Source organism: Lithobates pipiens, unplaced genomic scaffold, assembly GCF_037356315.1.
Source record: "Lithobates pipiens isolate NorthernLeopardFrog02 unplaced genomic scaffold, aLitPip1_a1.2 Scaffold_16, whole genome shotgun sequence".
Lineage (NCBI taxonomy): Eukaryota > Metazoa > Chordata > Amphibia > Anura > Ranidae > Lithobates > Lithobates pipiens.
This window is the reverse complement of record NW_027507748.1, coordinates 538,491,006-538,635,184: the sequence shown is the minus strand read 5'-3', so window position 1 is coordinate 538,635,184 and position 144,179 is coordinate 538,491,006. Positions and strand designations below refer to the sequence as shown.

The 144,179-nt window shown below is 44.0% G+C and overlaps 1 protein-coding gene across 9 annotated transcripts; it reads left to right on the top strand.

Moving 5' to 3' along the window:
• The first annotated feature begins 49,192 nt into the window (after window positions 1-49,192).
• Window positions 49,193-136,578, top strand: RCBTB2 (RCC1 and BTB domain containing protein 2). 9 transcript variants are annotated; one of them, XM_077483275.1, is made up of 14 exons: window positions 49,193-49,283; window positions 70,251-70,312; window positions 77,721-77,878; window positions 80,042-80,192; window positions 84,649-84,815; window positions 88,680-88,838; window positions 100,394-100,501; window positions 104,850-104,992; window positions 119,580-119,770; window positions 129,833-129,959; window positions 130,223-130,362; window positions 131,166-131,237; window positions 133,091-133,157; window positions 136,316-136,457. In XM_077483275.1, the coding sequence occupies exons 2-13, from the start codon at window positions 70,264-70,266 to the stop codon at window positions 133,129-133,131; spliced, it is 1,506 nt and encodes a 501-aa protein (XP_077339401.1). In that variant the 5' UTR covers window positions 49,193-49,283; window positions 70,251-70,263; the 3' UTR covers window positions 133,132-133,157; window positions 136,316-136,457. The 9 variants fall into 9 exon arrangements, with proteins under 9 accessions (XP_077339401.1, XP_077339399.1, XP_077339400.1 ...); XM_077483273.1 differs by having other exon boundaries at window positions 131,166-131,296; XM_077483270.1 differs by lacking the exon at window positions 133,091-133,157 and adding an exon at window positions 76,028-76,104 and having other exon boundaries at window positions 49,227-49,283; window positions 131,166-131,296; window positions 136,316-136,578.
• The last annotated feature ends 7,601 nt before the right edge of the window (window positions 136,579-144,179 follow it).

The window sequence follows — 144,179 nt, the reverse complement described above, 5'->3', positions numbered from 1 at the left end:
GCGGCGGCAGCACCCGAGAGACGATCCAGAGATCAGCTTCGGGTGCCGACATCGCGGGCGCGCTGGACAGGTAAGTGTCACTATTTTAAAAGTCAGCAGCTGCAGTATTTGTAGCTGCTGGCTTTAAAAAAAAAAAAAAAAACGCGGACTCCCGGCAGACTCCCGCTTTAAACACTTTCCTGCCCAGACCAATTTTGAGCTTTCAGCGCTGTCGCATTTTGAATGACAGTTGCGTGGTCATGCTACACTGTACCCAAATGACATTTTTAGCATTTTTTCCCCACAAATAGAGCTTTCTTTTGGTGGTATTTGATCACCTGTACGGTTTTTATTTTTTGCTAAACAAATAAAAAAAGACCAAAAATTTTGAAAAAAAATATGTTTTTTTTTGTTTTAGTTTCAAAACTTTGTAAATAAGTACGTTTTCTCCTTCACTGATGGGCACTGAGGGGGCTGCACTGACGGCACTGATAAGGCGGCACTGATGAGCTGGCACCAATGAAGTGGCACTGATGGGCACTGATATGTGGCACTGATAGGCGGCACTGATGGGCACTGATAGGTGGCACTGATGGGCGACACGGATGGACACTGATAGGTGGCACAAATTGGCACAGATAGCTGGCACGGATTGGCATGGATAGGCGGCATGAATGGGCATGGATAGGTGGCACAGATGAGCATGGGTGGGCACTGATAGTTGGCATGGATGGGCACTGATAGGTGGCACAGATGGGCACTGATAAGTGACATTGTATTGCATTGTTTTGTACTGATGGATGCCAATCAGTGCCAAACAATAATGCATGCCAATCAGTGATGCCCATTGTGGGCACTAATTGGCATCCATTGTGGGCACTGATTGGCATCCATTGTGGGCACTGACTGGCATCCCTGGTGGTCTAGGGTGGCATACCTGGTGCTGGGAATCCCTGGTGGTCTGGGGGCATCCCTGGTGGTCCAGTGTGGGCATCCTCGGGGGGACGTGCTGATAAACGATCAGCAGAGACCCCCCTGTCAGAGGAGCAGCTGATCAGCTCTCCTCTACTCGCGTCTGACAGACACGAGTGAGGAAAAGCCGATCACCAGCTCTTCCTATTTACACAGTGATCAGCCATGATTGGACACGGCTGATCACATGGTAAAGAGTCTCCCTCTGAGACCGTAGATCGTAGTTGCTGACAGACTGACACCCCGGGGGCTAGCAGCGGCTCAAAATCCTGAGGACGTCCGGTCAAGATTTTGAAACCACTTTTCAGCCGTCATTTGACTATTGGCAGGCGGCAAGTGGTTAAAGAACAGTAATGACCATTTTATGGGCTAATACACAAGGGGTTGTCAAACAAATGGCATGATGGGCTGGGCATGCCCTTAGGGACGTTTACCAAAGAGAGAAGGTTTTGTGGCGCAGCTATTTTAAAGTGATTTAAGGGTTTGTTTGATTTTTTTGTTTTTCTTTAACCATTTCACGCCCGCGCGATAGCCAAAAGACGGCTGCAGCGCAAACGCTATCTGCCGGGAGGCCGTCCCTGGACGTCCTCCCTTTAACTTCCCCTCTGCGCGCCGCTGCGGGCACGCATCGGAAAAGTTCTGTGCTGGCCATGTCCCCCGGACACAGCCAGTCACAGATCGCTGTAAACGGGCCAATCACACCGCGATTGGCGGGCCCAATGAGAGATGATCTCATATGTAAACATATGAGATCATCTCTCAGCGCCATCTGTCATCAGTGCCATCTGTCATCAGTGCCATCTGTAATCAGTGCCACCTGTCATCAGTGCCATCTGTCTTCAGTGCCATCTGTCCCTAGTGCCACGTATAAGTGCCATCTGTCAGTGCCACCTGTCATGAGTGCCACATCAGTGCCACATAGTGCCAACTGTCATCAGTGCCACATCAGTGCCAGGTGTCATCAGTGCCACATAGTGCCATCTGTCATCAGTGCCATATCAGTGTCACGTGTCATCAGTGCCACATATTAGTGCCATCTGTCATCAGTGCCACGTATTAGTGCCATCTGTCATCAGTGCCACCTGTCAGTGTCACGTGCCATCTGTTATCAGTGTCACGTGTCATCAATGCCAAGTATCAGTGGCATCTGTCATCAGTGTCACGTGTCATCAGTGCCATGTATTAGTGCCATCTATCATCAGTGCCACGTATTAGTGCCATGTGTTATCAGTGCCACGTGTCATCAGTGCCACGTATAAGTGCCATCTGTCATCAGTTCCACATATTCGTACCATCTGTCAGTGTCACGTGTCATCTGTCATCAGTGCCACGTATCAGTGCCATCTGTCATCAGTGCCACCTCGATGTATAATTTATGCTCCTAGAACACGTGATGGCGCTCCCTGCATGTTGGGCCTCTCTATGTGGGCAGGCTGTGGAAAAGTCCCACACATGTGGTTTCGTAATACTCAGGGAGGAGTAGCAGAAATTATTTTTGGGTGTCATTTGTGGTATACACATGCCACGTGAGAGAAATAACCTATTACAATTACAATTTTGTGGAAAAAATGAAAATAAAATAAAAAATCTTAATTTTGCAAAGAATTGTGGGGAAAAATGACAGCATCAAAAAGCTCACCATGCCTCATACTAAATACCTTGGAATGTCTACTTTCCAAAAAGGGGTCATTTGGGGGGTATTTGTACTTTTCTGACTTGTTCGGGTCACAAGAAATGAGATAGGCCACCAGTACATCAGATGTGATAAATTTGGTATGATTCGCACCACAGCTTGTAGACTCTCTAACTTTCACAAAGACCAAATAATATCCACTAATTTGGGTTATTTTTACCAAAGATATGTAGCAGTATAAATTGTGGCCAAAATTTATGAAGAAAAATTAATAATTTGCAAACTTTTTATCACAGAAACCAAGAAAAATTAGTTTTTTTTCAACATTTTCGGTCTTTTTTCATTTATAGCGCAAAAAATAAAAAACCCAGAGGTGATCAAATACCACCAAATGAAAGCTCTATGTGTGGTCTGGGCAGGAGGGGTGTTCAAGTGCACAGTAGGCAAGTGGTTAAATAACAAACATCCAAGGCAGGGATAAGAAACAAAGAGATCTTTAGTAAAAAGCAGCACACATTACACAAAATAACATTTGTCAGTCACACATTTAACACTTTAATTACCCAAGATGTTAACCCCTTCCCAGCCAGTTTCATTAGTACATTGACAGTGTATAGCATTATCACTGATTACTGTATTAGTGTAACTGTTGATGTCAGTGGCAGTAAGTTAGTTCCCACTCAGTGTCAGATTGCCTGTCGCAGTCCCATTATAAGTCGCTGATCGCTGCACTGCCATTAGTAGTATAATAAAAAAAGAAAAATACAAATTCCAGTTTATATACCCTAATTTGTAGATACTATAACTTAGGCGCAAACCAATTAACATACACTAAGGCCTCTTGCACATGCTACTGATGTTTCAGCATCTGCTTTTTTTAAGGAAATTTCAGGCATTTGTTTTGTGCAAATTTATGCGCATATTTGCATGTGTACACATTCACACATTCACACGCACGATACATTCCTACAGGTGCAAAATACTGGCCAGGAATGCAGATTTTTCTTTTTTTTTTTACTCTAGAATACGCAGCGCTTGTTTACATGCCTGTGTGTACAGGCACATTGTAAAGAATAGACTGCACTCAAGCTACAGTATGCAAGAGGCCTTATTGGGATTTTTTTTTATTGATTGGATATGTTTTATAGCAGAAACTAAAAAAAAAATTTTTTTTTGAATTTTCTGTATTTTTTGGTTTATATCATAAAAATTAAAAAACCCAGTGATAATTAAATACCACCAAAGGAAAGCTCTATTTGTGTGAAAAAAAAGTGATATCGGTTTTGTTTAGTTACAGCATTGCATGACCAAGCAATTAACAGTTAAATTAACGAGGTGCTAAATAGCATAAAATGGCCTGGTCATGAAGGGGGTAAAACCTTCTGGAGCTGAGGTGATTAATAATGCTTTAACCACTTCAATACAGGGCATTTATACAGCTTCCTTACCAGACCAATTTTTAGCTTTCAGCGCTCTCACACTTTGAATGCCTTTTACTCAGTCATGCAACACTGTACCCAAACAAAATTTTTTATCATTTTTTTCATACAAACAGAGCTTTCTTTTGGTGGTTTAATCACCACAGGGTTTTTTATTTTTGCGGCATAAGTGAAAAAAGAGCGAAAATTTTGAAAAAAAACACCTTTTTTTAGTTTCTATGATAACATTTTTCAAATAAGTCATTTTTGTTCATAAATTTGGGCCAAAATTTATACGGCTACATCTCTTTGGTAAATATAAACCAATTTAGTGGATATTATTTAGTCTCTTTGAAAGTTATAGAGTCTACAAGCTATGGTGCAAATCATTGAAAATTGATCACATCTGATCACACCTGATGCACTGATGGCCTATCTCATTTCTTGAGGCTCTGAAATGTCAGGAAAGTACAAATACCCCCCAAATGACCCCTTTTTGAAAAGTAGACAGTCCAAGGTATTTAGTAAGAGGCATGATGAGTTTTTTGAAGTTGTAATTTTTTCCCACAATTCTTGGGAAAAAGATGGTTTTTTTTTTTTTTTTTTTTTACAAAATTGTCATAATAACAAGTTATTTCTCATACACAGCATATGCATACTTCCAATTACACCCCAAAATACATTCTGCAACTCTTTCCGAGTATGACGATACCACATGTGTGGGACTTTTACACAGGCTGACCACACAGAGAAGTCCAAAATGCAGGGAGCACCGTAAGGGGTTCTAGGAGCATAAATGACACCTCTAATTTCCTAACGACCTATTACATTTGTGAAGGCCCTGGAGCACCAGGACAGTAGAATTACCCACAAAATTACCCCATTTTGGAAAGCAAACACCCCAACGTATATTCTATGAAGCAGTCTTCAGAAAACGTGGAAAGAAAATTAAAATCTTTTTTTTTTTTTTTTTACACAAAGTTGTCCATTTATAAGATATTTCTAACACATAGCATGTATATAGCAAAAATTACACCCCAAAACACATTCTGCTACTCCTCCTGAGTATTGCGATACCACATGTGTGAGACTTTTACACAGCCTGGCCATATACAGAGGTCCAACATGGAAGTGGTACCTTCAGGCGTTCTAGGAGCATAAATTACACATCTCATTTCGTTCCTACCTATCACACTTTTGAAGGTTTTTGTCAGAGAGTTGCCCGTAGCGGACGTGTCACTGGGCTGCGGGGCGTCGATGTGTGCCGGTGTGCGCTGGCGCTCCTGTGCGCGCTCCTGTGCGCGCGGCTGTGCGGGTGCGTGCGGGTGCGCATACGCGTGCGTGTGCTGGTACGCGTGCGTCGGTGCGTGTGCGTCGGTGCGCGTTGGCGCCAGTCGGTAAGTGTTCCCCCGTGGTGTGCTTGATGCTGTCTGATCTTCAGCTTCCTGTGCCCTGTTACCTGTGACTTTGCTTGTGTTCCTGACCTCCTGTTTACCCGGCTCGTCCCTTGGATTATCCTGTCTGCTGCCTGTCTTTGACCTTGGCCTGTCTCTGACCTCGCATCTGCCTGTTCCTTTGTACCACACTTCCCGTCTGTTGCCTACCCTGCTTGTGATCCAGACTTGAACTTGCTCATCCCTTTTCTGCACCGTCTGCCTGCTGTCATCGGTGCCTGTGGCTGGACCTGCTCACCATCTCCTGTTCGCATCTGCTCCTGCATCCATCTGTGAGAGTCTGTCTACCTGTCCGAACCCAGCCGTCGGATCTCTCCTCCAGCATCTAACCCGCCAGGCTCTCATACCCGTCTGCGCTCCCGTGCCACCTGTCCATCCTACCAGGGGCCATGAACCAGACCCGTAAGGGAGACCTTCCCCTGCTATTTCGGGCTTACCTGTCAGGTACGTGGGTCTGACAGTCCTGGAGCACCAGGACAATGGAATTACCCACAAAATTACCCCATTTTGGAAAGCAAACACCCCAATGTGTATTCTATGAGGCATGGGCTGCAAATAGGTGCTCGGATACACTGACGGGCTGGTGACAGGTACTCAGATGGACTGTGACAGGTACTCAGGTACTCAGATGGGCTGTGACAGGTACTCGGGTACTCAGATGGGCTGGTGACAGGTACTCGGGTACTCCGATGGGCTGGTGACAGGTACTCGGGTACTCCGACGGGCTGGTGACAGGTACTTGGGTACTCCGACGGGCTGGTGACAGGTACTTGGGTTCTCCGACGGGTTGGTGACAGGCATTCGGGTACTCAGATGAACTGTGACAGGTACTCGGGTACTCAGATGGGCTGTGACAGGTACTCAGGTACTTGGGTACTCAGATGGACTGTGACAGGTACTTAGATGGACTGTGACAGGTACTCAGATACTCAGATGGGCTTTGACAGGTACTCGGGTACTCAGATGGGCTGTGACAGGTACTCGGGTACTCAGATGGGCTGGTGACAGGTACTCGGGGACTCCGACGGGCTGGTGACAGGTACTCGGGTACTCCGACAGGCTGGTGACAGGTACTCGGGTACTCCGATGGGCTGGTGACAGGTACTCGGGTACTCCGACGGGCTGGTGACAGGTACTTGGGTTCCCCCGACGGGCTGGTGACAGGTACTTGGGTACTCCGACGGGCTGGTGACAGGCATTCGGGTACTCAGATGAACTGTGACAGGTACTCAGATGGACTGTGACAGGTACTCAGGTACTCAGATGAACTGTGACAGGTACTCGGGTACTCAGATGGGCTGTGACAGGTACTCAGGTACTTGGGTACTCAGATGGACTGTGACAGGTACTCAGATGGACTGTGACAGGTACTCGAGTACTCAGATGGGCTGTGACAGGTACTCGGGTACTCAGATGGGCTGTGACAGGTACTCGAGTACTCAGATGGGCTGGTGACAGGTACTCGGGTACTGCGGCGGGCTGGTGACAGGTACTCGGGTACTCCGACGGGCTGGTGACAGGTACTCGGGTACTCCGACGGGCTGGTGACAGGTACTCGGGTACTCCGATGGGCTGGGGACAGGTACTCGGGTACTCCCGACGAGCTGGTGACAGGTACTTGGGTACTCCGACGGGCTGGTGACAGGTACTTGGGTACTCCGACGGGCTGGTGCTAGGCATTCGGGTACTCAGATGAACTGTGACAGGTACTCAGGTACTCAGATGGGCTGTGACAGGTACTCAGGTACTCGGGTACTCAGATGGACTGTGACAGGTACTCAGATGGACTGTGACAGGTACTTAGGTACTCAGATGGGCTGTGACAGGTACTCGGGTACTCATATGGACTGTGACAGGTACTCGGGTACTCAGATGGGCTGGGACAGGTACTCAGGTACTCAGATGGGGTGGGACAGGTGCTCAGGCACTTGGATACTCAGATGGACTGTGACAGGTGCTCAGGTACTTGGATACTCAGATGGACTGTGACAGGTACTCTGGTAATCAGATGGGCTGTGACAGGTACTCGGGTACTCAGATGGGCTGTGACAGGTACTCGGGTACTCAGGTACTCAGATGGGCTGGGACAGGTACTCAGGTACTCGGGTACTCAGATGGGCTGGGACGGGTACTCGGGTACTCAGATGGGCTGGGACAAGTACTCGGGTACTCAGATGGGCTAGGACAGGTACTCGGGTACACAGATGGGCTGACAGATACTCAGGTACTCGGGTACTCAGATGGGCTGGGACAGGTACTCAGGTACTTGGGTACTCAAATGGGCTGACAGGTATTCGGGTACTCAGATGGGATGTGATGGGTGATGACAGGTACTTTGATGGGTGGTGACAGGTCCTCTTTATTGGGGGGGGTAATCAGTGTGTGTTGGTGTACACTGAGCGGTAACGAGATGTTACCGCAATCTCCTCCTCACACACGATCAGTGTGTGAGGAGGAGAACCCGGTAACATCTCGTTACCGCGGTTTGTTTACATTCTGTGACCGGCTGTGATTGGACACAGCCGGTCACGTGGTAAAGAGCCAATATCATTGGCTCTTTACTGCGATCGGGGTTGGGCTGTGTCAGGGTGACAAGCCGCATCCCCACGAGCGCTGTAATGGCACAGTACATGTGACCGGCTGTGATTGGACACGGCTGGTCACATGTATCGGGGGGGTCGATGGAGAGGAAAATCCCACAGATCGGGGATGGGCTGTGTCCGAGGGACACAGCTCATACGCGATCGTCGCGCTGCGGGCCCCCGGGGGCCCGCAGGAGCGGCGCAATACCGAGGCCATCATATGACGTCCACCCAGGATGGGAGATCCCATCTTGGCTGTCATTTGACTATGGCCTGGTATTGAAGTGGTTAAAGTCAACATTAAAAATGCTAAATTCCTTTTAATAACTCACCTGGGAAGTGGCACATCTGTACGATGTATACAACCTGCTACAGAAAAATTACATTTAAAGCCTAAGTTCATCACATGAAGATATTCTCATAACTCATACATGACTGTGCAGAAGAATAAAATAGATGTTCTTCGATGTGAACATTGACTGAAATAAAGGGAAAAATAGAAAATTCACCAAAAATAAAGGTTGAATTGAATTTTCTTTAGTAATGAACACGTTATCAAACATAATATGGGAGAGCCAGGAGCAGATTTCAGATTGCCATAGTCAGATAAAACATCAATTCTAAGTGGTTGCTTTGACTTCCGACAACTTGCAAGTTGTTCTTCTGCTTTATTGGACATTACTTCTTTCTATTCCATATTTTGTTTGGAGTTTTCTCCCCAGAAAAGATATGTGCACCAATAGTCATTCTCCTTCTAAATACAATGACTTTAACTGGTTAATAAAACAATTAAAAAAAGAGCATTCTTCTCTGATCCGAGGAAGACAACGCTTATGTATGTGTCATCAGTTTAGTACTCCATATGATTTACCATTGCTGACTTCCTCCTGATCCTCACACAACTGTTGAGTGGAGTATCCAGTAGCTAATTGTGCCACCATGGTGTCTCTTCTCATCGTATCCAGGAGCACTTGGACTGAAAGTGCAATAGAAGCCGCTCTTATTGTTTTGTTTCAATCTCTACCAAGTACATTGACTACTTGAAAGCCCTTATAAAACAATGTTCAGCCTGCTCTCTTAAATACTGAAACCGCACTAGATAACCAATATAAAATGTTATGGTAATGAATTGAAGGGAAGATTATTGCTTTTTATGGAAATGATCTTTAGTAGAAACTGTCATCATGAATTCTTTTAATGAGGCGGCACAGTGGTGCATCGGTTAGCAATTCCACCTAGTAGCAAATGGGTTGTTGGTTTGAATCCCAACTATGACAGCGCCTGCCTGGAGTTTGCGTCTCTGTGCCTGCGTGGGCTTCCTCCCACACTCCACAGATATGCTGTATGTCAGGGATCTCAAACTGGTGGCCCTCCAGCTGTTGCGAAACTACAAGTGCCATCATGCCTCTGCCTGTGGGAATTATGCTTGTAACTGTCAGCCTTGAAATGCCTCATGGGTATAGTTTCGCAACATCTGGAGAGCTTCCAGTTTGAGACCCCTGCTGTAAGTAAACTGGTTCCTGTTTAAATTGGCCCTAGTGTGTGTGTGTGTGTGTATGAATGTGAATTAGGGACCTTAGATTGTAAGCTCCTTGAGGGTAGGGACTGATCAGGGGCGTACCTAGAGCATTTGGCACCCGGGGCGGATCCTATATCTGGCACCCCCCCCCCCCCCCACCATAAAATGTAAAAACACCCACCGTGTCCCCTGCATACCTCTGCATCCTTCAATATCTTTTTGTCACTACTGTGTACCCCCCTCTCCACAACTGCACCTCTGGACCCCTTTAAATTACAAAGCACCCTGCACCTCTGGACCCCTTTACATTACACAGGACCTTGCACCTAAGGACCTCTTTACATTACACAGCTCTTGTACCTCTGGACCCCTTTACATAACATAGCACCCTGAACCTCCTGACCCCTTTACATTACACAGCGCCCTGCACCTCTGGACCCCTTTACATTACACAGGACCTTGCGCCTAAGGACCTCTTTACATTACACAGCAGCCTGCACCTCTGGACCCCTTTACTTTACACAGCTCTTGTACCTCTGGACCCCTTTACATAACATAGCACCCTGAACCTCCTGACCCCTTTACATTACACAGTGCCCTGCACCTCTGGACCCCTTTACATTACACAGGACCTTGCGCCTAAGGACCCCTTTACATAACATAGCACCCTGAACCTCCTGACCCCTTTACATTACACAGCCCTTGTACCTATGGATCCCTTTACATTACACAGCACCCTGAACCTCTGGACCCCTTTACATTATACAGCACCCTGCACCTCTGCACCCCTTTACATTACACAGCCCCTCACAGCTCTGGACCCTCTGCATGTTACACAGATCCCCTACAGTGCAGACCCCCCTCCCTACCATACAGACCCCCATCTACAGTGTAGACCCCCCTACAGTACAGAATCCTCCCCTACAGTGCAGACCCTCCTACAGTACAGACCCCTCCACCCTATAGCGCAGACCTCCCCCCCTACAGTGCAGACCCTCCTACAGTACAGACCCACCCCCCTACAGTACAGACTCCCCTACAGTGCCGAATCTTCCCCTACAGTACAGACCCCCCCCCTACAGTGCAGGACCCCTTCTCAGTGCAGGACCCCTTCTACAGTGCAGACCCCCCTACAGTGCAGACCCCCTACAGTGCAGCACCCCTTCTACAGTGCAGGACCCCCCCTACAGTGCAGGACCCCTTCTACAGTGCAGGACCCCCCTACACTGCAGACCCCCTACAGTGCAGGACCCCCCTACAGTGCAGGACCCCCCTACAGTGCAGACCCCCTACAGTGCAGGACCCCCCCTACAGTGCAGGACCCCTTCTACAGTGCAGGACCCCCCTACAGTGCAGGACCCCCCCTACAGTGCAGGACCCCCCTACAGTGCAGGACCCCTACAGTGCAGGACCCCTATAGTGCAGGACCCCTTCTACAGTGCAGGACCCCTTCTACAGTGCAGGACCCCCGTACAGTGCAGGACCCCTTCTACAGTGCAAGACCCCCCCTACAGTGCAGACCCCCTACAGTGCAGGACCCCCCCTACAGTGCAGGACCCACCACAGTAAAGAACCCCCCTACAGTGCAGGACCCCTTCTACAGTGCAGGACCCCTTCTACAGTACAGGACCCCCTACAGTGCAGGACCCCTTCTACAGTGCAGGACCCCTTCTACAGTGCAGGACCCACCTACAGTGCAGGACCCCCTACAGTGCAGACCCCCCTACAGTGCAGGACCCACCACAGTAAAGAACCCCCCTACAGTGCACAGCCTCCCCTAAGGACCCATAGTGTACCTGGAGCCCAAGGCAGCGGCATTGCAGGGTAGAGGTGCGAGCAGCACCCGAGTGGAGTGTCACCTGTCGGCTCAGTGATCTGGGACCTGGCGCAATAATCCCCTTCTCTGTGGTCACGTGACTCACGTCGCGTCGTTCTGATCAGTCTCGGGAAAGCGGCTGTCACTCACAGCCAAGCAGAGTGAAGCCGCCTCCCCCTCCTTGTCTACACAGTGCTGTGCATGCAGGAGGGGGAGGCGGCTTCACTCTGCTTGGCTGTGAGTGACAGCCGCTGCCCGAGACTGATCAGAACGGCCGCGCGACGCGACCACAGAGAGAAGGGGAGCCGGGTCCCGGATCACTGAGCCGGCAGATGTCACTCCACTCGGGTGCTGCTCGCACCCCCCCCCCCCCCCCTGCAATGCCACCCAGTGCCTCGGGCTCTCTCTGTGTGGGCTGCGAACCCGAGGCACGGCTGTCTGACACTTCAGTTGCGGAGGGGGGGGGCGCTGGCCTGACACCCCCCCCAGTGTGTGGCACCCGGGGCGGCACGCCCCCCCGCCCCCCCACTTAGTACGCCTCTGGGACTGATGTCAATATACTGTATATATGTAAAGCGTTGCATAAATTGACAGCACTATATAAGTACCTGTAAATAAATAATGTAAGTTTTGGTGGAGGGAAAGGATTGTTTGAAAGATATAAAAGAATCTGGCTATGACATGCAGTCTAAACATGATTATTCAGGCAAATAAAGAACATATTTATTTTATGATAGTTTTGGATCAACCATAGTTTTCTGGAGTAATGCCTTGGTGTTTAATGAGTATAATTAAGGCAGATTTAATGGTATCTTTGTGTCTATGTATGTAATAGCCAAGGAGTTCTGAATTCTTACTGCTGTATGCCATTGGTTAATTAATCTTACTGATACATTCCATCTGTTCACATTCTTTCAGAATAAATAGCAAGATCTTTAGCAAATTAAAAATTCCATAATTCTCTAGTTTTCTGGTAATTTCAGCCAACAGCACATTTGTGGCCCACGTTAAATTAAATTGGCAAAAGTTGTAGTGGCCCCTAAGGGAACAGAAAAATGTCAAAATGAAGTCAATATTATCTAAAAAAATAACTACAAAGAGGCAAATGCATGGACTGCCATTTTTACAACAGGAAAAAATAGGACTGGAGGATCTTATACATGCCCCCTGTGAAGATTGTGTTAGTTCATTGTTTTACACCAACCAAGACAGTGTGATTAAATAAGTGGTCAAAAAGGACAACATTTTGAGTCACTTTGCAATGAAAGTTGAATTTTGTTAAGGAATTTTTCCCCAGAGATTAGTGAATGAAGTGAAGTTCTGCTGACTTCCATCATCCAATCATGCACAAGCAAACAATGCTGTTTTTTTTTCCTTCCACATAAGGCCCCTTTCACACATGCGGACAGTATGTCTGTATTTCATCCATCCGTTTGTGGATGAAATACGGACATACATGCATCCCTATGGGATAGCGGGTGTCTGCGGATGCACATCCGCAGACACCCGCTATTGTCCGCCTCCACTATGGTCCGATTCTGCAGACGGAGGAAAATCCTATTTTTCTATCCGTCTGCAGAGCGGATCGGATGAACACGGACAGACGGTCCGTGTTCATCCGATCACCCATAGAGGAGAGCGGAGAGCTGACAGGGCGGTCCCTGCACAGTGGTCCTGAGGAAGTCACGTGATCGGTGACGATATGCGTCGGAATTTGGATACCGGAAGTGACGTTCGTATTACGAGTGGAACGCTCGTTTGTTTGTGTCTGAAAGCTGTTTTTATCTTCCCCTGTGTGAGTACCTGTTCAATATATTTATGTAAATACATTTTTAATACATACTTCACTATTGGAGCATACTTCTCTCTTTCCTATGGAACACTTATGGAATAACATTGAGCAATGAGACCTGTGTGGAAACTATAGAAATACATCAACCGTGGGGGCCAGTACTTACCTGCCAGGAAAGGGGATATAATCCCTGGATTTTTCTATTTGGTTGTTCTGCTGTTTACCTTACAGCAGTAAGGTAAGGGGCCACTTCACCTGATGTGCCGTGAAAACACTGAGAATAAGGACTAGACACGTTCTTTTGGCAACCCTTTGGAGAAGCACTGAATTAATCACTGGTCACTTTATTCACTCCAAGTTCACATATAGACTCTATTTATTGAGCTGCTTTGTTTCTTTTTGTTTGCTTTCATTTTGTTGATTTTGCACGGTGTGTGCCACGCTTGGAATGTACACAGTTCTTTGATTGAATTATTTTGGAGATGTTTTGTATGCACAAGACACTTTGATATTTATTGCTGCTATTTTATTTAAGCACTGGACACTTTATATTCACTTATTTGATTATTCACGACTGTATTTGTCTGAGGCACTTTATATAGTTGGAATTATTTTGTATACACTGTGCAATATATAATTGTTTTATTTAGGGTATACTATATCCACGTAATAGGCAGAAATTGCATCTTTGTTAGCACAACTTTTAATATATATTTTTGGTATAAGAGATTATAGTATAGTTTAAATTTATGAGGTAGCGCAACACCATTTGTTTGATTTTATATAAAGATACAACTATGTTGGTGTCCCTTGTCAGTTTTACATTGTATTTTTGTAAATGTAGCTGCCTACTCCTAAACTGTAATTTGAAGTAAAACACATAGCCAAGTATTATTCTCCACATTTTTTTATTGTGCATTAAAAAAGAAAACAAATAAAATTATACATGCTATCTGCCAATAGAACTTAAATAAAAAGTGCATTCTATGCATCCAAAAATATAGAAAATATACCAAATCAAATCATTAGTCAACCAAAAAAATAATGTCAAAGCAATAACTCCAAGGCCAATAATAAATAACACGTTATCTCCCCCGATTCCGCAAAATGGCTGGTTGATGAACGGTCGTTCAGAAACTTACTGAAAAACGCGAAATGAAAAGTGCCAAATGAAAAGTGCAAATCAGCACTCACCAAACTTCTATTAACACAAAATTAGCAGGAGCCCAAAGGGTGGCACCAAAGAGCTGAAAAACAATGTAGTACGTCACTATGTTTGTATTTGTTGGCTGGCAATTCCTTGAAATCCAGACTGAAGGTGATCAAGAAGGTTATTCTCAATGAGGTCGTTGCTCAGTCAGTTGTAGACTAAACATTCAAGCAGTTTGGAGACAAAAGGGAGTAAAGAGATGGGTCTAAGGCCGCGTACACACGAGAGGATTGTCTGTCCAACTAAGTCCGTCAGACAATCCGACAGACAGTCCGTCCTACTTTTGAATGAACGGACTTGACCACACACGATGAACAGACAGTCCGTTGAAAGCTTGCGCGATGACGTGTACAGCACATACGACGGGACTAGAAATACGACGTCCAATACACTGCAATGCAACCTTCGGCCGTGTAAATCCTTTCTGAGCATGCGCCATACTTAGTCCGTCCAACTAGCCTACTCACGAGCGGACTGTCCGCTGAAACCAAAGTTGGACGGACTGTATTACGGAAATTCCGAAAGACTTAGGCCGCGTACACACGGGCGGACTGTCTGACGGACTTGGTCCGCTGAAACGTGTTTCAGTGGACAGTCCGCTCGTGTGTGGGCTTCAGTGGACTTTTTCAGCGGACAGTCTGGCGGACTAAGTCTTTCGGAATTTCCGTAATATTGTCCGTCCATCTTTGGTTTCAGCGGACAGTCCGCTCGTGAGTAGGCAAGTTGGACAGACTAAGTATGGCGCATGCTCAGAAAGGATTTACACGGCCGAAGGTTGCATTGCAGTGTATTGGACGTCGTATTTCTAGTCCCGTCGTACGTGCTGTACACGTCATCGCGCAAGCTTTCAGCGGACTGTCTGTTCATCGTGTGTGGTCAAGTCCGTTCATTCAAAAGTAGGACGGACTGTCTGTCGGATTGTCTGACGGACTTAGTTGGACGGACAATCCTCTCGTGTGTACGCGGCCTTAGTCCGCCAGACTGTCCGCTGAAAAAGTCAGCTGAAGCCCACACACGAGCGGACTGTCCGCTGAAACACGTTTCAGCGGACTAAGTTGGACGGACAATCCTCTCGTGTGTACGCGGCCTTAGGTTGTTAAGATTAGTGAGGTCCAGTGAGGCCTTTTTTGGTATGGGAGTGACTAGTGCACTTTTAACACTAACCCTGCTTACTGTATTTCTTAGACACATTCATGCAGTTTTGGTTTTTACTATTGCTTTAGCAAATGTTTTATAAACCATTTTTCACATTAATGTGCAGGAGGATGGTTAACCTTTTCAGGGTCCACATTCTTTTGTCCTGAAACAAATGAGGCACATTTTGGTCATTCCTTCTAAATTTTATGGGTTTTTTGTTCTTTCTGTCCCACTGAAACGAAAACAAGAGGGCATTGTGTGTCTAAAGCCGCATACACACGATCAAACAATCCGGTGGAAAAGTCCGCCGGACTCGCATTTCGGCAGACAATACGGCGGTGTGTGTGCTAGTCCGCTGTACTTTTGAAATGAACAGACTTTTCCCGCCCGGAGAAAAGTCCGCTCATTTTGAGCGCGGCTCCAGGTAGCCGGGACCAGCGAGGGAGGCGTCGCTGGACCTGTCACCTGGTATGGAGTTAAAGGGGAAGCCCTACGTGGAAAAAACGGTGTGGGGGTCCCCCTCTAGGTCCATATCAGACCCTTATCCGAGCATGCGACCCGGCTGGTCAGGAAAGGGGGTGGGGACGAGCGAGCGCCCCCCCCCCCCTCCTGAGCCGTACCAGGCCACGTGCCCTCAACATGGGGCGGTGTTCTGGGGAAGGGGGGGCCGCACGGCCCTCCCACCCCAAAGCACCTTGTCCCCATGTTGATGAGGACAAGGGCCTCTTCCCGATAACCCTGGCCGTTGGTTGTCAGGGGCTTATCAGAATCTGGGAGCCCCCTTTAATAAGGGGGCCCCCAGATCCCGGCCCCCCACCCTATGTGAATGAGTATGGGGTACAATGTACCCATTCACCTGTGAACATTAAAAAAAAAAACACAACACCCAAGTTTAAAAATAATTTATTGCACAGCTCTGGGGGTCTTCCATCTTGGGGGGTCTTCTCGCCGGACTCCTCCGCTATCTTCTGCTAGCTCTTTTACTAGCGGAGGAGCCCGGCTTTCTTCGTCGTCGCCGCCCGGGGATCTTCATCGGACTTCAGGGGTCTTGTCCCCCTCTTCGGTTCTTTTTGCCGGGCCCCCGCTCCTTCTCCTAGCTCTTTTACAAGCGGTGGCCTGGTCTTCTGTTGCCGCTGCCGCTGTCGCCGTCTTCTCTTCTTCTGTTCTACTGTTCTTCTCTTCTTGAGCTGTTGCCTCGTCGCTGTCTCTGGCCACAATGACAGGCATGCGGCGTGCAGCGACTTATATTGGGACATCGCCGGATGATGTCCCCGCCCATTATGATGTCACAGTCCCAGAGGATGCTGGGACTGTTTTTTTCAGCGTAGGGCTTCCCCTTTAACTCCATACCAGGTGACGGGGCCAGCGACACTTCCTTCGCTAGTCCCGGCTACCTGGAGCCACGTTCAAAATGAACTGACTTTCCTCCGTGTGTGTGGGCGAGTCCGTTCATATCAAAAGTACGGCGGATAGTTAGGCGGACTAAGTCCGCCGCACCTAGTCCGCTGCAAAAGTACCGTGTGTGGGCAGGTAGCTCATTCGGAAAGTCCGGCGGACAGTCCAGTGGTTTGTCTGCCAGACTATGTCCGGCAGATAGTCTGAAACGTGTGTACACGGCATAAGCTGCAAACCAAGCAGATGTAAAATGACCATCAAATCTCTAAAAATGTTCTTTACTTATTTATATACATTATTATTTATGCAGCGAACAATAACAGCTAGATTTTACTTAAGTTAAATCTATGTGCAGATCATACACCTTTTTTTTATATATATATAATATCAAATCAGCATTTTAATAGCAATACAAACAATACTTATCTTGTAGAATCTAATATAAGCTTACTTGAAAAATCTCCTCTCATGTTGTGGGTTCTGCCTGTCTGCTGACCATCTCTTTCCACAACTTCCAATATTTCCTGCATGCTTTGCCGTGTCTTCTCTTCTGTTTACTTTTAATTCCTAAGGGCTATATATCCCATGGTAAATTGCTGCCTGCAAACAATGATTCCTGTAATGACTCTGCCTGCTGAAACTGCTCCTCTCAGTACATCTGTAGTTCAGAAGGCAGGCTCTGTGAATTCAGTGATTATCAATAAGCCAAAGTAAATATATGTCCTAGAATTAAAATAAATGTGTAGGGGATCTCTACAAAATCTGCTTACAAACTTCATACTCATTCAGTAGTATCAGTGGCGGTTGGTGCTTAATATATTGGGGGGGGGCGGCAATAGGGTTGCCACCTGCCCGGTTTTGACCCGGACAGTACGGGTTTAGGAGGCTGTGCCCGGGTTTCCCTCTGCCTCACACCCGGACATCATTTCCAGCTGACAGGGGTACCATGGGGTCTCCTTTTACGAGCCTCAGCACACAGGGGGACCTGGACAGCAGGGGGATCGGAGCGGCGGGCGGGGGGAGCAATTACAGAGCAATCAAAACATATGAGAGAGAGCGGGCGACAGACAGCTGCTGGTGCAGAAGGTTTTAATAAAATAAATGCTTAAAAACAAACAATCCACTCACTCTCCATGTCAGAGCTGTATATGTCAGTCTGTGAAGTTGGATGTCCCATTCTCCCCTCCGATTCACGCTGCTCTTATCACTGAATCGCTGGAGGAAGCCAAGGATGCAGAGCTGCGGGGAGACTGCAGTGAGCTGTCAGCCTCGGATGCTGTGACCAATCAGAGCATTCCAGAGGCTTAACCACGCCTCCATCATCAGAGGCTGACAGTTCACATGAGTTTCCCGCGGCTCTCTGTTTCCTCCAGCGATTCAGTGATAAGAGCAGCGTGGATCGGAGGGGAGAATGGGACAGCCAACTTCACAGACTGACATATACGGCTCTGACATGGAGAGTGAGTGGATTGCTTTTAAGCATTTATTTTATTAACAACTTATGCACCAGCAGCTGCCTGTCGCCTCTCTCTCCCTTATGTTTTGACCCTTCTGTGTTTGCCACCCCCTCCTGTGTATTTGCACCCCCCTCCTCTGTAATTGCCCCCTCTCTGTAATTTCCCCTCCCCTCTCCTCTGTATTTGCACCCCCTTCCTCTGTAATTGTCCCTCCCTTCTCTGTAATTGTCCCTCCCTTCTCTGTAATTGCCCCCCTCCTCTGTATTTGCACCCCTCCTCTGTATTTGCACCCCTCCTCTGTATTTGCCCCCTTCCTCTTTATTTGCCCCCCTCCTCTGTATTTGCACCCCCTCCGCTGTAATTTCCCCCCTTCTTGCACCCCTCTCCTCTGTAATTGCCCCCTCCTCTAATTGCTCCCCAATCTCTGTAATTGTCCCACCTCCTCTGAAATTGCTCCCCACGCCCGCCGCTCCGAACCGCCTGCTGTCCGGGTCTCCCTGTGTGCTGGGGCCCCGTGATACCCCCTGTCGGCTGCCATGGGGGTATTGGAGGGAGGAGGATGTGTGCTGGTAGGGGAAGAAGATTTGTGTAGCACTGACCCCCGAACGAGCGGCTGGATTTTCTGGGCTTACCGTTACCTTCTCCACCTCATATACGTCTAGGTGTTTCCCAAGGTAGATGGCCCATAAACTGTAGAGACCAACACTTGAATCCCTTTAGGAATTTTTATTTGCAAAACGTTTAACAGAACACAGTCTCTCACAGTAGGGAATAGAGGGGATGGATAATAAAGCTCAGGTACTCTTGGAACTGCTGACACTTGAAATGTCTCTCTAGATAATCCAGGGAATAGCCATTCGCAACTGGATATTACAGCAATCGGATAAATCCGAGTGTAACACTAACACTGTAATTTTTAAGATGGCCACAAGATGGAAGCCTAGGATCAAAAGTGAGGTCCAGAGTCCCACAGAGCCATACATCATGCTGAAGAATAACAGTAACCCAACTATAGGGATGAGCTTCGTGTTCGAGTCGAACGTACGTTCGACTCGAACATTGGCTGTTCGTCCGTTCGGCGAAATCCGAACACTTGGTCCGTTCGCGTCAAAATTCGCATGGCGCTCACGCCCCACAATGCACTGCGATGGCGCAGTGCATTGCTGGCTCATGATTTACCAAGCATGCACTGTGACCCCGCATGCTTGGCCAATCGCAGCGCCAGCAGCGAGGAGAGCCATGATTGGCCACAGGCAGGATGCCTGTGGCCAATCATAGCTCAAGCTGTGTAGTGCACGCCCCACACTATATAAGGCCGCCATTAAGGCGGCCTCGTGTAGTGTGTTGGCATCTGAAGCAGTGGGTGTTCTGTGTACCTTCAACACAGTACACACCGATCGTTTTTGGCTGATTTCCTATCTTGCTGTTGTGTAGTGGTTATTGTCTGTGCCCTGACCGCAGTATACACCACTATATTCACCTCACCTATATAGCTAGTGATCTATCTTTAATAATAGAGCTTGCAGTCAGTAGTGTTAGGAGATAGTGCGTGCTGTCTGCGTGCTCTGTACCCAGTACATACCGCTATAATCCACCTACATAGCTGTTCTCTATTTGAGCCCAATTGCCATCTGCAGGAGTTATTGGAAGTTGTGTGTGCCTCCAGCACAGCACAGTATACATCTGTATATACCCCTTTATCTCTAGTGTTCTATAAAAAAGGCATCTGCAGGAGTTAGTGGGTGTTGTGTGCCTCCAGCACAATATAAACTACCCAACTGCTGTTTTACCCAACTCCCTTCAGGCCATTACCATGTCTGGAAGGCCAGCAAGGAGAGGCAGACAGGCGCGAGCCGATAAAAGAGGGCAAGCAGGCTCTGTGTCTAGAGACAACAGTGCTGGTCGTTTACGCGGTGCATTGTCATCAGCACGTGGCCATGGGACATGCTTGTCCTTCTTTTCGGCAGCTGGACATGTTGAACCGCAACATGCCAACGACTTGGTAGAGTGGATGACCAAGCCCTCTTCATCCTCCTCATCCTCTCTCACCCAGTCTCAGGGTAGTCGCAAAGCAGCTGCCAACGCATCGTCTTCCCTCCTCTCAATGTCATCATCAGTGACTCCTTCCCTAGACCCACCACGTCCTCCTGAGGAGTCTCCTGAACTCTTTGAGCACAGTGTTGGGTACATGATCCAGGAGGATGCCCAGTGTTTGGTGGGCTCTGATGATGACACTCAGCTAGAGGAAGGCAGTAGTGTGAGCGCAGAGAGAGGGGATGCTCAAGAAGGACAGCAATCTGGCAGTCATGTTCCACAAGCTGCAGCATACTGCCAGGTTTGCTACAGCGATGAAGAGGGAGGGGATGATGAGGGCACTGACTCCACGTGGGTGCCTGGAAGGAGGGAGGAGGAGGAGGAGGAGGAGGAGGAGGAGGAGGAGGAAGAGGAGGAGGAGGCACATGTCCAACGAGGCAGGATGCCCTCCGGGGGCCAGCTTAGGGGCAGCACACCGACTGAATCACACCGCAGAGCTCCGCCTGTGCAGAGCGCTGCCTCTGCGCGTTATTCTAAAAGTTCTTTGGTGTGGGCCTTTTTTGAGACGAGTGCATCAGATCGCACCGCTGCTATTTGCAACATATGTCTCAAGCGTATCTCACGTGGCCAAAACATCAGCCGCTTGGGCACCACATGCTTGACCAGACATATGTTGACCTGCCATGCAGCTCGTTGGCAAGCGTACCTCAAAGACCCACACCAAAGAACAAAGCGGACCTCTCCTTGCTCCTCATCAGCTGGCATCTCCAACCCCACTAGACCTTCAGTCCTCTCTGAAACCTGCTCTGAGAGGAATGAAGGTGTAGAATTAGGTGTGTCACAGCCATGTGCTTCCGGGAACTCTGCTAGCGGTACACCCACGTCCGATTATAGCAGGCAAATAGTACCTTGCCCTAGCTGCTGGACCGGCGGAAGAAGTTTACTCCCAGCCATCCACATGCCCAGCGGTTGAATGCTAGCTTGGCTAAATTGCTAGCACTTCAACTGCTGCCTTTTCAGTTGGTAGACTCGGCCCCCTTCTGTGAGTTTGTACAATGTGCGGTTCCTCAGTGGCAGGTCCCCAAACGCCACTTTTTCTCACGGAAGGCGATTCCGGCTCTCTACCGGCATGTGGAAGGCAATGTCCTTGCCTCGCTGGACAGGGCGGTCAGCGGTAAGGTGCATATTACCGCTGACTCATGGTCCAGCAGGCATGGACAGGGACGTTACCTGTCTTTCACGGCCCATTGGGTCACTCTTCTGGCTGCTGGGAAGGATGCAGGACAAGGTGCAGTAGTGTTGGAGGTTGTTCCGCCACCACGCCTCCAAAATGCTACTATTGGTTGTGACACACCTCTCTCCTCCACCCCCTCCTCTTCTTCTTCCTCCATGGCCTCTTCCAGTGCTCTGTCCTCAGAACCAGCGGTGCTCCGTAGGCGTTCCAGGGGCTACGCAAGTACGCAGGCAAAACGATGCCATGCCGTGCTTGCGCTGGTTTGTTTGGGGGACAGGAGCCACACTGGGGCGGATGTTTTGTCAGCTCTGCAGGGGCAGGCCGAGAGGTGGTTGACGCCACGCCAGCTTAAGCCAGGAATGGTGGTTTGCGACAATGGCACCAACCTCCTCTCCGCCCTCCGACAGGGACAACTGACCCATGTGCCCTGTGTAGCTCACGTCCTTAACCTGGTGGTGCAGCGGTTCTTGGGCAGGTACCCCGGCTTACATGATGTCCTGAAGCAGGCCAGGAAAGTCTGTGTGCATTTCCGCCGATCATTTAATGCCTGTGCTCGGCTGGCTGAGCTCCAAAAGGAGTTGAACCTGCCCAAGAACCGCCTTATATGTGACATGCCCACCAGATGGAACTCAACATTGGCCATGCTGCAGCGGCTGCACACACAGCAGAGGGCCATCAATGAGTGCCTGTGCGACTACGGCACCAGGACAGGGTCAGGGGAGCTTGGTTTTTTCTCACCACGCCAGTGGGGCATGATCAGGGATGCATGCACTGTCCTGTCACCGTTTGAGGAGGCCACAAGGATGGTGAGCAGTGACAGTGCATGCATCAGTGACACTGTACCTCTTGTCCACCTCTTGGAGCATACGCTGCGTGGAATAATGAACAGGGCACTTGAGGCAGAACAGAGGCAGGAAGAGGAGGACTTCCTTGCCTCTCAAGGCCCCCTTTATCCAGACAGTGTTCCTGCTGTGCCACCCATCACACAGGAAGAGGATGAGGAGGAGGAAGAGGAGGAGGAGGATGATTGTGTCAGCATGGAGGTGGAGACTGGCACTCAGCATCAGCATCAGCAGCAGCAGTCTTATAGGGATGATTTACAGTCCCAAGAAACACGTGGACTTGTACGTGGCTGGGAGGAGGTAGCTGCGGATCATGTTGTCCTTAGTGACCCAGAGGACTCCGGACCTAATGCCTCAGCTAACCTACGCTGCATGGCCTCCCTGATCCTGCAAAGCCTGCGGAAGGATCCTCGTATTCTTCGGATCAAGGAGAGGGACCATTACTGGCTGGCCACTCTCCTTGATCCACGGTACAAGGGTAAGGTTGCCGACCTTATCTTGCCATTGCAGAGGGAGCCGAGGATGAGACATCTCCGGGAGGCCTTGCAGAAAGCTCTGTGCAACGCGTTCCCAGAGACTGGGAGGTTATAAACTCCTGGTCCTGGACAACGTGTTGCTGAGGCATCGGTCAGAAGGAGCGGTGGAGAAGGTGGCCGTCTGACTGATGCTTTCAGACAATTTTTTAGTCCACAGCCCCAAGGTATGATTGGTTCCAGCACCCATCGCCAGCGTCTGATTTACATGGTGCAGGAATACCTAGGGGCAAGGTCAGACTTGGACACCTTTCCCACCGAAAATCCTCTGGCTTACTGGGTCTTGAGGATGGATCACTGGCCAGAGCTTGCACAGTATGCAATTGAGCTACTGGCCTGTTCTGCATCCAGCGTTCTTTCGGAACGCACCTTCAGTGCTGCTGGTGGCTTTGTTACCGATCACAGGGTGCGCCTGTCCACCGAATCAGTTGATCGACTGACCTTCATCAAGATGAATCAGTCTTGGATCACCCACAGCTACCAAGCACCTGAAGCTGATGTAACCGAATAATTTTTTTTGAAATACCACATCCCTTCAAGACTGCCTATGCTGATGCTGAGTGACTGTCCTGTTATGTTGATTGTCTATCCTCTTCCTCCTCCGCTGATATGTTGGAAAAACATTTTTGGTTCTGGGTGATGCCAGCAGCCCAATTTTTCTGCCCCTGTTTAACAGGGGCGTTTAAGTACAATTTTTGATGCAATGCTTTGCAGCAGGGCTAATTCCTGCAATAAAACTAGAGTATATGGCAGAGGTTGCAGTGTGGTGGCACCAGCACCAGTGCCTAAGGCCCAATTTTTCTGCCCCTGTTTAACAGGGGCGTTTAAGTACAATTTTTGATGCAATGCTTTGCAGCAGGGCTAATTCCTGCAATAAAACTAGAGTATATGGCAGAGGTTGCAGTGTGGTGGCACCAGCACCAGTGCCTAAGGCCCAATTTTTCTGCCCCTGTTTAACAGGGGCGTTTAAGTACAATTTTTGATGCAATGCTTTGCAGCAGGGCTAATTCCTGCAATAAAACTAGAGTATATGGCAGAGGTTGCAGTGTGGTGGCACCAGCACCAGTGCCTAAGGCCCAATTTTTCTGCCCCTGTTTAACAGGGGCGTTTAAGTACAATTTTTGATGCAATGCTTTGCAGCAGGGCTAATTCCTGCAATAAAACTAGAGTATATGGCAGAGGTTGCAGTGTGGTGGCACCAGCACCAGTGCCTAAGGCCCAATTTTTCTGCCCCTGTTTAACAGGGGCATTTAAGTACAATTTTTGATGCAATGCTTTGCAGCAGGGCTAATTCCTGCAATAAAACTAGAGTATATGGCAGAGGTTGCAGTGTGGTGGCACCAGCACCAGTGCCTAAGGCCCAATTTTTCTGCCCCTGTTTAACAGGGGCGTTTAAGTACAATTTTTGATGCAATGCTTTGCAGCAGGGCTAATTCCTGCAATAAAACTAGAGTATATGGCAGAGGTTGCAGTGTGGTGGCACCAGCATCAGTGCCTAAGGCCCAATTTTTCTGCCCCTGTTTAACAGGGGCGTTTAAGTACAATTTTTGATGCAATGCTTTGCAGCAGGGCTAATTCCTGCAATAAAACTAGAGTATATGGCAGAGGTTGCAGTGTGATGGCACCAGTGCCTAAGGCCCAATTTTTCTGCCCTTGTTTAACAGGGACATGTAATTACAATTCTTGATATAATATTTCACAGGAGGGCCCCTTCCTGTGCCCACCCAGAGTAACGGTGAGGACTTATAGTGTTTTGGCACCAGCACCACAACCACCAAAGGTCAATTTTTCTACCACTGTTCAACAATGACATGTAATTACAATTCTTGATATAATCATTCACAGCAGGGCGCTCCAGCGCCCACCAAGAGTCACTTTGAGGGCTTACAATGTTGTGGCAAAACCAACACCTTGTTCCGCCATTTCTGCAGAGCATATAGGGCAGGCGCCTACTTTCAAACATCCAACTTACAAACATCTCCTACTTGCAAACAGAAGGAGACAACAGCAAGTGAGATGAAAAAAGATGGACGAGAAAACAAATTATACAGGGGTGATAACCCTTCCCTATGTTTTCCAAAAAGCTTAAAAATCGTTTTTTTGACTGGAGCTACACTTTCAAAATGTACCAGTTGAAAATTACAAACAGATTCAACTTAACACAACAAACCTACACAGTCCCTGTCTTGTTTGCACCGCCTGTATACTGCTGTTCTGAGTATATAGGGCCTGGGGGCCACACGCATTTCCTTTTTTTAATATGGGTACAGGGTTCCCCTTAATATGCGTACAAGACCCAAATAGGCTGGTAATGGGCAGGGAGGGCTACCCATGCCATTTTTCTGAATGATTTTCAACCATATTGCAGGAACCAGATATAACATTAAAACTGCAAGCAGTTTTAAATGGTGTTATTTCCCTTTAATGTCATTTTGTGCAGGGACTGTTCTAAACACGGGAAACACGTGGCACTTCACAGGCATACTACAGACACCCCCCAGGCACCATATTTACAGGAATATTTCACTTTTTTTTTTTCACTTTAATCGTCATTAAAATCAGTGCTCCCGCCAAAACTGCCATTTTTAAAAACATTTTAGGCATTGACCCATGTCCCCTGGGGCAGGAGCCAGGTCCCCAAACCCTTTTTAGGACAGTATCTTGCATATTAGCCGTTAAAATTAGCACTTTTCATTTCGAACGTTCGAGTCCCATAGACTTCAATGGGGTTCTAACATTCGTAAAGAACGTGGGGTCCGTTCGAAAGTTCTGGTACGAACCGAACCGGGGGGTGTTCGGCTCATCCCTACCCAACTACTGTATATATACCACATTGCAATACTGCTTGTTTCTGGGTGTCACCAGTCCCGCAACTTTCGCAGAAGTGGTGGAACAAGTACAAAAAATGAGAGAAAACAAACAAAACAAAAGATGAGAGAATTTTTTTTTAAAAAGAACAAAAACTTAAACAGTCTCATCAAATAGTCAATCATTCCCTGTCTCGCCAGCCTAAAAAGGAAAAAAAACTAGCAGACGGACTCTTGTTCCCAAAACAGAAAACTCAAAAATAAAATAAAAAATAAAAGTGTCTTGAAGATTCACTGCATAATCGCCGTAGAGAACTAGGGTATCTAAAGGGGGGGGGGGGGGGGAGAAGTCAAGTCTGGCACACACTGCATTTCTTGAACACCCAAAACTTGTAGAAAGAGCTCCTATCTCCACGCAGGCTTTTGGATATGGAGCACTAGATATCCATAAATGCACTGCAACATACTGCAGATAATGTACTGGCCAAAAAAAAAAGGTCAGGATATGCAACCCGTAGCAATGACACATAGCCGTTAGGCATTCTGGGAAAAACAATAAGTTTTCACTCTGAGCAAACATATTAAGTAATATGCAATCAGCCTGTACTTTGCAGGATAGCAAAAAACTGTCAACCTGTTTCCCAGCAAAAAGAAAGGAAGAGAAAAATTGTTTTTCTTTAATCCAGGGCATCCAGCCAATCAGAGGCATCAGAGGGAACCTCAAAAAATTGACTGAGCTCGGTAACATACTATATGTGCACCCCTTTTCTCGTAGCCTTTTCCGGACTTCCACAAATGTGCGTGGCGACGCCTCTACAACTCCAGGGAAAAATCTGCAAAGAAATGTAAGGTAGCATTTTCAGAGCTGAGCTGTGGTTTCTTCCTAGCTTCCGCAAGGATGAGGTCCCTGTCCCGATAATTCAAAAAGCAAACTAGGAATGGCCTAGGCAGTGCGCCCTGAGGTCTCGGACCCCTTGGGACCCTGTGAGCACGCGCCACAATGTAAGCTGAGGAGACTTGCTGTAAAGTGAGGATATCTTTAACCACTTAAGGACCGTCTCATGCCGATATACGTCAGCAGAATGGCACGGCTGGGCACAATCACGTACCTGTACATGGCTCTTTAAGTGCCCAGCCGTGGGTCGGGCTCCCGACCCGGTCCTGAGCTCCGTGACCGTGGCCGCGGGACCAGTGGACCCGATTGCCGCTGGTGTCCCGCGATCAGGTCACAGAACTGAAGAACAAGGAGAGGTCTGTGTAAACAAACCTCTCCCCGTGCTTCCTAGTGTGGCTGTCACCGATCGTCTGTTCCCTTTTATAGGGAAGGACGATCAGTGATGTCACATGCCAGGCCACACCCCCTACAATAAAAAAACATATAACGTCACACATAACCCCTACACTGCCCCCTAGTGGTTAACTCCTTCACTGCCAGTGTCATTTACACAGGAATCAGTGCATTTAAATAGCACTGATTGCTGTATAAATGACAATGGTCCCAAAAATGTGTCAAAAATGTCTGATGTGTCTGCCATAATGTCGCAGTCACAATAAAAATTGCTGATCGCCGCCATTACTAGTAAAAAAAAAAAAAAAAATCAATAAAAATGCTATAAAACTATCCCCTATTTTGTAAACGCTATAACTTTTGTGCAAACCTATCAATAATCGCTAATTGCGATTTTTTTTTACCAAAAATATGTAGAAGAATACGTATCGGTCTAAACTGAGGAAAAAAACTGTTTTTTTATATATTTTTTGGGGGTATTTATTATAGCAAAAAGTAAAAAATATTGAATTTTTTTCAAAATTGTCGCTCTATTGTTGTTTATAGCACAAAAAATAAAAACCGCAGAGGTGATCAAATACCACCAAAAGAAAGCTCTATTTGTGGGAAAAAAAGGACGCCAATTTTGTTTGGAAGCCACGTCGTACAACCGCGCAATTGTCAGTTAAAACGACGCAGTGCCGAATCGCAAAAAGGGGCCTGGTTCTTTGGCTGCAAATTGATCCGGGGCTTAAGTGGTTAAAGAAGTTTTCAGCAAAGCTGGTAGGATGCAAGTCCTCTGCTTCCTCAGGAAGGCCGACCACTCTCACATTATTGCGGCGCAGTCTTTTTTCGGTGTCTTCAGACCATGCCATCAATATTTTAACTCTACGTTTTAGTTCAGCAATGTTTTGATTAGTGGTAGCTGCAGTATCTTCGATGTCAGAGATACGATTTTCAGCAGATGTGACGAGGCTCCTGAATTTGTCCATGTCCTGTCTGATAAGGCCGCACTCCATGTCCAGCGTATAAATTCTCCCCATTACAGGAGTTTTGCTCTTCTCAATGACCGCCAGGATGGCTGCTGTGGAGGCATTAGCTGCTGGCTTCTCCATACCTGTGAGCTGCTGAGGGTCTCCTCTGTCCTGCTCCATATCCTGCAGAAGCTGCAGAGCTGTCTATATAGCCGAGGCCCGCTCCAGAGGGCAAAATGGCCACCGCACGTGTAACTGCCGGGGAGCCCAGGACCTAAGGAGGCAGCTTTTTCTTTGCTGAATGCTTCCTAGATGGCATCGATGGAGCTAGGGGGTATCCCCGATCCAGTGTCAGCTGCTGGCTTTACAGGATGCCACTTAATGCAGAAGAAAAATGAAGGATTCTTTGCCTGGGAGGGCTCTCCTTCACATTCGGACACGCCCCCCGGGTACACACAATTTTAAGCCCTGACACGTTGGGTATCTATCTACTCGGTGGAACCCCATATTTTATATTTTACCAAAAATTGGGTATTATATTTTGTTAGAGTAACTAAATTAACTTTAATATATTTTTTTTGATGAAATTCTTAATTTAAATTACACTAATATGTGTTTTATTCTCTCGAGTGTGTGCTTTCAGAAAATATATGTTTTGGGGGTTTTAATAAGTCTTCATGCCTAATATATATATATATATATATATATATATATATATATATATATATATATTGGGTGCGAAAACCCCACAAAAATAGCTCAGGCAGCGAAAGAGTTAAAGCAGATCTTTCCTCTCTTTCACTAAAAATGACATCAGCATGCAACTCTGCATTCTTATATAAAATATAATATCTGCGGTTTACTACCACTTTACCACTTGGCCACCAGCCACCTTCATTATACTGTGGAAGGTTGGCTATATCGCGCAAATCGCCGTAAGTGTACGTCACTTTGTGCAATAGATACAGTGGGCAAGCGCCGGCACAGTTCCGGCCACCCATGATCGCTTCACAGAGAGCCATAAATGCTATAACTTTTGCGCAAACCAATCAATATACGCTTATTATATGTGAGAATACTGAAGTGCTACTATGTGTATAAAGACTAATAAGGTGAAACACAGAGCAGCTGCACCATTCAAATGATCTCAAGCATGAAGGTATAAAATTCTTAAACAATGGAGCGCTTGCTCTGTGTATGATGTGCATAAAGTCACGTGCATAATTTGATCAAAAGATAGATAATGACAATTTCAAACATAGAATATATAACTGTAACTGAGACACCGGATGGACACGTCACCAACTCCTCCCGACGCGCTGCGTCACCAATCACGTGACGCAACAGGATCCCTTGAAAAAGTTGCATGACCGATGACGCAACATGTCGGGAGGAGTTGGTGACGTGTCCAATAGGTGTCTCAGTTACACGGTTATAACAGTGAGGAAGAGAGCAGTGTCTCCCTGATTAGCCTTACATAATATAAGTTATATACAAGATGATGTAACATGTGAGTGGGATATCGCTATATGTATTTATCTATAGCCCTGATGTAATTGCATTGTTAGGCAATGAAAGGCTGTTTTTCTTTACCCGAGTCATCCTAGAAGTTGGCTGGATCATCTTTAAAACATATTATTTCGAGCTTTGCATGACCCAAGGGTGGTCTAAGAAAACGTTTGGACCATCTTAAATTTTGTATTTAAGAGCTGCGCTCCATTGTTTAATGATTTTAATATAGGCTTATTGCAATTTTTTACCACAAATATGTAGTAGAATACATATTGGCCTAAACTGATAAAGAAATTCGTTTTTTTACATTTTATTTTGGATAATTATTATAGCAAAAAGTTAAAAATATATAATTTTTTTCAAAATTGTCTGCTTTTTTTGTTTTGTTTATAGCGCAAAAAATAAAAACCGCAGAGGTGACCAAATACCACCAAAAGAAAGCCCTATTTGTGGGAAAGAAGGACATACATTTTGTTTGGATACAATGTCGCATGATCGCACAATTGTCAGTTAAAACGACGCAGTGCCGTATCACAAAAAATGGCCTGGTCATTAAGCCCAGGTTCACATTAGTGCGATCACAGACATCGCATGTGAGTCGCACCCGCACCTGCTGTGCCAATGACATGCGATGTCTGTGAGATGAGTTGTATGGCTGAACTTGCATTCGATTTGCAGGAGAAAAAGTGTAGGGACTTTTTTCCCCTGCACCGAAATCATATCGCATGGGCGGTTTCACCTATGCGATCCGATTCCTGTGCGAGTTCACAGTTACTATTTTAGCCAATACAATATCACTTTTTTCACCACAAGATGTCCCCAGTCTTTCAATCCACTACTGGGGAAAGAAAAATTAGAAAAAGAGGACCCAGAGCATCACATGACAAGCCAGAAATGTACGTTTAAATTTTTTTTAACACTCTCGGGTGGATTTTTCAAAGGCAAATAGGCTGTACACTTTGCAAATGCAGTTGTACTAATTTTCCCCAGGCTTAGTGAATATGTTAAAGCTCTGCTAATCTGTTATTGAGCAGAGTAATAAAGATTGGGTCACAAGGAAAATAAACTTGATGGAAAAAAGTTGTTGAGCAGTATTATTATGATGAAGTAACCCATGCCCCTGAATTATGTTTAGAAAAAGCATGCCCAGAAAGCAGTAAAACTGTTAGTATAGAAAACAGAATGTTTGTAAGCATAGTAGATCGCCATCTTGTGGTGATATTTTGAGTTGCTGATGGAGTACTAAAGGAAATCCACCTGTTTTCTAGCAGCAAAGGTGATTGAAAACGTACAACTATAGCAACTATTTTATCTCTAAATTATCTTGCAATATGTGTAAACTGTTATTCAATTTCCTTTAGATTTACCTTCAACTAGTTTCAGATTTAAAGTCTTACTAAACCCAGGACCCTGCATTCGCAGTCAGCATTGCCATTACCCGGAAGTGAAATTTACTGGCAGGACGCTAAAATTTAAAAACAGCACCAATTTTTTTACTGACCAAAAAATCCTGAAATTTACTGACGGAGCCGCATTTTTTACCGACACTGCAAAAAAGTACCTACAATTACTGTTTTCAGTGCTAAACTGTGCAAATATCAATATTTAAACTATAAACCTATAGCTAGCACTATTAGCAATGTGTTTAACAGCTTCCCACCCGCCCTATAGCCGAATGACGGCCTTAGAGCGGGCGGCTTCCTTCGCCTGGCCGTCCCTGGACGGCCTGGTGTTTACTTCCGCAATGCGCTCCGCCTCGGGCGCGCATCGCGGAAGTTCTGTGTTTGCCGTGTCCCCCGGGGACAGGCAAACACAGATCGCTGTAAACGGCCAATCACAGCGGCCGTTTACAGCGTGATCGGCGTGTCCAATGGGAGATGATCTCATATGTAAACATATGAGATCATCTCTCAGCGCCGCTCTCCCTCCTCACACAGACAGCGTGTGAGAGGGGAGAGAAGAACGGCTGCAGCAGCCGTCAGTGTACAGAAGCAAAAAAAAAAAAAAAAAGTGTAAAAAAAAAGTTTAAAAAAAAGTGCCATCCTCCCCCAGAGCCATCCTCCCCCAGTGCCATCCCCCCCAGTGCCATGCCCCCCCCCAGTGCCATCCTGCCCCAGTGCCATCTGCCCCAGTGCCATCCGCCCCAGTGCCATCCTCCCCAGTGCCATCTGCCCCAGTGCCATCCACCGCAGTGCAATCCACCCCACCCCAGTGCCACCTGCCCGCAGTGCTATTTGTCCCCAGTGCCACCTGTTGTCAGTGCCATTTGTCCCCAGTGCCATCTGTCATCAGTGCCACGTATAAGTGGCATCTGTCATCAGTGCCACATGTTATTAGTGCCACATAGTGCCATCTGTCATCAGTGCCACGTATTAGTGCCATCTGTCATCAGTTGCACGTATCAGTGCCATTTGTCATCAGTGCCACCTGTCAGTGTCACGTGCCATCTGTTGTCAGTGTCACGTGTCATCAATGCCACTTATCAGTGCCATCTGTCATCAGTGTCACGCGTCATTGGTGCCACGTATTAGTGCCATCTGTCACCGGTGGCACGTATTAGTGCCACGTATTAGTGCCACGTGTCATCAGTGCCACGTATTAGTGCCACGTGTCATCAGTGCCACGTATTAGTGCCACGTGTCATCAGTGCCACGTATTAGTGCCACGTGTCATCAGTGCCACGTATTAGTGTCATCTGTCATCAGTGCCACATATTAGTGCCATCTGTCATCAGTGCCACGTGTCATAAGTGCCACGTATAAGTGTCATCATTGCCACGTATCAGTGCCATCTGTCATCAGTGTCACGTGTCATTGTCCTGGTATTTCAAAAGTGTAATAAGTAGTCAACAAGTTAGATGTGTAATTTATGCTTCTAGAACACGTGATGGTGCTCCCTGCATGTTGGGCCTCTCTATGTGGCCAGGCTGTGAAAAAGTCCCACACATGTGGTATTGTAATACTTAGGAGGAGTAGCAGAATTTTTTGGGGGGTGTCATTTGTGGTATACACATGCCACGTGAGAGAAATAACCTATTACAATGACAATTTTGTGGAGAAAAATAAAAAAAATGAAAAATCTTCATTTTGCAAAGAATTGTGGGAAAAAAATGACAACATCAAAAAGCTCACTATGCCTCTTACTAAATACCTTGGAATGTCTACTTTCCAAAAAGGGGTCATTTGGGGGGTATTTGTACTTTCCTGACTTGTTCGGGTCACAAGAAGCGAGATAGGCCACCAGTACATCAGATGTGATCAATTTTGTGCGATTCGCACCACAGCTTGTAGACTCTATAACTTTCACAAAGACCAAATAAAATCCAATAATTTGGGTTATTTTTACCAAAGATATGTAGCAGTATAAATTGTGGCCAAAATTTATGAAGAAAAATTAATAATTTGCATAATTCTGTCACAGAAACAAAGAAATATGCGTTTTTTTTCAAAATTTTCGGTCTTTTTTCATTTATAGCGCAAAAAATAAAAACCCCAGAGGTGATCAAATACCACCAAAAGAAAGCTCTATTTGTGGGAAAAAAAGGACACAAAATTCATTTGGGTACAGTGTTGCATGACTGAGTAATTGTCATTCAAAGTGTGAGAGCACCGAAAGCTGAAAATTGGTCTGGGCAGGAAGGTGTTTAAGTGCCCAGTAAGCAAGTGGTTAAGCTAAACAAAAGTCAAAAACCATATTTCTCCATTTACATCAAGGTCAAGTTACTATAACCCAGCCAGCACAGCATCCCCCCTTACATCAGAGTCTGCAGGATTCCCCCTTACAGCGAAAGGGAACTCTTATGTAAAGGGGAACGCTGCAGATCATGATCTAAGGGGGAACTCTGATGCGAGGGGGCTCTGGTGACCAAAGATCACCTTATATCAGAGGCCACTGTGTTTCCTTTACATTCCCACTTACATCAGGGTCTGCAGCATTGCTCTTGCACTGTAAGGGGTAATCCTGCACTATGATGTAAAGGGGAACATCAGGAATACTGATGTGGGGGTCACTCTGATGACTAGAGACCACCTTCCACAGAGTGAATACACTAAGGTAAGGGGGCGGGTTACTAATATGGGGGGAACCTTTATATCAGCGCCCCCTTACATTATTGTATTAACTCCCCCCCCCCCTTTAGACTGGCCTGATGGCACTGTCACTTACCTCCTCTCAGGTGCACCAAGGTGCAGCTTGGCGGCTCTGGTTTTATCCTATAGTTTCCTATCCACAGTCCACACACGTCTGACTCCTGCTGTGACCCCCATTCCAGCAGCGTTCCCACTTTTGACTCCTCTCCAGACTCCCCCTCAGAGACTGCAGAAATGATAAAAGAGATAATCAGAGACTGCGGAATGATACAGGAGGTGGACAGAGGCTGCGGACATGATACAGGAGGTGGACAGAGGCTGCAGACATGGCACAGGAGGTGGACAGAGGCTGCGGACATGATACAGGAGGTGGACAGAGGTTGCAGACGTGATACAGGAGGTGGACAGTGGCTGTGGACATGATACAGGAGGTGGACAGAGACTGCGGACATGATACAGGAGGTGGGCAGAGGCTACAGACATAATACTGTAGGTGGACAGAGGCTGCAGACATGATACAGGAGGTGGACAGAGGCTGCGGACATGATACAGAAGGTGGAAAGAGGCTGCGGACATGATACAGGAGGTGGACAGAGACTGCGTACATGATAGAGGGGATGGTCAGAGACTGCAGACATACTACAGGAGGCGGACAGAGGCTGCGGACATACTACATGAGGTGGACAGAGACTGCAGACATAGTACAGGAGGTGGACAGAGGTTGCAAACATACTACAGGAGATGGTCAGTGACTGCGGACATACTACCAGAGGTGGACAGAGGCTGCAGACATGGTAGTGTTCTCCTAACTCCCTCACAGTAGATTCCTCTTCTGTTCTCCTTCATACTACCTCTGCACATCAGTGTCCTCCTCCTGTGCCCTTCACAGTGCAGCACCATCAGTGTCCTCCTCCTGTGCCATTTCACAGGACAGCACCATCAGTGTCCTCCTCTTGTGCCCTTCACGGGCAGCACCATCAGTGTCCTCCTCCAGTGCCCTTCACAGGGCAGCTGCAGCACCATCAGTGTCGTTTTCCTGTGCCCTTCATGGCTTCACTTCACTTCCCACTCACCCCTCCTCAACTCCTTTGCTGTGGTGAGAGTGGGAGAGGCGCCATTTAAAAATGTACCATGCAGGCTCCTGACACCGCTAAGGCCTTCAACTCTGCGGAGTGGAACTACTTATGGGAGTGCCTTTCGAGATTTGGATTTGGCCCCAATTTTATTTGTTGGGTTCAACTCCTATACCAATCCCCCAAGGCCAGGGTGTTTGTGAATGGTTGGTTATAGGACCAATTTCCCCTTGAGAGGGGGACCCGACAGGGCTGTCCCCTTTCCCCTATGTTGTATGCACTGGCTGTGGAGCCGTTGGCCATCATGATTCGGGCAGATGCTAATATCCGCGGCCTTAAGATTGGTAACCTGGAAGAGAAGATCGGGATGTATGCCGATGATACCCTTCTTTACCTGGCAGACTCGGGTCCCTCCCTGTGCGCTGCCCTTCATTCTATAGAATGTGGCCATTCGGGTTTGCGTATTAACTGGTCCAAATCTCAGATTCTTCCCATTGACCATGTCCCCCCTCCGTTCACATCTCCACCTCTGAGCCTCCCAAGGGTCTCCTTGATTAAGTACCTTGGGGTGCAGGTGACCAGATCGCTCACAGACTACACACTCCTTAACATTGAACCCCTATGTACCCTGATCAAGACTAAGACACAGAATTGGGCCAGACTACCACTGGGGATTATGGGGCGCATTAATTTGGTTAAAATGATACTTTTACCAAAGATACTCTATCTCGTGTGGCATGCCCCCTATATATACCACAAAATTTTTTCAAAACGATTGAGTCTGTTCTTAACTCATTTATATGGGGGCACAGCAGACATAAATAATCCTGGAAGCTCCTGAAAAACTCGGCGACGCTGGGAGGAGCTGCTCTTCCAGACTTTCAGGAGTACTACCTTGCCTCCCAATTATCCCATTTTTATTATTTTGACAAAAGCGAACTACTACGATATCAGGCACTAATCTGTGGGCATCCTGACAATCCAGCCCACACCCCCCTTCAGGCAGTCCTCAGGGCCCCCTTGACGGGTTGCTCCCCCTGCCATAACGCAGACATGCTGACACATCACCGGAGGGTGTGGGGGTTGGCACTGAAAAACTTGGGATCCCACGGGTCCACTCCCACACGCCTCTCTGGTTCAACATGCACCTACCTGAACTGCTGTCCATTCTACATCCTGCAGTGTGGATACGCCATGGGATCTTATATACTTATCAGGTCATGACTACTATGGGAATAAAAACGTTTCAAATGCTCAAGGATGAATTTTCCCTCCCTAACTGTTTCCTTTTTAGATACCTACAGCTCCGCCATGCCATACAAACCCAATTTATTAGCTCTAACTCATCCTTGGCAGTCCCCTCTATAGTAGATACAGTTACGGGTACTGAGACAGCTAAATTAATCTCCACCTTGTACTCCGCTATCCGGCTCCCTGGTGTCACGGCCTTGGCCTATGCTGCTAAGCCCAGATGGGAGGTGGATGTTGGGCTTATTGCGGATGAGAATTGGGATGACATTCTGGGGGATGTGAAATATGTATCCCCCCGGCTGTCAGATCGCCTCACGCAGCTGTATATCATACACAGGACATATCTAACTCCCCAGAAGATAGCACGTTTCAAGCCCATGTACAATCCAGGATGCCATCAATGTGGTCATACCCCGGGCTCCCTTTATCACCTTCTATGGACCTATCCAACTATTCAAGCATACTGGATGCAAGTGATACGATTCCTGCACGACCAGATGGGTTCACCTCCTACCCTAGACCCCAAAATGTGCCTGCTCGGTCTGATGCCTAGCTTAGAAGCTGATAAATCTCTTTGCACCTTTTTGCATGAGACCCTATTCCTGGCAAGGAAAGCGGTGGCTCGAAGGTGGATGCAGGCCCTGCCCACCACAATCCAGTGTTGGAAAAAAGAGGTAAATGATACTCTTCCATATAAGAAGCTGATTTATGTGCATAGGGGGTGTTCACCTAAATACGAAAAGGTCTGGGGTAGATGGTTGGCAGATGGTGAAACGTGTACTTGATATACTCGTCCTTCATCTTCCCCTTTCCCTCCCTTTTTTTTTTCTCTTCTCCCCTCTCTCTCTGTCTCTCCCCCTTTCCTTTGTCTCTTTTTATACATACATATATACTATGTGATGGCTCTACCTCTTCTGGGTAGATTGCTTTATGCTACACGGTTACTGTAATGTGTCTATATATGTGCTATTGTTTTGGCCATGTTGGCCTCTATCGATTTATGTACCAAGCATTCGTAATTTAATAAAGTTGGCTTTTTCAATTAAAAATAAAAAAATGTGCCAGGCGGCACCATTACTTTACTGTGTATGCGCTGCCCAGCCGAACGGGAACGAACTTTCCCAAACCCGGCAGGCTTTGGGATGGCGCATGCGCAGTTGCATGGTCGGCTTGTGGCCATCTATTTTACAGGCACCATTGCCTATCACGAACATTTATGGGCAGACCAAAATTGGCTTAAATTTACAGGCTGCCCGTAAATCTACGGGTCGGTTGGCACCACTGCCCACACTACACAGAACATGGAAATGCAATTATTTTAGGAATACACGCTGCTAAATACCTTTTCTCATCAGCAGCTAGAGCAGTCTTGTTACTTCTATCAGTGTCTGGCAGAGCACTGGTTAAAGCTTGTAGGAGGAGTTTACATTCTCTTCTGACTGTCCTATGAGACGTCATGACCCCTGACCATCTGTCTGGACCGTGCTGATTGGGCCTGTGCCGATCACATGCACCCTCACAAAAAAAAAAAAAGAACTCTCTAGCAATATACACTAAACGGAGCATGTGCAGAGTGCCTCCAAGGGCTCTGTACTATCAGCAGATGGATTGGGGACTGTGGAAGAAGAGGAAGACCAGAGACGCAATGCGCAGAATTAACCCCTTAGGTTCTACAGTGAGTATAACACGCATGCTTTACTGCATATATAGACTGATATTTACTATTGTGGGTTTAGCAACACTTTAACTTAAAGCCCCCCCAGCCCCCCAAACAACTCTAAAATAAACCCCCACCTAGGTACTTACAAACCTCCCCTATGGCAGAAGTCATATCTGCTACCTGACACTTTATTATTGGTTAACAAAGTTGCCTATTACGGTGAGAGATGGGAGAGGGTAGGTTACAGCCTGCACCTACTGTATTTTGAGAGAGATTTAGTACAAGGTAGGCTTGTGCAATTCGTTTCATAACGATTCGAAATTCGGCCAAATTTTGCATCTTTCGGACAATCGGATGCATCCGAATGTCCGAATAAAAAAATAACGAATAACAAAGAATACGAAAGAAATATAACGAATGAATTCGAATGAATTCAACATGATTCGGCAATTCTTTAAAGATCTAATGAAACAAAAGGTCAGCTCAAAGTTAATCTTATAGTCCAATCAGCTAATTAATTTTGTGCCGGAGGTTGGATTACTGGCAAAGTGCATTCCTGAGAACTGAGTTAGAAGGGTGTTGTATTGTATTTGAGCCGAGGAGAAGAGACGTTGTCATTGTGTGTGTCAAAAGATTCAATAAACAAATGTCTTTCCAAACTACGAATCATTATCACGAATGTCTATACATACATAAATAGCGAATTTCAACAAATACGAACGAATGAATTCGACACTCTACGAATAATAACGAATTATCCAAAAACGTATTAACATAACATAACGAATATAACAGAACGAAATTATGTATTTTACGAATGACAACGAACCGAAACTAAACGGAATTTTCCGTTGTGCACAAGTCTAGTACAAGGTTAAAACTTGATGCAATAAATCACTCCCTCTGATGCTCTAAAGTACCTCTGTGACAGAATAAAACATTACCTCAACCACTTCTTAATTATGCAACCTTTTATAGTAAAACCTGTTTCATTATCTTTGCTCCATTTGTCTTACAGCTTTTGTTGTTGCAGTTGGCTGCTCAGGATTACAGGCACAAGGGTTGCAAATACACAGAAAAGTTCTCACAGAGACTTTGCTAAGTAAGAGGCAGCCTAATTTGCATCTAATCGTGTCGGCACCATAAAGTTGAAACACCATATGTGAAATGTGCCATCACTTCTTCTGGCACCAACAATGACTTAGCTTTGCAGGTCTGGTGTATAGTTTGCACAATCCATGAAGCTAGTGTTGTCCTAGATACATTTTTTCTCTTGTTCTTTCCCTGGTGGCCTCAAAGTAGGCGCTGAGAAAACTCTACCCCTGCGACAATTAGAGAGTTGAAGGGACAAGAAATTGCAGATAAATTATGTACTTGTAGGTCAGCTGGACTAAAGTCATGGCCAATGGCAAACTGATTGAAGTGATTTATGATTATTAATGTGGTTTGTACCTGGCTTCTTTGCTTTCAACATGGCCTTCACTACTTGTTTTGGACAGCCTTTTGGCACGTGCTCACTATCCTCTATAGAGGGATCCCACTGGTGTAGAAAGTTGCACTGGTACTTTTTGAAATGCCACTGCGCCCATTTATCTATCAGTATTGCGTTGGTGTGGAGGATATCTAGAGTCCAGATATCTTTAGGCACAGAGTTTCCAGCACGTGTGATACTGAAAAGCCTATAGCTACTTGCTCTTTGATTACAGGAATCCTTTTTTTGGTAGCAATATGGAAACTGGTATTGTATTCATGTATGCACCCAAGTAACCTAAGTTTTGTGTGGGCTCTAACTGACTTTTGTTGTTGTTGGTACAGCCAAATCTCTCTAAAGCCTGTAGCATCTCATCTCTGTGATTGCAGGAATTGGTCTTGGCTCTGTGCCAATAACAGGACGTTCTTGACATAATGGTGTGTTCTTATGCAATGCTGTCTGATCAAAGAGACAACTGCTATCAGAAGCTTCATGAATGCTTGGGGGAGGTCGACAGGCTGAAAAGCAAATACACAAACTGGCAGTGCAGACTGAAGAAACTGCTGATCTCTAATGCTGCGTACACACGATCAGACTATCTGGCGGACTTAGTCCGGTGGGACAAGACCCCCGAAGTCAGAAGAAGACCCCCGGATGGCGGCGGCGATGAAGAAGAAAGCTGGGCTCCTTTGCTAGTAAAAGAGCTAGCAGAAGATAGCAGAGGAGTCCGGCGAGAAGACCCCCGAAGACTGAAGAAGAACTGTCTAATAAAGTATTTTAAAAACCTGTGTTGTGTGTTTTTTATTTATACTTTCTTCCCCCAGGTGAATGGGTAGGGGTACCATGTACCCCATACTATTTCACATAGGGTAGGGGGCCAGAATCTGGCGGCCCCCTTATTAAAGGGGCCAGGGTTGTCGAAAAGAGGCCCTTGTCCTAATCAACATGGGGACAAAGCACCCCCCCCATGTTGAGGGCAAGCGGCCTGGTACGGCTCCGGGGGGGGGGGGGGGCGCTTGCTCGTCCCCACCCCTTTTCCTGACCGGCCAGGCTGTGTGCTCAGATAAGGGTCTGTTATGGACCTAGTCCACCAGAAAAGTTCGGTCGTATGTGGGCAGGTCCGATCGGGAAAGTCCGGAGGACAATTTTGAGTCAAAACTTCTTTCTAAGTCCGCCGGACTTTTGGGAACAAAAAGTCGGCCGGAGCCCACACACGGGTGGATTGTCCGGCGGACTCTGGTCTAATCTGATTGTGTGTACACGGCATAATAGCTTTGTGCTAATGCACATTTAAACTTGAAGTATTATTCTGAGGTCTTTCACTGGTCTTCATTGTCCAGTCTTCTTCCCCTCCAGAATGATCAGGGAATACACCCCTGATATCTTTATTTTTGGAACTTGCACAAATATCCCTTTTTTGTAAAAGCTCTCTTAGATAATGATTAAAAATGTTTTGCTTTTTTGTCCCTTATTTTGTCCTTAGAGTTAGAGGTCCCTTTAAGAGGACAGCAGGAGAGTGGCTTACAAAAATAATGAGCATAATAATTTGTTTAAAATGTGTTGGAATAATAGGGGCATCAAAAGAGTGTTTTTTATGTGGCAAAGTCCCGAGGCATTTTTGTATGCAAAGAGATTCATTGTCTCTTAAACAGAACTGTGGGAGAGAGGGTTAGGGCCAGGACATCCTTAGGTAGATGCAATGTTAACTGGCAGACTCCGAGACGTCTATAGGTAGACAGCTATGCAGGTGAAGGCCTCCAGCCAGAAACCACTGAATAGGTAGGACCGCTGTCTCCTACGGCAACAATCTTGTAGTTGTTACTAACAATAAAGGTATTCACCTATCTGCAACACAAACAGTTCTCTTTACCCCACACTCACTCACTCTGGGTCAATGAGCTCCCAGTCTCTCTCACTAGACTTCAGATCCACTAACTACTGGATCTCCTGAGCTCTTTTACTGTAGCACTCAGTATCTTCCTCAAGCGTCACCCCTGCTCCACTGCTGGGACGCTGGCTTGGCACTCACAGATACTCCACAAGCTTCAACCCTGCTGACACGGTAGGCCCCTGTCTTGGCACTCCACAAGCGTCACCTCTGTTGTCCCGCCGGGTCCCTGGCTTGGCTCAGCTTACTCACAATGTGAAGTAAGAGGGAACACTCTGCTATAGGGTAGGACTTTAATAATGATGTAAGGGGGGAATCTGATGTAAAGGAGAACATCGATGGGGACTCTGATGAAAGGGCAGACTCTGATGTAAGAGGCAGTCTGATGTAAGGGGGACTCTGATGGGACCCCGATGTAAGGAGGGAACCTGATAAAGATTCTGATGTAAAGAGGGGACACTGCTGGGGTCTCTGATGTAAGGAGGGACTCTAATAGGGACCCTGATATAAGAGATGACTCTGAAGGGGACCCTGATGTAAAGAGAGGCACTGATGCCCAGATAGCAAGGATAACTTGCCACAAATTTGTGGCAGTGTTGAATTGTAAGTCTTGTTAACTTGCTGCACATTTTCACGTTGTACACTTGCAGAGCACTTGAAACACAGGTTCTAGCTGACGCTTTTCCAAATTGTAGCAAATTTGTATGGCAAGTCTCTCGCAAGAGCAAAGTTGCAGTGGTGAGTCTACAGCAAGAGCTCTGCAAGTCACAGTGACCCCCTGTGGTGGGATGACTATTGCACTACATAACTGAACCAGAACTTGCAGCAGACTCGCAGAATGTTTGTGTAGCACTGACTCCTGAAGGAGCGGCTGGTTTTAATGGGCTTACTGTTACCTTCTTCACCTCGATTTGCATCTAGGGGTTTCCCATGGTAGATGGCCCACAAACTATGGAGACTGATGACAGATCCACTTAAAGGGATTTTTATTTTCAAAAACTTAGTTAACAACAGTCTCTCAGTATAGGATCAAAGGGTTAGATGAAAAGTCCAGGTACTCTTAGTGCCAAAGTCAGTATAGAAGAACTTTCTTACTTTGAATAAAATCCAGAGAATAGCCATTCACAACTGGATCCTCACCCTAGTTGAATAGTCCTTCTCTCACCAGGCCTAGCAGCCAACAGGGTGCTTGAGTCGGGAACAAGTCTCTGCCACAGACTTTGTTGTAGAACATGTAGGAATAAGTCTCTGCCACAGACTTTGTTGTAGAACATGAACAGGAAACTAGAAAACTTGTAGAACACTCGTGTGGTACCAGTATCTTGCAGCCGGTCCGGCCATACCGCACGAGATTGGATTTGCTTAGGTCCTTCAGCTTTACCAGGCTCTTGCTAAGAAGCCAACCCTTGCGTGGCCTTCTTCTGAAGAGACCTCCCCTGGATAACTACGAAGTTGCCGGGCCTCTCCACAACCTGAGACGGCACCGGACCACCTCCGAATCCTTGCCTTAGTTTCCTTGCCTCGAGTTAGCCAGCCCCGAGACGTAAAGTCGGGTGCATCCACACCCCAGGCCATAGGCGTCCTGGGGACTGGTCAGGAGGACCAGGACCATGAAGTCAGAACATACTTCTGGACAGGAACCCATCTGCATCTTAAGTACCCTCTCCCAGAAAGCACAGCTAGAGTGACCCTCCCACTGAGCTGACTCTGAGAGAAGGTAACCTTAAAGCACCCAACCAGACTGTGTTTCCATGCCTGCCAGAAGTGACAGCGCCCCCTATGGCCTATAGTCCATTCAGACTGATGCTGATGTAAAAATTTGGAATAATTATACCCAAACCAAACTGCAGTTTAGGTGTAACGTTAAATTTCAAAATACATAGCCCATGCTCTTCAGGAGCCGGCGCTACATTTGCAAAGAAAGTTGATCTGGAGTCATGCAATGCGGACTTGCTGTAATTGTGCAACAAACTTGTGAAGCCTGGCATGTCTAGCAATAGCTTAGCAAGTCATTTTCAAACTTGCAGCACAATTGCTTGCTGTCTGGGTGGGAACCCTATTGTAACAGGGGACTCTAATGGGGACCATAATGTAAGGGAGGACTCTACTGGGGACTCTGATGTAAATCGGACTGTGATGTAAAGGTGGTTTCAGATGTAAGGGCAAACATTTATAGATGCTCTGATGTAAAGGGGACCCTAAAGGAGACCCTGATGGGTTCAAGTTTTTTTTTTTACATTTTTTTGTTTTGGCATTCTGAAAGTGGACCTTCAGTCATTTTTTTCATATTTCCATCTATTCAATTCTCTGCCCTTGTTGTTTTAACATTGGATAGTAAAACATTTTTTTTCTGCCAGTAAATACCTTATACAACCCACCTCCTGTTTCTTGTCTGGTAAAAAGCCTAATCATGCACCGTTCTCTCTCTCACTCTCGTGAGAGTTTGCCAGGAAGGGAGGGGGGATAGTCATAAGAGGGCCAATGAGAGCTGCAGAGCTGGAGGTGTGCCTCTGTGTATTTGTGTAAATCCAGAAAGTGAACAGGCAGCAGCTTCAGCTACCCACAGTTAAAATGGATGCAGCCAGACTCAGTGGAGGGAGATTTCTGTAGCATATTTGGCATGAACAGAAACACATTATATATAAAATAATATGCAAAGTGGTTGGGGGTTAGCTTCAGAATGGCAAAGATGTTTTTATTACAGATTATGTGAGCAGACTGCAGTTCCTCTTGAAGTTTGTTGACTGTTCACTGTTTGTTCACTGTTCTGAATCATATCATGCTGAAAAAACGATTTATTCCTTTACGTGCATAGTTACACAGTTGGTAAGGTTGAATAAAGACATTCATCCAGTTCAACGTGTGTGTATTAATACCATTTTCAATATCTCTGTTCATTGTGTATACTAAGTAGCACCTCTAAAAGTTTTTTGAATTTATGTACACTCCCTGCGGACACCACCAACTGTGGAAGGGAGTCCCACATCTGTACCAACAGTAAAGAACCCCTATGCAGTTTAACATTGAGCCCAGGTTTACACTGATGCGATTATGGATGCGTTCCAGAGGGCATGTGTAGCGCCGGCTCCTGACGAGCATACTCTATATGTTTTTGAAAATTATTATACCTAAAACCACAGTTGGGTTTAGCTGGGAATGTTGAGTGCCATTCTTTTCTTGGAACCAGCCCAGTGGGAGTGTTTTCCTGCTGTGCATTCTGGGAGGTGGTATTTAAGGTACTGAGATCACGTGCTTCGGGGTTCCAGTCCAGAAGATATTTTCTGTCTGTTTGGTCCTGGTCCTCCTGACCAACCCCCATGGCCCTCCTGACCTGGGGTGCGGATCCATGCAATTCCAAGCCTCGGGGATGGATAGCCCTAGACAAAGTAGCTGCAGGGACAGGCCTGAATGGATATCAAGGCCTGAGGATGCAAAGGTGGTCCGGTGCTGCCTCATCTAAGGAGAGGCCCAGCAACTGGAGAAGCATCCAGGGGAGGACTGTTCGGGAGAAGGCCATGCGTAAGGCTGGTTTCTCTGAAGCAGCCTGGGTGCTCAGTTGAAGGACACTTTGTGGATCGACATTCATACGGTATCATCGGACCGGCTGAGAGATACTGGTACCGTATGATAGTTCTCTACATTTTTGTCTACGTCCCTCAGTTATATCCAAGTCTGTGGCAGAGACTTTTCCTCAAGTGTTCTATATCCAAGTCTGTGGCAGAGACTTTGCTCGAGTAATTCATATCCAAGTCTGTGGCAGATACTTTGCTTTACTTAACACCCTACCGGCTGCTAGGCCTAGTGAGAGAAAGTCTATCCGGAGGGTGTGAGAATCCAGCTGTGAAACAGTAATTCTCTGGATTTCTTCTATAAGAGACTTTCTATTTTTTGTAGTCCAAATGTACCTGAACTTTCCTCTTAATCTTCTACCCTCCATATAAGAGACTGTGTTATTTTCTAAATAAATAACCCAAAAGAAGATCCAGTGTCAGTTTCTGCATTTCTTTGGGCCATCTACCACGGGAACCGGAGGCGAGGTCAAGAAGGTAACAGTAAGCCCAATAAAACCAGCAGCTCCTTCGGGGGTCAGTGCTACACATGGAATTGCATGTGAAGAGAAATAACATGTATTTCTATAGAGGCTTTGCACATACATGCAGTGTGAATGCAATGCAATTTTAAGAAGGGTCCTGTGCGTCTTTAGAGCGGTGGAGAGAGAGTCTAGATTCTTTTCCACCGTTCATTCCCCCAGAGGTTTTCTTTCTTGCAGGGAACTTGTATTCATATATTTAGCTCCAGGGCTCGAGTCCTGCGGGAACGCATGGGAACGGCGTTTCCGTACTATTTCCACAACGGGAACGCCGTTCCCATTAGCCGCCTGAGGCTATTCAGTGCGTAGCCGCCGCTCCTCTGCCGCCCGAGTGACTGGTTGCTAGGCTAGGGCCGCTCCGCGTCTAGCAACCGGTCACATAACGTCGGCCGTACACGTGGGCACACACTGGAGTCAGCGCAGCCAGCGACAGACACATGCCGCTGGGATCCGGACTGTCTCCTCCCTCCCCTCTACCCAGTGCCAGACAGTCCAGGTCTCCTGGGGCCACAGCCGCTGCACTGCTTCCAGTTTACCCGAGAAGTAAACCAGGTTAGTCACTAGTATGTTAAGTTGCACTCTGCATTACTCCGCCAAAACTCTGCAATACCCAATACTCTGCATTACCCCACCAATACTCTGCATTACTCCACCAATACTCTGCATTACCCCACCAATACTCTGCATTACTCCACCAATACTCTGCATTACCCCACCAATACTCTGCATTACTCCACCAATACTATGCATTACCCCACCAATACTCTGCATTACTCCACCAATACTCTGCATTACCCCACCAATACTCTGCATTACTCCACCAATACTCTGCATTACTCCACCAATACTCTGCATTACTCAATACTCTGCATTACCCAATACTCTGCAATACCCAATACTCTGCATTACCCAATACTCTGCAATACCCTGCCAATACTCTGCAATACCCAATACTCTGCAATACCCAATACTCTGCAATACCCAATACTCTGCAATACCCTGCCAATACTCTGCAATACCCTGCCAATACTCTGCAATACCCAATACTCTGCAATACCCAATACTCTGCAATACCCTGCCAATACTCTGCAATAACCAATACTCTGCAATACCCTGCCAATACTCCGCAATACCCTGCCAATACTCTGCATTACCCAATACTCTGCAATACCCTGCCAATACTCTGCAATACCCTGCCAATACTCTGCAATACCCAATACTCTGCAATACCCTGCCAATACTCTGCAATACATACCCTGCCGATACTCTGCAATACCCTGCCAATACTCTGCAATACTTACCCTGCCAAGACTCTGCAATACTTACCCTGCAATACCCAGCAATGCCCTGCCAATAATCTGCAATACCCAGCAATAATCTGCCATACCCTGCCAATACTCTGCAATACCCTGCCAATACTTATCCTGCCAATATTCTGCAATACCCTGTCAATACTTACCCTGCCAATACATATTCTGCTAATACCCAGCCATACCCATCCATGCTCAGCCAAAATATTATTGGGGGGGGATGACGTGTATATTACAGTGGGGGAGATGTATATTGCAGTGGGGACTATATGGTGGTGACATTTTCACAGGTTTTTGCAAATTCAATTATTATTTGCTGATCCGAAAAATGATCCGATCTGTGACTCTGATCCAAGGAATGATCCGATCCGTGAGTTTTTTGATCCGTTGCCGATAATCTTGCACGGCAAGGGCAACGTTATTCCAGTTTGTGGGATATTTTCTAATTTGCTGTATTTGAATTTGGAACAGGGTGTATTTGTGTTAGAAATTCCCTGCGAGGGAAAGATCATCACCCATTGTGTTGATTATTCTGTTTGACAAGTTAACTTATTTTGTTTTTGTAAACTGGCACTTTACAATAAATGTACTGTATTTCTGTGAAATATATATGCATATGAGCGTACCTTTATTTATTTATTTTTTGGTGGGGTAGTGAATCTTGGGTGGGAGTTCCCACACTTTTTTCCCCAGGACTTGACCCCTGTTTAGCTCCAAAGTGTATTACTTTACATTTTTTCAATCTTAAACCTTTACGTTTTAATCATTAAAGCAAACCTTCAGTAATTTTTTACAACTTCCCATCTATTAAATCTTCTGCCCTTGTTGTTTTAACTTTTGGATAGTAAAACATTTTTTTTCTGCCAGTAAATTCCTTATACAGCCCACTTCCTGTTTATTGTGTGGTCATTAGCCTAGGCATAGTTTGCCAGGAAAGGAGGGGGGATGAGTCATAAGAGGGCCAATGAGAGCTGCGGAGCTGGAGGTGTGCCTCTGTGTGTCTGTGTAAATCCAGGAAGTGAACAGGCCGCAGCTTCAGCTGGCCACAGTTAACCACTTTCAGACCGGACCAATTTGCTGGTCAAAGACCAGACCACTTTTTGCGATTCGGCACTGCGTCGCTTTAACTGACAATTGCGCGTGGCTCCCAAACAAAATTGACGTCCTTTTTTTCCCACAAATAGAGCTTTCTTTTGGTGGTATTTGATCACCCCTGCGGTTTTTATTTTTTGCGCTATAAACAAAAATAGAGCGACAATTTTGAAAAAAACGCATTATTTTTTACTTTTTGTTATAATAAATATCCCCCAAAAATCTATAAAAAAAAATTTTTTTCCCTCAAATTAGGCCGATACGTATTCTTCTACATATTTTTGGTAAAAAAAAATCGCAATAAGCGATTATTGATTGGTTTGCGCAAAAGTTATAGCGTTTACAAAATAGGGATAGTTTTATAGCATTTTTATTAATAATTTTTTATTATTTTTTTTTTACTAGTAATGGCGGCGATCAGTGGTTTTTATTTTGACTGTGACATTGTGGGGGACCCATCGGACATTTTTGACACATTTTTGGGACCATTGTCATTTATACAATAATCACTGCTATATAAATGCAGTGATTCCTGTGTAAATGACACTGGCAGTGAAGGGGTTAACCAGTGGGTGCAGTGTAGGGGTTAAGTGTTCCTAGGGGTGTGTTACTAACTGTGGGGGGGTTGGGCTTTCATTTAGTGAACACTGATCTCTGCTCCAATCACATGGAGCAGAGATCAGCGTCACTAGTTGCTAGGCAGAATGGAGAAATGCTGTTTACTCTGCATTTCCTCCATTCGGCCGCTCCGTGAGACGATCGCGGGGATGCCCGCGGCGATCGTGTCCGCGGGTCCCGCGACTGGACTCACGGGGGTCCCGACCAGCGCGGGAGCGCGCCGCCGGCGGCGCGCTCCCGGTGGCAGGGCGGCATTGAATATTGGACGTACCTGTACGCCAATATGCCTGCCCGTGCCATTCTGTCGACGTACATCGTCGTGCGCTGGTCGGGAAGTGGTTAAGATGGTTGTAGCCAGACTCAGTGGAGGGAGATTTCTGCAGCATATTTGGCAAGTATAGAATCACAGTATATATAAAATAATATACAAAGTGGTTGGAGGGAAGCTTTAAAGATGTTTTTATTACAAATTATGTGAGCAGACTGCAGTTCCTCTTTAATGTATTAGACCCCTTTCAAACTGGGGCGCTTTGCAGGTGCTACAGCCCTAAAAATAGCGCCTGCAAAGCGCTCTGGAAGAGCCGCTGCTGTGTCTTCAGTGTGAAAGCCCCGATGGCTTTCACACTGGAGTGGTGTGCTGGCAGCATATTTGTATACACCGCTCCTGCCTATTGAAATCAATAGGTGGTTTTAACCCTTTTTCGGCTGCTAGCAGGGGGGTAAAAGCACCCCGCTAGCGGCTGAATACCGCTGCTAAAACTACGGTAAAGTGGCACTAAAAATAGCACAGTTTTACCGCCAACGCCGCTCCCACTTCAGTGTGAAAGAGGCCTTAGACTTAATTTTTTTCGACCTGTGAATATTTGTGAAATATACAATGTGCCCCTTGTACTGAAAATTTTGGAGACCCCGGCTTAGGAGAACAAGCACCATCCACCCCACTCTAGGTACCGAAGGTGAGTGTGATACTAGAGGAAGTATTTTTTGCTCTCTCTTTGCTGTAGATACAAAAATAAGTGGAATATAAGAGGAAGAGAAAAACAACAGCTGATTAGGTCACATGATTGGAGTTTGAAGGAACCAGGAAGTGCTCTTGGGATCGAGGAGAAGCACCACAGCAGCAACACATTCTCTACAGAAGATTGGTGCCACTGGAGATATCTGAGGGCAGGAAGGTAGTTTGTGTGTGTGCAGAGACAGTATGAGGTGGTGGTAAGGAGGATACACTAAATGCGTTTTTTCTGAGTAATGCACTGCACCCAGGAGAAAAGAGTTGCCAATATTAAAATTGAACTATGTGCCAAATGACATATGATACTGCCTGTCAAAAGCAAAAAAAATTGATGCAGTGCCCAAAAAAAGGCAAACGGAGATCAATGGACTAATCACCAACATTTTATGTGGTTTCTCTGCAGACGATCTTCCCCATTACTAGTTTATCTTTCTTGTTTTGTGCTGTATCTGTATGGAAGTAGCCATTTTTGTTAAAGGCAGGGCATTGTTCCTCATATCAAATGAGCAGTACTGTTGTGACATCATCATCTCATGCCAGGTCTCTTAAACTAGCAGTCAAGAGGTAAGCAATGCCTTAAAGCAGAGCACCACCAAAAAGATGAAGCTCCGCTTATTTGCCTAAACCCCCCCGATGCCACATTTGGCACCCTTTGGGGGGAGCAGGTACCTGGTTTCATTGTAGCAAACTAATTCGGAAGTACGGTCCCCTCCTCCTTCCTCTACCACCGGACCATTTTACAAAGTGCAGCATGCTTCGCGCTTGCGCAGTAGGGAACTGGCTGAGAAGCCCCAAGTCTTCGCTGCCAGCTTTCCTTACCTAAGATAGCGGCGGCAGCAACCGAGAGCCGATTGAAAAAACGGCTGGGGTGAAGACCCGGCTGGATTTGTGGACAGGTAAGTGTCCTAATATTAAAAGTCAACAGCTACAGTATTTGTAGCTGCTGGCTTTCATTTTTCTTCTGAAGGAGCCTTGAGCTTCCCTTTAAAGCAAAACTAATATAGCATTTCTATATCAGAATGGCGGCCGGGCAGTGGTTCAGTTATCCTGACTGGGTGTCATATGACGCCCAGCAGGATGACAGCCGCCACCGCTACACCGAAGGCTCTTTACCAAGTGATCAGCCGTGTCCAATCATGGCTGATCACAATGCAACAGCAAGAGTAGAGGAGAGCCAATCGGCTGCTCTCCTGACGGGGTGGGGCGGGGGTCTGTGCTGATTAGGAATGAGCTCTGGCGTTTTCGCACACTTCACATGGGGAGCCCACGAGGAAGTTGGCGCAGCGTTGCGCTAATCACAGGCAGTGAGACATTGCCCAATCTCTGCAGCCACACATCAGGGCAATGTCTCACTGCCTGTGATTAGTGCAGCACTGCGCCAACTTCCTGGCAGGCTCTGCACGTGGAGTGTGCGAACACCCTGGAGCTCATCCTTAGTGTTGATTGTTTATCAGCACAGCCCTCCCTTGGATACCCGCCCAGGACCACCAGAATGCTGCCAGGACCACCAGAGATGGCCACCACACTGGACCACCAGGTATGCCACCCTAGACCACTAGGGATATGCCAATCCCTTCCCAGGCAGCTGCCAATCAGTGGCAATTAAAATGGCATCACAGATGCCACTGGCAGGCATATCATTGCAGTCTATCAGTGCCACCCATAAGTACCCATCAGTGCAGCCTTTCAGTGCCACCTATCAATGGCCATCAGTGCTGCATTTTAGTATCTCCCATCAGTGCTGCCTATTAATGCCCATCGGTGCCGCCTTATCAGTGCCCATCAGTGAAGGAGGAAATGTACTTATTTACAAATTTTTATAACCAAAATAAAGAAAACTTTTTTTTTTTCTTTTTTTTCTTTTCGTTTTTTTTTATTCGTTTAGCAAAAATAAAAACCGCAGAGGTGATAAAATACCACCAAAAGAAATCTGAATTTGTGGGAACAAAATGATAAAAATTCAGTTTGGGTACAGTGTTGCATGACCGCGCAATTGTCATTGTGAATTGTCATTTAAAAAGTGACAGCACTGAAAGCTGAAAATTGGCTTCGGCAGGAAGGGGGTGTAAGTGCCTGGTATAACACGCACATTCATTTTTAGAGGGAAGTTTCAGGAAAAAATTTACATTTTAAATAAGGCAGCTAAAATTGAAGTGTTGGTGTATAACACGCTATTTGCACCCGATTTTCATGGTGAAAAAGTGAGTGTTATACGCCAATAAATACAGTACATTACAGCACATGACATCACTCTCATATTTTTTTTTTTATTATTACAAATTGATGGAAAAAAAGAAATGGACGAGGTGTCGTCCAATTTTCAGATCATGTGTATGGGCTTTACATCCAAGGAAGCTGCCATCTTAGCCAATGTTTGATCTTCAACTGCCTCGATGCTGCACATGTGATTGGTTTTGACACTGACACCAGCCTTTTGTTGGTTTGACAGTTTGGTTGACAGCACAACCAAGTGTAACACCACATATTTGTTGGGAATGTACGGTAACAGTTTTTTTAAACTGTTAAAATCAATGGGTTTAATGACACTAAACTCCTTGTTTCACCTTATTACTGCCACTTAAAAGCTGAACTCCAGCACAAAAAATCCTGCAAATATATTACTTCGCTGCCATACGGACCTACAGCACTGTTTCATGCTTGCCAGGTCCATATGCCGTACGGTCCTACATTCCTCCACTGCTATAAGCTCATTGTCACTGAACTTCTTGCAGAAATGTTCAGCAGTAGGGATGAGCCGAACACCCCCCGGTTCGGTTCGCACCAGAACTTTCGAACGGACCCCAAATTCGTACGAACGTTAGAACCCCATTGAAGTCTATGGGACTCGAACGTTCAAAATGCAAAGTGCTCATTTTAACGGCTAATATGCAAGATACTGTCCTAAAAAGGGTTTGGGGACCTGGCTCCTGCCCCAGGGGACATGGGTCAATGCCTAAAATGTTTTTAAAAATGGCCGTTTTGGCGGGAGCACTGATTTTAATGACGATTAAAGTGAAAAAAAAGTGAAATATTCCTTTAAATATGGTGCCTGGGGGGTGTCTGTAGTATGCCTGTGAAGTGCCACGTGTTTCCCGTGTTTAGAACAGTCCCTGCACAAAATGACATTTAACGGAAATAACACCATTTAAAACTGCTTGCGGTTTTAATGTTATATCTGGTTCCTGCAATATGGTTGAAAATCATTGAGAAAAATGGCATGGGTAGCCCTCCCTGCCCATTACCAGCCCCTTTAGGTCTTGTACGCATATTAAGGGGAACCCCGTACCCATATTAAAAAAAGGAAATGCGTGTGGCCCCCAGGCCCTATATACTCAGAACAGCAGTATGCAGGCGGTGCAAACAAGACAGGGACTGTGTAGGTTTGTTGTGTTAAGTTGAATCTGTTTGTAATTTTCAACTGGTACATTTTTAAAGTGTAGCTCCAGTCCAAAAAAACTATTTTTAAGCTTTTTGGAAAACATAGGGAAGGGTTATCACCCCTGTATAATTTGTTTTGTCGTCCATCTTTTTTCATCTCACTTGCTGTTGTCTCCTTCCGTTTGCAAGTAGGAGATGTTTGTAAGTTGGATGTTTGAAAGTAGGGGCCTGCCCTATATGCTCTGCAGAAATGGCGGAACAAGGTGTTGGTTTTGCCACAACATTGTAAGCCCTCAAAGTGACTCTTGGTGGGCGCTGGAGTGCCCTGCTGTGAACGATTATATCAAGAATTGTAATTGCATGCCATTGTTGAACAGTGGTAGAAAAATTGACCTTTGGTGGTTGTGGTGCTGGTGCCACAACACTATAAGTCCTCACCGTTACTCTGGGTGGGCACAGGAAGGGGCCCTCCTGTGAAATATTATATCAAGAATTGTAATTAAACGCCCCTGTTAAACAGGGGCAGAAAAATTGGGCCTTAGGCACTGGTGCTGGTGCCACCACACTGCAACCTCTGCCATATACTCTAGTTTTTTTGCAGGAATTAGCCCTGCTGCAAAACATTGCATCAAAAATTGTACTTAAATGCCCCTGTGAAACAGGGGCAGAAAAATTGGGCTGATGGCATCAACCAGAACCAGAAATGTTCTTCCAACATATCAGCGGAGGAGGAAGAGGATAGACAATCAACATAACAGGAAAGTCACTCAGCATCAGCATAGGCAGTCTTGAAGGGATGTAATATTTCAAAAAAAATTATTCTGTTACATCAGCTTCAGGTGCTTGGTAGCTGTGGGTGATCCAAGACTGATTCATCTTGATGAAGGTCAGTCGATCAACTGATTCGGTGGACAGGCGCACCCTGTGATCGGTAACAAAGCCACCAGCAGCACTGAAGGTGCGTTCCGAAAGAACGCTGGATGCAGGACAGGCCAGTAGCTCAATTGCATACTGTGCAAGCTCTGGCCAGTGATCCATCCTCAAGACCCAGTAAGCCAGAGGATTTTCGGTGGGAAAGGTGTCCAAGTCTGACCTTGCCCCTAGGTATTCCTGCACCATGTAAATCAGACGCTGGCGATGGGTGCTGGAATCGATCATACCTTGGGGCTGCGGACTAAAAAATTGTCTGAAAGCATCAGTCAGATGGCCACCTTCTCCACCGCTCCTTCTGACCGATGCCTCAGCAACACGTTGTCCAGGACCAGGAGTTTGTAACCTCCCAGTCTCTGGGAACGCGTTGCACAGACCTTTCTGCAAGGCCTCCCGGAGATGTCTCATCCTCTGCTCCCTCTGCGATGGCAAGATAAGGTCGGCAACCTTACCCTTGTACCGTGGATCAAGGAGAGTGGCCAGCCAGTAATGGTCCCTATCCTTGATCCGAAGAATACGAGGATCCTTCCGCAGGCTTTGCAGGATCAGGGAGGCCATGCAGCGTAGGTTAGCTGAGGCATTCGGTCCGGAGTCCTCTGGGTCACTAAGGACAACATGATCCGCAGCTACCTCCTCCCAGCCACGTACAAGTCCACGTGTTTCTTGGGACTGTAAATCATCCCTACAAGACTGCTGCTGCTGATGCTGAGTGCCAGCCTCCACCTCCATGCTGACACAATCATCCTCCTCCTCATCCTCTTCCTGTGTGATGGGTGGCACAGCAGGAACACTGTCTGGATAAAGGGGGCCTTGAGAGGCAAGGAAGTCCTCCTCTTCCTGCCTCTGTTCTGCCTCAAGTGCCCTGTCCATTATTCCACGCAGCGTATGCTCCAAGAGGTGGACAAGAGGTACAGTGTCACTGATGCATGCACTGTCACTGCTCACCATCCTTGTGGCCTCCTCAAACGGTGACAGGACAGTGCATGCATCCCTGATCATGCCCCACTGGCGTGGTGAGAAAAAACCGAGCTCCCCTGACCCTGTCCTGGTGCCGTAGTCGCACAGGTACTCATTGATAGCCCTCTGCTGCAAGTGCAGCAGCTGCAGCATGGCCAATGTTGAGTTCCATCTGGTGGGCATGTCACATATAAGGCGGTTCTTGGGCAGGTTCAACTCCTTTTGGAGCTCAGCCAGCCGAGCACAGGCATTAAATGATCGGCGGAAATGCACACAGACTTTCCTGGCCTGCTTCAGGACATCCTGTAAGCCGGGGTACCTGCCCAAGAACCGCTGCACCACCAGGTTAAGGACGTGAGCTACACAGGGCACATGGGTCAGTTGTCCCTGTCGGAGGGCGGAGAGGAGGTTGGTGCCATTGTCACAAACCACCATTCCTGGCTTAAGCTGGCGTGGCGTCAACCACCTCTCGGCCTGCCCCTGCAGAGCTGACAAAACATCCGCCCCAGTGTGGCTCCTGTCCCCCAAACAAACCAGCGCAAGCACGGCATGGCATCGTTTTGCCTGCGTACTTGCGTAGCCCCTGGAACGCCTACGGAGCACCGCTGGTTCTGAGGACAGAGCTCTGGAAGAGGCCATGGAGGAAGAAGAAGAGGAGGGGGTGGAGGAGAGAGGTGTGTCACAACCAATAGTAGCATTTTGGAGGCGTGGTGGCGGAACAACCTCCAACACTACTGCACCTTGTCCTGCATCCTTCCCAGCTGCCAGAAGAGTGACCCAATGGGCCTTGAAAGACAGGTAACGTCCCTGTCCATGCCTGCTGGGCCATGAGTCAGCGGTAATATGCACCTTACCGCTGACCGCCCTGTCCAGCGAGGCAAGGACATTGCCTTCCACATGCCGGTAGAGAGCCGGAATCGCCTTCCGTGAGAAAAAGTGGCGTTTGGGGACCTGCCACTGAGGAACCGCACATTGTACAAACTCACGGAAGGGGGCCGAGTCTACCAACTGAAAAGGCAGCAGTTGAAGTGCTAGCAATTTAGCCAAGCTAGCATTCAACCGCTGGGCATGTGGATGGCTGGGAGTGAACTTCTTCTGCCGGTCCAGCAGCTGGGGCAGGGACATTTGCCTGCTATAATCGGACGTGGGTGTACCGCTAGCAGAGTTCCCTAAAGCACTTGGCTGTGACACACCTAATTCTACACCTTCATTCCTCTCAGAGCATGTTTCAGAGAGGACTGAAGGTCTAGTGGGGTTGGAGATGCCAGCTGATGAGGAGCAAGGAGAGGTCGGCTTTGTTCTTTGGTGTGGGTCTTTGAGGTACGCTTGCCAACGAGCTGCATGGCAGGTCAACATATGTCAGGTCAAGCATGTGGTGCCCAAGCGGCTGATGTTTTGGCCACGTGAGATACGCTTGAGACATATGTTGCAAATAGCAGCGGTGCGATCTGATGCACTCGTCTCAAAAAAGGCCCACACCAAAGAACTTTTAGAATAACGCGCAGAGGCAGCGCTCTGCACAGGCAGAGCTCTGTGGTGTGATTCAGTCGGTGTGCTGCCCCTAAGCTGGCCCCCGGAGGGCATCCTGCCTCGTTGGACATGTGCCTCCTCCTCCTCCTCCTCCTCCCTCCTTCCAGGCACCCACGTGGAGTCAGTGCCCTCATCATCCCCTCCCTCTTCATCGCTGTAGCAAACCTGGCAGTATGCTGCAGCTTGTGGAACATGACTGCCAGATTGCTGTCCTTCTTGAGCATCCCCTCTCTCTGCGCTCACGCTACTGCCTTCCTCTAGCTGAGTGTCATCATCAGAGCCCACCAAACACTGGGCATCCTCCTGGAGCATGTACCCAACACTGTGCTCAAAGAGTTCAGGAGACTCCTCAGGAGGACGTGGTGGGTCTAGGGAAGGAGTCACTGATGATGACATTGAGAGGAGGGAAGACGATGCGTTGGCAGCTGCTTTGCTAGTACCCTGAGACTGGGTGAGAGAGGATGAGGAGGATGAAGAGGGCTTGGTCATCCACTCTACCAAGTCGTTGGCATGTTGCGGTTCAACATGTCCAGCTGCCGAAAAGGACAAGCGTGTCCCATGGCCACGTGCTGATGACAATGCACCGCGTCCACGACCAGCACTGTTGTCTCTAGACACAGAGCCTGCTTGCCCTCTTTTATCAGCTCGCGCCTGTCTGCCTCTCCTTGCTGGCCTTCCAGACATGGTAATGGCCTGAAGGGAGTTGGGTAAAAAAGCAGTTGGGTAGTGTATATTGTGCTAGAGGCACACAACACCCACTAACTCCTGCAGATGCCTTTATTATAGAACACCAGAGATAAAGGGGTATATACAGATGTATACTGTGCTGTGCTGGAGGCACACACAACTTCCAATAACTCCTGCAGATGGCAAGTGGTCTCAAAAAGAGAACAGCTATGTAGGTGGATATAGCGGTATGTACTGGGTACAGGGCACGCAGACAGCATGCACTATCTCCTAACACTACTGACTGCAAGCTCTATTATAAAAGATAGATCACTAGCTATATAGGTGAGGTGAATATAGCGGTGTATACTGCGGTCAGGGCACGCAGACAATAACCACTACACAACAGCAAGAACGAAAATTGGCCGAAAACGATCGATGTGTACTGTGTTGAAGGTACACAGAACACCCACTGCTTCAGACGCCAACACACTACACGAGGCCGTCGCGCTGGCGGCCTTATATAGTGTGGGGCGTGCACTACACAGCCTGAGCTATGATTGGCCACAGGCATCCTGCCTGTGGCCAATCATGGCTCTCCTCGCTGCTGGCGCTGCGATTGGCCAAGCATGCGGGGTCACAGTGCATGCTTGGCCAATCATGAGCCAGCAATGCACTGCGCCATCGCAGTGCATTGTGGGCCGTGAGCGCCACACAAATTTGACGCGAACGGACCAAAATGTTCGGACTTCGCCGAACGGACGAACAGCCAATGTTCGAGTCGAACGTACGTTCGACTCGAACATGAAGCTCATCCCTATTCAGCAGAGTCTGCGGAACAAAAAAATTGTAATTAGCTGCTGCCTCTGCTTCTTCCCCCTCTGCACCGCCTAAAATGCCTGTGCTCACGCTCCCCATGCACGGATATCCGTGAATCCGATGCAATTGCCGGCTTCCCCCTCGCTGCCTCTTCCACTGGGCAATTGCAGATAAATCTTTTAAAATTATGTATGCTGAGCCCCCCCCTTTTTCAGTGGCCCCCTCACTCACTGGTCCCTGGCAGCCCCTTCTTGCAGCTCTATGTGTCTATGGATGCCCACAGCTCAGCACAGGGCCCAGCAGGAGTGTTCACACATTGGTGCCTCTTTATTTTTATCTCCCTGCTTGAAGGAGAGGCATACAGCACCAACAGTGACTGCTAGAAGAGGAGGAACACCACTTTTCTGTGCATTATTGTTGCACGGAGAAGGTAAGTTTTATTTTTTATAAAAAAAAGTTTGAAAATTATTTTATTGCACTTTAATAACCAGAAAGACATACATATTACTTTGTGTGCCCCAAATGCTTGTGCAAACCAAGATTTTACCTTGTAAAAGTAGCAGTGACATTATCACTGTGATGCGCACAGCTGTGAGTGTGGCCCAACAGGTCCATTCACTACAGGCTGTCTGAAGGAAACTACATGTGGTGTGAAGACAATGTGTTACCAGGGCCACCGGAACCAGTGTCCCCATAAGAAGATTTCCCCTCTATTAATTTTCTACAATCCATTATTTGAGATTTCTTTAAATAAGAATAGTAAACATGACAGAGTGCAAATCTCCCTAGCAGGAAGACAGACAGCAATAGAAAACCTGATAGATGTTCAAATCCAAAACTAAAAAAAAGCTTTTCCTTTAGTTATACATCAACCTGAAATTCCTGAGTGGTAAAACATCTCCTTTGTGAAGCTGAACTTAGATCTGTTACCTAATCTTAGTGAGGAGTCTTGTGTGTGTGTGTGTGTGTGTGTATCTCCATGGGGCACTATTTCTGCCACTGATACCAACCATGGGGCACTATATTCTCCCAATGACGGGGCACTATTCCTGCCACTGATACCAATGATGGGGCACTATTCCTCTTCCTACTGGCCACAGGCAGTAAATTTTTTTTACTTCCACTGACCACAAAGCCTGAGGCATTGTTTACTCCCACTGATGACACTTTCTCTCCCACTGGCCACAGTCCAGTCATCATAAAGTCTGAAAGTCCGTAATATGGCCTTTTTGTTCAGAAAGTTTGGAGATCCCTGTTTTTTTAAGAAACCTGAACTAAGGAAGTATGATTGCTGGCCTTTCCTTTGAAATAAGGATCGACCGATTATCGGTGCAACCGATATTTACTTTTTTGGAAGTATCAGTATCGGTCACCAACGTACTTGATATTACCGATATTGCTTCAAGGGGTTTTACTGGGGTGATGCATGCAGCTGCATGCATCACTCTGGTACTGTTCTTTAAAGTGGACGGTCAGCTTTATAGTAATAGCAACCGATGCAGCTCAGCAGCGAGGTGGCCGAAATATGGGTATTGTGCCGGCACAACAAAAAACAATATTGGTCGATCCCTACTTTGAAGATGCAAATTTTCTGGCTGATGTAATATCTTCAATGCTTTGAGTCACTGACCCAGAACAAAAATTCTGATAATGAGTTGCAACTTTATTCTGACTTTTCTGATCTGTATGCCTATTCCCTGTTGTTGTCTCAGAAGTTATTGAAGCCAGAGACTGCTAAGCAGTGAGCATGTTCAGAAGGAGTTCAGCAATGACCGCCTCCCTCCCTTACTGTACAGGATTTTTTTTAACAATGATCTTACATACACTAGTAGAATTTTGTTAGAAAATTTCCATTTTAAGAATGTTTGTTTGTTTGATTTTCTAATAGTAAGGGGATCAAATCGACATTTGTTTTCAACCGCAGTGACAAGAAAATTTGAAGTAGCAGGATGAAAATATTTTTCAGAACAAATTTCAATTAACAGTGAATATGGTTTCCATTTACTCAAAAATCAAATGTTAAAAGCAGGGCCGCTGATAGAAATCATGGGGCCCCGTACAGCCTACCTGACGGGGCCCCCTTCAGCTCCACCCTGGTCCCTCCTTTAGCCCCACCCCTGCCCCACCCATTGCCCCTCCCCAGACCCCGCCTTGAAACAAAGTGTAGGTTTGTCTACAAGTGATATTTGTTTTCTCCAGTCAGTTATAGGTTTGATTATCCAAAAGAAATACTGTTTTCAGATGAGAACATACCTCTTTAATATCTATATGTAATACAAACCATTAATGAATAAATAAAATGGTATTTTGGAGAGTATTGGTAGGGTATTTATTGCAGAGTATTGGCAGGGTAAGTATTGCCAGGGTATTGCCAGGGTATTGGCGGGGTATTGGCGGGGTATGTATTGCAGAGTATTGGCGGGGTATGTATTGCAGAGTATTGGCAGGGTATTGGCAGAGTAAGTATTGCAGAACATTGGCAGAGTATTGGCAGGGTAAGTATTGCAGAGTATTGGCAGGGTAAGTATAAAGTATTGCAGAGTATTGGCAGGGTATGTATTGGCAGGGTATGTATTGGCAGGGTATGTATTGGCAGGGTATGTATTGGCAGGGTATGTATTGGCAGGGTATTGCATTGCAGAGTATTGCATTGCAGAGTAGTAGTAGATGTTGAACTTCAAGCATACACCTCACCTGTGTAATTGTTAGCTCTAGCAGGGCAGCAGAGATCACTTCCTCCCTCTTCTTCAGTGTCCACAATAGCTTGATCGCCCGGCCCCTGCACTCTCTGCTCCTCTCACTCTGCTACTTCTTCTCACGCGGAGAGAGAGCGAGAGAGGAATATCACTCCGCAACACCATAGGGTATGCTGGCCGGGACTTGTGCGGAGCAGGAGGAGCGGTCGCAGAAGGCGTATTCTTCCGCGCCCGAAATACAACAAATAGTCCCTCCCCTGCAGCCTCATACAGAACAGACTAATCGCATCTATTTTTTTTTTTCTATATTAATTTTGCAGTTCAGGTTGCTCGGGCCCCCCCTGCTGGTCAGGCCCGGTACAGCAGGGCCAGTTGTACTGGCCTATCAGCGGCCCTGGTTAAAAGCAAACATTCTTGAATTATTTTTAAACAACATTCGTCATGTGGTAGAATGCATAATGAGAATTTTTGGATGAATGTTCATACAAACTTTCGTTTGAAAATTTGTTAGTATATGGCTTGCTTTACTGTGTGCTGCCGGAACGTAGAGGTCAGCAGGAGGAACCAGCGAGAACTGCGGGGAACCCAGAAGATCTCCATCACCTATAGTTGTGAGAAAATGTATTTGCCCCCTTTCAGATTTTCCTTTCTTTTTTTTTTTTTTTTTTTTTTTTTTTGCATATTTGTTACACTTAAATGACTCAGATCATCAAACTAATTTTATTACACAAAGATAACCCGAATAAATACAAAATGCAGTTTTTAAATGATGGTTTAATTAAAGCAAAAAAGCTGTCCAAACCTGCCTGGCTTTATGTGAAAAAGTAATTGCCCCCTAAACCTAATAACTGGTTGTGCCAAGAGTTTGTGATAGCTGGCAAGGAGGCTTTCACATTGCTGTGGAGCAATTTTGCCCCGCTCTTCTTTGCAGAATTGTTTTAATCCAGCCACATTGGAGGGTTTTCCAGCATGAACGGCCTGTAAGATCATGATACAGCATCTCAATTGGATTTAAGTCCGGACTTTGACTAGGCCACTCCAAAACCGAAATTTTGCTTTGTTTGAACCATTTGGAGGTGGACTTGCTGTTGTGTTTTGGATCATTTTTCTGCTGCATAACCCAAGTACACTTGATCTTAAGGTCACAAACTGATGGCCGGACATTCTCCTTTAGGATTTTCTGGTAGAGCTCAGAATTCATGGTTCCTTCAATTATGTTAAGTTGTCCAGTTCCTGATGCTGCAAAGCAGCCCCAGACCATTGCACTACCACCACCACCATGTCTAACTGTTGGTATGATGTTCTTGTTATAAAATGCTGTATTCATTTTATGCTAGATGTAACGGGAAGAAAACCATCCAAAAAGTAACATTTTTGTCTCATCAGTGCACAGAATAGTTGCCTAAAAGTCAAGATGTTTTTTGGTAAATGTGAGATGAGCCTTTGTGTTTTTTGGTCAGCGGTGGCTTTGGCCTTGGAACTCTCCTGTGGATGCCATTTTTGCCCAGTATCTTTCTTATTGTTGAATCATGAACACTGATCTTACCTGAGGCAAGTGAGACCTGCAGTTCTTTAGATGTTGTTATGGGTTCTTTTGACCTCCTGAGTCGTTGTCATGCTCCTGGAGTCATTTTTGTAGGCCGGACACTCCTGGGAAGGTTCACCACTGTTCCAAGTTATCTTCATTTATGGATAATTGCTCTCCCTGTGGTTCACTGGAGTTCCAAAGCCTTAGAAATGGCATTGAAACCCTTCCTAGACTGATACGTGTACATTACTTTCTGTACTGTTCTTGAATTTTTTTAGATTGTGGCATGATGTGTGTCTTTTTGTGATCTGTTATATTGCTTCACTTTGTCAGACAGCTTCTATTTATGATTTCTTGATTCAACAGGTATGGCAGTAATCGGGCCTGGGTTTGGCAAATGAAATTTAATGCTGCTTTCCAAAAGATTTTAGTTAATCACAGTTCATTCATGATTCAGCATGGGAGGAGGCAATTACTCTTTCACGTAGGGCCAGGCAGGTTTGAACAGCTTTTTTCCTTTAACCACTTCCTGCCCGGCCTATAGCAGAATGACGGCCGGGCGGTGGTTCAGTTATCCTGACTGGGCGTCTCATGATGTCCTGCAGGATAACAGCATCGCGGCGATCAGTGTAGCGGTGTGTCAGTCTGACACACCGCTACACCGATCTCGGTAAAGAGCCTCCGACGGAGGCTCTTTACCACGTTATCAGCCATGTCAGGGGTCAAGTCCTGGGGAAAAAAGTGTGGGAACTCCGACCCAAGATCCACTCCTGCACAAAAAAAAAGAAAAAATAGGACATCAGGGCACGGGGCATATCAGGGCATGGGACACATCAGGCCACATGGCACATCAGGGCACGGGGCACATCAGGGCATGGGGCACATCGGGGCACATTATGTGGCACATTGGGACACATAGCACATCAGGGCACATTATGGGGAACATAGCACATCAGGGCACATAGCACATAAGGGCATGGGGCACATCAGGCCACATGGCACATCAGGGTATGGGGGAAACATTGGCACATCAGGCCACATGGCACATCAAGGAACATTATGGCACATTATGAGGCACATAGCACATCACGGCATATTATGGGGCACATAGCACATCAGGGCACATGGCACATAAGGGCACATCGGGGCATGGGGCACATCAGGTCACATGACACATCAGGCCATGGGGAAACGTTGGCACATCGGGGCACATTATGGCACATCAGGGCACATTATGGGTCACATAGCACATCAGGGCACATTATGGCACATCAGGGCACATTATGAGGCACATAGCACATCAGGGCACATTATGGCACATTATGGGGCACATAGCACATCAGGGCACATAAGGGCACGGGGCACATGGCACATCAGGGCATAGGGGAACATCAGGGCACATTGTGGGGCACATAGGACATCATGGCAGGGTGCATATTACGGCATGGGGCACATAATGGGGCACATAGGACATCAGGGCAGGGGGCCCATTACGGCATGGGGCACATCAGGGCACATAATGGGGCACATAGGACATCAGGGCAGGGGGCACATTATGGCATGGGGCACAGTGGGGCACATAGGACATCAGAGCAGGGGGCACATTACGGCATGGGGCACATCAGGGCACATAATGGGGCACAGTGGGGCACATAGGACATCAGGGCAGGGGGCACATTACGGCACGGGGCACATCATGGGGCACAGTGGGGCACATAGGACATCAGGGGGCACATTTGGGCATGGGGCACATTGTCATCTTACTAGCCAGTATGCAGAGTAGCGCAGGAAGCTTCTGTCTGTAGTAAGTTCTCCCTCACTTCACACAGCACTGTTCGCTCCCCGGTGGCCCCTCCTCTCTTCTCGTCTATCCCCATTGGCTTGTGACATCATCTGGGATAGACCATAGACGAGAAGAGAGGAGGGGCCACCGGGGAGCGAACAGCGCTGTGTGAAGTGAGGGAGAACTTACTACAGCCAAACGCTTCCTGCGCTACTCTGCATACATCTCATTCGGGCGGCTTGAGTCCTGCAAAGGCAACGGCGTTCCCGCTGTGAAAATAGTGCAGGGACGCCGTTCCCATGCATTCCCGCATGACTCGAGCCCTGAGCCATGTCCAATCAGCTGTTGGTCGCCTTTTCCTCATCCGCGTCTGACAGAAGCAAGCAGAGGAGAGCCGATCGGCGGCTCTCCTGACCGAGGGGTCTGTGCCGATTGTTGATTAGTGCAGCCCCCCCCTGGATGCCCACACTGGATCATCAGGGAAGCTGCCAGGGCCATCAGGGAAGCACATTACATGTGGATGGCCAGGTACATCTCCCATGGCCATCCAAATGTGCCAACATATGCCCAATCTATGCCAATCAGTACCCACAAATGGGCACTGACGTGCACCATTATGAAAACAAAAAAATTCAGTGATGCACAGCAATGCCACCCATCAGTGCTGCCTATGAGTGCCGCCTATCAGTGCCACCTCATTGGTGCCACCGCATCGGTGCCCATCAGTGCCGCCTTATCATTGCCCGTCAGTGCAGCCATATCGGTGCCCGTCCATTGAAGAAGAAAATGTACTTATTTACAAAAAATGTTAACAGAAGCAAAGAAAAACTTTTTTTATTTTTTCAAAATTTACGTTTTTTTGCTCAAAAAATAAAAATCGCAGAGGTGATAAAATACCGCCAAAAGAAAGCTCTATTTGTGGGAACAAAATGATAAACAATTTGTTTGGGTACAATGTAACATGACCGCGCAATTGTCATTCAAATTGAGACAGAAAGCTGAAAATTGGCTTGGGCAAGAAGGTGTATAAGTGCCTGGTATTGAAGTGGTTAATGAAATAAATTTAAAAACGGCATCTTGGATTTACTCGGGTTGTCTTTGTGTAATATTAAAATTTGTTTGATCTGAATCATTTGCGTGTGAGAAATATGCAAAAAAAATTAAAATCAGGAAGGGGCAAATCCTTTTTTTTTTTTTTTTTTTTTTTTTCATATAACTGTATGTCATTTTAATGTGTCCAGATGGCCATCATCTTTTTTCTGTCAGGAGGAACAAAGAACGTGTCTGGTAAAAAAAAAAAAATGCATTCCCTAAACTAAACTTTTATTGGATGATGCATCCATAAGTAAGCCAATACCCAAACACACAATTAGGACCCTTCTTTTCAAAACAAATGTTTTTCAGAAATTAAAAAAATGATGTAAAGTTGTAATGTAGAGGTAACAGTCAAATGATCATAAGGACAGCAATATGCATCTTGAGATTTACTGAATGAATGCAGAATAAATTGACAATGCTAACAAGACAGGAACTGTGGTATGCAATACAAAGAACAAAATTAGAAGTAATGTAACTATTACAATAACAGGGGTTGCCTAGGAGAAGTTTTTCCAATAAGGGAACCAGGCAGCAGCATCGCACAGTCTGAGACATTAAGAGAAACTATATAAAGTACAAAAGACCACTTGGGTAGGGGCAACACCTCTCTCACAAGTAGACTGTGTTTTATATTCCAGGTAGCTGGCTAAAGGGCTCCCTAGACCTGTCCCACAGTAAAGTGGCATGAAGAGTCTCTGGTTTGGACACCTGATTTGCTGTAGGCGCATTTTAGAAGCCATTGAAGTAGTGCCCTCTGCAGTGACTGGGTCTTCTCCTGAAGTTCTATGCTAATATGCCCTGAATTGGCTGTCTGAATGCAGGAGAAAATAGAGGACCAGACTCCCAGTGACAGATCTTATGCCAAGTTCCCTCTGCTTAAGCAGTCTCTTGGGACAGAAATCAGGAAAGCTTATATTTCCTGGGCATTTCCAGACACCCAAGGGACAACCAAGTGGTGGGGAAAGAAAATAAAGATGCTTGCACCCACTGCTGAACAGGGTGGGTAAAGAGGAACTCCACTATACTCTACTCCATTTGAACTTGCTGTACCTGGCAATTTTGAAGACCAAACTAAATCTACCTCCTCAAAGTTTTCAGGGGGCTTTCCAAAGTTGGAACTCTATGAGAAACTAAAGGGCTGAGTCTCAGATCCATATTCTAGGCCATGAAGTAGTGCATCTTAATCTTTTGGCATGTCGGAAAGTTCCACAGCAGGAGATGTAAACTTCAATTGGTTAACCACTGGAATGTGTCCTCCTGTCAAGACCCAAAGCCTCTTCTGGGGGCAATGATGGAATAACAGGAGGCAAGCACCAATGGCCTTCAAGTGGTCGAGACAGACGTAGCTCACAAAACTGGAAATCTGGATTCTCCATCTCCTGTTGCTCTTCCTAGGACTGGCCTTTTTATGAACTGTTAGGCCTCGACCAGGTGTTGCTTCCACTCCTGAATCCAGGAATTCTGAGTGTGCTCCATATCTTCTGTGAAGAACTGTGCATTGGAGCTTGTGAGTTGCCCAATGGTCCTGCCAAACACAACATGGTTTGAATGCACCATTAATTGTATTTCCAGACCAAGTCTCTCCTCTCTAAACAAGAGAGAGAGTATTTACCTTTTTTGTCTTCATTCCAAAGTTCAGCTTAAACTGAGTAAGCAGTACTGTGAAAAAAGTACCTTTTTTCTGGAATTACACCTAATAAAAAATTAGCAGAGTGCTTCCTAGTTTGATAAGTGTACAGGGGAACTTCTTTGCTTACAACCTTTATAGCTGTACATCTGCAGTGTGAGAGCTAAAGCACTGCTCCCTTTGCTAGTCTTAGCAGATTTGATGTAAGATTTGGTGATTTTTATTGATATGCTTTTACTGCTGTTCTACTTGCTGGAGGCTTTCATTCAAGCAAAGCTCTGTTTCTACCAAAATGGCTGCACCCACACATTGCAGGACAAGCATGGTAAGTCATTAAGAGGAAGGAAAGCCACCTTTTACTATTTTCTTTGCTTCTACCTCCGGCAGTGATCACATGCAAATAATCTGATAGGCTGGTTGTGCTAAAGTCGATTGGTGGAGCAACTGCTGTGCAACAAGCCTGCTGAACCAGCTGAGATTCGATCCATCTATGGCTGGCTGAAATATCAGCTGCAGGGAGACCACAAGCAATACCATCATTTGTTCTTGGCCTGGCTTCTAGGGTTTCGTTACTCTTCTCTTATTTTAGGTACAGTATAAACCATAAAAAATGTTGTTGTTTTGACATTTTTATTGCACTGAAGGTTACTTTTCATATGGAAATGTTCTTTTCAAATGAACCCCATGTCTGCTGCTCTGGGACCCCTTCCTGTGTGTGCTGGAACTGTCGTTTCAGGAAGGAAGACAAATATTTGTAGGTGCTCCAGCTTAAGGATGAATGGTGTTCTCTTACCGTCTTTAGGATATCCTGTGTCACAGGACATACACTTGAATATTGTTTATACAAATGTTGAGGTAACTGCAGCAACATCAATTCAAAGATAATTTCATAAGCAAAGGATGTATTGTATGTGATAGACCAACACAAAGTGGCACATAATTGTGAAGTGGAAGGAAAACGATAAATGGGTTTTCAATTTTTTTTACAACTATCTGAAAAGCGTGGTGTGCATTTGTATTCAGCCCCCTTTACTCTGATATTCCTAATTAAAATCTAATGGAACAAATTGCCTTTCAGAAGTCCCCTAATTAGTAAATAGAGTCAGAGTCCACCTGTGTGCAATTTAATCTCAGTATAACTACAGCTGTTCTGTGAAGCTCTCAGAGGTTTGTTAGTGAACAAACCTCAACATGAAGGCAAAGGAACCCACCAGACAGTCAGTTATACAGTTGTGGAGAAGTTTAAAGTAGGGTTGGGTTATAAAAAAATTATGCCAAGCTTTGAACATCTCACAGAGCACTGTTCAACCCATCATCTGAAAATGGAAAGAGTATGGCACAACTGAAAACCTACCAAGACATGGCCGTCCACCTAAACTGACAGGCTAAGCAAGGAGAGCATTAATCAGAGAAGTAGCCAAAAGGCCCATGGTAACTCAGGAGGAGCTGCAAAGATCCACAGCTCAGGTGCGAGAATCTGTCCACAGGACAACTATTAGTCGTACTCCTCAAATCTGGCCTTTATGGAGGAGTGGCAAGAAGAAAGCCATAAGAAGTCCTGTTTGCAGTTTGTGAGAAGCCATGTGGGGGACACAGAAAACGTGGAAGAAGGTGTTCTGGTCAGATTAGCCCTAAATTAAAATTTTTGGCCTAAAAACAAAACGCTATGTGTGTCGAAAAACAAATACTGCCCACCACCCTGAACACACCATCCCCACTGTGAAACATGGTGGTGGCATCATCATGTTGGGGAGATGCTTTTCTTCAGCAGGGACAGGGAAGCTGGTCAGAGTTGATGGAAAGTTGTATAGAGCCAAATCCTGGGCAATCTTAGCAGAAAACATGTTCGATTCTGCAAGAGACTGGGGCTGGGATTCCCCTTCGACCAGGACAACGACCCTAAACATACAGCCAGAGCTACAATGGAATGGTTTACTTTAGAACAAAGCATATTTATGTGTTAGAATGGCTGAGTCAAAGTCCAGACCTAAATACAATTGAGAATCTGTGGCAAGACTTGAGAATTGCTTTTCACAGGCACTCTCCATCCAGTCTCACAGAACTTGAGCTATTTTGCAAAAAGAGAGCAAAAAATTACACTCTCTAGATGTGAAAATCTGGTAGAGACATACCCAAAAAGACCCAAAAAGCAGCTGTAATTGCAGAGACGGGTGGTTCTACAAAGTATTGACTCAGGGGGGCTGAATACAAATGCCTGCTAAACTTTTCACATTTATTTATTGTATATTTTGTGGATTTAAATTTTTTTTTTAGATTGCTGCTCTTTTATGCAGCAATCTACAGTTAGCAATCTACAGAATTTGCTAAAATCCGCTTCTATGAAAGGCTTAGTCCACATTTTCACTGCTATTACCCTGTACGCAGAGGTCAAACCTTTTTTTTTTTTTCCCTTAACCCAATAAGCTTAAAGCGTTTGTTAACCCAAAAAAACAAATCGTGTCCCCTAAAAGCATGCTATACAGCACAGCGCTCCCCCATATCAGCTGTAATACCCGTCTGATCCTGCCTGGCTATTACCCCCCCCCCCCCACCATACACTTACCACGATATATCAGGGCTGCTGAGCCCTGACACCGTTGTCAGCATACATGCCTCCGTGAGCCACAGCCCTGCTCTCGGTCTCCTGTGTCCTCTACTCCATTCCCTCCCCTCTGTCTGCTCGTGTCAGCAAGCAAGTGGATCAAGCCTGCCTTCCTCCTTTTTCCTTTTTCCTTTTTTTTTTTTTTTTTACACAATGCTGCTGGTTTTTTATTTTGCAGCATTACAACCAGCCACTGGAGTCCTAACAACCAATAAAATCATCCGTTAAAAAGGAGCACTTTGGGTATAACTTGTTTTGTCCCTCCCCTGCACCTCTCCCTCAGCATTGGGGGGTCACATTAGCTGAGTGAGGGGGAAGAGAAATGTTGAAATGCTAGTCAGTGCCAGTGTGCACTATATTGTCAAAAGTATTGGGACACCTGCCTTTACACACACATGAACTTTAATGGCATCCCAGTCTTAGTCCGTAGGGTTCAATATTGAGTTGCCCCACCCTTTGCAGCTATAACAGCTTCAACACTTCTGGGGAGATTCTACAGAGGTAACAGTTTCATATTTAGTTGTGTGACCAAAATGACCCAAACCTTATATTTTGATGTGCCAGTCCTGTTTTGGTGTAAAAAATGATGGTCCCCAAAACAAAGTGCTCAGAATTTGTCACCCTCACACAATACATGGGTAGCACTATGGCAATTGTGACAATATGTAGATGGCACTCTGGAATATGTGACTTTTTTTTGTGCACAATAAACATGGACAATCCTGATAGCAGATAGCCAATGTATGCGAGCAATTTTTACAATACACGAGAAGCAATATCTGACATTTGGCCAGCCATGCCAAAACATCAACGCAGCAAAGGAGGAATAGTGACAATACTTGGGCAAGTAGAATTAATTAGAGGATTAGAGAATAACAACAAATGAGCGTTTTGTGACAATCCACCAGCAACAAACCTCCAATGAAGAAAATATGTGGAAGTCAAATGGGCAATGGTGGAAATCCCTCTATTTCTAAAGTTGCTTCTAATTTTTGGGACACCCCACATATGTGGTTGGGACTAACACATAGGAGTGTGGGAAGTGTTTATTTATTTATTTATTTTTATTTTTTTCTCGTTCTGGGGATTTTGCTTTCAAGGCATGTCACAGACAATTGTTACTATTATCTTGGTGAATGGTCATATAACATAAACTGAGGAATGGGGGAACAAATAATTTTGAAAGACATCAACAGCACAGTGGCTAAGTGGTTAGCACTTCCTACTTGCAGCACTGAGGTTTGAATCCCAACCACGTTACTACCTGCATGGAGTTTGCATGTTCTCCCTGTACCTGTGGGGGGTTCCTTTGGCTATTTTGGTTTCCTCCCACATGCCAAGATTAGTTCGGTTGATTAATTTGCCCTAGTATGTGCATGTATGTGAGTTAGGGACCCTTAGATTGTAAGCTCCTTGAGGGCAGGTACTGATGTGAATGTGCAATATATATTATAATGTGTAAAGCACCATGTTAATTGACGGCACTATATAAGTATAATGTGAACTTCTTTTTCAGATGTTGGCTGTACATGGAGGTTAAAAAGAGCGAATGGCAAAAAGGATTTTCCAAACTGACAGGTATATACAAACTTTAAATGTAAACCCTTAAATTTTTTTAAAATAACAAACATGTTATATTAGCCTGCTCTGTGCAATGGTTTTGCACAGAGAACCACAGATCCTCCTCTTCTTGGGTCCCCCACCAACACTCTAAGGCGCCCCCCCCCCACTGAGTGCCCTCATAGCATGCCACTTGCTATGGGGGCACTCGTATGGGCTTGCTTCCGAGCCATGGATGCACAGAGCACAAGCTATGCTGTGCTTTGTGAATGGTACCACAGTTTTCTGGGACATGTGATGTGTCCCAGAAGACTGCAGGGATGGAGGGGGGAGGACTTAAAGCGAAAATTCCCTTTTGGGTGAAGCTTCAATTTGAATGTATTAACAGATTTAGACTCCCTATCAAATTGAAGCCAAACTCCAGCTCAGACACACAGCAAACCGTTTTTTTCTTTTGAGATAAAGACTTTACATTAAAGCGGAACTTCAGTCATTTCTTCATCTTTTCAATCTATTAAATCTTATGCCTTTTGATTTAACTTTGGATAGTAAAACATTTTTTTTCTGCCAGTAAATTCCTTATACAGGCCACTTTCTGTTTCTTGTCTGGTAATTAGCCTAGGCTTATGTTATCATGCACAACTCTCTCTCTTAGGCTGCTTTCACACTGGGGCGGTATTCAGGCGTTACAGCGCTAAAAATAGCACCTGTGTAACGCCTGAAAAAAACCGGCCCCTTTAACTCCAGTGTGAAAGCCGGAGGGCTTTCACACTGGAGCGATGCGCTGGCAGGACGGTGAAAAAAGTCCTGCTAGCCGCATCTTTGCAGCGGTGAAGGAGCGGTGTATTCACCGCTCCTAAACCGCTCCTACCCATTGAAATCAATGGGACACCGCGGCAATACCGCCGGCAAAGCGCCGCTGCAGCGGCGCTTTGCGGGCGGGTTTAACCCCTTTTTGGCCGCTAGCGGGGGTTAAAACCACCCCGCTAGCGCCCGCACACCGCCGCTAAAACGACGGTAAAGCGCCGCTAAAAATAGCGCCGCTTTACCGCTGACGCTGCTCCCGCCCCAGTGTGAAAGCAGCCTTACTCTTGTGAAAGTTTACCAGGAAGGGAGAGGGGGTGAGTCATCAGATGGCCAATGAGAGCTGCAAAGCTGGTGGTGTGTGTCTGTTTAAAGCCAGGAAGTGAACAGGCAGCAGCTTCAGCTGCCCACAGTTAAAATGGATGCAGCCAGACTTAGTGGAGGGAGATTTCTGTTACATATTTGGCAAGCACAGAATGTGTGTGTGTGTGTGTGTGTGTGTGTGTGTGTGTGTAATATGCAAAGTGGTTGGAGGGAAGCTTCAGAATGGCAAAGATGTTTTTATTCGGGCGACACGGTGGTGTAGTGGTTAGCACTCTCATCTAGCAGTAAAAAGGTTTGCTGGTTCAAATCCCAACCACGACACTACCTGCCTGGAGTTTGCATGTTCTCCCTGTGCCTGCGTGGGTCTCCTCTGGGTACCCTGGTTTCCTCCCACACCCCAAAGACATGTGGGTAAGTTAATTGGCTCCTGTCCAAAATTGGCCCTAGTATATAAATGGACCTTGGATTGTGGGCTCCTTGAGGGTAGGGAGTGTGCAATGTACAGAGATAGGGACAATTGTAGACACTCACTCGGGATGGACTGGTGTCATTATTCAACCTTAGTAACTATGTAACTATTACAAATGATGCAAACAGACTGCAGTTCGCTGTAAGCACCCCTGCCTGTGGTTTGTCTCATTCATGTATACTGATCATCCTGCTGGAGTGCTTGGGGAAAAAAAAAACAGACTTGCTGGCTGGATCATCAGATGAAAATAGAAGAAAGAGAGCCTAACAAATGAATAGAATGCAGCAGTCACATCCTAATAATTGGTAAGCTGCAATATAATGTTTGTTTTTGAGTCCATTGCTGCTTTATGTAACTAACATGGAGGTGAATTAAAGCTAGCTTTTAGCCCTACAAGAAGTATGCATTTCCTGCATTCTAAAAGAAATAGAACAAAAAACACAGAAGTGACTGTCATTGTCACAGCAACTAACACAGCCCAGGCTCCTCCCACCTATGACGCCAGAGCCAGGCAGGGAGGAGGAAGAACACTTATGCTTCTGACGTAGCAGCAAGCATGAGAGGTTGTCTGCACTGCTGAACAAGGACCACCGACAAGCCGGTTGCTGTAAGAATGTAAACAAAAGGAATATTGTGGATAGGGACTGCTTTGGAAAACAAACTGGTAAGTTTAACACAGGGCATTGTCAGTTTGCATGGTTGTTTGTGGGCATAGGTGCACTTTATGGAAACGTAGTCCTAGCTCCCAGTATAAGATGATTAGAAATGGCTGCATGCATCTATATATAGACATTAATACAGACAGATCTGTATGGTAATGCAGTAAAGATATGATAATTGTGTGTCATCTTCATGGAGAATACACTCCCTGTGTTGTTTTTAAGGAAAATATCAGTGACATCCTTTATAGCCAAGAGGACAGGAAGTTACAGACATAAGAAGCATGGCAAGGTGGGTAAAGCCGGTACCCATTGGACTTGTTGCCAATCTCATTAGTAGAATAGAGACCGTAAAGCTGGTAGTTATTCCAAGGAAAGATGCCAACCCTGACCGCATGCAATGTTTACAATTGTCACCACTAATTGACCTCAGCTTTCTCTCACGCAGAAAAAGTTGTGTGAATATGTCAATTGGAGCGGGCAGCATTGATCTGCTAGTATCCCACAGGAAGAGAAGGGGAGCAACAACGAGACGGGGAGAAAAGGGGAGTAATAATGATGGCTGCAGAGACATAGGGATTTTACTACAACTGGAGAGTGCAAAATCTGCAGCAGCTGTGCATGGTAACCAATCAGCTTCTAACTTCAGCTTTTTCAATTAACTTTAGCTTGGGTTCACACTGAAGGCGGGTTTGAAATTGCGCGATTTCAAACCTGCATTTCAGTCCGACTTCTGGAGAGATTTTGGAGACATCTGTGCGGGTTCATGCACAGATGTCTATTCAAATCCCCTCCCCCCCCAAAGTCGCCAAAAGTAGTGCAGGAACTACTTTTGGGAATCATTGCAGTGCGGCGATATTAGCGTCGCACCGATTTGGACCGCGCCTTTGCTGGCAATGGGATGTGAACGTGGGCTCAAAAAAAAAAATGGAATTGGATTGGTTTTTATGCAGAACTGCACCAGATTTTGCGCACCCCAGTTTTAGTAAATTGCCTCATAGTCAAACATGAGAGAAGGGAGTAATAGAAAGCGGCCAACACACAGCAAGGACCGGTTCACACCTGTATTGCACAAGAACACAACACATGTTCCTGTATGGTACAATTTTGCAGCCCATTCATTTGAATGGGCTGGAAATTGCACCGAAACGCTAAACTTAAAAAAAAAACGCTGTGCCAAATTGCATTGGGTCTGCAGTGCCAACGTGATTTGGTGACTGCAAGTGGACAGTGCCTGCGATCTGCATTTCAGGTGCCATTAACAATACATTGGCTTTTGCAAAGGCAGTGTGTTTTTGAACGCTGGTAAGAAGTGGCCCTAACACATGGAGATGAGGGCGAGAAGCAGTAAAAGGCAGCACAGAACACCGACACAGATGAAGCATACTTCTGTCTATATTGGGGCACATTTACACTTGCATTGCCCGCTGAAATGCGATCCATGGTGGAATGCTTTTCAGAGAGCATTTGACAGGCAACAATGAGGCATTATGTTACCTTCTCACTGCATGTCTAAAGCCCTAAAATCCTGCACCACCATCCCATTCAATTTAATGGGTCATGTTCAGTGGGCAGTATTGGCCACCAAACGTTATGGAGAGATAATTCTTTGCTATGCAGTGATACAAAGTGCCGCAGCATGTGTAAACCCCATGTCTGCTGCCTTTGCAGCTGAAGGAGAAGTTTTATAACATTCATAAAGCTACACACTTCTTGTTGTGCTTTTTTTTTTTTCCAAGGTTGTGGGAAAGTGAAAGTACAGCAGGGCTGAACAAATCTAACGTCACAAATAAGCCCAGAGGTGACCAGGTATAAAAATACACTGCAGGTGTGCTGCACTTTAAAAAGTCCCGCATGTTGCATCTTTGGTGCAGTTTTTCAAAAGCACACCAAATAGGCACCTTCCATTGTGAGTCAATGGGAACACATCCTCCGTTGACGGGCTGCGGCCCTATCTCCCGGAATTTCGGCCTCTCTTCTCCTTCCCTGCCAGGCCAATTAGAAGGCGCAGCGCGCTTCATGCACGCACAGTAGCGAACCCACTGTGAAGCTGAAAGGCTTCACTACCAGGTTCCCTTACCAGGAATGGCAGTGGCAACACCCGAGAGTTGTTGACCGGATGGGGTGCCAACATCGTGGGCTCCCTGGACAGGTAAGTGCCGTCATATTAAAAGTCAGCAACTACAGTATTTGTAGCTGCTGACGTTTAATTTTTTTTTTTCACCCAGGCTGGACCTCCTCCATTTAAGCTGCACAAAAGGGCCCTTTAAATAGCTTTGCCTAAATTGTCCCAAAAAGGGTGTGAATGTGCTTACATTAAGCACTGTGGGTTCAGGGTGTTCTGAATTGCTACTAAAAGGAATGGTTAAATAAACTTAAAGTGGACCTGAACTGAAATAAAGATTTACTTGCTCTAAGACTGGGTTCACACCTATGCGTGCTGTAATGGATATGCTTTCTGGTGCGTTTTGTGTTTTTGAACACGTGACTTTGATGTGTTTTGCACCTTCTTTTTTTTTTTATTTTTTTTTTTTGGCTAATAGGAAAGTATGACAGTTGTGTTCATGGAGTGCATATACTATGATGCGACTTAGGGTTACCGCTAACCATAACATATAAAGGTTCCTGCACTGCTTTGATGCAACTTGAGTGCCAGAGAGTGTAAAGTTGCATCAGTCGCACTCCATTAACTGTCAAACTTTCCTATTGGCCAAAAAAACCCCATCAAAAATGCATTTAAACCGCAGCACTTGCGTTTTGGTGCAGATCCATTTCTGTACATGCAAAATAAAATTTGTTGCGGGAAAAAAGTCCCTGATTTGTAAAAAAATGCACAAGCTCAAGTTGCACAGATGTTCACTAGATCTATAGGAAATTCTTTAAATGGACCGTAGTGCGTTTCTGCAAAATGCGCTAAAAATTGCAGAGATATGAGCCAAGGGTAAAAAAAACAAAAAACGACCAGTTTACTTGAGTTCCTCCTGGAAAAATAGCTGCATACTATTGTGCTGGAGAGGAAGCTGTACCTGAACACCTGCAGTTAAAGGGGTTGTAAACCCTCAAGCTCCAGCCCCTGCCTCGGATCCTCATTGAATAGATTGATAGGAGCAGGAGCCGTTGGCTCCCGCTGCTGTCAATCAAATTCAGTGATACAGGAGTCGGGGGTGGGGCCCGAGTCCTGATGTCTGTGTCAGTGGACGCAGCAGCACGAGTGCCCCCATGGAATGCGGCTCTCCGTGGGGGCACTTGAGAAGAGAAGGAGCCAGGAGAATAGGAGAATCAGGCTGCTCTGTGCAAAACCCTTGCACAGAGGAGGCAAGTACAACGTGTTTGTTATTTAAAAAAAAATAAAATAAAAAAAAAAACATTTACAACCCCTTTAAAACATCTACCTGCTTATGCTTTGTTTCATTCTGTAGATCTTTGCTTCCTACACCTCTTCTGATGCTTGTTAAATATTCCCCTACTATTTTTCAGATCGCCAGTCATCAGTGGGACAGCTGTTGCGTGAGGAGGCAAAGTCCTGTTCTTGTACCAAGATGACGTAGAACAAGGCACGTTAAAACTGGCCATAGATGGATTGAAATTAGCCCGGTTCAGCATGGACCAGCAGAATTTTGATCCATCTGTGGCCGATCACCTTCCACAGGAGTCACTCTAATGATTGACTTTTCTCAGGCTGGCTTGTTGGAAAATGTTCCTTTGGTCAGTACAGAGATTGTCAGTTACAGCTGTCATAATACAATAACACATTGGGGAGGATTCCTCCATTTACCTCACTTGTGTGGATGGGGGGGATACGAAGAATATAGCCTGCCTAAGCCAGTCCTGGGAAAAAGGTCAGATGCAGAGAACCCACAGAAAATACTGGTGACTAGCCCTTGCCCTTGCTTAACTTTTTGGGTCCAACTTCCACAGTTCAGGTCCTCTTTAACCTTTATGAATTAGACAACATTGAATCTCCAGTAACTTAGAGATAAAATAACCATTTTCTTTGTTGGATGCATTTTTAAACAACTGAGCCTACTTAATAAGGTGAAGAACAAGTTGAAGTTTGCCTAATGTGGTAACCAACAACCAAGGAGTGATGCATTTCTGGCTTCTCTCAAGGGTAAATTCTCCCCGTGGTAATGATTGGACATACATTTTAGGTCAAATACATGGAGGGCTAAATTGAAATAAAAAACAGAGATTTTTATGTGCAATTAGTATTGGTTGGCATTTATAGCTACTCTTAAAGAGGAAGTAAACCCTAATGGGTTCATTTCCTCTTTGATTTCCTGCAAAGGTAAAGCATAATGGACTACTATGCATCGCATAGTAGTCCATTATGTGTCACTTACCTGACACAGGAGCCAGCAAAGTCACCGCTGTCCCCTGTAGTCCACCGCATCCATCTTCTTGGTGGGTCTCGCTGCTCCGCCTCTGTCATTCGGCGAAGTCGAGATGACGTCACTCCCGTGCATGCGCACGGGAGCCGCCACTCGCGGCATATCGCCGTTGACCGCGGCATGCTCAGTGCGCCTGTGCGCATGCGCCGTAGACAGCGGTGCCTGTCTCTCGCCAAATATCTCCTAAACCGTGTAGGTTTAGGAGATATTTCTTGGACCTACAGGTAAGCCTTAATCTAAGCTTAACCTGTAGGTAAGGGTTTACAACCACTTTAAGGGTGTGTACGCTAAAGAGGTTAAAGATTTTACTAAAAAAGATAGAAGGATCAGTAACTGCAGGTGAAACCTTTTACGTTCAGGATTCTTCCTCTGATAACTACTGAGCTTGGCCTCTGTAAATATCGTTTACTAAATAAACAAACCTGTAAAATAAAAATTTATCAACAAAGGCTATTTATTTATTTATTGTTGGATAAAAATGTCTGTTTATTGGCTTTTTTATTTATTTATGTTTTAGTTAGCAAGGCCAGAATACATGCCTATTTTGAAATGATAAAATAGGGACAACACTAGGCATCATTGTGGGGGGCACAACAGCTATCCTATCTATTTTCTTGCAATTTATAGAACTCTATATAGATTTCAAATAAATGCAAATGGGGAAGAGATGAGCTCATATCTCTTGTCCATCAAGATCCCTAGGCTCGTGGTAGACCAAAAACCTAGATATTTCATTCAACTATGTTTGTAACCTTATACCTGCATTCTTATGTTTTCAGACACTTTCTATATTTCATCCAAGCTGACAATGGTAGATGTGGGAAAATGGCCAATTTTTGCACTTTGCCCTCAAGAGGACCTGAAATCCATCCAACAGGCTTGTGTGTTTGGTTCTGGAAATGAGGTCTTGTACATCACAAAAAATGACGAGGTAAATGTATGTATTTAAGACCATTGTCTGTTCTTTCTTACTTGGTACTTTCACGTTTTGTAAGTTACTGTATGTCCCTACCTATGACCAGTTAAAAATAAGTGGAAAACAAGAATCTTGTAATGCAGTTTCCAATTTTATGTGAAAAAAATGCTAGTCTGAATTCCTTATTCTTTTCTTTGATGAACTGAATCCAGCACATCGATTTGACAGCCAGGCAACTAGCCTTTTTGAAAGGAAACTTTGGTAATGGCAGTCTATATTTTTCAGGCTAAAGACGGAGTTTGATTAGTGAAAGGAAGAGAATAACAAAATTTGGTGTTTTGTAACTATATACGTACAGTGCCTCGAAAAAGTATTCATACCCCTTGAAATTTTTCACATTTTGTCACGTTACAACCAAAAACGTAAATGTATTTTATTGGGATTTTATGTGATAGACCAGTACAAGGTGGCACTTTATTTGTGAAGTTGAAGGAAATTTTTTTTTTTTTTACAAATAAATATGAAAAGTGTGGCGTGCATTTGTCTTCAGCCCCCTTTATGCTGATACCCCTAACCACTAAAATCTAGTGGAACCAATTGCTTTCAAAAGTCACCTAATTTAGTAAATAAAGTCCACCGGTGTGTAATTTAATCTCAGTATAAATACAGCTGTTCTGTAAATCCTTCAGAGGTTTGTTAGAGAACCTTAGTGAACAAAGAGCATCATGAAGACCAAGGAACACACCAGACAGGTCAGGGATAAAACTTGTGGAGAAGTTTAAAGCAGTATTGGGTTATAACAAAATCCCAAGCTTTGAATATCTTACAGAGCATTGTTCAATCCATCATCTGAAGATGGATAGAGTATGGCACAACTGAAAACCTACCAAGACATGGCCATCCACCTCAACTGACAGGCCAGCCAAGGAGAGCATTAAAGTGGAAGTAAACTCCCCTATCGTTTTCAGCCAAGGAAGCTGCCATCTTTGCCTCTGTTTAATCTTCAACTGCTATGGTGCTGCACATGTGATTCGTTATGACACCAGCCATTGGATGGTTTGATAGTTTGGCTGAGAGCACAGCCAATGTGCAGTTAGCATTCCCGGCATGCCTTTTTTTTTAACTGTTTAAATCGATGGGTTTACTTCCACTTTAATTGGAGAAACAGCCAAGAGGCCCATGGTAACTCAGGTGGGAGAATCTGTCCACAGGACAACTATTAATCATGCACTCCACAAATCTGGCTTTTATGGTAGAGTAGCAAGAAGAAAGCCATTGCAGAAAGAAAGCCATAAGAAGTTCCATTTGCAGCTTGCGAGAAGCCATGTGGGAGACACGGCAAACGTGGAAGAAGGTGCTCCGGTCAGATGAGACCAAAATGTAACTTTTTGGCCTAAAAGCAAAACGCTATGTGTGGCGGAAAACTAACACTACACTTCACCATGAACACACCATCCCTACCATTTAACATGGTGGTGGCAGCATCATGTTGTGGGTAAGTTTTTCTTCAGCAGGGACAGTGAAGCTGGTCAGAGTTGATGGGAAGATGGATGGAGCCACATACAGGGCGATCTTAGAAGAAAACCTGTTGGAGTCTGTAAAAGACTTTAGACTGGGGCGGAGGTTCAACTTCCAGCAGGACAATAACCCTAAACATACAGCCAGCGCTACAATACAATGGTTTAGATTAAAGCATATTCATGTGTTAGAATGGTCCAGACCTAAATCCAGTTGAGAAGCTGTGGCAAAACTTGCAAATTGCTGTTCACAGATGCTCTCTATCCAGAGCTTGAAGAATGGGCAAAAATTTCACACTCTAGATGTGCAAAGCTGGTAGAGACATCCCCACAAAGACTTGCAGCTGTAATTGCAGTGAAAGGGGGTTCTACAATGTATTGACTTGGGGGCTGAATACAAATGCACGCCACATTTTTCACAAAAAAAAATGTTAAAAGCCATTTATCATTTTCCTTACACTTCACAATTATGTGCCACTTTGTGCTTGGTGTATCACATAAAATCCCAATAAAATACATTAATGTTTTTGGGTGTAACATGACAACATGTGGAAAATTTCAAGGGGTATGAATACTTTTTCAAGGTACTGTATATGTATAGTAGATGAATTGCGTAACCTGCAGATCTTTGTTGGTATGAATTTCATTTGCAGTTGTGTGTTTGCAGCTATTTGTGATGGGGACAAACAGCAGTGGTTGTCTAGGGACTGGAGATGCTCAGAGTACGATTGAACCAAGGTGTCTTCCCATGCTCTCTGGAAAGAAGATAGTCAGCCTCAGCTGTGGAAGTGGACCACACGTAGTCATTGTTACTTCTGGTATGTAGAACACATTTTAACTTGTTAGAGGGGCTGGTGAGCCTGATGTATTGCATCTGCTACAAATACTGCCATCTAGCTGTTTTCCTCTATAAGACTAGACAAATATGTATAGATGACTCTTTTTCAGCTCGTGGGCTGAACGAGAGAAATCAAATGGATTCCTCCATATATGCTAAACAGCGCCACTGAAGGGATTTTTTCCTAGCCATTGTATTCTGTCAGCTGGCATCTGCAGCTGTCAGAATTTCCAAAGAGTGGCTGCATCTGACTGCATGCAACTCCTGTTCAGCCAACAGTGCTTCTCCTTCCCCATAAGAAGGGGGAGAATGGCCTCAAAGTTTACGCCAAAATACTGATGAGTTGAATTTTTTATTTTTTTTAAAAGGTGTCATTTTTAGGCTTTTAAAAGTAATTGTCTTTTCTATGACCAAGCTTTGCTATGAGGTCGCTAATTCTTTTCTGACCTTCCTCTGTGCACCCTTAATTCAGTTTCACTGTGTTACTACAGACTTGAGTTTTATCACTTATCAGGATGCAAGCAGTTGAGTTGGACTTGGCTCATAAGTAAAAGTACCTCTAAAGGTTACTTAAATGCTCTAATTGAACAGCCACAGGATAGTTGAGCGGGTCTTGGCTCAGAGGTTAGGGGTAGTCAAACTCTAACAAAGGGAAACTTAAACAGAAGGGCCAGTGTGACTATATATTCCCAGTCAGTGTGTTCATACTAGGCACATGATGCTGGGTGTCATGCAACCCAAGACAGCAGTGGCAGGAAGAGGATGGAGTAGAAGCAGTGGCAAAACTACCAGGGTCGAAAGGTTGCACTTGCGACCGGGCCCTGTCGTACCAGCACTGTGGGGTGGCCCAGTGCCATCGCCAGCATAAGGTACTCCAGACTCCCGGAGCACAGTGCACAGAGTTCTGGTTACTTGCCTAACAGAGTGTGCTAGTGGGCACCTTGTTCACCTGCTTCCTACCTCTTGTGGGGTGCCCTGGGTCCCACACTGGCGATCGCCCCCTCTGTGGTAGCTGGCTTGTCTTCCCGTAAACTGCCTTCGCACAGACCTCACTGTAGGAGGAGCCGTGGAGAAGGAACATTACAATGCAAGAGCTGCACTGATGGTCTGAGGTCTGTGTTTATATATGGATGTACATATACAGACGAGAGGAACTAGGTGCAGGTTAAAAACCATATGAACCCGGAGGAGTGATTAGGGGGGTTTAGGGGGATATGTGCACAACACCTTAAAGTCCTTTCCCCTCCCCCAAGGAGATGCCTGCCACAGAGGGGGCAATTGCGGTGGCTGGGACCCCTGTCACCTGTAAGAGATGCAGACAAGTGCCCCAGGTGCCCACTCTGGTGTGTCTCTATCAGGCAAGTTACTGGAGCCAAGTGCCAGATTTACGGGACACCAGGATTTTCTTCAGATCTTGGGAAAGTCCCTCCAAAACCGGTACAATTAGGAGCAGGAGCATACTTACATGGGTCACAATTGCGATCCAACCCATGCAGCCCCCTGTACACCTGGATAGGAGAGGCAGCATATAGAGGAACTGATCCCCCTCCATTTTCCTCCTGCGGCCTTTCAGTGGCTGCAGGAGGAAAATGAAGGGGATCGGTTCCTCTACATGCTACCCCTCCTAATTACCTCCCGCTGTGATCGGGACCCTGTGCTCTCTCCTGCCCCCCCATCCCCCCGCAGCGTGTGCCAGGTTCCCCCCTCTTCCTGCGGCTGCTGCAGGGGATGCTTTTAGGATGGAGAGTGGGCTGATAAATGTGTCATTTAGTGCCCCTTCCTTGTCTGAGTGAATACCGTCCCGATCACCAAATGATCCATACCGATCACTGACTCTGTTTGTTCATATCTGAGGCTTAGTAAACTGTGATCATTGATAACTCGGTTTACTATGCTTCAGTTTGTGAATGAACAGGAAGCTCTGTACAGAGCTATTCCCGCCCATTCATTCTGTGTTGCTGAGGCTGCAGAGATAGAGATTGAGGGCTGTGTCCTCAATCTCTCTTCTCTGTCTCAAAGGTGGAAGACCCCTGATATCTTGCCAAAGCCCCCAAACGGGGCTTCTAAAAAAAAACTTTGTACAAAATAAATACAAAAATAAAATTGTACAAAAAAAATAAAATAAAAAAAATAATAAACACAACAAAAAAAAAAATGACTGACGCCAGTGGTGGAACTACCATTCTGCCATCGCAGGGGGGGGGGGCCCTGGCCGGGGGTCGGGGGGCCCTTATGGCAACTCTGTATCCTGGTCTAGGCCGACAAGGCCCAGGCTTAGGGCAGCACTTTGCAGGTGGGCAGCATGGAAAGAGTCCCTGCCGGCTAGCGCTGTTAGTGTAGCATCAGTCTTATGGGGCAGACTGGGCTGAGAGGCAAATTAGTTTAGCGCCTCCATAAAGTGGCCGCACTGCTTCTGGTATGTGGGCGGCTGGCATACCGCAATTGGGGGGGGGGGGGGATGTGGGCGGTGCCACTTCTTATTTTGACTGTCCTATCGTCCTGGACCAAAAACCTTCCTCACTGTGCTATGTTTTCTGCTGCACCATTGGCATGCTTATATCTTCTTGGTCCTCTCCATAAAATTATCAGAAACTTGTGCTTAAATTAGAACTATGGGCAACACTAGCCCCTGTCAGTTTATTTTTTACCATCCCTGTCCCATTGCAGAGATTTCCCTTCACTTCTTGCCCCATAGTCAAACAGGAAGTGAGAGGACATCTATGCAAATTAAGGGAATCCATTATACACCCCTCCCCCCCAGGCCCTCAGAACTAGTGTCCCCACTCGAAAATTTCAGGACGGGTCTTAAACAGCAAGGGGTGTGGCCTTGACAGGAAGGGGTGTGTCATATTTAAATTAGAGGATGCACGAGTTTAGTCAGGCCTAGGGCTGCACAAAACCTAAATACACTACTGCCTTATGGTTTCTTGCATCGGGGCCCTGAAAGTTCTAGTTACGCCTCTGAGTAGAGGTTCTGTGGGAGACTGGTAAAAAGAGAGAGGGTTAGTATTACACAGACTGCTGCCCCCTTTGGTTTCTTTTTTTGGTGTGCTGGACAATTTGTTTTTCTATTTTTTTTTTTTTTTTTTTTTTTTTAATCCTGCAATTGGGATTTAATGTGAATCTGTACTTGTCTCACGTAGGGCAAGGCAACTGGTTCACTTAACTGCCACTCTCGTTTGCTACATGTACTCCTTATTTTCCACGCGCCCACCAATTCGTCTGACTACAGGATGCATAGAAAGGAAGACTAAGGTCAAAGTTGTAGAGTAGAGCTTCTGCTCTTGCCCCAATGTAACAGCACTGGGTTCCTGAGTGTTCAGTCACCTACCAGCACTGTCACATTAGAGGAAAGAGAGTAAGTCCCATGTTTCTCTTCATTCCTGGCATCAGAACACTGCAGTGTGGTAGCAAAGAAAGGGTATGTGTAGTGGGGAAGGGTGGTAGTTAACTGAACCTGGTGCCTTGCAATACATGGACAAAGCACAGGTTTACTTCTAGCTTACTGAGAAGATTTTATTTAACTCTAGGAACATATCCGATTGTCATTGAATGGGTAAAACATAAAAAAAGTTACAACTTGGTCATATGTGTGGTAAACCTATAGAACACACTATTCTATGGCCTTTGCTAGTGAAAGTATTTGAATAGTTCAAAGCTCAGAAATGCTGAACATTGAAAATCTCATGATTTTCATTTATTCCCATTCACACCTGAGCGTAGTGTCACTTGACATTTGTAGCTCAAAAAGTTCACCGTCCTCTTTTAGGCTACAAGCTTCAAGCATTTTGTGGCCCCAATAGACTTCAATGGGATCCTCAGAAACTTGTGAACATGTGCAGAAAACTGCATGGAAGAGCAAACGTACAAAGTAACTTTCTTTTTATTGGCTAAGATTTAATTTAAAACAAGGCTCAAGCCTCAGACACCCATAAATATGCCTGTACAAACACAAAAAAAGACTGCAAAACCGCCAAAGCTCAGATGTGACTCAAGTGTTAGAGCATGGGTATACAATATCAGGATTTGTTTAACTAGCAGTCAACAGAGAAATAAAGAAGAAAATATTTGTGTCTCTCCAAAGTTTCTGGCTTGTATTTGGCCCTTGAGGACTTCATCCGTATATATCCCTGTGGATTGTTTTTTTTTTTTTTTTTTTTTTTTTTTTTTTTTTTGTGCCATCCTGAATTTTGATGGTTGATGGATGGTTCAGTTATTTTATAGGAGTGTTCTTGTACAGTGAAATTGATTTCCTAGGGAAGTGGTTCATGATCACTCTTTGCTGTTGTATGGTCTGCTTTCAAATGGGGAATCATAATTTTCCATGTATTAGAAATGTATTAGGTGCCTGGTGTGATAAAAGTGCTAAACTTTGTAATAATTTTACACATTGTAAAGATAACTAATGGGCCGTTGCCCTTATTTTGTTTCTGCAGATGGAGAAGTATATAGTTGGGGTCATAATGCCTACAGCCAGCTGGGCAATGGATCCACAAATCAAGCATTAACTCCATGCCAAGTGTCAACTAACTTGATAAATAAGAAAGTTGTAAGTGTGGTTTGTGGCTCACACCATTCAATGGTAACTACGTCTGATGGTGAGGTAAGCAAACATCAGTGATGTCATTCTTAGGTCTTGTACACATGAATGCCTAAAGGGAGAAAGTGCTCATTTTGCATGTATGGTCTGCACCATGTTCTTAGTAACAATTGCAAACTTCAGTAAAACAGTGCAAGAAGCAATGTGTTCTGCCTGCGGAAAAAAATGTAAAGTCAGCAGCTACAAATTACTGTAGCTGCTGACTTTTAGAATATGGACATTTGCATGTCCAGGGAGCCCACGATGTCAGCACCACAGCCGATTTTTGGATCAGCTCCCGGGTGCTGCCACCACCATTCGTGGTAAGGGAAATCAACAGAGAAGCTTTTCAGCTTCACAGTTGGCTCCCTACTGCGCATGCGCCAAGCGCTCTGCATTTTCTAATTGGCCCGGTGGCAGAGGAAGGAGGGCGAACTTCTGAGGGAGGGTGTTCTGTCAGACTCTGCGTCCCGTCAGATTAGGTAAGGAAAGTGACATTCCGTCAGCTGCACATGTGTTCCACAGCTACCAGGGTTACTAATCTGACAGAACACCTGCAGTCAGAAGAAGGCAGCGGACATCTTACTACACCCAGCTACGTCTTTAATTTAAGAATAATTTTAGCAATAAAGTGAGTGGATATAAATGTAGTAAGTGTAAGCTGTTTGAATCTTTAATTTTGAAAGCCTGAAGGTTTAGCGCTGAGCAGTGGGGGGTGTACCAGCATGGCCTCCATCTCCTTTCTACTGCTTGCTTTCAGCTTATTTAAAAATATAACATAAAAACAGCATCACATATGTCAACATACTATATTTAGATCCGCTCACTTTATTGTTAAAATACTCTGAAATTGAAGACGTAGATGGGTGTAGTAAGGTGTCTGCCCAGCCTTCTTCTGACTGAAGGTGTTTTGTCAGATAATAAAACCTGGTAGTGGTGAAACGCTTGCGTAGCTGATAGAACGTCACTTCCATTACCTAAACAGACGGGTCGCTGATTCTGATGAAACAAGAACATTGTGACGCATTCTCCCGGAAGTGGGGAAGGGTACCTATCAAAAACAGGTACCCGTTTCCCTTCTCCCCCCTGAAGGCTGCCAAATGTGGCACCGGGGGGGGGGGGGGAGCAGATCAGTGGAGCTTCCACTTTTGAGTGGAACTCCACTTTAAGTGTAAAGTGTGCTACATATAGTAACTTATTAGTAATACTAAAACATGTTCTGGTGTTTGTGTAGGAGCAATGTTACAATGCAAGGCACTGTTTATCTTTTTAATTTAACTTTATTAAAATGTGACAAAATTACACTTTGTTCAGGTCTATGCAGCACAGTGTATTTATGCACACTGCGGTGTCATGTGGTGTGGTAAGTTGTACCAGATAAAAATGAAGGATGCCTGCAGTTTTACACAACACACCACAACCCACCTCAATGCAGCGTTTTGGTTGTAACAGGACACATACAAAACAGCAGTTAAAAGAAAAGTGTTGCTTTAGGAAAAAACAAACATTCATATTCACCTAGATAGCTGTAACACCGATCCCAGCCGCAGCTCTCTCCCACCGCCTCGAAGACCGTGTGATCAAAGACCACTGATTGCCCAGTTTGTGGTTGTCAGGCTGCAGAGAGCTGGTGACTGTCACTACCAGGCTCTCTGCATTGCCCCTTGGAGCACAGGGCTGTGAAGGGGCGGGATGGGCTGGCTCGGTGTCTCGATGGCTTGCTGAGATCCTGAGCTAGCTGCCAGTCAAGGCATCTGGGTGGATCCTGACTGTAAAGTCTGAATCTTTCCCGAGCCTAGACTGACTGAGTGATGTCAACCAACAGCAGACTTTAGCCCGCTGTCAGCCCAAAAACGTGTCACAGGAGTGCAGAACGAACTGCACTCCTGTGGTCTATTGGAGAAGCATAGCCAAGATAGCTTTGACTATACTTCTCCTTTTAAACTGGTCATAGATGGACTGAAATTCACCTGCTTCTATGGGCAAACTGGTTGTACTAAAGTTGATCTATCGATTGACGTCAGTACAGCCAGCCTGTTGTGTGATTTTTATTTTATTTTTTTTCATATGATCACTGCTGGTGGCTATAGCCGTCAGCAGTGATCATTGTATTCTGACGGTGGGGAAACCTCCTGCTGTCAGAATACAATGGCACAGAGAGGGATTCTCCCATCAACTCTGACTGTATTGTTGGGGAAATCTAGCAATTTTCTTTCCCTAAACCATGGTTGAAGAAAAGTAAATTGCATAATCTATAGCCAGACTTATGTGCCTGCAGATCAACCCATTTCAACGGAGATGGTGTGAATGAGTCCTAATGGTGTTTTTCATTTTATGAAAATGGATTGAACTTGTCACTTTGTTCATTGCAGTCCTAACAGGGTAAGCTTAAAATGTATACTGACCCAAAACGAACCAGATTCTAACAAAGTAGTCACTTTGCGCAAAGGCGCTGGTTGGCAGTGTCAGGTCATGCAAGTATTGCAGCACTTTCAACTCCACCAGATAAGCCTTTTTGGCTTTTATTTTCATTTTGTAACATATTTTCCACCGGGCGTGCACTGGTGGTCAGGCTGGACTTTTGTTATAAGATTATGTGTTTTTTCCAGCTGGTCATTTGAGAAATAGAAGATCTTATGTGTGCTGTGAAAGCCTGTAAAGATGCTTTTATATCATGTCTAGCCCTAACCAAAAATAAAGTCTTGGGTCATACCTGTAATCACCCATTTCTGAATATGGCTCCTTCTCCTGTTTGTGTTCTATAAACTGTGGTATTAATGAAAGGTAACTTGCAGCAGTCACTATATCATGAACATGAATATCATTGTATTTCACTAAAGTACTGGGTACCATAAACTATTGCCATTTTTATTTATTTCTTTTAAATATAATACTTGTTTTCACGTTTTTTGACATCTGTTGTATCTCAGTACTGCTAATTTCCTGTAGGTTCTTCGCAGCCACTTGCGATCTCCACACACTCCAACTAAATGGTATTTTCTAAGCTGACCATACACTAGTACAATTTTTAATTCAAACATTTTAGTTTTAATTGTTAGTGGGGTCAAACCTTTGTTTACATTTTCTTGTCACCTGTGGTTGAAAATGAAGGCGTGGGATGGAAAAGTGTTCTCAAGCAAATTTCTAACAATGAGATTATCTGCAGATTTTCTATGGTCCAATGGAAAAAGTGGGAGATTCCTTCATCCACACAGTTTAGCGTACATGGAGAAATCTGTTGCACTTTTTCCATCTAACCATAGAAAATCTGAGGATAATCTATAGGTGTATGGCCAGCTTCACTGTGGTTTTCATTTGGGAAACTTCATTCACTTCAAAATGGAATGTTAAAAGCAAACTTGTATTGAGGCCCTTCCTTGTCATATCATTAATTGTATTGTACATTCGTATAAAAATCTGCTTGTTTATGGCCAGTTTTAGACTGGATTTCATGGTGGTGACAACAGTGTACTGTACATTGCCTGCGTAAAGTGTGTTTGAAATGACCACTTGTAGTCTCCAGTGGAAGCCCACATGACAAAGTGGCAATGCAGGAGAACATAGAGGGACAGTTGTCACTCTATATAATAGGGAATGTGTGAACATGGGCCTTCATGGCATAAACACCAGGTATTTTTAATAAAAGATGCAGATCTAAAAATAATGAAAGGAAATGTTGAAATTGCATTAACATACATTATTCTGATCATTGCAAAAATACAGTTGCATAATTATAGCTTTAGGTGTGATTTGCACGTGATGGCACATGTAGACCTGGTTTGTTTTCAATGCATGCAGGAACCTTGGTAGTTGATAACTGAATGCATGATATAAAAGAAATTCTGATTAATCTTCTTTCTTTTTTTTTTTTTTTTTTTTTTTCCACAGGTGTACGCTTGGGGATACAATAATTCTGGACAAGTTGGTTCTGGCTCTACTGCTAATCAGCCTATTCCAAGAAGAGTTACCAGCTGCCTACAGAATAAGTTTGTTACTGGCATTGCTTGTGGACAGATGAGTTCTATGGCTATTGTAGAAAATGGAGAGGTGAGATGTGTGCAATTATTATACATGAGCAAATGTACTCCTATCATGGCTTTAGGCTAACTTGTCTGAGACTATAATACTATGTTATTATTGAAAATCACCAACTTTTCAGTGATATTAGGGGTTACTCAGGGCCTCATTTTCCACAGTTATGATTGATTAGGTTCAGGAAATGGTCTCCTCCTAGCAGCACTGGGGTCGTTTGTTCGAATCCCAACCACGGCAATACCTGCCTGGAATTTGCATGTTCTCTCTGTGCCTGCGTTGATTTTCTCAGTGTAATTCGGTTACCTCCCACACTCCAAAGACATGCCGGTAGGTTAATTGGCTCCTGTCTGTCTAAATTGGCCCTATTATATGTAGGTACGAATGTGAGTAAGACCGTCTATAGACAAAATTAATATCTTTCCTGCCACAGGTGGCAGGAAAGAAATTTGCTTGATTCCCCACACACCACAGACAGTGTTGATGCGGGAATCCCTCCTGCCAGGCCATTGTCTTTTCCCAGCGGAGATGGCTTCCCATTCCTTGCCAGGAGAAGATAATGGCTCTGCAGGAGGCATTCTCACATCTGTCTGTGTTGATCTCGTTCCTGCAACTCGTGGTTGCAAGAAAGAAATTTGCTCTGCTCTTTTTATGGCTGGCCTTACACAAATTCATACCTACATATACTAGGGCTATAGCAGCCGCTTGCAATAATTGCAAGCCAATCCAGCAGGCTGGTTGTACCGAAGTTGATCAATCAACTTGGTACATTCAGCCCACCCATTAGTGGTTTGAATCTCGCCCAGGTCCTGCTGGGCTGGCCGAGATTCGAACCTGTGTATGGCCGGCCTTAGGGACCTTTGATTATAAAGCTCCTTGAGGGCAGGGACTGGTGTGTGTGTGTGTGTGTGTGTGTGTGTGTGTGTGTGTTGCAAAAAAATTTACGGCGCTATATAAGTACCTGAAATAAATGTGTGCAGTGCTTTTATGAGCAACATTTGTAGCAACTAGTCTGTTGCTCCGAAGTGACAAGGCAAATGTCTCCTAAGGATTTGTCCCACGGTACGTCCCCACTGACAACGTCATATTGCTAATGTCATATGTTTCACATTTTTGGTGGGGAAGGGTTATACATCTGTCAGATTTTGTGCTGATGTGTTCTCAGATTTACCCACTCTCACTCCAAGGGACTGTTAGTAGTGGGAGAGTCAATTATTGCATCTTTTCCAGTGGCAACACTGCCCGGTTAATGGTTTCAAAGAGTGCGATCAGTTCACCAGTAAGAGATTTCCTTTCAATTCCTTTTTGAATGACTGGAACAGGAAGCAAGGGGAAATCATCTCTGCCACCAAAGAAGATTCCCCATAATAAAGTAGGCATACTTAAAGTGGTTGTAAACCCTTACAAACCACTTTGACCTACAGGTAAGCCTAGATTAAGGCTTACCTGTAGGTCCAAGAAATATCTCCTAAACCTACACGGTTTAGGAGATATTTACTAAATACAGTGACAGCTGTCTACCGGCATGCAGGCACACTATCACCATTAGCAGAATGCCGCTGCTAACGGCGATATGCCGTTAGTGGCAGCTCCCATGCGCAGGAGTAACGTCATCGCTGCTCCGGCGCTGTGAGTGGCCGGAGCAGCGATACCTGGAAGAAAATGGACGCTCCGGACTACAGGGGACAGCGGTGACATTGCTGGCTCCTGTGTCAGGTAAGTGACACATTATGGGGTACTATGCGATGTATAGTAGCCCATTATGCTTTACCTTTGCAGGGAGACAAAGAGGAAGTAAACCCATCAGGGTTTACTTCCTCTGTAACTGAATAGGCCCCATTCTCACATCTTCTGTCTAGGACTCATTTTTTGCATATCACAGCGTTTGTACATGTCCTACAAGGAAACAATATAAAACTAATAGTAAAGTCCTTGGTTCGGTAAAACGATGCTCCTCATTTGATACCTAGGCTTTAATTGTGAAGGAGTGACCCCTTGTGGATGAAAGCATCAACTGTAGACTACAGAACCCTCTGTAAATATTCATTTTATTTTGTTTCAAGATATTATCAGACAATGTGTATTCTGCAGTGAAACATTTTGTTACTGGTTTGAAATTACTTAAATATGGTACAATAAACAGAACACATTCTATAATGCTGTCACTCATTGAGGTGAATTTACTAAAATCCGAAGCAGCCACAATCTGGAACAGCTGTGCATGGCAGCCAATAAGCTTCTATCTTTCATTTTCAGAGCTTAAAGGTATTAATCTCAAAACAAAAAATGTAATATATTGCTGTTTACCAATCATTAGATGTCATCATCATTTTTTATTTTTATTTTTTATTTTTATTTTTTATTTTTTTAAGGCTTTTTTTCTCTCTGTTTTCACCTGGTGATCTGCCCAGTGACACACCTCCTGTATTAAAGTGCCTCCACTCTGGATGGAGGAGCAAAGGAGACACCTTTTGGGCAGCAGCATTGTTGTCAGGCTTGGGTTTGGGTAGTGTTAGATGTACTAGCAGATTTCGATACACTAAATTCAATCGTCCTATTTTTTTTTTTTTACTTTTGGTATAAAAGTTTTGCATAAATCAAAGCTGACCATTGTGAGCACCCATGTCAGTGGTAAATGGTTTGTCACAACCCTCTAACTCTTACATCTTCAGGACAACTTGTTCTGTTGAAAAACAGACTTTCTAGTTAGATTACCAGGTTAAAAACCGAAAAGCCTAAAAAAACAAATGAATACAGCTTTCATATCTAAGAATTGGCAAGCTGCGGCAGAAGGGTCACTGGTTACCTCTCCGGAGGATATTTTGACTGCCTTCACCAGGTTTTACTCCTCTCTGTATGTCTCCTCACTCCCTGACAGCTTTGACCCCACACCAATGATCTCGTTGTTAGATACGCTGGCACTGGGATGGCTCTCTGACAGGGAGCGACTACTCATTGTCTCGGAGATCACACCAGAAGAGGTCCTGACAGCCATCAGGTCTTTCCCAGCGGGGAAGACCCCGGGGCCGGATGGACTACCCATAGAGTATTACAGAGCCCACACGGAGCTGCTTGCCCCCAGGCTGGCTCAGATGTACCGAGCCTGTCTTCAACAGGGCTCCCTGCTGGCTTCTATGAGAGAAGCCCATATTGTTCTCCTTCCGAAACCTAATAAGGATCCTAAGCAATGTGCCTCTTACAGGCCGATAGCACTCCTGAACTGTGATTTAAAAATATTGACTAAAATTTTGGCCACTAGACTCAATACAGTAATCAAATCTCTGATTGACTCCGATCAAACAGGCTTTATGCCAGGTAGGTCCACTGACATCAATATCCGCAGATTGTTTTCTAACATTCATGCCCCCCATGATAATCAAGGTACTAGGACCATTGCCACCCTTGATATGGAGAAAGCATTTGATACAGTGGAATGGGTGTATCTGTGGGAGGTCCTTAGAAGAAGAATGGGTTTTCCATTGCGGTTTATTGCCTGGATACGTACACTATACACCGGTCCTACGGCATGCATTAAACTGAATGGCTCCCTGTCGCCCTCGTTCCCCCTGCAGCGGGGCACCAGGCAGGGGGTGCCCTCTCTCCCCGGCCTTGTTCGCCCTAGCCATGGAACCTATTGCTGAGGCTCTTCGGAGTTCGGCCGAGGTCCGTGGTCTTCGGGTGGGCTGGCTGGAGGAGAGGCCCTCTATGCGGATGATCTTCTGCTTTTTTTAAATGATCCCGGTGACTCTCTGCGGGGCGCACTTGGAATCATGGACGCCTTCTCTGCCTTCACTGGGTTGAAGGTGAATTGGCATAAATCTCAGCTCTTTCTGGTGGACGAGGGGGCCAGGACCTCCCCATCCTCCACCACGCTTCAATGGGTGGATAGGTTTACCTATTTGGGTATTGTCATTTCAACAGAGAACAAGGACTTTGTCCGGCTCAATCTTGAACCTGTTCTGATAGAAATCAAGTCCAAATTAAAGGCTTGGGGCAATCTCCCCCTCTCTCTTATCGGCCGCATAACCCTTCTTAAAATGAAGGTCCTTCCCAAACTTACATACTGTTAGGAATCCGTCCGTTCTGTGCGATCGGGTCTCCGTACGCGCACGCACGTTTGTGCCGCGGGTCATCGTGGGCACGCGCGTCTCCAGACGCGCGCGGGTGCACGCCGTTCGTATCTGCGCGCGGCACACACACGCACGTGTCCCTTTTTAAAGGCACAGCTGCGGATGTTCTGTGCTGTTCGTCTGCAGCTAGTACCTGAAGCTATCTGTTATTCTGCCTGAACCCTACCTGATACCTGACCCGGCTCCGTTTGACTCTGCTGACCTCTCCTGCTCCGATCCCGGCTTGTTTGACCCTTCTTGGACTGATACCTGTTGCCGAACCCCTGCTTGTTATCTGATTCTTCTGCTGGCTCCTGCTTGCTTCTGTGTCTGCTGCTTCCTCGTCCAGAGATCCATCCGGGCCTGCCTCTGCCTCTCCAGATCCGTGCACCACCCGTCCTGGTACCACGGCCTGTTGCCAATCTCCACCGGCTGCCTTCTTGCTACAGAGAGCTCCTGCACCTGAAGATCTCTATCTTCCTAGCACCTGCTGCTGCATCTGGCCGGACGCTCCTACCCCGCTGTGCTCCTGTCCCTCTGTTCCCACTCCAGAGAGACTTGAACCAGAGTCGTAAGAGAGGTCTCCTTCCACCAAGTCAGACTCACCATCTGAAATCCTAACACATACATATTTAGGAACTCCCCACAATGGCTGACTAAAGCCTTCTTTAACTCTCTGAAACAACTTTTTCTCTCCTTCATCTGGGGACCCAAGTCCCCCAGATTCAAATACACCACGCTTACCAGGCCTGTGGGCAGTGGAGGGTTAGCTCTTCCTGACTGTCACAAATATTTCCTAGCTACCCAGCTTGTAACCGTCCACTGGTGGCTGCAGCCGGACTTGACCAATGCTGCAACGGTCCTGGAGGCAGCTATAGTGGGGTCTCTGGAGGCCTTAAGGGGGTTGGTTTTCAGGGGGCCAAAAATGCCTCGCTGCCTCACCCCTTCCATGCACACCACTTTAAGGGCATGGAGGGCGGGAGAGGCACTAAGGGCGTCCCTGCCGAACTCCTGGTCTCCTCACACCCCCCTGTGGCTGAATCCTAGCCTTCCGCAGTTTAATACCATCCCGGACCCTCAGGCCTGGGCCAAGTGTAAAATACTGATGCTCGAGCATGTCGTTGCCAACGGGGAACTTACTCCCTTTCCTATCCTGCGTGATAAATTTAATGTGCCTACATGGGCCCACTTCCATTATCTTCAAGTCGCGCATGCTTATCGCTGTCAATTTTTGGGACAACCGGTCGTACTGGAGTACTCTGAGCTTGAGTCCATCCTTCGGGTAAAAGACCTGGAGAAACCCATGTCTCAGATTTACAGGTCCCTACTGGTTGCTGCCGTCCCCGAGCTGTCCTCCCTCCGCAGGAAATGGGTGGTGGACATACCGGAGCTGGATGACGATGACTGGAGGGAGATTTGGGATTTTCCATTCTCCCCTTTGGTTTCAGCCAGGGACAAATTGGTCCAATACAAAATTGTGCACAGAGTCCACTACACGCCCCACAGACTGCACAAGATGTCGCCGACGCACTCCCCGGAGTGCTGGCGCTGCTCCTATCAGCCGGGAGACTTCACATTTTCTGGGCTTGCCCAGCGATTGTATGCTTTTGGAAAGAGGTTCTCCTGGTGATAGTTAGGACCACAGAGGTTAATATTCCTTACGATCCTAAATATTGCCTGCTGGGGCTGGTGGAACAAATGTCGATCCTCAGGGCTAGGAAAACACTCATATCCCTGTTGCTCTACTGTGCACGCAAGGCCATCACCATGACCTGGAAACAATCGTCTCCCCCCTCTATTAAATTCTGGAAAAACCTGGTGAACGCTAGCTTACCCCTCTATAGGGCCACCTACTTGAACAGGGGTTGCCCACAGAAATTTGAGAAGGTGTGGAACTGCTGGCTGGATGATAACACTACGGCAACGGATGTAGTGAATAACCCATAGTTCGTTATGGATGTAGTACGGTTATAGGCTGACCCACCTGCTCTTATGACACCTTATCCGGTCATTTTAATACTTGGCACGAACTATCCTACAATATCCTCTCCCCACAGTGGGGTATAGATAGATAAGTTTATGTTTGTGTTCATTTGCCCTGTTGCGGTCGGTTGCCGCATCAGAGACAGGATATATGTTTTGTAATGTGCCTTGTTGTGGCCTGTTGCCACGTTTGGAAGCTTACCCCTGTGTGGGAAATGTTCGGCCCCTGCGTGGGCGATTTTGTATGTCACTGAAAATTCAATAAAAAAAGATTTTACAAGAATTGGCAAGCTGCAATATGTTTGTTTCTGGGTTCAATACTACTTTAAATGAATGACTAATATGAGAAAAGTTACAGGTACTAGGTTAAGCATAGTACACAAATCGCAGTGCTGTATATGGAAGGAGAGTCATCATTGAGGTTTACTCCTGTTAGTATATTTGCCAGATTATAATTGCTTTAGGTTTGCATGTGGGATGATTTTTGGGCTTTAGTGTTTGTATGTAGAAGGAAGTATGATTTCTGTCCTTCTGATGTAGTTGCGGTTTTAACAGCGTGTTATCAAAAGTGATAAATGAATTTCATGTGTTTTTTTCTTTTTAGATATCTTGCCCATATTGGAACTGGGTCAGATGTAAAGTACCGTATTTATCGGCGTATAATACACGCCGGCGTATAACACGCACCCCAAGTTTAGGAGGGAAGTTTAAGGAAAAAAAACCTTACATTTTAAATACCCATCAATGTAGCCTTCCACTGTCCCCCTGCAGCCTTCCACTGTCCCCCTGCAGCCTTCCACTGTTCCCCTGCATCTTTACTGCCGCCAAGATGTTCGGCTCCTCCCGCCGCCGCCTCCGAGATCTTCGGCTCCTCTCACCGCCAACATAGACCGAGCCAAGGGCACTCGGCTACTCGGCTCTGCTCGCAGTAACGACCCTGTCCCGCCCTTTGTCCTGGCTCCTGTGATGGACACAACACCGGGCCTATGGCGGGATGTAAAGGCTAGGAGGCGGGACTGGGCGTGACTGAGAGCGGAGCCGAGTACACAGTACGCTCGGCTCGGTAAATGTCGGTGACGCTCCACAGTCAGGGCAGATCAGCGGGGGGGATCGGCGTATAATGCGCACCCATGATTTCCCCCTGATTTTAAGGGGAAAAAAGTGCGTGTTATACACCGATAAATACGGTAAATGATATAAAACAAAATGTTTCTTTCGTTCGTGAGTCAGGAATGATTTACCCCTACCCCTAGTCATTTACTGCTATCGATGACCCTAGCGAGGAGACCTCCCCCCTACTCGGGTCCTGCTCTAAAATCCGGTCATTAGTCACCCAGTAGTTTCTGCACAGGAGTACATAGAGAACACACTACATCAAGAGCAACTGGGTAATTTAGCCCAAAACCAAGCTCTAGTGGTCATAACAGGACTGGAAGTGGGGAGTTCTTCCTCCTGGAGTCATGGATGGTAATAAAGAACAGACGGGACTGGATCCTGCTTCTTTCTGCCAAAATTGTAAAAATTCTCAGTAGGTTTGTCCAGAGCCACATAACTTACATGGCAACTTAGGCAGCAGCCTAGGACATGGATGCCCTGGGGACCCAGCTACATCATACTCTTACAGTAAGTTATGGAGAGGACACAGTTGGTCAAAGCTGGACCAGTTGGTCAAAGCTGAACCTGTTTTTCACTTCATAAGTGAGAATGCACGAATATGGAGTTGGTCATGCAAGTTTAGACAATGCAAATAGGGGGCCCACGTTTTTGCCTATTGCAGTCTTTAGTAATGTCAATCAAAGGGATGGGTATTGTAGCAGGATGACCCCGTGCTACTCGGTTAATTGGTGGTTTACACCAGATTTTGGAAGAAGCAAGCACACCTGATGGTTCAGGTTTGTGCTGGCTTTATAGTAGAGCCAGAGTTAGAGTTTAGGCCCCACCCTCCTGAGGGGGGTCCATGTGTCTGAGCGGAGCCGTGTGAGATGCTGCCGTGCATTAAGGTGTTCAGGTTGGGGCCGAGGAATTGGGGGGGGAGAGAGCCTGAGAGAAAGTCCATCTGTGACGGGAGCAACCAGGAAACTGTGAAGAGAGTCCAGGAGGGACAAAACAAGCTAGGGAGCTGCAAGGAAAGATGCAGAGCTAAAGTACAGCACCTGTGCATAACCCTGGGAAGTGTTTGATGGTCAGAAAGACCAAAAGGTTTTTGATGGTCAGGAAGACCCTGCAGAGGTACTCAGTGCAGTAAAGCTGCCAGGAGGCTAAATGTTAACTCTTCCCACAAAGGGGGCACTGCAAAGACATATCTGTATGAACTGTGACTTGCTTTTAAATAAAAGTGGGCTGCCATGCCCTAAAAATACAGTTTTGGCCTGGCACAACTCATTGTGAACACACCTATCGCTTGAGTTTATTCACTCCAATCTCTGAATACATTTTGTTCGGTTAACTTGCATATGCGCAACGTCTGTTACCATGATGTACAGTATAAGATATAAGTATAAGATATCTTACAAGAACATGTTGTAAGAATAGTGTAGTCATGTCATATGCTGGAGGAAATGGGTCTATATATCCATCTCTGATATCCTGTATGTCCTGTGTCGAAGTCGTCAGTTTGACTTCAGTTTGAGAGGCTACCAAGATCCTTTAGAATTCATTTACAGGTGTGTTTGACCTGGAATTAACCTTCTGACCTGCATTTGACCTGCCTCAAGCAGGTTTTGAATTCTCATAGACTTGTACAGGAATACAAAAGTCCTCTAATGCAAACAAAAGGTGTTGACACTGACCTTCTACTGAGGAAATAGTGCCTCCTTATTTTTTAAAGTCTCCTGTTGACCTTGTAAATCAAATTTTGGGCTGCACAAAAGTAGTCAGTATGGCCTGTGGTTCACGCAGCAGTTTTCATCTCTTTGTAACTCTATAGGACACTTCCTAAGGTTAGTAGAGGGAAAAACAGCCAGAATGTTGGAGGAAAAAATATGTAAAGGAAAAGCATCAATACCACCAGTGCAATAATATATATTTGATATATGTTTCCAATATACTTTTAAAATATCATACCTATTTTAAAGATTTCTATAGCTGTATGTTTTGATGGAAAAAGAAATGTGAATGTTGACAAAGCAGTTAAAAGTTCCCGGTGATGTGAAAACCACTAAATATGCAACCTGACCTTGTTTATTGTAACATTGGTAAATACAACAGTAATTACACAATGGTGTTGTGCATTGGAACAGTCTCATGATATGGATTGTGACTGCAACCTGGATGGATTAGGTAATGTGAGCACATAATGGTGGTTTTACAGGATTCGGCTTCTGGTCATGAGATGTGTGCTTTTGTTGAACATGGATGTTTACTGTTTATTAGGGATGTGCATAATTCATGAGCTGTTCTCTCCAATTTATTATCCCATCCTAAATTTCAGAATATTTTCTGTGTGAGCTTTAAAAGATGGGTAGCTATAGATCCACACAGTGCTGTGTATTTTGTAAACTGTTGTCGTTTTGACATATTTAGATAAATGAATTATGTTGGTGCATAAGCCTTAATGCTAGGTGTTTCATTGTAAAGCCGGTCATAGATCTTTCCTGCAAGAATATCGCTCGCTTCCCCATCATCGTAGTCAGCGTTGATGGGGGGGGGTATCCCTCCCACAAAGATATTGCTGTCCTCACTGGGAGAACACAGTTATTGCTTCAAGCAGCTATAATAATCCATGGTAAATCACGCTGCAATTGTGTCAAACCCACATCGCATGAAGCATGTAGCCCAAAAAAAGTTCAGGAGCTACTTTTGGGCGACATGCTTCACACGATGCGGGATTTATCACACGGCATACCCACACCGCAATTTTAGGTGTCATTCAAATGAATGACATCTCAAATGTGAGTCCCACCATTTGTCATTCACACAAGCAGTGTTTTCAAATCGCGAGCAGAATTGCGGCAAATCTGCCCGCAATTCAAAACGTTGAAGTGTGAATGCAGTTGTAGAGATGCTGTGTTGTATCTAGCACACATCTCTTAGGCCTGCCCACAGTTTTTGCAGGGTACAGTTGTAAAGTGATGTCGTCGTAAGGGCCAACAGGCTTTGGGATTGTGGTGATGGTATTGGGTTGACCTGAGATTTTTATATAATCTTTATTTTAGTTTTCAAAAAGGAAGGGATGACATACAGTAAGTAATAGAACCAAAAAAAAAAAAGAAATTGGCCATGTATCACAAACCTGTGACATTTGTTTCAGAAAGTTCTTTGGTACATACAGTTGCAAACATCATATGACTCCACCTTTTTTATACCCAAACATGGGGGGGTTTGTGCTTATGAACCAAGCCAGGGCTATGCACCTATATACATTATTGTAACCTGTGAACTTCTTGTGATATGGGGTGAGAAAAAGAGGAGGGAGGGGGGGTATGGGAAATGAGAGAAAGGGAAAAGAGGAAGGGGGAATGGGAGGGTCATAGACCCTATGAATACTAAAAACCAAACATTCAATAAAACAAAAATAGTCAGCACTATATCTGAAAGCGTAAATGCCATTAGCACAAATATTCTGGGGGTCCGGAGCATGCAGTCCCAGCCCCAAGAATGGTATATTAAATGAATACAGTTGGAGTCTCTGGCAATAAAGACAGAGGCAAATAGGATCTAGAGGTAGTAAACTATGGTACCTGTATGGTGCTGGAGGTGTAATGTATCCAGGTAGCCCAAAAGTTGACCTCAGTTTGAGATGCTTCTGAGATAATTTAGAATTAATTGACTGATGAATTTTACCTGCATTTGAACGGCTTCAAGCAGGTTTTGAATTCCCAAAGACTTTGTATGAAATCAAGACCTGCCCTGAGAAAATAAGAATTGTCACCAGCATACCCTGGTATAGCGATAGTCTTGCCCTTCATGCCACCTTTGCTGTGAGAAAAGGATCCTGCGCTGTCCCAAAACACTGGCTTGTGATGCCTGTTGTGCTTTTTTATTTATTTTTTATTTATTTTATTTTTTAATAAAGGACAAGGCTATCACTATGCCAAGGTGTGTTGGTGATGCTTTTATTTCCATATGCTTTCTTTCATTTAGTCTCTGGACACGTCACAATTACACTTTTTTTTATTTTTTATAATTGCTAAGTTTAGTTCAGACGATTAGACAAACACTTCCTCCAAGGTTACACATCCTACTAAAGATAACATATCATTGAGCTAGTGCCCTTCTTTTCACCCACACACATTACCAGGCAGTAGAAATATTGTATGACGTTTATGATTTGCAGTGCGGTGTGGCAGAGGATATGGAAATGAGTCAATGAGTCATTGTGCAATGGCTATAGCTGTAAAATTATCATGAGAAGGATATTTGTTTAGGAAAAGTTGAGTATTTTACATTTATGTATAAGATGATAAATTATCGTAATGGCTGCTCAGATGCCCCTTAAATGCCTCCATTCACCTTTTCTTGTTTTGTTCTCTGTTGAAGGTTTATGCATGGGGCTACAACGGAAATGGACAGCTGGGGTTGGGAAGCAGTGGCAACCAGCCAACACCGTGCAGAATAGCAGCTCTTCAAGGTATTCGTGTTGAACAGGTGTGTTTAGTTTAATGATTTCCTCTAATCTAAATATAAGGCTGTAATATATGACAGACATTACAAATCTTATCTGGAAATGGAGAAATGAGGTGGGTTTATTTTTCCTGCCCCTGTGATATAAGCCAGGCTAGTAAATATCATCCACATCTAAAAAGTTAAACATTGGGGGGTTATTTACAAAAGGAAAATCCACTTTACACTACAAGTGCAAAGTGCAGAGAATAAAAAAAAAACAGCATTTTAGCTTGCACATGATTGGATGATAAAACCAGCAGAGCTTCCCCTCATTTCAGATTTACAGCGACTGCACTTCCAAGTACACTTTAATGCAATTTCAAGTTTGCAATTGTAGTTTGCACTTGTAGTGCAAAGTGGATTTGCTTTTTGTAAATAACCCTCATTATCTTTTAGTGTTTCTAGATATAGTAATCTGTTCGAAGAGTCGATCAACTGTACAATTAAATGCTTAAAAAAATGTGTTTCTATGGGTTTTGTTATTACATTTCTGCATGGGGCAGACATATTTTCTCATTGCATATGCAGGGTCTGTTTAGTAAAGTTTTATGAACAGTTCTAGTGCCTTAGGGTCCTTTCACACGGGCTTGTCCGTGTACGGACTCCGATGTGCTCAGCAGGGATCGATCCGCTGATCCCTGCTGAGCAGGTGGATGACAGGTCCGTCTCCGCTCACTGTGCGGAGATGGACCTCTCGAAGCCATGTCGCCTATGGAGACCGGATAAGAATGGACTGCCTGTCCATTTTTATCCAATTCTCCAGACGGATGGAAAATAGGGTTTCCATCTGTCTAGATTTCACAGACAGGATAGGTTCGGATATCGGCGGATGTCAGCGGACATGTCACCACTGACATCTGTCGCTCCATAGGGCCGAATGGAGCTTCCGATCAGGTCCACCTGAAAAAATTGAGTGTTTAATTGTGAGTGGCCATGTCCGCACTATCCAGCTCAACAAAAGTCTGTTTCAAACTCAAGAGTCAGCTGAATGAGTGAAATCTAAGGCCCAGTACACACTATAAGAAAATCAGATGAATGATTGTCTGGTTTTCTTTGATGTTTCACAGCAGGTCGAAATAGAGGATGGTACCAATTGTATGAAAATTCTCGAATGGCAAAGACTTTTTTTTTTTGTTATTTATTGTTTCTGATCATGTGCAGTCTTTCGTTTTTTTTTTCCTCGTACAAAAACAATATACCTTAAAGGAAAATCGTTAGTTCTGTTCACATACGAGAAACATTTTAGAATTTGTCCCTTTGAAAAATTGTAGTTTGGAAAGCCTGTATCAGATTTCAAAAGTTGTGTACACACTATATGAAAATCAAAAGATCGTGCCTCATATGGAATTTGTACCCCACTTGAGTGTGTATTGCTAGCCTTACATGTGGTGGATGCACTTATAGTTTTTTTTTTTTTTTGTTTTTATTATTTTTTCACTTTGGTGAAAGTTCTTGTAACACACTTCCTGTTGAAGGATGATGGCGTTTACTCACATTTCTGTATCTATGGGAAAGTAGTGTTGTTACCCTCAGACAGGACAGAGGAGAGTTTCTGTAGTCTTCAGAATAGCTGGGAATAATGTATCTGATAACTGTCCACACAGGCAGAGAGCACAGATTAACAAAGTCATCAGTTGACAAGATTTCTGATAGAATCAACAATTGTTTTTTTTTCTGCATTTATTTAACTATTTGCTACCTGCGCTATAGCCGAAAGACAGCTACAACGCAGGCCTAAGACCCCTTTCACACCAAGGGCGTTTTGCAGGCACTATAGCGTTAGAAATGGCGCCTGTAATCGGTCCTAAAACAGCTGCACCATTATCTGTAGTGTGAAAGCCCACGATGTCTGCGTGTCCCTGCGGGTCGCTCGCGGCTCACTCTGTGATCGCAAGTCTATGAGACTGGACTGATCACAGATGAGAGTAAGGGGTCGATCCCGGGCCCTTACCACGTGATCAGCTGTTAGTCAATGATGGCTGATCACATGCTGTAAACAGAAGATTAGTAATCTGTATTTTTTTTTTACCTCTACCAGTGCCCGCAGTGCCACCCATCAATGCCCACCAGTGCTGTCAATCAATGCCCATCAGTGTCTCATCAGTGCTGCCTATCAGTGCCCAGCAGCGCAGCCTCATCAGCGCACATCAGTGAAGGAGAAAAATTTGCTGTTTTCAAAATTTTAGAACAAACTATGAAACAGGTTTTCATTTTGTTTTTTGTTTTTTTTCGGTCCTTTTTTATTTTATGTGGCAAAAAATAAAAAACTCAGCAGCAATTAAATACCACCAATAGAAAGCTCCTATTAGTGTGAAAAAACTGATTTGGATACCCTGTAGCATTCCCACGCAATTGTCATTCAAAGAGTGACAGAGCTGAAAGCTGAAAATTGGTCTCGGTTGGAAGGGGGTTTAAGTGTCCAGTAAGCAAGTGGTTAAACAAATGTTTTCATTGTTTAGGTATTAGACCAAAAGGGACCCTATACAACATATTCATTGTTACTCTTTTGAAATGTCTGTCTGCTTGGATTAATTATTTATTTGAGGACAAGCTTTCCTTGTCTGTCCGTTCCCTTTTTCTTGTATATGGACAACTATGTATTCATAAAATGGATCTAACTGTACCAGTATGTTCTGTCATACTGTAGTTTCTGTTGCATAAAAAAACAAATGCCTGTGGGACGTTCGGAGGGTTGTGCCAAAATAAAGTACTAAAATAGCAAAAAACACTTTTACAACTTTATTTCAATTAACATATATACCATTAAAAAAACATACATTGGAAAATATAAAAAATATACCAATATGCAATATAGGGCATTTCACATACTAACACAAAATAGTATGACATAAATCCAATACTAATACAACTCCTCTCAACAGGTTTTGTGAAACAAAGGTCACTTCTTCAGGAGAACGGGTAGGTTTCATGCTAATAAATGACATCTACAGAGAGAACATGTCATCAGAACAATTATACAATTATATTTAAAAAAAAGTAAATAAAAAAAATAAAAAGGGGGGGGGGGGTGAAGTCTCATACTTGCACATCAACCCCTAGTTAAAAAAAAAAAGTTTTTCCACCTGGTACATCAAAGATATTGTCAGAAACCATTAATCAGACTGAGACAGAAGTACAGTTAAATCACACTTGTTTAATAATAATAATAATAATAATAATTTAAAAAAAGTAAACGTAGTCAAAACATAGCCAGAGTCCAGGAACCGGAACGCATTGCCAGACGAGCCAAAACCTCAGGGGAGCCAGAGAGAAGTGTAGTAGAACAGCAAGCAGGATCTGGAGCCAGAAGGAATGTCAGCCAAGCAAGTCTTTAACAGGAACACAGGAGAGCGTCTCTAGAAATGTGACCAAGGCAAAGGCAGAGATCATCTGGACTGGACGGCTTAAGTAGACAGGACTGACGAGCAGGATATCCTCAACAGGTGAGTCAGTGTGGAGAGATAGGAGCTGGCAATTAGCCGACAGCTGAGCCACCAGCTTTGAGAAGGAACGGCTGAGCCAGGTCCTGACAGACATTTTTAATCATCCCTCATTGGGAAAAGTGGGAAAAGGGTGCAATGGGTAGGCCCCAAAGAGGTGTTTCAATTAGCTTGAAACCTACCTTTTCTCCTGAAGAAGCAAACTTTGTTTTACGAAATGCGTCGAGAGGTTGTACTAGTATTGGATTTATGTCATACTATTTTGTGTTAGGATGTCAACTTAAATGCACTATATTGCATATTGGTACATTTTTTATATTTTCCAATGTATGTTTTTTTAATAGTCTATATGTTATATGAAACAATAAAGTTGTAAAAGTGTTTTTTTGTATATCTTTTGGTACTTTATTTTGGCGCAACTCTCCAAACTTTTGACTAGTTTCTGTTGCACACATGGCCATTATGATCTCTATTAGCCTGTGCACATTCCTGGACTCCAGTACACAGTGTACAGCAAGTATGCTTGCTTAAATTATTGATTATTACATCTTCTGAAATTGTTTACCATGAACAAAAATTTTCTGACATCTGGTGAATTATTGTGCTTGCTGTTCTAGTAAATGCTTACTGTCTTAAATGTCACCCCCCTTTCCTGCTGACATTTTATTCCTCATACAAAGGAGTGTTGGAGAGCGTTAGTACAGGATTTCCTGCCTTCTAAAATGAAAAAAGGCTCCAAAGTGTTTGGTGGATCATAAAAAAAGGGCGCCATAGCAGGGAATTTTTTTTTTTTCATCATTTAGTCTTTATACAAAATATTTTTTTTCTTTGTATTTATTTTTATCTTGATGTATTTAGAACTCTGCAGGTAATGGTGTTGTATTTTGCAGATTGTGTGTGGCTATGCTCATACCATAGCACTAACCGATGAAGGAGGATTGTATGCTTGGGGGGCCAACTCCTATGGACAGTTGGGTACAGGAAACAAGAGTAATCAGTCCTACCCCGTTCAAGTGACTGTGGATAAAGAAAGGTAATCTTTTATTTAGTATCTTTATAACATTGAAGAAGAGTGTGATGAACCCCACCATTTTTGGGTTATTTTTAAAAGCATCAAGGCTGGCCATACACCATACTTCCTGATTAATCTTCTTGTATGTAGACAACCTAAACAATTTATTAAATTAATATCAAATCAGGCAAGCCTTAGCACTGCATGGTTGACTGTAGGCCTAAAGGAAATTGTATAGTCAGCCTTAGTTTTCAGAAAGATAAACGACTCAATAACCGATATTTGTTAATAAAATATTATATTACATGTGTGTGTGTGTGTGTCTATATATATATATATATATATATATATATATATATATATATATATATATATATATATATATATATATATATATATATATATATATATATATATATATATATATATATATATATATATATATATATATATATATATATATATATATATATAATTTTTTTTTTTTTTTTTATAATATGATACACACACGCGCACACAATTATTTTCAAACTTAAGAAATTTTTCAAGATTTATTTCATTACTGATTGAATGGAATTATGTTCCACAAGGAAGTATGAGGGGAAATGTGTTGGGCCTGTGATAAAATCTCTCCACGAGGTGCATCTATAGATTGTTATTACTATATGTCAGAGCTTTAAATACACACAGAATGACTATGAATGATGGGCATAGTGGAATAAAAAGTGTATGAAGAATCGTGCTAAATGTTCATTAATCATAGTGGATTAAAGTTTTCATAGACATTCTTTTATGTGCGTGCCATGTTGTTCACGTCACAATTTCAGCATGCTATCAGTACTATTGAGGTGTTAAAAGCTGAGCTTCAGCCTTTCCTTCAATTTTTCACAGTTGCACAGGCTCCTCTCCCGTACTGAAATTACTCAGATTTTACTGCACACTTTGAACTTCCCACAGTGTTCTTTAGAATCAAATTGGGTAGCGCCCTCTTCATTTCCTGGCTGGACAATGTCCAACATTGTTTAGCCCTTTCCTCCTCAGCTGAACTGTTACTGACATTATTTGGTCTAAAATATGGGATCAGGGTTTAAATATGTTGAACTGTCATTATACAGATGATGGAGGTGGGGGGGTAGGGTTTTAGGTGTCAGGCAAGGTGAGCACAGCAGCTGCATGCAACTGCGATAAGGTAATCCTTTGGATTTACCTCCCTCACAAAATAGCTGCATTCCTGGTGTTCAGCTTCTAAGGCCCCAACCAAACGTGAGGCTGCCAGCTGCTGTGGCTGGATGGGACTGGACGGAGCAACTAGGGGTACTTACATGGGTAGCAGCATGCATGCGCCCAGGGAAGAATTCTTGGAACATATACTGTGTAGCAGAAAAGACTGGGCTGTTCTTGCATGGAGACTTCCCAGCACGCTGGATAATGTTTTTTTAAAAGCCAACAGCTGGAGATGCTTGTTATCTACCTAGAGGTTAAAAAAATTGCTTGATCATCACAAACAAGGACTGTATGAACTGATTAGAATTCAGTTTGGTTGTGTAAATATAGAGCACGCCATGCTAGATAACATGGGCAAATTTTTTCATACAGTTTTAAAATTATAATCTCTAATTTAAAAAAAAAGAAATCTGCTTCCAATTTATAGGTATATGGTTTTTTTGTTGAAACTTTTTAGAAAAAGTTATGGAAATCAATGCATATGTTCATCTATAGGAGCATAATTTTAAATCTGTAAATGTTACATGAACCCGACATTTAGTGCATGGGTTGAATTACAGGGAATGCTTCATCTGGCGTAGATGTCACGTTAACTGATTTAAAAATATACTCTATAGGCTCCATGCATACTGGCTTAACAATTGCTGCTTCTACAGTTGTATGTTCTGCCTGTAGAAGCAGCTGTTAAGCTGGATACACACTATACAATTTTCCATAGATTATTTCCTTCAGATTTACCAAAACCATATAATGAGGTCAAACCTTAAGAGTTTACATTTGTATGCAATCAGGCAGGCTTGCACTACATGGCTTTGGTAAATCTAGAAGGAAATCAAACAACAAAAGTTGTATAGTGTGTATGGGTCCATGCACATTAGGACGATTACAGGCATATTTTCAGCTCAACGTTTAGGCTCCATTCACATCTCCATGTTCTGAAATGCGGGTGGAATTGCCGCGATTCAAAATGGCAACTCGTGGGACGCCTATGTGTTTCCTGTCACTTCCAATGGCATCCCAATCGCTGTGCGATTTTGCCTCGATTTGTACAAGAGCTTCTTTCGAGTGACAGGCGTCCCCGCGATTCTGACGAATCACGGAAAAATCGTGCCACCATTGGGGTGCCATTGGAAGTCACGGGAACGCACGGGTGTCTCGCGATCTGCCGTTATTTCAAATCGCGGGCGGAATTGTGGCGATTCCGCCTGCAATTCAGAATGCGGAGATATAAACGGAGCCTAGAGGCAGGAAAAAAAAAAAACTTCTGGTTTGCATTTCTGATTGGAGCTTTCTGGCAGAAAAACACGCTAAACTCTCCTAAACTCATCTAAACTTTGTACAAAAATGATTAATGTTTTTTTTTAAGCCCAGTGTGCATGGAGCCTAAGGCTTGGTGGTAAGCAAGCAAAGCTTTTGTGTTTGACGCGTGCCGCCTCATATAGATGACAAATAGCAGAAGTCTGAAGTCCACATTCCGCAAGTTCAAAGTTATTTCTATTATGTCTCCAAAGATGGCTTAATTTATATTGTTTAGTAAAGACTCCATATTGGTGAGTGCAAAGATGAGACCTCTTACAGTTTGCATAGAAAATATTTTTGCCAAGTAAGAAGCATTTCTTATTGTAACTTCCATTACAATATTATCAACATTCATAAAGTATAATATTTGTACACCAGAAAGGAGATATGTGTGGAATGTTGTAGGAGGACATTTTCTGTTAAATTTCAGCTGCCTTCTTGCTGAATTGTTTTTAAATTGCAGTGTTTCCACAATTTCTAATACATTACAGCGCATTAGTCTTCATGGAAGCTTTCAGTGATATTATTTTTGAGTCATTAGTTGAGTAAAATAAATGTGTATGTGTCACCTAAGTGAGCCTGTTCATGCATGCATGCATTTATATTAGTGCTCACATTGTAAATGTTGAGTTCCTGGTAAAGACAAGTAAGCACAAGGCAAACATTAAATGTAGTATTAAACCCTTAGTTTTGTTGTAAGTTTAACATATTGAGCACAATAAAATGAACCTTTGCCCGTAAACTTTGTTAAAATATTTACCTTGGCACTTGTTGTTTACGACTTCCAATGCTGGTAACTCCTGCTCTCTCAGTACTGCTTCCCTGAATGTCCCGTCTTTACAGGATGGAGTTAACAGTGGACAGTGCAACCTAGAGTCAGTCTGTTAGCTTAGAGAAGGGATGGGGGAGGGGAGGAGGAAGGTGCAGGGGACTGCCTTGCCTTCCTAGGCTACTGGGCTATACGTTTCTTATGGCATGGTGTGTAGAGATGAAATTCTAGTCCCTGCATGCAAGGGTGGCTCCATAGGATGCAGCAGGAGACAGGAGCCGCCGCAGGAAACCTGGGCTTGTGGTCATGGTACCAGCCTTACCAGGAACATAGACAAGGAGTAAAAGATTAAAAGCTCCAGTAAATTATTAAATCAGCCGTTGAAAGTGCTTAAAAACGGAGTATCACTTTATTAGAAGGTACATTAGATACTGAAAAAAAAATCTAAATAGATTTTCTTACCGAGGACTGCTTTCACTGTTTTTTATGGGTTGGTCTTGCACAGTACAGTAAGGCTGCTTTCACACTGGGGCGGTATTCAGGCGTTACAGCGCTAAAAATAGCGCCTGTGTAACGCCTGAAAAAAAACGGCCCCTTTAACTCCAGTGTGAAAGCCGGAGGGCTTTCACACTGGAGCGATGCGCTGGCAGGACGGTGAAAAAAGTCCTGCCAGCCGCATCTTTGCAGCGGTGAAGGAGCGGTGTATTCACCGCTCCTAAACCGCTCCTACCCATTGAAATCAATGGGACACCGCGGCAATACCTCCGGCAAAGCGCCGCTGCAGCGGCGCTTTGCGGGCGGGTTTAACCCCTTTTCGGCCACTAGCGGGGGTTAAAACCACCCCGCTAGCGCCTGCACACCGCCGCTAAAACGACGGTAAAGCGCCGCTAAAAATAGCGGCACTTTGCCGCCGACGCCGCTCCCGCTGCAGTGTGAAAGCAGCCTTAGTGAAAACCATTTTAGGTTATATTTTCTTAAACCCATTGGACTACAGGTAATTCTGATTGGGCACAATCGTTTTTTGTACTTTAGACAAAAAGAAGTAGATGGTGGTAATGGGTTTTGCAACAATAGTCAATCTAAGAACCATGTCAACCGCCAAAGAAAGGGCTCCTATGACCAAAAAATGACTCATTAAAGTGGATTGTCGCCCTCAAATTGGACTTGCTCCTCCCTGCTACACAAATTGCATTTTTTTTGGTTTATTTACCTTTTATTTCTGAATAACTCCCCCCCCCCCCCCCCGCACATCACTTTCCTGGACAAATGATGTGCCCTGTGCTTGCTGTATCTCTGGGGATATGCACATCACATATCCCCAGGAGGTATAGTCTTCTATTCACAATGGGGGAAGGGACCTGGCCTAGTGGCACATCATTAGGCAGTCCGTCGGCTAAACCCAGAAGAGCCGGCAACTTCCTCATGATGTCACAAAAAACATTGCTGCATGGGACCCAATCAGTTGGAGAAGAGTAGAGTATTTTGCAGGACATCCCTGGATCCATTGGGTGGGCGAGTATCTAAACTTTGCAGAATCTGCGACAAGGTAAGCAGAGGTTTAAAAAAATAAAAATTGGGGGTGAAGATCCTCTTTAATACATAGTCGTTATTAGATCTTGTTAACGCATACTTGGAAATGCTCTAATATCCTTAGATTAAAACCTGGTTCTGACTCTACTCCACTAACTTAACTTAAATAATTCTGTGGAGGAGAATGAGGCAGGCCATGCACAGTGCAAATTTCTTTCCTGCAACCACAGGTTGCAAGAAAGGAATTTGCACGATTCCCCCTTCTACACAGACGGTGCTGATAGGGGAATCCCTCCTGCCAAGCAATTGTCTGCTCCCGATGGGGGAATTGCAAGAGAATCTGGCAGGCTGGTTGTACCAAAGTTGATTGATCACTTGGTACATTCAGCCTGCCCATTAATGGTTCAGCAGGAACCGGCCGTGATTACAACCGTTAATGGGCAGCCTTAGAAGCAGGTTTTTATCTAAAGGTATTCGTTATTCTTTTTTTTTTTTTTTTTTTCTGGTGACTCAGTTTTCTAGATATTTCATCTTTTATTATTATTTTCCTTAATGGGCCATATAACACCGGTGGATTGTGACTACATAAGCAGGGTACCTTGAGAATTTAATCTTCTTAGCTTGTACCATGTTTGGAAATACCCACAATAGTAATTCCAACCTGTTTTGTGCATCAAGCACTTTGTGGGGATTACTACTTCCGAATTGTGCACGTCTCCAAGTTTGTGTTAATGACTATATATATATATATATATATATATATATATATATATATATATATATTAATATAATTTATTTATATTAATATAATTTATTTATATTTTAATAAGGATCGGTAATGGCCTTATTTTCCAAAAAGCAAACATCCTGTGGCTACATGCTGAGGAAAACTATGGTTGAATAAGGAGCAGGGAAAATGGGATTCCTTTGACAATGAGGCTCTAAGGGACTAGACATCTGTAATTTCTAGGAGGAGTGGCTGTTTCCTGGGGATTTTATTATCCTTGGAGGTTTTGTACTAGAGGCACAGCAATGAAGATATGCCATCATGTAACCAACAACAGGGTTACACAGACTTGAAGGGATTTTATAGAAATGAAGTATGAATCACTTTTTGTAGGTGTGGTAGTCGTTGATAAGAAATTAGTTTTCATTTACTGTAAATGCTCTTCACTAAACGTGCCTTATATTTCACATTCATCATAAACTGCCTTTTGGTTATCAGAATTGCTAATTTGCCTCATATTTGTATTTAAATTCCATCATGTAGAGAGTACTTTCTGTAGTGACTGTTGGATTTATTATGCAAACTGTAAGAATTTAGCAAAGAAGATCTTAACCACTTCAGCCCTGGAAGAATTTACCCCCTTCCTGACTAGAGTACTTTTTGCAATTCAGCACTGCGTCGCTTTAAATTGCGCGGTTGTGCAATGTCGAACCCAAACAAAATTGACATCCCTTTTTCCCCACAAATAGAGCTTTCTTTTGGTGGTATTTGATCGCCTCTACGGTTTTTATTTTTTGCGCTATAAACAAAAAAAGAGAGACAATTTTGAAAAATACACATTATTTTGCCTAGCATTTACATGTTAACAGGCGTTTAGGCACATAAAGCTTTTTCTGCTCAGCTCAAAACGTTCCTCTCCTGAACATGCAAGCAATGGCTTTTTTTTTCCTGTTCCATGCCTATGTGTGCATGGGCACATAGGCTACCATGGAGGGGTGTTTAGAGGCTGAACAAAAAAATGTCACCCGCCTGTACAAGCGGCGTTTTTATGTCCTGTGTGCATGAGGCCTAAATGTAGCTGCTGGGGAAAGATAGAATAGTACAGAGCAGTGATGGCGAACCTTGGCACCCCGGATGTTTTGGAACTACAGTTCCCATGATGCTTAACTACAATGTAGAGTGCATGAGCATCATGGGAAATGTAGTTCCAAAACATCTGGGGTGCCAAGGTTCACCATCACTGGTATAGAGTGTCACTGGAGTGATAGTTCTAAGTTTACTGGGGGTGGTGACATCACATTCAAGATGATGTGGCCCAGAAGCTGTCTCAAGGATTTGGATGTCTATATAAGGGAGGATTTTACAGGTAGATAAAATATGTTACATGCATTTATACAGTCGTGCTCAAAAGTTTGCATACCCATGCAGAAATTTTGTGAAATTTTGGCATTAATAATTAAAATATGACTGATAATGCCAAAAAAGTGTCTTTTATTTTAAGCGGAGTTCCACCCAAAAATGGAACTTCGGCTTTAAGTGCTGGTGACCCCCTGATATGCCGCATTTGGCATGTCATTTTTTTTGGGGGGGGGGGGACCGGGTACGCCGTATTTACAGGCACCCAGCTCCCACTTCCTCCCCTGGCGCTGCGGAGCCACAAGGAAGATCATCTCTTCCCCCTCCCTCCCTGCAAACTTTACACGTCTCAGAAGATTGCCTGGCCATTCACAGCGCGGCGGATGCCCACAGTTAAAATTCCGGCGGAGAGGAGCAAGGCTTCCTGCACCCCCATCGCTGGACAGTGGGACAGGTGAGTGTCTGATTATTAAAAGTCAGCAGCTACACTTTTTGTAGCTGCTGACTTTTAAATGGGAGGAACTCCGCTTTAACCACTTGCCGAAAATGTTTAGCATTTGAGCGTTCATTTATTTTAATGGCCAGGATAAATGAATATTCTGGCCAATAGAATGAATGAATGCCTAAGTGCATTTGCAAAATGTGATTTTAGGCACTTTTGGGGTGGACACTTTGACCAGCATAGACAGGAGTCCCAGAAAAAGAGAGGGATATAACATGTAAGAAGGGATGAGACTGCCCTAGGAGCTGACCCTCTACACCAGTTGAATTTGCATGCAAGTTGAGAGGCACAGTGTAAATCAATAAAAATAATTTATAGAAAGGAAAAACACTGCAAGTAAGCATTTACAGTAAAACCTTGGATTGAAAGTAACTTGGTTTGGGAGTGTTTTGCAAGACAAGCAAACAATAAAGGAGCGATGTCCTGATATGCAAGTAGTGTCATGTCACAACTGAGTATAAAAGAGAAGTCTTGGTGACCACTCACAATTTTGGATTTTCCAGTGGAGTCTTAGGATTACATAGTTACATAGTTAGGAAGGTTGAATAAAGACACCAGTCCATCCAGTTCAACCTGAGTGAGTGTTAACAGTCCCTATCTCTGCACATTGCACACTCACATCGGTCCCTACCCTCAAGGAGCCCACAATCCAAGATCCCCATTCATATACTAGGCCCAATTTTGCACAGAAGCCAATTAACCTACCAGCATGTCTTTGGAGTGTGGGAGGAAACCCACGCAGGCACAGGGAGAACATGCAAACTCCAAGCAGGTAGTGTCGTGGTTGGGATTCGAACCAGCGACCCTTTTTGCTGCTAGGCGAGAGTGCTACCCACTACACCACTGTAGTACTAGTGGTAGTATGAACCCACCGCTCAGCCTCCATAACTCTATCAACCTCTCTGCTGATGCGTCTCTAAGTGTAGAAAAATGATTACATTTAATGAAGGTACAACATTTAGCAACTCACATGGTAGATGATTAAATCAGGCACATCTAAGTATGCGGGCATCCGGGTAAAGCTGTCCACATAGACCATCCTCCACACCATCATTGAGGTAATCTTTTCCATGCTGTGCTCCACGAGTGCTTCAAGCCTCGCTTTCAGATCGCTCTACTGCAGGGTAGTCTTCCCAGTCACAATTGCAGATTGATCGCAGTGAGAGCTGGAGGTGCGGAGGATGGTCTATGTGGACAGCTTTACCCCAGATGCCCGTATACTTAGATGTGCCTCTTTTAATCATCAGCCATGTGAGTTGCTAAATGTTGTACCTTCATTAAATGTAACCATATTGCTACACTTAGAGGCACCTCTCTTTTTTTTTTTTATACTCTGTAGCTCCTGCTGGATTTTGTTTCTAATCCCCTTGTGGAGGCTGCCGTTTGTGGATGGACATTTTATGGTTACACAACCTATCACATTGCTATAATCTTTTTATATGGACAATAAACTGAAGGACTTATGAATAAATGTTAGTGGAAAGATTCATCTGAATTTCCATTATTTCTTATGGGGAAATTTGCTTTGATATACAAGTGCTTTGGATTCCAAGCATGTTTCCGGAATGAATTATGCTTTTTTTTTTTTTTTTTTATAATACATTTTTATACAATTTTACAGGAAATACAAGTACAAAAAATAGGTATAAGTATTGAGATTAGAGCCGAGTCAGGATAATTCCATAAATGTGCAAACATGTTCAATTAGTATTAAGGTCATCTGTTAGTAACAAATACAATTCTTTCGAAGCAAAGATCCCAAGTGGGTGACGTGGACAAGAGTGGAGGGGTGCCTTGGTGTCCCACCTGACCCCGCACTATCGTCAAAGTGGGTGTGACAAGGCAGGTACAGACCAACCAAGGCACAGCACCTAAAAAGGACGAGCACCTACACCCGAGAAATGTGAAGTATAAACACTGTACAAACAGATCTCACATTGACCTACATATCATGGATGATGATATAGAAAAACAAGGGAATAGGGGAAAGAGCAACCCAAGGAAAAAGTGGGGAAACCAAAAGGGGAAAATCTGGACCAGATCACAAATAATGGTGCATCTATGAGGCGAGTATGCGGCAATGCAAGCTGTAGTAGGGTGGAGGAAAGCGGTAATAGCATTTAGTCTGTGGAGATCTCTAAAGAATAGTACATCCAACCTGCCCATGTCTTTAAACTTGTTTTGTTGGTCTTTGACCGTGTGAACCCACCATTCAGTCTCCATAACCATAGCAACCTCTCTGCAATGCAAGGTTTTACTGCTTGATTCTTCTATGTTTTTACTTGTATTTTTCATTTGAAGGCAGTGTATCTTTAAGGTAGCCTTACACAGCTATATTTGGGTTTCATTCTGACTGATGCTGTGTTCTGTGGTTAGGAAGGAATCGGTCTGTACATGCACTTACTAAATGCTGTAAGATATGGGACAAAGATCGTTTTTAAAAGAAACGTGAAGGTTTGCATATCATTTTAGTTACCTTTAATTTCTGGATGGATGCATGATTGCATGGGTGGAATTTTTGTAGCTGCTTCCTCATTCTCTTGTTAGTATGTAGAGCTAGAACTAGTCCCATCACTCATGATTTTGGTGTAGGATAAGGATATTTATATTCGTGCAGTCAGACTTTTGCTAGAGTCTTTTTGGGGATTCATTTGTTGAATGTATATTCTCTATCTAGTCTGTGACTTGTGAGGAACCTCAATACCAATTTTAAGTGAAATGGTACTTTGCTCATATTGTGGCAAATCTTATGCCACTTACATGCGATTGGACATTCCGACAACAAAATCCGACAGATGTTGGCTCAAACTTGTCTTGCATACACACAGTCACACAATGTTGTCGGAAATTCTGAACGTCAAGAACACGGTGACGTGCGACGAGCCGAGAAAATTTAAGTTCAATAGCCAGTGTGGCTCTTCTGCTTGATTCCAAGCATGCGTAAAACTGTGCATCGGAATTGTGTACACGCGATCGGAATTTATGAGAACGGATTTTGTTGTTGGAAAATTTGAGATCCAGATCTCAAATTTTGTGTGTCGGAAGTTCCAATGGAAAATGTCCGATGGAGCCTACACACAGTCAAAATTTCTGACAAAAAGCTCCCATCGAACATTTTCCGTCAGAAAATCCGACCATGTGTACGCAGCATTAGGAGTATTTATTTATTTATTTGCTTTCCCACCACTGCAACCTACCAATAGAACTTCAGGAGATTTTCTGATGTAGAAGAACATGATCTACAGTATCTCACAAAAGTATCTTGAGAAAGTATCTTTTCATGTGACAACACTGAAGAAATTACACTTTTCTACAATGTAAAGTAGTGAGTGTGCAGCTTGTATAACAGTGTAAATTTGCTGTCCCCTCAAAATAACTCAACACACAGCCATTAATGTCTAAACTGCTGGCAACAAAAGTTAGTACACCCCTAAGTGAAAATGTCCAAATTGGACCTAAAGTGTCAATATTTTGTGTGGACACCATTATTTTACAGCACTGCCTCAACCCTCTTGGTTGAAAATGTCCAAGACGGGGGCCCAATTAGCCATTTTCTCTCCCCGTTGTCATGTGACTCCTTTAGTGTTACAAGGTTTCAGGTGTTAATAGGAAGCAGGTCTGTTAAATTTGGTGTTATTGTTCTCACTCTCTCATACTGGTCACTGGAAGTTCACCTCATGGAAAATAACTCTCTGATGATCTGAAAAAAAGAATTGTTGCTCTACATAAAGATGGCCTAGGCTATAAGAAGTTCGGCAAGACCCTGAAACTGAGCTGCAGCACAGTGGCCAAGACCATGCAGCCGTTTAACAGGACAGGTTCCATTTAGAACAGGCCTCACCATGGTCGACCAAAGAAGTTGAGTGCACAAGCTCAGCGTCCTATCCAGAGGTTGTCTTTGGGAAATAGACATATGAGTGCTGCCAGCATTTCTGCAGAGGTTGAAGGGGTGGGGGGGGGGTCAGCCTGTCAGTACTCGGACCATATGCTGCACACTGAATCAAATTGGTCTGCATGGCTGTCATCCCAGAAGGAAGCCTCTTCTAAAGATGATGCACCAAAACGCCTGCAAACAGTTTGCTGAAGACAAGCAGACGAAGAACATGTATTACTGGAACCATGTCCTGTGTATCCATACAGACACGGAGCCCTGATCTGGCCCTGCCCCCTCTGATTGGCTGACTGACTTTGACAGCTGTGGGAGCCAATGGTGCCACTGCTCTGTCTCGGCCAATCGGGAGGAGTGTCCTGGATGGCTGAGATTGTGGACATCGTTGGAGAGAGAAGGGGCGCAGGTAGGTAATTAGGGGGTGCTGGGGAGGCTGCTACACACAGAAGGTTTTTTATCTTGATGCATTAAGATAAAACCTGCCTTTACAATGCCTTTAATAATACATAGAATATAAGGGATGAGGCTGCTGTGACTATTGAAATATTAGATATAGGGATGAGCTCAGGCTTGTTCACAACCCACATGTATAGAACCCGCCAGGGAGTTGGCACTGCACAGCGCTAATCACAGGCAGTGGGACATTTCTCCAGCTCTGCAGCCGTGGGTCACAAAAACGTCTCGCTTCCTGTGATTAGCGCTGTGCAGTGCCGGCTTCCTTGTGGGCTCTGCATGTGGGGGTTGTGAACACGCCTGAGCTCATCCTTAATTGGATATATATATTAATACACAAACCCTTAAAAAACACCATGGGAAAATGAAAAGCTCCCAACTACCTCCGAAAGATATGCAAAAATCATAATGTTCAATCAATGCATACAAATGAAGAAGTAATATAGAATTTCTGTATTTGTGCTTAAAGTGTAAGTCCATGCTAAAACTTAAATCCCTGCATCTAGAGCCACCAGCATTTTAACACTAACCTATCTAGCCCTGTAAAGAAAAAAATCTGTACACTTGCCTTTTCTGCAGGAGATCCAACCCGATCCCACACTGCGCTGTCAGAGGATCAGTGCTAAAATATGCACAGTCACTGTACTAATGGCACTGGCTGGGAAGGGGTTAACATCGGGAGCGAGCAAAGGGTTAACTGTGTGCCTAACTAGTATTTTAGTGTAGTGTGTGAGGTGCTTTTATTAGGGAAAGGCAAAGATGAAAGCGTCCCTGCTTTGCAGGAATACAGGATCCAAGCCTTCCTTACTGACAGAACGGCGATTTGGCTTGTTTTCATAGACGGACTGCCATTCTGCCAGTGTAACAAATGATCAGCGGGTGCCGACAGACATCGGGAGTGAGGGGCCGGCGGCATGCACTTGTACCTACAACCCAGAATATATATATATATATATATATATATATATATATATATATATATATATATATATATATATATATATATATATATTATATAGATATATATATTTTTTAAGCAGATTGGGACTCTGATTTAGTTCCTTGGACAATAAGTTTAGTTTTTTTTTTTTTAAATCCACTCTCCTGGGTAAGACTCTCCGTTTTCCTAATATCTTTAACCTTTCTGATCCATTAAATGTATAACAGTGAAGCACTCCTTTTTACTAATTCAATTAATCATTTCATATTAGGGTTTTTTTTTTTTTTTACTTTTTTATGGTAGTATATTTTTTATAAATAGAGTGGGGTTTTTGCACTAAATCATTCTGATCCTTTGTTGGAATGTCAGATGATGAGGGACTTCCATCCTCAGTTTCTTTGTGATACTGGATCACTTTTGGGCTCAGTGTACTTACTTGGTCACAATGTTGGGAATAGGTAGATGCTCTTTTAGGTTGTCATCTTTATTTTTTTGGACTGTCATACAACAAATGTCACAGTTATGGATAAGTGTACGTCTGTTAGCTCTAAATATACTGTAGCGTACTATTACATCAACCGGAATTTTGCTGGTCTGATGGGATGATGATTCAGATGGCTATGATTCATAACCTGTAGCGTTTCTTCTTGAAATCCAATTGAAAAGAATTGAGCAGAAACTTTGGGGAGCTTTGAACCCCCCCCTGGTAACAGTCATGACAGTTATCTAATCCTCTAGCTTTTATGCCTAATGCCGTTTACACACGGCCGGACTTTTTCCACAGCAAAGGTCAGACGGAAACAAATCCGTCGGACAATTTGAGCGTGTGTGGGCTTTATCAGACCTTTCCTGTCGAAAAATCAGACAGAATTTAGATTTAGAACATGTGTCAAATCTTTCCAACAGACTCAGTCCGGTTGAAGAATCAGTTCGTCTGTATGCTAGTCAGACGGATGAAAACCAACGCTAGGGCTGCTATTGGCTACTGGCTATGAACTTCCTTATTCTAGTCCGGTCGTATGTCATCACGGTTGAATCCGTCGGACTTTGGTGTGATTGTGTGTGGCCAAGTCCGTTCATTCGGAAAGTCCATCAGAACTCCACCGAAAGTCAGTCGGGATGACCGTTGGACCTAGTCTGCCAGAAAGTCCAGTCGTTTGTACGTGGCATAAGGCTTGCTATAGGTAGTGCTCTCCGGGCTTGTAAATAATCTTATGATTATTCTGTAACTGTGAACACTTTTAAAAAAAACATATTTTCAACAGTATTTCTGTGACAATGCCAAATAACAAGGAATTGATGATTTCAGGTACAGACGGTACACATGCTTATTGTGTAAAATCTTTTGATTATCTGGAAAAGGTTGAGTAGACATGTAAAAATTACGTTGATCTGGCAAGCAAGGATTTGGGTCCTGCACTACAGATTGATATTTTTTTTTTTTTCCTAAGAACAATCATATATTTCGCTGGAAATTGCATGTTTCTTCAGACCGCTATTTCAGGCATATAAGCAACTTGAGGAAAAACCCATAAGGCTAATTCATCTATCCAGCATCTCCAAACACTGAAAAAAAACCCAGATCCTTTAGCTATGGATAATCTAAGAATATGGTATTGTGTGGTGCCAGTGTAAAATCTCTGTAATAAACTTGTGTAGAGTGGTAAGCCATTAAAAGAAACTATTTGCAATGATTTACCGTTGGTATGCTTATTTAAGACCTTTAATATTTGAAGTATATGTAAATGCTGATATTTTGCCAGACCTCACCCTGCACATCTCTTCATTTTATTAGAACTTGGATATATTTCTTATGTTATCATTTTGGGATAAGGTAAAATGAATGAATGTTTGTGGTAAGCTTGCACAGCTGCTTCATTAATCTTGTCTGTGCTGTTCTTCTGTTTATGTGGGAATAGAATAGTAGAAATAGCCGCATGCCACTCATCACACACATCGGCTGCCAGATCTCAGAGTGGTCAGGTATACATGTGGGGCCAGTGCCGAGGACAAGCTGTCATCTCACCGCATCTCACCCACTTCACCTGCACAGATGACGTGTTCGCCTGTTTCTCCACCCCAGCCATAATGTGGAGGCTGCTTTCAGTAGGTGAGGAAGATCAGAGGAGCATTAATGTGTTTTGTTGTTTTACATGTCCATAGGATGCACATTATACAGCTGTAGGCCTTAAGACTGGAATGACTTAATGCAAAAGTACAGGAACCCACAGTATCCAGCCAGATATCACTTTGTCAAAGCTATATTCTGATAGGGTATGGGTTATACTAGCTTGTAATTTTTTTGGTGCAAATGTATGTTTATGAACCTTGATTATGCAAACTGAAAAGTGAGAGAGGAATTTTCACTTCCCTGTAATCATATCTTGGAGTACAGTACAGGACATAAGCAAAGTATTCACAGACCCTGGGTTATAAGCTCATATCTTTATGCGATTGGACACTGGCAAAGCTTTAGAGGTCACACTTCCTGGGTGCCTCTCCCATAACCCTACCCAACTCCATGTATCCTCAGTTTTGTAGCAAGTAATGCAGCGTGTCCAAGAAATGGAAGGCAGGGTGGCTTGTTTCCTGTAATATCCTTTAATATACTCCTTAATATGGAGTTTACAGTTAAGTCAAAATCCCTCTTCTCTTAAACTTGGTAGTACAAGGCACAGGCAAAGTATTCCTAGACCCCAAGATGTTACTAAGCAATGTATTAGGTGGGCAATAAGTATTCATAGACCCTGGGTTATAGGCTAGTGCTTTCAGGTGATTGGACACTGACAAAGCTTTTGAGGTCACGCCCCCAGGGCGCCTCCCCTATAATTTTAACCCATTCCTTGAATCCTCAGATCTGTAGAAAGTATTGCAGCGCATTCAAAGCATGGAAGGGAGGGTAGCCTGTGCCCTGTCCTGTACTCTAAGATATGAAGTTTACAGTTAAATCAAAATTCCTCTTACAGCAACAGGACACAGGCTAAGTATTCCTAGACCCTAAGACATTACTAAGCAATGAATGAGGTGGGCAATAACTAGGCAAAGAGAACTGTGGCAACAGGCTCAGATTCAGAGTGCTGCCGCTAAAAGTGTCTTTTTCAGAATATTGGACATCCACTTCTTAGAACCTTGAAAAAGTATGAACAGAGGACCAGGTGGCAGCCTTACACAGTTGGGCTAGAGGGGCCTGGTGTTGAAATGCTCAAGAAACTCTCACCAATTTGGTGAATTGTACATATAAAAGCACAGGAGAAGATATGTCCTTGAAAGTGTAAGTGTTAACAAGCAATTTCTTATCCATCTCACAATGGTGGATGGAAGTATTTATGCATGAGAACAAGACAAATAGGGAATCTGTCTGGTCAAAGTTTTAGTTTTGAGCTAGACTCCAATGGCTCTGACTACGTCTAGGCAATAAAGATTAATCTCGGTTATTATTGAGGTGGAAGACAACCTTTTTCTTTGAATTATATGGGATGGCTCCTTACAAAAAATCTCCCAATTTAGAGACACGTTTGACAGATGTCATAGCAACCAAAAAGGCTAATTTGTAAAACAATCCCTGATGGATTGTAAGAGTGTTTTTTACAGGGCAGAGAGAAACAAGTTGAGATCCCAAGGAAGCCCTGGATGCTGCAATAAGTGTTTAATGTGCAATATGTCTTGAAGAAAAGTTTTTACAAGGGAGTGCAAAGTCCGAGATCTTTGAAAAAAGGATGGACAAGGAAGAAACCTGTTTTTTCAGAGTGTTTAAGTTCTAGTCAAGAACTGATTGTAGGAAGGCCAGAATGCGAGGAATAGAGTAATCTGAGACGGAAGTGCCTGTGTTCACACCAGGCAAAAGTTTTTTTTAGGTATGATGGTAGATCTTGCTGGTGATAAAGTGTATGACTAGTAGTGTGATTTAACACCTGGTCATCCATTTGAGACTAAATTTTGAGTGGTTGGTTTTAGCCCCAAATTTGAAAAGTTTACACCGTAGTGAAGACCATTCAAAATTTGCACTGGTCTTTAATGGTAACAGTCAGAAGCATACAAGATGATGTGTTTTACTTGTCCATGATGCTGGGCTGTAGATAGAGTACAGGCTTCGCCCTTCTTGGTGAAAATGCCCCCAAAGGGGTCTTCAGGGACTGAATTCCATGGGATGGCCTATGGCCCAGGATATGTGTAATGCCCTTTGGCTGACTACATGAGTTGCACTAAGTGCCAAGGTGAGTGCCCATACAGAATCCAGTGCCTGGAGCAACATTATAGGCCATCACCATAGGATGGGGTCCAAGTATGGCTCCCATGGTATACTAAGGTTGCTCAGATCTTGATGTACTGCTTCAATGTGTGGCATTAGAGCACAGTGAGAAGTTGATTGAAAAAGCTGCAGATAAAATAATGAAGAAAAAAAAAATTATTTAAGCTAAGAATCATTTTGTTCTGTGAATGAGAAGAGGTCCACCAACTTGGGGCCCTAGTACAAAGCTAAGGATTCATGGAGTAGGGTAGAATTATAGAGGCTGATATTTGGAAAGAACACACTGCTAACGAGAGCGGGGAGGGTGCTGCTCACCCCTATTAAATCGAAAAAATGAAACAAGTTCCCCCACCAACAGGGTTTTTAGGCAGCAACAAACGGTGAAAATAATATGTCGGAAATGATATAAAAAAATATTTTATTGTATGGTAAAAACATGAGCTTCACCCAGATAGTTAAAACAAAAGGAAGAGCTAAGCTCTTATATTCAAAAGATACAATGATATCAATGGGCATACACTAAACAGACTTGACTATAAATCTACTGTATAAATTGGTAACAGCGAAACATAGTTCTAACGCGTTTCAACCACTAGGGTCTTCTTCAGAGATAGTCTGTTGGTAAAGAAAAATAAAACTTAGTAAATCTATCAAGTAATGTTTGTACTAAGAATATTCTGAATTTATTAATATGGTTTACCCAATGGTGTATTTCCGAAAGATTAACGTAGGTTGTAATGCTTAATGGTGGAGTTTACCCGGGTTCATGCTTCGGTGTCCTTCACATATTAGAGAATGGTACATGGTCCATACGTCTCGCCACAAAACCAAGCAGAGGAGATGGGGTTAGAAGCCAAAAAGCGCGGCTCACGAGCGGTCACACGAGAGCCCTACGCCCCATAAGAAATATAGGAAGCAGGTGCAAATATAGGCAGCCGGCCCGTATGATAAGCCACGTCTGTGATAGAAATCCCAACATAAACAGAATTAGACACATATGTTTCATATATGAGCACATATGTATGGTATGAAAATACCATACACATAATTTGTATGTATATAAAGGGAATATCCCCAAATATCTTGCTCTACATCTGGGAAAATAATTTAAAAAAAAAAGGCAAAACTCAAAGCCACCCCACACCAAACGATAAAGGGAACAAACAAAAATAAGAGGAACAACAAACCACAAAACTCAAATGAGAGAAGAAAAAAGAAAAAACAACAAAAAATAAATGTGAGAATGAGATAATGTATTAAATTAACATCCGAGTGTTGGTGACCGAGATAAATAAGTGAGTGAATTACGTGCGTACAAGGTGAGATATAAATGTGAAACGTGTGATTGTATGTGTTATGAAAAGATTGAAGCGTGAAGGCTGGGATGTGTTGATATCGGTGAGATGAGTGCATTAATATGCTAATGACAGTTGAGAATGAGAGTGCATTGAAATACTGGTGAGATACTAAGTGAGTGGTGACAAGAGGGAAGGGAGAGGGGGGAAGGGGAGGAAGGAGAAAAATTAAGAAGAAACCAAGAATAAAACTAAACAAATAAGCTACCCAGATGTAGTAAGCCATGTTTATACTGGAAGTAACGGCTATTACCTGAATTACTAGGCTAGGCAGAAAATTCCCAAAATGGAGAAAGGAGAGACTGCTGCTGGAAAACTATCACGAGACAAGTACCAGACACGGTCATTAACTCCTATTGCATAGAATCACCCCATCTAGAAATAGGTAAAACAAGCTTATTTTTAAAAGCTAGTTTGAAGAAGTTACTTAAATGCAATAGGGACATGTTTGCCAAGCCAGGAAAATAGCCGAACTTACCAACCAGGAATTGAAAGGTACCAGAATCCTCATTTGTGAATTGGAAATGACACTTACTGCAAGGTGTGCTGTTTATGTAGTGCCCCGGGATTGCGTCACAGGTGGTGGCCGCCCATCCATTGGCCGGTACTCACCCATTGTTGCCTGGTCGCCTAATCAGGTCGACCGCGTGTGGCCGCCCCGGCGTCCCGGAAGGCCGTAAAGCGGCCCCGAGATAACGTCACGTGCGCCCTTACAAAAGGCCAGACGCACGTGAGGCACGTCCGGAAGTGTCCAGGGATGCCGCCGACAAGGGAATACATGTCCGCTGTAGCTGGGCGGGACCAGCCCGCCCAGTCACACAGGGGGACATCTGGAGAGAGCCCTGCGTGTGCACAAACAGGGGTCTCTCCTACCCTTGCCGGGGGGTCGTGCCAAAGCCACCAACCCCCACCACCTCCCCCACATAAAAAGGGGGGGCATTGGAGGCAATACGCAGGGGGACCGTAATAGTGAGAAATGAACATAAACCCAGGGAAAATCATTACGGAGATCTGCCGCTACTGTCCAATACGTCCCCAAACCCCCAGGGCAAGGATAGGATGGGGGTGTATGAGTGAGAAAAAAAAAAAAAAAGAGGAAAAAGGGGGGAAGGGGAGAGGGCAGGCGACACATCCCAGCACACCATCAGCTAAAAAAGCTATTTGTTTAACCAATTAGATTATAAAATTTCATATTAATACATATACAAATGACATGCATTTCCCGACATGCAAACGCATGTCTTTATTCAAAGGGCAGACAAAGTAAATATACAGCTACAGTGAATATGTAATAACAAACAAATATATAATAGTAACATAATTATACCATCGGTCACAAAGAGATATATTCTATTACGAATACTGTACTATGGTACCCTGTTTAATTGTAATCACAGTGATCGAAAACTATCAGCAGTTTGTAAAGGGGCATGGTCAGGAGATGTTACTAGGCAATTACTGAGGAGTTAGAGAGAAGAGCATAGAGGGGAATCTGCTCACAGAGTAATGGGACAGGTACATCCGGGGGTCTGAAAGGGGAAAGGGGGGGAAAAAGAGGGGAATGGGGAGGGGAAGGGGGGGGGGGGAGGTAGAGGGAGGAAGAGATGGTCTCTACTGTGTCCTTCCTGAGGAAAACTCCTTTAGGAAGGGAGCAAAGGAGACCGATTCGTTAAGACCTGGGAAAGAGGTGGCATCCAATTTATGTATCCACCTCTGTTCACGTTGTAATAAGGTCTTATTCCAATCACCCCCCCCCGGGCTGGTATGTGTATACGGTCTAGGGCAGTAAATGTAAATTTAGGCATTCTGTAGTTATGTGTTTGTACGACATGTCGTCCAATTGGCAAATAATAGTTACCAATTTCCATGCTATACACATGTTTAGACATGCGACGATGGAATTCTTGTTTTGTTTTGCCCACATAATATGCCCCACACTCACATTCCAAAAAGTAAATCACGCCTCGTGTCTGGCAATTTACAAAATGGGTAGGTCGAAAATTGACACCGTTTGGTAGGCGAAAGATCTTGTCACGTCTAATATATTTACAACACGAGCAGTGATTGCAAGGGAAGGAGCCAAGAACTGAACAATGTTTGGACCTTTTGTTTTCATTCCTATATTCACTCTGCACTAATTTATCATATAGCGAAGAGGCCCTTTTGAAGGAAATAGAGGGGCGTGTTGGCACTAAACAACCGATCTTAGGATCGTCTTTTAAGATCGACCAATGTTTTTGGATAATATCAAAAATAATATTATGTTGTTTGGTGAAACGCATAGTGATCCTCAGTGGATCCACAGTGGGGTCACTGCGTTCCCTTTTGGAAAACAGGAGGTCCCTACGGGGTAGCACTGCAACTTTGTTATAACCCCTGCGGAGGCATGAGCGACTATACCCTCGTGCCAGGAATCTGGTCTGAAGTTTCTGTGCCTCTTCTTTAAAGAGACTGTCACTAGAACAGTTTCTACGGAGGCGTAGGTATTGGCTGTAAGGTATAGAACGTTTTAAGGCCATGGGGTGAAAGCTATCTGCATGCAGTACCGTATTGCCCGCAGTGTTTTTACGGTATAGAGAGGTAAAAATTGAGTTGTCTGGAGTACGTCCTATTGTGACATCCAAGAACGTAATGCTCCGGGTGTCATATGTCATAGTAAACTTGAGGTTGTATGTGTTTATGTTGATACAAGACTTGAATTCCAATAGGGCAGCCTCCGATCCCTCCCAGATGACGAGGACATCATCGATATACCGCCACCACATAACAATGTGGCGCGTGTATTCGGAGAGGCCCCCGTCAGCCAGGAGGGATTCCTCCCACTCCCCCAGGTACAGATTGGCGTAGGCCGGGGCACAACAAGTGCCCATGGCCACGCCCTGCACCTGGAGGTAGTGGGAGTCATTGAATAGAAAAAAGTTGTGATGTAAAATGTAATCTAGTCCATCCACTATAAATTCGTTCACTTCATGTTTGTATCTCCCACTTGTTTGAAGTAGATTCTGTATAGCCTTGATCCCCTTCTCATGTGGGATCGAGCTATACAATGCCTCCACATCGATTGCCACTAGGATAGAATCTGCAGTTAAGATTCTGGTACCTTTGAATTCCTGGTTGGTAAGTTCGGCTATTTTCCTGGCTTGGCAAACATGTCCCTATTGCATTTAAGTAACTTCTTCAAACTAGCTTTTAAAAATACCGTATATACTCGAGTATAAGCCGAGATTTTCAGCCTCTTTTTTGAGGCTGAAAGTGCCCCCCTCGGCTTATACTCGAGTCATCGCTGTCTGCCCGCTCGATCAGCGTGTCGAGCAGACAGACAGCGGCCATTCTATCATTCAAAAGCCGCGCCTCCGGCTCCGCCTTCGCCTGTGATAGGCGGAACACTGAATTTACTAGCAGCCTGTGTTCCGCCTATCACGGACATCGTATCATCCTCGTACTACGGACGAGGATGATACGATGTACGTGATAGGCGGAACACAGGCTGCTGGGAAATTCAGTGTTCCGCCTATCACAGGCGAAGGCGGCGGCGCAGCTTTTGAATTTTACAATGGCCGCCGAGGCGCCGACGAAGAGGGCACGGGACGGAGGCAAGGCAAGGCACGGCACGGGACGGGACGGGACGGAGGCAAGGCACGGCGGCAAGGCACGGAGGCAAGGAGGCAAGGCACGGGACGGAGGCTCGGGACAAAGGCTCGGGACACAGGTAGGCTGGACACACACACACACACACACACACACACACACACACACACACACACACACACACACACACAGGGATGGATGGATGGATGGATGGAGACACACACACAGGGATGGATGGATGGATGGATGGAGACACACACACACAGGGATGGATGGATGGATGGATGGAGACACACACACACAGGGATGGATGGACGGACACACAGGGATGGACGGACACACAGGGATGGACGGACACACACACAGGGATGGACAGGCATGTCTCACCCTCGGCTTATACACGAGTCAATAAGTTTGCCAGTTTTTTTGGGGGTAAATTGGGGGCCTCGGCTTATATTCGGGTCGGCCTATACTCGAGTATATACGGTAAGCTTGTTTTATTGTTTTACCTATTTCTAGATGGGGTGATTCTATGGAATAGGAGTTAATGACCGTGTCTGGTACTTGTCTCGTGATAGTTTTCCAGCTGCAGTCTCTCCTTTCTCCATTTTGGGAATTTTCTGCCTAGCCTAGTAATTCAGGTAATAGCCGTTACTTCCAGTATAAACATGGCTTACTACATCTGGGTAGCTTATTTGTTTAGTTTTATTCTTGGTTTCTTCTTAATTTTTCTCCTTCCTCCCCTTCCCCCCTCTCCCTTCCCTCTTGTCACCACTCACGTAGTATCTCACCAGTATTTCAATGCACTCTCATTCTCAACTGTCATTAGCATATTAATGCACTCATCTCACCGATCTCAACACATCCCAGCCTTCACGCTTCAATCTTTTCATAACACATACACTCACACGTTTCACATTTATATCTCACCTTGTACGCACGTAATTCACTCACTTATTTATCTCGGTTGTTGTTCCTCTTATTTTTGTTTGTTCCCTTTATCGTTTGGTGTGGGGTGGCTTTGAGTTTTGCCTTTTTTTTTTTTTTTATTATTTTCCCAGATGTAGAGCAAGATATTTGGGGATATTCCCTTTATATACATACAAATTATGTGTATGGTATTTTCATACCATACATATGTGCTCATATATGAAACATATGTGTCTAATTCTGTTTATGTTGGGATTTCTATCACAGACGTGGCTTACCATACGGTCCGGCTGCCTATATTTGCACCTGCTTCCTATATTTCTTATGGGGCGTAGGGCTCTCGTGTGACCGCTCGTGAGCCGTGCTTTTTGGCTTCTAACCCCATCTCCTCTGCTTGGTTTTGTGGCGAGACGTATGGACCATGTACCATTCTCTAATATGTGAAGGACACCGAAGCATGAACCCGGGTAAACTCCACCATTAAGCATTACAACCTACGTTAATCTTTCGGAAATACACCATTGGGTAAACCATATTAATAAATTCAGAATATTCTTAGTACAAACATTACTTGATAGATTTACTAAGTTTTATTTTTCTTTACCAACAGACTATCTCTGAAGAAGACCCTAGTGGTTGAAACGCGTTAGAACTATGTTTCGCTGTTACCAATTTATACAGTAGATTTATAGTCAAGTCTGTTTAGTGTATGCCCATTGATATCATTGTATCTTTTGAATATAAGAGCTTAGCTCTTCCTTTTTGTTTTAACTATCTGGGTGAAGCTCATGTTTTTACCATACAATAAAATATTTTTTTATATAATTTCCGACATGTTATTTTCACAGTTTGCTGCTGCCTAAAAACCCCGTTGGTGGGGGAACTTGTTTCATTTTTTCGAATTATAGAGGCTGTGCCTGGGGACATGTCCTCGAAAGCGTTGCCAATGTCTAGTTTCCTGAAGGTATGGGCCTATAGCTTACAGTCTGAGTACTTTGCCTGTGTCCTGTACTGCTCAGTTAAGATAAATATTTTCCACGTGTAATATGTATGTTTTTTGTATATTTACCTTTTTTTTTTTTTTTTATGTGCCTGCTTAAAGCAAAACCTAGAATTATGCTGTCTATTTTATTTTAGTGTAGGTTTTTAAGCACTATGGTTAGATAAAGAAACATCACATAAGACACAGTCTGCATGAAACTTTTTTTTTTTTTTTTTTGTCCAGTTGAAATTTTTGACGCCATCCCATAAGCATGGATTCATTATGAGTCTTTCAGTTCTTTGTTGAAAATTGTAGCTTGAGTTATTGAGGTCTATATACAGGTATTTTACCTTTTTAATATGTTTTAATGCACAAAAATACCACCTGTTATTTAAAAAAATATGCTGAACTTTGTGCTTAGATGCAAAGCACAAGCAATAAATGTCTTTTCTACGTGAAATGGATTTTCATGCAGTAAAACTGACAGGTGTGAATGCGCTCGGGTTAAATATTTAATTTTAATTAAAAAAAATAAACCCTTTTCGTCTCTGACAGTGACTTCTGTAAAATGTAGCCATGTTTTGTAACATTTACATCTTGGTAATATTATATAAATGCTATATGGCATACAAGTCATATTGTGGCTACCCCATTTGGCTAGCTTTTTTTAATATATTTTTTTTATATGACACCAATTTATTGTGCACATAATACCATTGACTTCAGTCCTTATCACTCTGAGCTCTTAATCTGTTGTTCCTATCATGCTCATACAAACTAGGGCCAATATGACAGGAAGCCAACTAACTAAGTGTAAACTATCAAAGGAAGCCAGAAAACATTGTTAAAACATGGAGAGCAAACAAACGCCATGCTAATGGTGTTCCAAGTGAGATTCTAACCAAAGACGCACAGCGGCAACATCAGAGTGATGTCTCCTGACACAAACTTCAAGTCTAAAAAGTGTATTAAAAATAACTGAGCAAAATCTGGGTATACATAAAGATTTTGGTTTAAACTGAGAATTTTTGTAAGTTGTTTGTTTTCTCTATTTGTTCCCTTGTGAAGAGCCAGATGATCACCTGACTGTAGCAGAGTCATTAAAAAAGGAATTTGACAATCCTGAGACGGCTGATTTAAAGTTTTTAGTGGATGAAAAAAATATTCACGTGCACAAAGTTCTCCTTCAGATTAGGTAAGAAGTCACGGGTGGGGATGAGTAAACTGCTGTATGAAGCTACTTGTATAGATTGTTCAATCTGAAAGTACGCTTCAAACCCAAAGAACTTGTATTTTATTTGTATGAATAATTCCCCGGATCTGCCAGTGTGCATAAATCTGATTTGCCTGTACATGTTCAGATTTCTTAATTTAAGTTTGCCGTTTCATCATCTCTTGCTGTAATGAGTGAGGCACAATCCATTGGCAGTTAATTTTTTTTTGTAACTTAATTTCCAGGTGTGAACATTTTCGCTCCTTTTTACATGAAAGTGATGAAGACGTAATTGAAATTCATCAGTTTTCCTATCCGGTATATCGTGCTTTCTTGGAATATTTGTATACAGATAATATCAGCATTTCTCCTGAGGATGCCATTGGTTAGTATATGCATGTAACTGTTATATCATGCTTGCTAACTAAACATTCATTGCGCTGACAAAGACTAGATTTCCTCACCCCTGTAACATTTTGCATTTCCTGCCTTTTTCTGTCCAAGTGACAATGCTGACCAGAACAAATGACTTTCCCTAGCGAGGACACAGACGGCAAAAAAAATCTGACGTCGGTTCTAACCGACACACTGTCCAAAACCGGCTGCCAATACATTTTGAAGGACTATTGCATATAGAAACATTTTTGTAGTTGCTGGCAAGTTAACTCATGTCAAATAGGTTGAATCTTTAGGGAAATTGTCAGAAAAAATATGGACAGTTTATCTATACCCTACTCTATCCAAAACTAAAGTTTTTTTGCCTTCAACTAAAACTTGGGATACAGAGGCCTTTTGTGCTCCGGAACAATGCACACCTAGCCCTTGTTCACATTGAAGTAGCTTATCAAGTGATTTGACCAGACACACCCTAATGGCGGCAATGGCACTGTTCAAAAAGGTGCGCTGTTGACTTTGCAGTGCTGCACTGATTTGAAAAAGTCGTTTCTGCACTACATTTGGCAATTTTGGGCATGACTTGCATTGACATCTGCATGAACCCGCACAGATTTCTTCCAGGTTGCACCCGAAGTTGTACTGACATGCGACTTTGAAATCGTGCGATTTCAGATGAAATTCAAAGCCACAGTCACGTGAACGAGGGCTAAGTCAGTTTTTAATTCTTATATAGGTTGTATGTGTACTGTACATGTCTCTTCAATAGTCAGTAAATAATTTTTCTGTGTGCAGGACTTCTGGAGCTAGCTACGTTATACCGAGAAAATAGACTGAAGCAACTATGTCAGCAGACCATAAAACAAGGTATCTGTGAGGAGAATGCGGTCGTACTGCTGTCAGCTGCCGTTAAGTATGATGCCCAGGTACAAGGAAATCCTTTATAAGTTGCATAGACAAAAAAAAGCTTTAGTACAGCATATATCTCTGCCATTTACTATTCTTATTGTTATGCCCTAATGAGAAATTCCATTAAATATCATGGAGTATAATGTCTTCGCTCAGACAATCACTCTGAGAATATTCCCAGTGCACATTACTGAATCTGGCCTGCCCCTCTCTTTAGTCTGTGTGCAATAAGAAGTTGCGGGAGGTAATTGGTCAGCCCTTTAAAGTGGTTGTAAACCCATACAGACCACTTTTACCTACAGGTAAGCCTAGATTAAGGCTTACCTGTAGGTATAATAAATATCTCCTAAACCTACACAGTTTAAGAGATATTTGCAAAAGAAAGGCACTGCGCCGTAGACGGCATCACGCAGACGCACTGAGCATGCCGCTGCTAACGGCGATCATGCCGTTAGTGGCAGCTCCCACCCGCATGCGCGGGAGTGATGTCATTGCGGCTCTGGCCAGTCACAGCGCCGGAGCCGCGATACCCAGAAGTCACTCCGGGATAGATGGCGGCATCGGAGGAGGACAATGAGCATTGCTTCGGGGGCTTCCATCTCAGGTAAATTATCCATAATGAGCTGGTATGCTATGCATACTAGCTCATTATGCCTTTGCCTTGCAGGGTCTATTTTTTTTTTTTTTTTTTTATTCGTTTGGCTTTACTTCCTGTTTACATTTTGTTCACAAGTCTGTATTTATATATTGGAAAGCTTTTGGCATCCTGGTTCATAAAAGATGCACCTTAAAGAGTAACTCCACTTTTGTTGAGAAAAAAAAACTTACTGGGTGATCAAAGTTTGTGCAAAGATTTTAATAAATGTTGTTGCAGATTCCAACCTGCTTCTGCTCTGAAGAAAAAGCTGCTTGTCCCACTTTGTGTCTTTGGATACAAATTCTGAATGGGAGTGACTTTTTCATTATTAATCAGCTGAATAACTTGCTGGGGTCAGTATTGGGAAGCGATTAACCTTTGGGAGCATCTCCCCAAAAGTGAAATGTTTGTTGCAGAGCATGCATAAAATCGTGAATCTTAGTGCGGACTTCTGGGAAAATCATTGAGCCAATCGCACAAGCAGGTAATGCCATTTCTAGGGGCATGCCATACACCAGCGGTTTACGGGATGCCTTCAGTTTGCCATATTGTATTGGATTTTACAAAAATGACAATGACAAAGTTACAGATTGAAAAGCAATGGTAATTTTTAATAACATTCAATTAAAAATGGCTCATGTAGCAATTAATATATACAAAAAAAAAAAAAAAAAATATATATATATATATATATATATATATATATATATATATATATATATATATATTTTTTTTTTTTGCAATTTTTTTCCCCCCATGAAAGTGGAGTTACTGTCATGTCTGTCCATAAATCTGGCTTGCTGTTTACCTAAGTAGGCAGATGATAGGGGCTACATGAAAGAGGATGTCCATTTAAATTGAGAATTGAGCCCCACTTACTCAAGATTACCACCACTGCCAAAAGATTCCATGCCTAAAAACCTAAGGAATTTTGCATGCCCATCTACTGTATGTGGAATCGACTGTTCTAATTTTGTAGCTACCATCCAGAGCTTCCGGTATAGTCATCTATAGCCAAAACAACGTAAATAAAAAAAAGTAGTTTCACTCTTTTTTTACATTGGCGTTTGATTCACATGTTCCAGCATTGGACGGAGTGCAGGATAGCCAGAAAAAAAATCTATTACTGGTTTTGAAATCACATTACTAAACCAATTTTATTTATTTTTTTCAGGTAACGAAACATTTTTATACCACTGCAAATGTTTCATTTGACTGAACATCTCCTTTAAAGGAAAAGTGTGAGCTACATAAAACAAAAAAATAAAAATAAATAATCATCTACTGTATATGGCTATAGCATATGTCTGATGTTGCTGCTGTACCGCACTGGCTGAGAACGGAGTGATCACATGACCACTGCCAACTCAGTTCTTTGTCCACTTTGAGCAGAGAATGGTGACTTTCAGGCACTGTTCTGCCCCTCCAGCACTCACTCGAGTGCTAGGTTTTGGAGGGGACAAGAGCAGCTGGTGTTTAGACTCTGGAAGGATCCTGACAATAATGTCAGGATCTGCTCAGATGTCTGAGTGGCTCTGTGGTGTCACAGGATTACAGGAGAGCACAAGTGTACTCTTGTGATCCAGAAGAGAAGTATGGCTAAAAAAACGTTGGCCATACTTCTCTTTTAAACCAAAACCAAATTCTCTTCTCAAGTGATGAATAGAACAGTTTTCCCCACTTCCATCACTAGGCGTTGTCACGCACCTTGGGTCTGACTTATGAAAACTGGTGTAGCTTAAATATTTTTTTTTAAATATCTCCAAGAAAATAAAACTGTATATTTGGTGTGGTATCTATGGGTTTGCCTCCCTTTTTTTCCCACTGTTTATAAATCAGTCCCATCCTTCACCATTGATACTGTAAAGGAGAACCGTCAAAGGCCAGAGTAGTTTATTTATTTCTGTTTTAATCCTTTTGAGGATAGCTTTACGTTCTATAACAGGCTAATACTTGACAGGAGCTGCATTTGCAGCATTACATCATTATTTTACCCATTGTGATGACATCACTACACCACGTGAACTCTATTTTCATCATCCTGGCATCATTGTTCTGATTAATGTGCATGCAAACTGTAGAAAAGTGGCTAATGTCTGCCCAACAGTGGCTATCTTTCTCTAGAAGTCAGTTTGAGGTGCACCACACCTGCTTGTAGGCATAGGTAGGTGGTGTCTAGAGGTTGTATACAGTGCCCACAAGGGTATAGAAAAGTATAAATGCTATAAATACTACACTACTAATACTACTATACTACTAATGCTATAAAGCCATTGCTTCCCGTTTTTACAGATCAATGCATTGTGCTTTTAAAGAACGTTTTAACATTTTGACGGAACTACCATTACTCTTTAAATCCTATGGCCTTAATCTCTAACCACATACAAACTGATTTTTACGTTTTTTTTTTTTTATTACAGAACAGAAATTATTCAGGATGACTGTATATTGCCAAAAAGCTGCAGTCATGTGAAAAAGTTCTGATTATGGGTATGCAGGTGGACCTTGTCTTATAACTAGGGTCAGGTGGTCTCCTTGCTATTGATGTGTGTGTGGTATCATCCTGCCAAGATCAAAACATTTTTGAGTCTGGCAAGGGATTTTGAAGGCTTTACAAATGATTGGGTTATAAACAATTCCAGGGTTACAAAAACTATTTACAAGTGGCATAGATTTCAAATTACTGCAAATGTGTCCAAGACTGGCAGAACCAAGAACTAACTGTGATGCTAAAAAAAAGGCTTAAATTACCCATTCACACCAATTTGGCTTTGAAATCGCGCTACTTCGGTGTGATTTTCAAAGCCACACATCAGTATGATTTGTACTGCCAAATTCATTGCGGCTTGCAACTTCATACAACACACGTCTATGAAAGTTGAATTGAAATAAGCAAAAAGTAGTACAGGAACCTTGAGTCACAAGCTATTTGAATGGTCCCTTTGCTGACAATCGGGTGTGATCTGTGACGTGACTCGGGACTGTCCAATCGCATAACAAATCGCACCGGTATGAACAAGGGCTAACTCTTACAAAAACTGGAGTTAAACGGCTACAATCAGAAAGAGATTGCCATGAAAAGCCTTTGCTGTCCAGGAAGAAAATTAGAGCAAGACTATAGTTTGCAATTGCATATGAATGCCAGGACATGAAGACCAGGCCTTCTGGAGCAATGAACTGTGGGTTCATGAATCAAAGGTAGCGTTATCTGGCTACAGTAACATTAGTGCTATTTGGAGCCCACTGAATACAGCATTTCAGGAGAAGAACATCATACCAGCTGTGAAGCATGGTCGTGAAAATGTTATAATTTTGGGCAGCTTACAGTCAAAATTTTATAGTTCACTCAAAAAGTGTGCTTGATGAGAATGAGGCCATCTGTCCAAAAATTTAAGTTTGAACCAGAAATGTATCTTTAAACATGAAAATTATCTGAGGCGCTTTGCATATCAACCAAAGAAATTTAACTTATGGTCTGGCCTAATCAAGTTGTGTGATTCATATCCCAGTTGTGGAAAGACTTAATATAGATAGGTCATGCAAGGCAACCCACAAAGCTCAATTAAGACATTTTGCAGAGTAGCGGTCAAAAAAGTCAGGGTTAATATCTGAGACTGGTGGACAAAGATGCAAAATGCCTAGAAGTCAATTCTGGTAAAGGGTGCAATACCAGCTTCACAGTCCAACGGTACTTACTTTTTCAACAGCATTTACATCTATTGTTGTTTTTCTTTATTAAATTATTGAACAGACATATTTTTCATGTGTTTTTTTTTTCAAGTATATTATTTGTAGACACTCTTTCACTGAAGATATAGGGGGTTATTTACTAAAGGAAAATCCACTTTGCACTGCAAGTGCACTTGGAAGTAAAGTCACTGTAGATCCGAGGGGAACATGCAAGGAAAATAAACAGCATTTTAGCTTGCACATGATTGGATGATAAAATCAGCAGAGCTTCCACTCATTTCAGATCTACCCCTTAGATTTAGAGCGACTTCACTTCCAAGTGTGCTTGCAGTGCAAAGTGGATTTGCCTTTAGTAAATAACCCCCCCCCCAGTGTTTGCCTGTTCAAATATATTGAAAAGTTCAAAAAATTCCATGAAGGTTACTTACTTTTTCACATGGCTACACCTCTCATCCGGGAAAGCTCTAGGCTTGATTTTAAATGTCTGTTTGCATTCTGTGGATATTAATCCTTTTTTTTTCTTAAAAGGGATATAAAAACACAGGAACCTATCTATAAAGGCATTGTTCATGTTATTTACATAAAATGACTAAAAATGTATTATTAAATTAATAGTGGAACTTATTTGTTATATTGTAGTAGTAGAATGATTTAGAACAATTGTTACTTATGTTTTGCCAATGTATCTAAAGCTAGTATTTAATTTCAGGATCTGGAAGAGTTTTGCTTCAGATTTTGCATAAATCACATGACTATGGTTACCCAGACGGACGCCTTTTGTAGCATGGAAAATGACCTCCTGAAGAATTTTATTAACAAGGCGAGCAAAGCTGGAGCCTTTAAAAACTGACAGAAATTTTGTATGAGAATGTTGCTGCTTTTTCTATACCCATTTTAGAACGGAAGCCAAATGATATAAAAAGCACTTGTGTATTACTGTTTGGTCAGATAATAAATGAATGATAAATGGTGGTTTCATAAGAACTGGAGTTAAGAAGGGCAGATCTGCAGATTGCAACAACGTATAACATTATGTGTTTGTTTTAGTTAAGGTTTCAGAATGAAAGCTAGCACCTTATTGGTTGTTTTTACACATTTTTACACCCTTACCCCCCAAATAATAGAGCTTTGTGATTAAGGAGCCTTCTATTTAAAGTCCCTCCTTTTCGGGATAAATATCACTACCTGACCATCCCTTGCTCCCACTCTCCTCTATATACCGTTTGGTTAAAAAGAAAAATTAAGTAAATATTCTTTTTGACTTGCCTGAAGTCATGTGACACTGCCATCCCAAGACCTTTCTCATGTTTATTTTCTGAATGGGCCCTTCTTTGGGTGTCTACTTCACTACCTGTGTGAAGTGGACACTTCCTATTGGATGGTCAGCGGCAGGGTCCTCTCAAGAAAGAAGGGGGTTGTTGTCATCACGCAGGGATTTTAGGGGACCAGTACTCTTTGGGTGCCATTGATGCATAAGTGCCCCTTCCCCAAAAGCACCTGTCAAGATGAGTTGGTGGGGGGGGGGGGGTGGTTAAAGGGAAGGGTGAGGAAAAAGTTTTTTTTCAGTATTGGGGAGTTAATTACTAGAATTCCATTCTCTTTTCCCCCATAAATTCCCTCAAGTCCTGGAGTTTTTTTGTTATCTTGTTGATGTCTTTGTTCTACCCATACCTTTTTAGTGTTTGTAGTCTAATCTAACGTGATGCACATGTTTTTTTTCAGGACAGATAAGGCATTAATTTAATAGCCGGTTTGGATACATTTTTTTTTCTCAGTTTTTTTTTGTATTGGGAACAAAAAGTAAAAAGAAAACCCCTGAAAAGAATTTTTCATACATACTGCAATTTTCCTTTCATGACATGCTCCATGGCAGCACACCTGGGTAGGTACCACTCACCCCTTACACTAGCAGAATGGTAGCTATAAAGTTATGCCTAGTGCTACGTAAGTAGACTCCTCAGACTGGGTGGGAAGCTGTACTGCCATGGAGCTTGTCAGGAAAGGAAAATTGCAGTAAACCTGAAGAACAATTTTCCGTTTTCCCTGACTGCTCCATGTGAGCACACCTGAAAAATAACAAGCCACAACAGGGAGGGATGAATGCCAGAAAATGTAATCGTAGCTGGGGGCCAAAAAAAATTATTTTGCTTCTGAACTCAACAATGGGTAAAGCTGGCCGTTCTACACAATATGTCACAAACTAATGATCGGCCACATGGTTGCAGTACAAATTTTTCCAGCGAGACTTTGCACGTGGCTGCCCACGATGTTGAGATACTTTAGGTGGCATGAGCCATCACACTTTCCAGGACTGCTAACCCTTTAGATTTATAAGCCAGAGAAAACAAACTGGGATGCTATAATCTTGCTTGAGGACTTGGTACTTTTCATTTGACCCTGTTGGGGGGGGGGGGTTACAAACAAGTCCTCTGAGGAACAAATGCTTACAGTTACTTCACTGTTTTTTAGTCAGATTGTATGTGCTGTTAGACACTCTTTTTCGAGAAAAGATAGCACTATTACCCTGTCTGATCACTCCAGATCTTTTAATTTCTGCGTCTCAAGACCCAGTCCCCTAAGTGGAGCTTGTCAGTTGCTGAATGAAGAATGGGACCCTAAGACAGCAGCTTCAGTACCAATGGTATCGGCAGAGGATCCCTCAAGGTCAGCTGAAGAAGAAGGTACCATGGCTACCTCTGCCAATCAGGAATCGCTGCCAAAATTGTGACACTCTCTCCCTCTCTCTCTCGCTCAGGAGCCTCTTGAGGAAGAGTAGAATTAGAAGGACCAGAGGCAATGTGTACGCTGTCTGAAAGAGCCTCTTCAAAATCAATGCGTCTGTCTGGATTGCTTGAGGGACACGGAACCTTGAATAGAACCTAGGAAAAATTGTGTTGAGAGGAGAAGCAAAGAGATCTACCTCCAGCAGGATTGTCCAGGACATCAGGTTTTGAAAAATGACAGCGACCACTTGTTGTCCAGCTGTGAATGAGAAAGGCATTCTGGTAGAAGAATGAATGTCCTCAGAATATACACTGCTGAGAGATGGAGGAGATTGTCGCAGTGCCTATTCAAAAATCGGGGTAACTTCCTTTAGCTGCATCTGGCAAACGTGTCTCTGCATGTGACGTTGTCCATTTTTAGCAGCACTGAGCAACCTTGAATCAGATGAAAGGAATTATAGGGCTTGCCAAGCCACTAGCAACTCTAGTATGTCGGGGACTATTTTTTTAAAATTGAAGGTGCCACTGGCCCTGAGCATAACTGGCATCATTCAGGAAAACTCTTATAGGGTGTGGCAATGTCTGAGATGTTCCTTGTTCATCCACCAGTAGATACTCTGGTGATTATATGGAGTGATCAAGTTTATTTGATCTATGTTCCCCAAGTGCCACTGCCTGATGAAGCTGTACGGGAAGGGATGAGCATTCTATTGTGCACACTTAATCATCAGAATTGAGACGGTCATTGAGCCTAGAACTTGCCAGCACTGGTGAGCTGATAAAGTTGTTGAATCCAGAGCAATTGTTATTTTTCCCAGGATATTTGGGAACTTGGCAGGAGGAAGAGCCACCATATTACTTTGAGTATCTAAACTAACCTCCCAGATAGGTTACAGCTCATGTGGGTCTAATTTGGATTTTTTTTTCCAACTTGATGACCCAGCCAAACTCTTGCACAGTAGAGATCAGTAGATCCCGATGATTAAAAAGCACTTCCCTGTACTGGTGTAGCAGCACTATTTCATCTAGATAGTCAAAAACTCTGATTTTCTTTTTCCACAGAAGGACTATTAGCGAATAGCCCTTTTGTGAAAACCTTGGGTGAAATTGTGAGGCTGCATGGAAGTCAAAGGAATTGAAAGTGAATTTGAGTGACCACAAAGCGAAGACATTTCTGGAAATTTGACCAGATGGGAACATGAAAGTACACGTCTTTTTAGATTGATAGATATTTGAACATGACAACATTGTCCAGGGAAAGTGCCACATATCTAGCCAGCCTCATCAATGCAGCATCCACTACTGCAGGGTCCTTGAAAACTTTCATATCCTCTCCTAAAAGGGTAGAATTTAGCAAATTTATAGTTACTATACTTTCAGTGTAAGGGGTGGGATGGACCCAAATGTGCCAACATGGTGCTGTCAGGGGAAAAATGCATTTTAATGTAACTTGTGCACTCCAAATATTTACTTCAGACTATAATCAACAAAGTCAAATTATTATGGCATTTGTCTCCGCAACTCCTGTGGAGCACATGAGACTCAAATGCTGAGCTGGGGGCTGGAGGAGAGTGTGGACTGCCCTTTCCGACCTGTTTATCTGCTTTGGTTTCCACACTTTAGGTCATTGAGTCAGAATAAGTATGCAGCAAGTGATATCAGAACCCTGAACTGTATACTTGTTCCAAGTGATTGACTCCAGATGATCCCCCAAAGAACATTTCAGAAGGGAAAAAAAAAAATGCTATTGCAGGTTACTTATTTCTCAGGTTTCATTTAACTCCTATATGCATTGAAAAAAAAACACTGATTTACATATTTTATTTTTGCCCAGTAAAAAAAATTAGCAATGTTTTTTATGAACCCAGTATGTCCCAAGTACACTTTTTAAATTGTGGGAATGTCAATAATAAGGCAGCCTAATGTACTTCACGATGGTAAACAGAAGTTAGAGGATATATAGATCTTTGAAAATGGAATATGTGTAGAACAAGCTTCAGATATTTGGGCCTAGGGCAACGATTGCCTTGTCTGCTCCTTTTGTCAAATTCCAATAAGACCAGAATACTCAAAATGTGTGTATGTTACTTCCCTTGGCACTGCAGCTAATGCTATGGGAGAGGGCCCATTATTGATCAGATGCAGAGCTGGTTGACATACTTTATATTATTGTTAGACATGTCTGACAAAATCTAAGATGATAGAATGTAGAGGTAACTGGAAATGAGATGAAAACATCACTGGTAGTTTTTCATTTTCGTTGAAAAAAAAACCCCCCCAAAAAAACCTAAGGAATTGAATATGACCTTTATTAGCAAAGCAAGTTTTATTTATTTTGTTTTCATTTTTAATGTTAATAAAGTTTTGTTATGAAATGCATTTTTCCAGTCTATTGATCACCATAGACACTAAGGGCTTATTAAAACCATGTGCTTTGACCTGTGTTTTTCAGCATCGGATCAAAGGATGTCACTGCCTCGTTCACACCACAATGTTGTGTGTGCTGCAGTACGCTGTATAAAAGTGCATACATGAATGTATGTAAATACAATGCAACTGAAAGTAAAGATTTAAAAAAAAATAGTTGCTAGTACTGTCACCCTAAAGCCCCATACACACTATTAGATTTTCTGCTGATTTTTTTCCTTCAGATTTACCAAAACCATATAATATGAGGTCAAACTTTAGGAGTTTCAATTTGTATGCAATCAGGCAGGCCCTTACACTACATGGTTTTGGTAAATCTGAAGACAAAAATCAGCAGAAAATCTGATGGTGTGTATGGGGCTTTACAGGGACCTGACCACTCGCAACAGATTATGTTCAAATAAAAGGCGCTGCAACGTGCATAAAAATGTCTGTTAAATGCATTTTTTTTTTTATGCGTTATTGTGAGTTTTATGTTCATTATGGTGTCAAAGGACCCCAAGAAATCAGCACTGAGGGTCTTTGCCTTGCACATGATGTAACTGAGCCATAAAACGCATCCCTGGTATTAGACATAGTTGGGCTTAATGTACACTGGGCATTTTAAAACCTCTCCTGAACTATTTAACTTGACAGCTAGTAACCGAAAACATCTTTTTCCACGTTTACATGCCACCTTTAGCCGCATTTGCATTTAGAGGTTTTCTTTTTTCAAATAGTCAAAATAATGTCTCCATTAAAAACGCCTAAAAACGTGGCTAAATGCGGGTTTATGCTGTTACAGGCATTTTACATTTCAAATGCATCTGAACAGTCCTGAATGCATTTTTTTGCTTTCCAAAAAATACTTCTAAACTCAACTGCCTATAAACAACTCAGTGTACATGTACTGATAAGATAATATAGAGGAGAGTTCAGGAGCAGCTGAAACAAAACACCGAACTGCTCCTAATCGTCAGTTCACCATCAGCAGTGTACATGAAGCCAAAGTATGTTTTAAAGGTGATGTATAGTGGTTGTTTACCGTCTTTTTTTTTTTTTTTTTTTTTTTAGTCCTTACTATAATAACATTTTTTTATTTTTTTTTTCTATTCCATTTTGAGCTTTATACTCCTTTTCCCTTTCCCATGTTTTAACCACTTGCTTACTGGGCATTTATACCCCCTTCCTGCCCAGGCCAGTTTTAAGCACTCAGTGCTGTCACACTTTGAGGCTGTATTTACACCTCAGCATTTGCAGCTTGTAAAATGTCTGAAAAAAAAATCCAACAAGCAAAATCCCATTAATTTCAATGGCACCTGTTCGCATCTGTGCACTTTGTCACCTATAGCAAAATGCCTAAAAAAAAAAACACACTAAGCTCAAAAAAGAACATGAGCTCCTCTGGGGCAGATTACAGGCGTTTTTCTGCCTTTTACATTGGTGACCGGAACAAAATCGCGGTAAAAACGCTCAGATGTGAATGCAGCCTTAATTGTGCGGTCATGCAACATTGTACCCACACAAAATTTCTTTTTCACAAAAATTTTCACAAAACTAGAGCTTTCATTTTGTAGTATTTAATCACTGCTGGTTTTTTTTTCTTTTTTGATAAAGAAACAAAGATCGAAAATTTTGAAAAAAATTAAATAAAAAATGTCATAGTTATAAAATTTTGCAAACAGGTAGTTTTTCTCCTGCACTAATGTGCGCTGATGAGGCTACACTGATGGGTGATGCTGGTTTGCACCGATTGGCAGCACTGATGGGCACTGTGTGGGACCGATGTCCCTGTAACAGAAGCCGGTTAACGGCTTTCCTCTTTTCTCCTCACGCTGTCAGCGAAGAGAAAAAAAGAGGCAATAACCGGCTTCCGTTTTACTTCCATGATCAGCTGTCATTAGCTGACAGCTGATCACATGTAAAGAGCAATGACGTGATTGGCCTTTTACCCTGTTCTGTGATCAGCCGAGTCCGAAGGACTCGACGATCACAGAGCGTGCTGCCTGCGCACGTCTATTTCCACCCTCCTGGCACTTGAAGCCTATGCTGTAGCCATCTTTGGGCTACAACGCGGACGGAAAGTGGTTAAGTAATAATTTATAGACAAAATCTGTAAAAGTAAAAAAAATAAACAGTTTTATCTTTAAATCTACCTAAAATTATTTTATTAGTTAAAATGTCCACAGCTGTTTACATTTAGACTTTGAGGTTGTATTTACTTTTCACTTAACCACTTCAGTACCAGGCACTCAGACACCTTCCTGCCCAAACCAATTTTCATCTTTCAGTGCTGTTGCAATTTGAATGACAATTGTGCTGTCATGTGACATTGTACCCAAACAATTTAACAAATCATTTTGTTCCTACAAAGAGAGCTTTCTTTTGGTGGTATTTGATTGCGTTACAAATAAAAAAAAAAAATGAAAATGTTGAAAAATGTTTTTCTTTGTTTCTGTTAAAATTTTTTGTAAATACGTGTTCTCCTTCAATGATGGGCACCAATGAGGTGGCACTAAAAGGTGGCATGGATGGGCACTGATAGGTATCACTGTCTTTTAGTACATACTGGTGCCAATCCGTGCCAATTTGTGGCAAATAAAAACCCAAGAGGTGATTAAATACCACCAAAAGAATGCTCTATTTGTGTGAAAAAAAGTTAAAAATTTTATTTGAGTAGTGTTGTATGAGAGTACAATTGTCATTCAAAATCAAGGGGTTAACCGTGTTCTATAGGTGCGGGACTGACTAGGAGGAGAGAGAGATTGAGATCGGTGTTCATACTTAGTATGAACAAATGATCTCTCTCTCCTGAGAGAACAGGGACCTGTGTGTTTATACACACACACACCCCGGATGCCCAGCGGTCATTGCACCTTCTGCGAATGTGCATCAGCTCCACTGCTAGTCAAAAGCGAACAGATGTAAGGTAACGTTGTTTCGCCCAGGGGAGCCACCCTGCCGCAGTACAACTGTGGCTGCTGGCCGGGAAGGGGTTCAAAAGAGGACCAAAATACATCCCTGGGAATTACAGACCAATTAGCCTAACATCAATAGTATGCAAGCTCTTGGAGGGGATAAGGGACTATATACAAGATTTTAGTAATGAAAATGGGATCATTAGCAGTAAACAGCATGGATTCATGAAGAATCGCTCTTGCCAAACCAATCTATTAACCTTCTATGAGGAGGCGAGCTGCCATCTAGATAAAGGAAGGCCCGTAGACGTGGTGTATCTGGATTTTTCAAAAGCATTTGACACAGTTATCCATAAACGTTTATTGTACAAAGTAAGGTCTGTTGGCATGGACCATAGGGTTGAAATTGAAAACTGGCTACAAGGACAAGTTCAGAGGGTGGTGATAAATGGAGAATGGTCAGGGGTGGGAAGTGGGGTCTCCCAGGGTTCTGTGCTGCAACCAATCCGGTTTCATTTGTTCATAA

Coding starts and splice junctions, on each gene's coding strand:
- RCBTB2 (XM_077483266.1), top strand. CDS start 70,264: ATGGAGGTTAAAAAGAGCGAATGGCAAAAAGGATTTTCCAAACTGACA. Junction 70,313..77,720: donor AGGATTTTCCAAACTGACAG/GTATATACAAAC, acceptor TTATGTTTTCAG/ACACTTTCTATATTTCATCC. Junction 104,993..119,579: donor GTGACTGTGGATAAAGAAAG/GTAATCTTTTAT, acceptor ATGTGGGAATAG/AATAGTAGAAATAGCCGCAT.